The 144,179-nt window shown below is 38.1% G+C and overlaps 1 protein-coding gene across 1 annotated transcript; it reads right to left on the minus strand.

Moving 5' to 3' along the window:
* Nucleotides 1-11,485: 11,485 nt before the first annotated feature.
* MRPL1 (mitochondrial ribosomal protein L1) lies at nucleotides 11,486-113,724 on the minus strand (the record flags this gene model as incomplete). The annotated part of the gene is made up of 9 exons (XM_080697215.1): nucleotides 11,486-11,604; nucleotides 13,627-13,708; nucleotides 44,971-45,077; nucleotides 63,268-63,379; nucleotides 78,229-78,300; nucleotides 80,073-80,156; nucleotides 87,909-88,167; nucleotides 105,456-105,570; nucleotides 113,694-113,724. 9 exons carry the CDS (start codon nucleotides 113,722-113,724, stop codon nucleotides 11,486-11,488), a joined length of 981 nt encoding a protein of 326 aa, XP_080553341.1.
* Between the last annotated feature and the right edge of the window lie 30,455 nt (nucleotides 113,725-144,179).

Consider the following 144,179-nt stretch of genomic DNA (forward strand, 5'->3'; position numbering starts at 1 on the left):
TCTGAATGTCACTTGACCTTTTGTTTTTGTTGCCTTTAAGATTCTCTGCTTGGCTTCCACATTGGTTATCTTGATAATTATGTGGCGTGGGGATCCTCTTCTCTGATCCTTTCTAAAGGGAGTTCTGAACCTGTGTATCGACCTCTTGCTCTATGTTTGGAAAATTTTCTGCTATTATTTCTTTGAATAAATTATTGATCCCTTTGGCTTCACCTTCTTTTCCCTCCTCTATTCCGATTATTCTTAGGTTAGTTCTCCTAAAATGGGCCCATATTTCTTCAATGTCAGATTCCTGCTGTCTGATTTTTTTTTTCTAAGTTATAAATTATGCATTCGTTTTTGGAGTGATCATCTTTTAGGAGCGAGATTCTATTCTCCATGTGGTCTAATCGATTGTTTACACTTTGAATTGAGGCCTTTACCTCAATGATTGCTTCCTTTATTTCTTTTAGACTCTAAATTCTTTTTGAAAGTCTTGCATTATTTCTACAGCTATATTCCTGATTTGATCTTCTGGAGATCTCTGAATTTCTGTGTTATCAGGTTCTGATAATATGGGGTTGTGGGCATGCTCTATTGTTGTTCCTCTTTCCAACGATTTCAGAATTTTGTGCCTTCCCTGGGTCACTACGACATCACTTAGGATGCTCTGTATCTCAAGTCTGTTGTAATCTCAGCTGCCACTACTCCTTTACTGGGTTGTATCTCAAAGTCTCATACCCAGGAAGTTAATCGAGGCTGCGCAAGACCATGGGGGTGCCGGGCTGAGCGTTTTCCCATGGGGAGCTTCGACTAGGGTGTGGTATCTCTGCCACTGCTACTCCTTCACTGTGTTGGACTGCAAAATATCTGACCCAAGGAGATTATCAAAGCTGCACACGTTCCTGGGAGTGCAGTACAGGGATTTCTCTTTTAGGGGCCCCAATTACACTCACTGTTATTTTGCACACAGATCTGGAGCTGTGGCAGGGCGCAGTGAACTCGCTGTTGTTGCTGGCAATATGGCGCTGCTGTCACGCCTTCGGCCATGAGGCTGTCGCTGCTGGCAATATGGCGCCACTGCCACGCCCTCGGCCATGAGGCTTGTGTATTTCTTTTCTGGTTTTGAGCTCTGTTCTGAGTCCCTGGAAGGCGTGATGAGCTTGGCCACTGGGAGTTTTAGGCATTCTTTGTGCTTAAAGAACTGCTGAATTACATCCGAATGATCCGCAGCTGCTCACTTCAGCTCCTTGTTTACTTTTCCTCTCTGGATCCTGGTGCTGTGAGGGAATATGGCGCGGGCACGGCTCTGATGCCGCATTGCAGGCTTGATTTCTGGTCTCTGGTTGTTCTTCTAGTCTTTTTTTCTCTGTCCCTTGTGTTTACATTTTTTATTTCTCTGCTGATGGTGTTGTCTGGCTATGAATAGCGCTGATTTTGTGGCAACAGGATTGAGTTTTAGCAGGACTCGTAAATGCTGCTTTTCTCAGTTGCCATCTTCCCGGAAGTCCAATATTTGTTTTTTAACTTGCTTACTTGTTTTAACACAATAGCTAAAATGTATAGCATAATTTGACTTTAAGTTTTGCTTCTGTGTGATTTGTTCACTAAAAATACTAAATGAATATAGAAATGAAAACAGAAAAACACACTCAAACTGAGTAATTTGTAAGGCTAACATATTTTGTGCTATTATCATAACTTGTACTACAAACTGTTATAAATCCCACCATACACTTTCATTATATTTGCTCTTAAAAGGTAATTTCTCAGCCCAGTGTGGTGGCACACACTTTTAAGATAGCACGTGGGAGGATGAGACAGAAAGATTGCAGTTTCAAGGCCAAGCTCAGCAACTTAGTGAAGCCTTCTACAAATTAGTAAGACCTTGTTTCAAAATAAAAAATTAAATAGGGCTGGAAATGTAACTTAAAGAGGTAGAATGCCCATGGGTTCAATCTCCAGTACACACACACACACACACACACACACACACACACACACACACCCTCACAAATGTGGTATATACATACAGTGGAGTTTTACTCAGCCATATAAAAAGAACAAAATTATGTGTTTTGCAGAAAAATGGATGGAACTACAGAAGATAATGTTAAGTCAGATCTGCCAGACCCAGAAAATTAAGAACCATATGTATTCTCTCATACATGAAAGCTAAGAAGAGAAAAGTGAAAGAAAGGGAACATGATGAAAATTTAGGAGTGAGATCAATAAAATTGTGAAAGGGAATCTAAGGAGGGAGAAAAGGAGAGAAAGGTGATATATGAGAAAGGAAAACAGACCAAATAATGTTGTGTGCATAAATGTATGAATTCAAGCCGGTCGTGGTGGCACACGCTTGTAATCCCAGTACTTGGGAGGCTGAGACAGGAGGATCGCGCAGGTTCAAAGTCAGCTTCAGCTACTTAGTGAGGCTCTCAGCAACTTAGTGAGACTTGTTTCCTAAAATAAAATATAAAATAGGCCTAGGAGTGTAGCCTGGAGGTAGAAAGCCCCTGGGTTCCACCCCCAGTACCATTAATAAATAAATAAATAAATAAATAAATAAATAAATAAATAAATAAATGTATGAATTCTACAGCCACATACAATTTAAGTGCACCAATAAAATTAATTTAAAAACTAAAATGTAAATTTTTTCCAACTTTAACAAGTCTTTATTATCAATCAGTACTAAAGAGAAGAGAAGAAAAATCAGCATTCCTGGGACATGCTGAAGAGCCCCAAAATGGAACTCTGTCCCCCTCTCCATCCCTGGCCTTTAAATACATTTTGTATTGGTATGTTCTTATCAGTGTTACCAAGGCAATGGGCTAGTAACGTTTTTTTTTTGCCAGGTGATGCCTTTTTGCCTCTGGACAGTGCACTTATTATGTGCAGGGATCAATAATCTACCTTGTTTCTACCTGTATTGTATTGGGCTGGATTGATTGCTCATCAACTATGGGTGCTTTGAAGCAGCACACAGAGTTAAAAACTAAAATGTAATTCTTTAAAAATACTAAAAAAATGAAAAAAACTCTCATATTTTCCCACATCTCTATCAGTTTTCAATCATTTTCATAGAACTGAGTTTGAACGTGAAACCATTTTTCTTTCTGTAAAAGTTCCTTTTGAAAAAAATTCAAGTTGCTAAAAACAAATTCTATATGCTTTTGTTCAAGAGCTTTTAACTTGCTGTGTTTGTGTGTGTGTGTGTATGTGTGTGTGTGTGTGTGTGTGTTTGTGTGTGTGTGTGTTACTGGGGATTGACGTCAGGGGCATTCTACCTCTAAGCTATACACCAGCTCTATTTTATTTTGAAACAGTCTCACTAAGTTGCTGAGACTGACCTGAAACCTGTGATCCTCCTGTCTCAGCCTCTTAAGTACTGGGATTACAAGTGTGTGCCACCATGCCTGGCCTAAATGGCTTTCATTTTTAAAGGATTTTTTTTTACCTGACATAAAATCCTAAATTAACTTCTTTTTTAAGCATGTTTTAAGGTTTAAATTACATTTTCTTCTGTTTTGTCATATTGTTTCTAATATGAAATCAGTAATTTTTACTGAGTGTTCCTTTTTTGGCTCCTTTTAGGAGTTCCACCTTGTTACAGGTTCTCAACATTTTTTTTTTCCAGTACTGGGGATGGAACCCAGGGGCATTCTACCTCCAAACTATACCCCCAGCCCTATTTTTTATTCTTTATTTTGGCAGGGGCCTCACTAGGTAGTAGCTGAGGCTGTCCTCGAACCGCAATCCCAGCCTCCCAAATGCTGTCCCAGCCTCCCAAATGCTGGGATTACAAGTGTGCACCACCATGCCTGGCTCAGTTCTCAACAATTTTAATTTGATGTGCCTTACGTGTTTTTCCTCTCAGTTATCCTGGTTGGAGTTTGCAGAGTTTCTTGATTTAGAAATCAGTTTTCATTTTGTCCAGAAAAAAATTGAGTCATAATGATTTCAAGTATGTTTTCTGGCTTTGCTCACCTGCCCTTTTCAGAAATTCCAATTGCACATTTATCAGATCGCTTGGAATATTTTCAGGCCACTAAAATCTGTTCTTTTTTAATTACTATTTTCTTTTAGAGCTTCAATTGGATAGTTCTATCCCAATTATCTACAATTTCACTGTTCTGCAGTTGCTAGTAGCTGATAATTTCATCAGGTGGATTTTCATTCTGCTATTGCATTTTTCAGCTCTAGAAGTTCCCTTGGTTTCTCCTATTCTATTTCCATACTGTGGTCATGTTTTCCTTCAGATATCTGACCAAATTAATAACAGTTGCTTTACAGTCATCTCTCTAAATCTGAGTCAGCTCTGTTGGCTTTTTTGCATTTTCATGCTTATTTGCATCTTATGGTTTTTATTGCATGCTAGAGACTACAAACACTATGTTCTCAAAAACTTAGAGTTTGTTTTCTTCACTCATAGTGTTGGATGTGGCAGGCAGTTACACTTCTTGCCAACCCTTTTGATCCTTTGGGTTCCTCTTCAGCGTTGTGGGTGGTGATCTACAGTAGCCGCTTGTGGCTCCTTTAGCCCTGTTTACCGCATGGCCCTGGGGACCTGCTGAACGCCCAGGAATTTCACTGAAGTCTTGTCACTCTGTTGTTGAAACTCAAATTCAAACACAGCTGAGCTGTGCTTAGCGCTGGGAATTGTTTGGTTTACAGTTCCCGCGTAAATGCTCTTACGTCTAGCCTTGTGGCATTTCACTCTATGCCCGTGCACCTTAGCACAGAGCAAAAGAACCAGTGAAACCCCTGTGCAGATTCCTGGAGCTTCTCTGCACAACTTCTCTGTCTCTAGCGCCATACTCTACAAACTGAAGCCGCCACAGCTTTCCCTAAATCTGGTTTGACTCTTCTCTGCATGGACCGCCAGGCTTTCCTCAATTTCCCACCTTTCTCTGCTGGTCTGCTAAGTGACTCCAGACGATGCCGGGGCAGGCCTACGACTCACGTCACTGATTCCACTCAGGAGAATACACAGCTGCCTGCACTGCATGGTTTGCATTATCAGGAAATAGTTGTTTCATATACTCTGCCTGGTTGTTTACAGGTAGAGGTCAAATCGGATATAAATTCCTCCATTATGTGTAGAAATAGAAGTAAAAAAATTTTTTTTAAATTTATTCTTTTACATGTTTAGTTTCACATAGTTACTGAAGTATTCATGATAATACAGTTGATTACCACAGTTCTATAATTATTTCATTTACATTACTTGATGTGGTCCTCACTATGCTCGGAATTTTAAAACATGACCTTTTTATTTTTTTATTTTAATTGGTGCATTGTAATCATACATCTTAGTGGGATAAAAGACTTGTGGAGACATACATGCACATATCACCCAATTAGCCCTTACCCGATACCCACCCCATTCCCTCCCCATCCCTCCTACCCACGCTTTTTTTTTTAAAGAAAGTTTACAGTCCTTTAACATTGTTGTGAGATTTCAATCATTAACATTATTATTTTAAATGTGCTTTTATTGGTTCATTAGATTTTCACATCATAGTATAAATCACATTGACAATGACATGCATGCATGTAACACTTGGTGCCCCCACCTCCCCATTTATCCCCATCCCAATACAGAGACTGAGACTGACATTGATATATTCATATATATATATATACATAGTCGATGGTAGTATTTCCACTCATGAACCTCAGTCTTCCTCCTCCCCTTCTCTTAGACCTCCTCCCTGGCTCCACTGAGGTTTCTCCTCCTTTGATCTGAAGTCTCTCTGATATCCTAATTACTCTCTAGCTTGTGCATATTAAAGAAAACATATGACCTTTTACTTTTTTTGATTGGCTAATCTCACTTAACATAATGTTCTCCAGGTCCTTCCATTTTATTGCAATGACATAATTTTGTTCTTTTTAATTGCTAAGAATTCCATTGTGTGTGTATCCCATAATTTTGTAATCCATCCATCTGTTGATGGACACCTGGGTTCATATGATCATTTTTCAGCCAAGAAGACCGAGGCTTACAAAGGCAAGCAAATGCTCCCGGTAATGCATCTACTAAGAATTAGTTGGGAATATGCCCTCCTTTCTCCTTTCCTTCCCTCCTATATTTGAATTATCTTTAATTTTAGGTGCTAATAATGAACTTTATCACTTTAGCATGGCAAAAATAAAATTTTAAAATAACTCAGCTTTCAGCTTTCCACTTTGGAAAACATAAGGTGTAGTTCACTACATTATTTTTTTAATTTAAGCTTCAAATGACAAGTTATTATCAATCTGTAACACATCATAACTAATACATTCCAGAACTATCTACACCTTTAAGACTCTACCACCTCACAGCCCTCAAACTGTCAGGAACCTGCTTGACCTTGTATCTATATCATCCTTCCTCCTCTTTCCAGTTACTCTCCTTAAATTACTTTAACCTATAAAGTCATGGCCACCTTTTGAGAATTTTTTTCTAGTTAATTTAAAAAAAAATTAGACAATGAAGAGAAAAAAATAAATAAGACTAGACTATAAAAGTAAGCCAATTCCTCAGTTAGTATGGCCAAGTTGATTGAAATTATAGCTCTCAAAGAATGAGTCATATTTTGCTCAGCCCAATTTAGAGCCAACCAACAACGGTAATACTTGGGAAGATTTTAAGACTCAGCAAGTAACCTTCCACCTTGAAGGAGAGGATCAAAAAGTATTTTGTTTTTGTTCTTGTTTTTCCGTACTGGGGACTGAACTCAGGATCACTCTACCACTGAGCTACATCCCCAGGACTTTTTGTTTTGTATTTTGAGGCAGGATCTTGCTAGGTTGCCTAAGATGGCCTTAAACTTGTGATCCTCCTACCTCAGCCTCCTGAGGATATAGGTGTGCACTGCCACCTGGCTAAAAAAGTATGAGCTCCCATCATTGTTACTAATAGCCCCTTCTTTTGGTACAGTCACTTCAGTATTCCTCTGGGGAATTTCCTCCACCCTATTATATGAATTTTTCCCAATTATTAATTCTGCCTTCTGACCAAGGGATGGGTATGTAAACTGAAGTAAGCTAGTGGACTTTCTTAGAATTTACTTTCTAAGAGAAAAATATATTATACTTGTAATACCAGTACTTGGGAGGCTGAAACAGGAAGATCACAGGTTTGAGGCCACCCTCAGCAATGCAGCAAGACTCTCAGAAATTTAGTGCAACCAAGTTTCAACATAAAAAATAAAATGGGCTGGGGGCTCAGAGGTTTGATTCCAAGAAGAAAAGCAAGAGAGAAAAAAAGAGAGAGATTAGGAAGCTAGGGAGGGGGGAAGGAAGAAGAAAGGAGGAAGGAAGGAAGGAAGGACTGAAGAAGTAAAGAACCCTCCAGAGCCAAGATGTCTCTCTTCCTCCTCTACATCCAACATGAGTACAGCCACCAACTTTAGGGGTAAAGACTCCACACAGGAAGGAGTAGAGGAGATATAATAAAATGTTAAATTGTTGTTTTAGGAATTATGGGTCATTGAATTCTTCCATTCGATTCTTATGTTCGTCTCTATTTGCCAAATTAATTAATTAATTTTGCAGTACTAGGGACTGAATCTAGGGGCATCCTACCTCCGAGCTACACCCCCAGCCCTATTTTTTATTTTTATTTTTAAACAGAGTCTTGCTAAGTTGTGAAGGACCTCACTAAGTAGCTGAGGCTGGCTGTGAACCTGTGATCCTCTTGTCTCAGCCTCCCAAATATTGGGATTAAAAACATGTACCATCATGCCCAGCTACCAAAATTTATTTGATATGCTTCTATTTTAAAAATAAAATACAATACAATCTTTGTTCCTTTGGATACCTCCAAATGAAAAGATAATCAAATATACCTTCTATTTCTTATAAAAAATATAATCCAAAAAAACTAATCACCAAATCAGTCATGGTGGCACATAGCTATGGGCCAAGCTACTTGGGAGGCTGAGATGAGAGGATCTCTTGAACCCACCAGTTCAAGACCTGCCTGTGCAACATAATGAGACCCCATATAAAACAAAGAAAAAAACTAATGACCCTCAGTGGCCCAAGTAGTACACAAACACGATGGGTTTTGAAAAAATGGACCTAATTTTTTTTTGTAATTATAGCTTGACTACTTTTTAAACTTTATATGGTTTACTTTTAGTCTCACAGTGATGGGGACAAGATATGGGTAGTAAATATATAAAAGGGACAGATAAAATTAGAATAGCAGAGTTGATAATTGCTAAATTTGAAATATTTGAAAAAAAAAAGAAATGAGTTGGTACTTTTTTTTTTTTTTTTTTTTTTTGGTGGTACTGGGGGTGGAACCCAGGGGCTTTCTACCTCCGGGCTATACTCCCAGACCTATTTTTATATTTTTATTTGGAAACAGGGTCTCACTAAATTGCTGAGAGCCTAAGTAGCTGAGGCTGGCTTCGAACCTGTACGATTCTCCTGTCTCAGCCTCCCAAGTGCGGGGTTTACAAGTGTGTGCCACCACACCCGGCCAGAAATGAGTTTTTAAAACTCCTAAATATCCATTATTAGACACCTAAGCAACTTTTGTAATGTGCCCAAAATAGAAGAACATGAACAAAAAACTCATTCCAAAGCAAAGCTCAAGTAGTATATAAAGAATTTTTGCTTTTTTATTTGTAGAGTTGAGTGAAAAATCAAGAATTTACCACTAAGTACATAGCTGTTTAAGTTATATGAAAGGCAATTATCGCCACCTGCTGGACAGTCCACTGAATATTTGCTGTAAAAACTAAAGAGATTTGAAAAAAAAATCACAATTGAATAGGTCCTCCTATTTCTCCCAAAGCATCTAGTTTTGAACAAGATAGTATTAAATAATACCATCAACTTTATTTAACTAGTATGTTTATACTATGCAATGGTACTTAATGTTATCTATCACTTCTAACTGTGGAATGATACATGATAAAAGGTATACCATAATATTTTGGTTAGACAGTAACCTGGGGACATCTTATGATGTCCTTTTTTACATGAGATGTCAGAACTTGAATCATTTTCTCATAAGGTTAGAACTCATAATTTATTTATACAGAAACAGAGTAGAAACTAGTCCTGGCTCTTCAATTCAATACATAATATTTTTTCTGTATTTTTAACCTCAGCCTTGAAATCTTGACTCATACTGTATATTTTATTTGACAACTTGGCTAATAGCATACACCAGTGATTCTTTACTTTTTTTTCTTTTTGGTGGTACTGGGGTTCCTGGAAACCCTTCTCCTCTGGGCTACACTCCCAGACCTATTTTTATATTTTTATTTGGAAACAGGGTCTCTTAAACCAGCGCGTCTGGCTTCGAACCAGCGCGATCCTCCTGTCTCCGCCTCCCAAGTGTGGGGATTGCAAGCGTGCGCCACCACGCCCGGCGACACCAGTAATTCTAAACCCTGGGGCTTAGAATTATTTGTAGAATTTTAAAATCACTATTATTTCATAAAGGAAAAAACATTTGTCCCTCGGTGTACTGATGCACACTTGTAATCCTAGCTACAGGAGGATCACAAGTTCAAGGCAGCCTGGGCAACTTCGTGAGATCTTGTTTGAAAATTTTAAAAAGGGCTGGGTATATAGCTTGGGGGCAGAGTGCTTGCCTAGCATGCACAGTGTCCTGGGTTCAGTTCTCAGTAACACATACACACACAGTATTTGAATACTCCCTAAAAAGTATAGAAGATGTTCATAAAGGAAATCATTCTCAAGGAAGGGACAACTGGCGATCACAAGACAATTTTTTTTTTCATTTTTTCACGTAGCAATAGGCACTCAAGGACCAACACTAGTCTGCAAATCGGTGCTTGATGGAAGATATTTAATTTCTTAATTTGGCCCTCAATCCACAAGTGAATTTGTTTTGTGCTACCTTATGGGGATATTCATTCGACAAATCCTAACCAAATGCCTGTTATGCTAATAAAAAGAATAGTTTAAGCCGGACGTGGTGGCGCACACTTGTAATCCCAACATTTGAGAGGCTGAGACAGGAGGATCACAAAGGTTCAAAACCAGCCTCAGCTACTTAGTGAGGCTCTCAGCAACTTAGTGAGACCCTGTTTCCAAATAAAATATAAAATAGGTCTGGGAGTATAGCCCAGAGGTAGAAAAGCTCTTGGGTTCCACCCCCAGTACCACAAAAAAGAAAAAAAAAAAAAGAATAGAGCTGGGTCTGGTGGCACACGCTTGTAATCCCAACATTTGGGAGGCTGAGACCAGAGGATCACGGTTCGCGGACAGACTCAGCTACTATGAGATCCTGTTTCAGAATAAAGAATAAAAAAATTAGGGCTGGGAAGGTAGATCAGAGGTAGAATGCCCCTGGGTTTCATCCCCAGTACTGAAAAAAAAAAAAAAAAAAAGGATCAAATGAGATTGAGGATATGCAATACTAATACTACACATAGGTACTTGCATAGTAAGCATGATAAAAATATGTATTATATATATTACTTCTGATTAATTCTTAATGGAAAATACTACTACACACCCACATATTTTAATAGCCTAGTCATTTCCTGTATTCATGCCATTAAAATTGGTATTCAGAATTTCTTAAAATGAGGGCTGTGGATGTAACTCAGTGGTATAGTACTTGCCTAGCATGCACAAGGCCCTGGCTTCAATCCCCCAGGATGGGAGAAAGAAAAGAAAGGAATTCCTTCAAGTGATTATTTTCCACATTTTTTTTTTTTAAGAAAACAGCCATATTAGCTGGGCATGGTAGCACATTTGTAATCCCAGCACTTGGGAGGCTGAGACAGGAGGCTGTTCTAGTACAGCCTCAGCAAATAGTGAAACTCTTAACAACCTAGCAACCCTGTTTCAAAATAAATATATTTTATTTTATTATTTTTTTCTGAAGTTTAGGGATGGAACCCAGGGACATTCAACCTCTGAGCTACACCCCCTGCCCTATTTTTTATTCTTTATTTGAAACAGGGTCTCGCTAAGTTGCGGAGGGCCTAAGTAGCTGAGGCTGTCCGCGAACTGCAATCCTTCGGTCTCAGCCTCCCAAATGTTGGGATTACAAGCGTGTGCCACCACACCCTGCTTCAAAATAAAAATAAAATAGGGATGGGGGTATAGCTGGGAGGTAGAATGCCCCTGAGTTAAATCCCCAGTACCACAAAAAGAGAAAAAAACAGTCATGTTTATGAGTTAGTTCATGGCTTTGCCACTCTTTGCCTTACGGATACAGAGGATATCCCCCCATATAGATATGACTTCCAAGGGAAGTTATTAGGCTAGAAATTGCTATTGTAGCTACCAAAAATGTAGAACCTGGATGTTAAAGAAAAAAAATGTAATAGAATCTAAAAGGTTCAGACACGGAGAAATTTTTTTATTTTGGGAAATTGTTATAAGAATTTCCAGTGCTAAATTTCATTTTCCACAGTAATAAAAAATCACAAGATACCAAATATAGAAATTATGAAGTTTTTTAATTTCACAAAGCTTCTTAATCCACTCAAAATATTTCCATAATTCAACACTTTTAGGCAACTTCCTTGTTATCTTCTTCAGTTTCTACTTCTTTAGGCAACAACGGTTCAATCTTTAGCAGCAAACCTTCACTTGTTGAACTGCGAAGGAAAGCACGGACTACAAAGGGGCCTGAAAACAAACACAAGGATCAACTTTGACTTTATTCCACAGATTCCTACAAAACAGGTATAAATACACAAGAAATCTTATGGGTTTCACATCATATTTTCACTTGAGAAGTTCTACATTGCTGACTATTTTGAAGTCTAATGAAGGACAGTTCCACTTCTAGAAGACAAAACTAGATGTACTAGTGAATTATGCTTGAGACCACAGACTCACTAATAATTCATTTCTTTCTTCCAGAACATGATAGCCTAGGATTTACTTTATTGTAAAGTCAACAGTGGAGGGAGCAGGTGGTGATATTTACATTTGATGAAAATACTCTAAATATTTACTTAAAACAGTCGGCACAGATGCTACCTGTGTGTTACCAAACAGTTGGAAAAATTCTCCAAAAATTAAAAAGCTAACAGGCTTCTTTGAATTGGCAAAAAGAGAGAAACAACACTGCTTAGAGGAAATACTGTCCATCATTCCATTCCTGCTAGTCTCAGAGGATGCTATATTGAAATTAAAGTTCTCCACAGAGCCAGGTACAGTGGCACACACTTGTAATCCCAGTATTTGTGGGGGCTGAAACAGGAGGATTGCAGATTCAAGGCTAGTGCACTAACCTAGTGAGATTCTGTTTCTAAATAAAAAATAAAATATACCAGGAGCATAGGGACATAACTCAGAGGTAGAATGTCCCTGGGTTCAATCCCCAATTATACCAGCAAAAGAAAAAATAAATAAAAGTTTTCCATGGAATATTAGAATCCAAACACATAGATTAATTAAGTATTATGACCTTATTTAGGACAAAAGAACTAACAAATGAGGTATTCAACCAACAGTGTGTTTAACTCCTAAAGAAGGTGAAAAATTGCTTAAGATTGTGCTTTATTAACATAGTTATAAAACTAAACCTGGTGAATTTCTATCATGATAAAGCTGTAAGACAATAGTCAATTAAGTACAGGATCCTTGCTTGGTTTCATCTACCCAACGAGTGAAGTTTTTCTGAGGAAGGAATTTAATTGGCGCATGTACAGGCTAGCCTGTGTTTTAGCCTACTACACAGTTTCCACATCTCAATCAAGTTACTGATTCTCCATAAATCCCCGTTTATAAGAGCTATGATTCTCATAATAAATTATCTTTTTTTCTAAAATAAATAAGATTAGGAAACAATTGCTAGTATATGGGAAAAGGAGAACAATCTGACTTCAAACTTTTGTTTCATAAATGATTTTAGTTCAAATCCAAAACCATTTTAAGTTAAAAGCCATCAGTTTTCTTTCAAGCTTTACTATATTTATATATACATATATATATTTTTTTTCTTTCTTTACGGTATTGGGGATGGAACCCAGGGGCATGCTATCTCTGAGCCACAAATCCCCAGCCCTATTTTTTTTTATTCTTTATTTTGAAACAGGGTCTCACTGAGTTGCAAAGGGCCTCCACTAAGTGGTAGCTGAGGCTATCCTCGAACCAAGATTCTCCTGTCTCAGCCTTCCAGATGCTGGGATTACAAGCATGTGCCACCACACCTGGCTGCTTTACCACATTTAATGATAAAAATAATAATGTGGGAATTTATAAAGGTTTCAGAATATATACCTTCTAAATGTTAAAGATGTCCTTTTCTCTAAACTATGACTTATTAATAAGGTAATTAGGAATCCTTTGGAAAATTAAAATTTATTTATTTAGTCAATCCTCGTAAATATTATTGCTTTATAATTGATGTGAACTTTTCTGGGGGGGTATGGAACCCAGGGGCATTATACCTCAAAGGTACACTCCCCCAGCCCTATTTTTTTATTTTTTATTTTGAAACAGGGTCTCACTGAGCTGCAAAGGGCCTCACTAAGTAGCTGGGGCTGTCCACGAACTGTGATCCTCCTGTCTCAGCCTCCCAAGTGCTGGGATTACAAGCATGCGCCACCACACCCAGCTTTGAACTTGTTTTCTTAATATTTTATATTTTTTAAAGTATCACAGGGCTATAGGAAAGTCTACCCTTAGCAAACGACTCACCCAAATTCAGAGGTCTATGCCTACAGACTTCATTAACAACTGCTTGCAGATTGGCAGCTATCTGGTTGCTTGTCATATCTAACTGAAAGAAAAAGACAAAATTGATAATGGGAAAGTGAGAAGATAACACAATTTGTATAGTTGTTTTAGTAGTTATTTTAGATAGTGTCTTTAAAATATTTACCTACTGCAATCATCCATTAAGAGATCCTACTTTGGAAGCAAAACACCTCCTAAATTCTTTTAAAATGCCTCATTTACATGTCTCTATATATCAAGATTTAATTAACTTAGAGAACATTTTGAAGTTTTTCCACTTGACTTTCCTTGATTTCCCCCAATGCTTACCTTGGTTACATAAACCATTCCCTATAGCCACGCCCCAAAATTAGAGATACATTCTCTTATTGTTATTTGATGATTTACTCTTATAAAAGAAAGTAAGAAAATGCTTAAAAAATAATACTTTCAGGAGTTGAATATAAAATTACCTTTCTACATTCATTCAGATAATACTTATTTCACACCAACATTTCAGAATGCTATGCTAATATTCTAATTTTCACTATTATCTAGGCAATTATCTTATCATTTAGCAAAAGCTCTAGTAAGTAAAAATATAATGAATGAATGAGTCCTATTCAAGAATTCCTAGACCCAACTTAATATCCCTGAAAAGTCCTCTGTGTATTAAATGAATTCAATAAATGTTACTCTTTCTTCAATACCATCAAACTAAGTTATATTACATTTGAATACATCAAACTAAGTTATATTACATTTAGGGGATTTTGCATTTTGCCAAATAATTTATAATAATTCACATAAAACTTATATCTTCCTGGCAAAACAAGCAACAACAACAAAGTAAAGGAGTTCAGGTTCATACAAGACTTCTATTTACCAATGAGTCTGAAAACAATTATAAGTAACATGACACATAAACATAAGGAGAATCCCTCCTGAAAAATATTATTCTTTCATCAAACAACATTTATTGAACATTCACCTTGGCATGATGCAGTACCAAACCCTAAATGAGAGTTTACACATTATAGGAAGAATTCTTACTTCATGTCAATCCATAAGTGGGAGCTATGAGAGGAAAAAAAATTAAAGCAATGCTCAATTCATCTTATAAGACCACAGAACGTGCAGACTTTAATTCACTGGCAGAGAAGGAAGCTTACACATTTTATGTTAAAAAAAAAAAAGAAAGAAAAGGGAAGGCTAGGGCATCCACAAGTGTCCTTTCTCTTAGCGCCCTCTTCATTGTCCATTTTACTTCAAATTATCCATCTTTCTATTACCAACTGAAGTGACCAATACAACTTCAATACGCTTCTTTACCCTTTGTTAAAGACTAACAGCTAGCCGGGTGTGATAGCATTCCCCTATAATCCTAGTACTTCAGAGGTTAAGACAGGAGGATGGCAGGTCCTGGGCCAAACACACTGTAACTTGGTAAGGCACTGTTTCAAAATAAAAAATTAAAAAAGTGCTGAGGCTGTATGTAGCTCAGTGGTAGAGCACCTCTGGGTTCAATCTCCATGGCTACTCTCCCCACACACAAAGACCTATGACTTCCTCAAATGTGAACATAGATAGGAAAAGTAATATGCCCAACATGCCTGTTCTTAACAATTGTGTTCTATATTGTTATACATACTAAACTTCTCAGATTTTTGTAACCATACTTTCTCCAGCTTTATATTCCCATGCCTACAGTAAGCTAAAAACAACAGCCATGCTTTAGAAACATGAAACAATTAACTTCCCCTGCAACTTTCATTATTCGAATGCCTCCAGTGACTTTGTTTCTTCTCAGGGGAAATACTAGGAAATGAACCCAGGGCCTCCATGAGTTCTGTCACTAAGATATGCCCCGAACCCCTTAAAAATACAAAAATGTTTTAAAATATAGCTTAGCTTATACTTTTGTCCAAATTTTAGTATCTCTAGTTAGTACTGTGCCTTTTATTGAATTTTAAATATATGATAACCATAATACTTCCTTTTTTCTTTTAAATATTGTATAAAATTTAAAAAGTTACATATGTTATGGGCATTACTATGGTTATTTAATTGGCTACTAATGTAATCAATACTGATAGTTATATATAAAAATAACATATATGCTTATATCAGTTCTATCAAAACTTGGAGGATATTTATTTGGGTTGACCAGACCTCAGGAAAGCCACACTTGCAAACCTCTCTGCTTCCACCTAAGTTCCTCTGTACTTCCAATAGTGCTTCCCTATGTGATAACTTCCCTATGTAATAAGTTTGTGGTCTTAAGAAAGCTGGGGTGGCAACTTTCTGAGAAAGGATATTATCTATTAGAGTGTCAATAACAGAGCATATGACTTGTTGCAGCAGGGAGGGGAAGGAGGCGAAAAAAGGAGTAAAACTGACCTTGAAGGGATAGTGAATTCTAATAGGTACCATACTTTGATATATATCACCGTACTATTTACATTTTGCAAAAATGACTTTTCATGATGGGACATAATAGTTACTCCTCATTCTGCAGCATGGATGTTTTCAAGAACAGATTGTTTTTTACTGAATCCTACTTTCTATTTAATATCCCTTATGCAGGATTTCTTTTACCAAAGATGTAAGGATAGTGACTCTGGATGCAGGTAAACTCTAGCTCTGTATCTTTGCTTCCTAACTCTCAGATTCTTCTCTTTTCATACAATTCCTAACCTTTACATATATATATATATATATATATATATATATATATATATATACACATACATATACACACATATGTGTGTATATATATATCCATTATAACAAAAAATTGGTAATATTCCAGCATTATTTGGCCCTTCAAAATACAAATGTTTTATTTCATCTCAGCAAAATGTAGCCATGAACATGTCCAACACAGTGATTCTTCAATTCTTTTATGTCATCAAATCTTGCTCCAGAAAAATGCATACACAAACACAAAAGATTTAGCCTACACTTTCAGAGTCTTCATGTATTTTCTGATTTAAAAGGAAGGTGAAGAGAGAAGAAAGACTCCTAGGTTAAGTGTCAGTTAAGAGATCCCCGAGCCACACTTTGAGAACCACCAGCACAGATGTAGGAAGTATGTTCAACTATTTTGAAGGACAATGGGATTAGTGTAAAAAAAAATTTACATTTTACAGATGACAGAACAAAATAAAAGCAGAGTAGATATAAATGACTTTTAAATAATACACACTCTTCTAAAGTGGCCAGCTACTGCCACTGTGCTGTCTTGATTGTCTTTAGGTGACTGATTACCTCCAACTGTAAACTGCAGAGAGGGCTGCTGCTTTAGGTAAGAACTCAATCACCTGTTCTCCAAAATCCCTTCCATATCTAATAATCTAAGATTATATGAAGTACCTAGCAGACAGTTCCTGTAGATGGGCCATTATTCTTAACCTCTGTAACTCCTAACAGTCTAAGCCAAGAAAAGGGATAAAATCTGTATGTCTCCTAAGCTATACAGGGTCTCACTAAGTTGAGGAGGGTCTCACTAAGTAGCTGGTGCTGGCCAAAAACCCAGATCTTCCTGTCTCAGCTCCCAAGTACTGGGATTTCAAATGTGCACCACCACATCCGGCTCTTATTATTTTTTATTTTAAACAGGGTCTCAGTAAGCTGCAGAGGGCCTTGTTAAGTTGTTGAGGCTGGCCTCAAACCTGTGATCCTCCTGTCTCAGTCTCCAAAGTAGTACAATTATAGGCATATGCCACCATGGCTGGTTTTTATTTCTTATTTTTGAAAGAGGGTTTCATTAAGTAGCTGAGGGCCTTGCTAAGTTGCTGAAGCTAGCCTCGAACCTGTAATCCTCCTGTCCCAGTCTGGGATTATAAGCATGTGCCACTATGCCAAGCCTTTCCTAATTCCTAGATGTTGACATCACACAACTTAGGACATTTAGCCCCTACTGTTTGTCAAGCTACATGCTGGAAACTAGAAACAGAAAGATGAATGAGATTCAAACCTTGCTTTCAAGGAGCTTATGATCAAGTCACTAAAATGTAACGGGACAGGTACCACTCCAGATGAACAAGTGCTACAAGCGCACAGAGGAAGATGTAACTGCCTTTCACAGTGAGGGCACAGTGAAAGAAGGTGACATTTCAGCTAAGTCTTAGATATTGAAAAATTTTTGAAGGACAAAGAAAAACTTCTAGGCAGAGAGACCAGCATGAGGCAATGTGAGAACAGGTCCATGAGGGAGCTCCTCGTGTGTAGGGAATATGCATGACTGAAAAGGACTGGGTTTAAATGCATCTGTATATACCATGTGCACGACACACACAGGCCATGCAGGGTGGAAAACCCTGTGTGGAAGAGACAGAAGCCACTCAGCTGTTACAACGAGAACTGGGGTACCACTGCCATCGCAATTCCCAATTGGTCAAAAACAGCTAGAAATCTGGATTTCTATGTGATATTTTCCAGTTTTTAAATGTTAATTCAATAAGACAAAAGAAATGCACTACTAGGATCCGACAAAATAAGTTTGGGGGCCAAATTCAGCCTGCAAGCTGCCAATCTGTAATTCTGGTCGTCAGGTCACACCGCAGAAAATAGCTGGAAACACCAAATTTGAACCTGAGATGGTGATGTGTAATGAGACTGCAAAGAAATATTTATTTATTTAATTATTTTTATTTATTTTTGCGGTACTGGGGACGGAACCCAGGGGCATTTTATCTCCAAGCTACACCACCAGTCCTATTTTTTAGTCTTTTTATTTTTTTTTGAAACAGGGTCTCACTGAGTTGCAAAGGACCTTGCTAAGTAGCTGAGGCTGTCGGTGAACCGTGATCCTGTGGTCTCTGCCTCCTGAATGCTGGGATTACAACTGTGTGCCACCATGCCCAGTGCAAAGGAATTTAAATGTAAAGATTTTAGGATATATTCTGTCGGCAATGAAAAGCTATTAAATGTTTCTAAGAAGATAAATAGCATATCCAGTCTGTTACAGAAAGAATTCAAGAGGAAGGGTGTAAAGCACAAGTTGACATACTCTCTTTGTAAATATTTTAGGCTTTGCAGGCCAAATGGGCTCTGTTACAAACACTTAACTCTGCTGTCAAATCACAAAAGAAACCACAAACAATACATAAATGAATGAGAGCAGCTATATTCCAACAAAACTTTATTTATAAAAACAGATGGAGAGCTGAATGTGGCTCAGAGTCCACATACTGACCTGTGGAACAAATAGGCTGAAAGATGTTAAAGAAAGGGAATAAGCAAAAGTGATCATTACTTTTTGCTACAGCAAAAAAGGTTTTTGTTTTATATTCTTTTATTTGAGAGAAAGCTGTGTTGGGTATTGATAGACTTTTAGTTTATTACTATGCAGCACTATGCAGATGAGACAAAATATATGTTTTGTCAGGCTAAGAATTGCACTGCCATTTAAAAATAACAGCAGAAAAAATGCTTAGCTATGTTTTCAACAGCTGTTGTAAATTTTACATATGCATTTGAAACAAGTTTCTTTAGGACAAATGACAGGGTCCAAATTAAAAGCACAAAAGGTAAATTTAGTGTTCTAAAAAAAGATACTAACAATTCAGGCCATCGAAAAGGTCCTACTGAGCTGGGCATGATGGCACATGCCTGTAATCCCAGACTTGGGAGGCTGAGACAAGAGGATCGCAGGTTTGAAGACAGCCTCAGCAATGTAGCAAGACTCTAGGTAACCTATTAAGACCCTGTTTCAAAACAAAACAAAAAGATGAGGGTAGAACACCCACAGTGTTCAATTCCCAGTACCACAAGAAAAAGAAGAAAAAAAAGACCTACTGTAATAAATATCCATTCCAAGTAGAAGTAGCATACAAGTCGGAAGTGGTGGCAAGTGCCTGTAATCCAAATACTTGGGAGGCTGAGACAGGAGAATCACAGGTTTGAGGCCAGCCTCAGCAACTCTGTAAGACCCTCAGCAACTTAGTGAGACCCTGTTTCAAAATAAACAATAAAAATTAAAAAGGAGTGGAAGTATAGCTCGGAGGTAGAGTGCCCCTGTTTTCAATTCCTAGTACCAAAAAGAGCAGCAGCCAAGAGGCAAGGTTCCAAGGGGATCATGTGTTGAGCTGGAGGGTAACTGTAAGAAGGGGAGACTGGATGGTGGAACCATGTGCTATAGGAAGGACATCTAGCCAGTAAGAAAAGGCTAAAAAGTAGCAACTACCAGGACAGTGACCACAAATATGGGCAGGCAAACAGAAGCAGCTAGCTTTCCCCCAATTTTCTATCCTTAGGCCTCTACCCCAGAGGAGCTGGACCTGGAAAGGGCATTGGAGGAAAGTTACCTTAGAACCGAGCATTCCAAAGTCTAGAGACAGAGGACGCTGGGAACCAAATACGCCCTCTCCATTTCTGGTCACGCCAGCCATTAAAAACGGCCTCCAAGTTGACCAAGGAGGCCTCTGAGTACGAGGCTGCACCTTCAATCTCAGTCACGGGAACTCTAAGATGGATCTGACATGCCTGCGCCTGATGAAGAGGGGAAGTTGTACAGGGCACAACTGGAACAGAGTGTGTAAGTCCATTTCATGTTCTTACTTCACTAAATTCAGATTGTGAGTAAACAGTTACAGAAGTGCAAATTTATGTTCACAGGAATGATATTTAGAGTAATGAGATTAGAAACAATCTAAATGTCCAATAAAAGGAATAAGATTGAATAAATTATGATGTATTCACATAACGAGACTATAAAATAGCTATTAAAATGATACTTTGCAAGAATTTTAATGGCATGGGAAAGTGTTTAAGACACAATATTAAAGAAAAAAAAATCCCCAGAACTGAATTTTTAAAAAGTTCAGATTTTGGAGTATTTTGAATCTTCAGATCAGGGAAGTTCACCCAGTCAAATCTAGGCAAATATCCCAAAATCCAAAAAATTTTAAAATCTGAAACACTTCTGGTCCCAAGCATTTCAAATAAGATTCTGAACTAGCACTACAAACATTTATGTTCAAATATTTAATATGAGTTTTCATTTTACTTTAAAAGTTTCATTTTTGTGGAGTGAAACCCCAGAGTAGAATTGATTCTGGGCCATACTATAAACACGATTACATTTCTTTCTCTCTCTCTCTCTCTCTCTCTCTCTCTCTCTCTCTCTCTCTCTCTCTCCCCTTCCTTTTTTAAAATGTTCTCTCTCTCTCCTTCCTTCTTTCCTTTCTTCCCTCCATTTCCTTCCCCCTTCCCTTTCTTCTTTTCTCTCTTTCCTTCTTTTTTTTTTTTTTTGTGGTATTGTGGGTTGAACCCAGGGAGGTTCCACCTTTGAGCTACATCCCCAGTTCTAATTCTTTACTGTAGCACTGGAGACTGAACCCAGAGGCCTTCTACCTCTGAGCTACACCCTCAAATCTATTAAAAAAAAAAAAAAAACAAGGTCTCACTAAGTTGTTGAGGACCTCACAAGGTTGCTGAGGCTGGCCATGAACCTGCCACCCTCTTGACTTAAAGTTTCCCTAGTACTGGGATTTAAGGCATGCACCACAGTGCCCAGTTTTATTTTTTATTTTGAAATAGGTTTCACTAAATTGCTGAGGCTGGCCTCAAATCTGCAATCCTTCTGTCTCAGGCTCCGAAGTACTGGGAATACAGGCTTATGCCACCAAGCCCAAAATATAGCTAGCTTCATAAGATATTACCAAATTGTTTTCCAGAGTGGCTGTATTATTCATTCATTCATTTATTCATTCATTCATTTATGATACTGGGGGTTGAACCCAGGGCCTTTTATACCTCCAGGCTATATTGCCAGACCTATTTTATACTTTGGAAACAGGGTCTCACTAAGTTGCTGAAAGCCTCACTAAGAAGCTGAGGCTGGCTTTGAACCTGTGTGATCCTCCTGTCTCAGCCTCCCAAGCACTGGGATTACAAGCGTGCACCACCATGCCTGGCTTAATGGCTATATTATTTTAGAGTTCTAGTCTCTCCACAGTCCTACATTATTTTCTTTAATAATTTTCTGTAACTTATTCCTTTCCTTTGGAAGTTCCAATGACATGCAAGTTAGATTTTTTGTTATAGTCCCATGAACTCTCTCTATTTTCAATTTTATGCCTGTTCTTCGGACTGAATAATTACTACAATATATCTTCAAGTTCTCTTACTCTTTCCTCTGTCGTTTTCAAGGAAGTTTATGAAATACTTTCCTAGTTTTTTATCTTTTCTTGAACACCCAGTAATTTCAAGTTCCTGTAGGTTCTCCTTTTACTTACCCTGTTCTGACAGTTACTTTCTGCAACTGATTCTCCATTAGGGGCCAACTATCAGGACAAAGTAATTAAAGGCAAGGGTGGTGTGCCTCACTCTCTTGTGATCATAGCTCCTCTAATCAGTCTTAAAGTTTTAGGTACCTTTGTCCTCCTCTATACCTAATTTCACCACTGTCAAGCCTGAGCCTAGTGGGTGTCTCTTGGATTTCTCTGTGCCTGAACTCACTCATGTCCACAGCCTGGATTCAAGCCTGCTTGAACTCACTTGTACTGAAGTCAAGTTATCACATTTATCATTGTGCATGCAGGATGCTGAAATATACTTATTAACAAACAGATTGGCAAAAAAGGAGTTGGCAAACACCTTAAAGCAAATCAATTTGTTTCCCTTTTACAGGTTTTGTTTATATTTTCCATCATGTTATACTCTTGATCAATGATCGCTACATTGTTGAGTTAATGCAATGGATTAATGAGAAAAGCTGGCTTTTTTCCCCCACTACTGGTATGGTTTTCCTTATGCTATTATTTATATCTGATAAAAGGAGAATTATACTATCAATTCTCACAAGTTCTGAGAGAATGTCATCTGATTTCATAACACTACAAATAAAAACAAGAGAAAAGGATAATAAACTATTTCTTATTCTAATTTTTCTTCTGGTAAGAACACTGGCAAAAATCTACCCAAAGGGTATACCTGAAATACTACAACGCTGAGTCCTTGCAATTAAACATACATCTCACATGAAGGATGAAGGATGGTGCTGGCACATATGGAGTCTCTTCTTTCTTAGCCCCATGCCCTTGGAGATCCAAGATCTACGGCCAGCCTCGTTCTCCTACTTTACAGTCTACAATTTATTTTCCTCTCTTTAGAATTCCTTTATTTAGGACACAGTACACTGTAGTACACTGAACATAATGCAACAAAAGCAAAGCTAATCATTACACTGGAAGGAACAAGGGAGTGAAGGAGCAGCGGCTGTGAGCCACGAGCCAATGGAGGCTGCCCTAGGGCCAGCCACAGCGTATGACCTCTTGATCTAAGCACCTGCCTTGCTAGCCACTGTTTCAAACTGTGGACCCTGCTGCTTCAAAATAAGCCTTCAAATTCCACATCCTATGCTATCCATATATTCTTGTTTAACTGAACTCCAACACATTCACTTTTCTTGTTCCAGCATGTTCACTAAAACTGAAGGACCTGATTTCAACACAAGACTTTATTATGTTTACATTCTCTTGCCCTGAACTTTTATTTTAGTTACAATATACTTCAGCTTTCATCACCTGCCAGCCTGACAGTATTCTTGCCACAAAACAAGTCACTATTACACAAGCAAAGCATAGTGATACCTATGAATAAACCATGTCTACAACTTTAAAAAGAAAAAAAAAGAGCACATCAAAGAAAGTGCTTTAAGTAGTTCAAAGCTCCAAATATGTTTGAAACCCAGACAAGAAACACTAGTTAAAACAGGTCTTGGCATGCTTTGGTATAAACATACACTTGAGTTGTCCCACCCCCTTCCCTTTTTAGAAAACAAGATTATGTTTGATTTGCCAATTCCATTATTTACAAGTGCTCAAAATCTGGATATTTACACAACTATAACCAGGCTAATGTCTTCTTTTCCAATGTTATAGCTTAATATCAGAACTAGTATATTATATAAATACATTGATATTTTTTAAAAGATGTTCTTCAAATATTAATATTCAGTGGTTTTTGTAATTCTTTAAATCATTAAAGATTTTTTATTATATTACATATTAATAAAATATAAGTTCATAGTAATCATTTTCTGTTTTTTCTTTTTTTTTAATTGTGGTATTGGGGACTGAATCCAGGGGCATTCTACCTCTAAGCTGTATCTCCAGTCCTTTTCATTTTTTGGTTTGAAACAGGGTCTTGCTAGGTTGCTGAGAGTCCTGCTATTTGCTGAGTCTGCCCTTGAACCTATGTTCCTACTGTCTCAGCCTCCTAAGTACTGGGATTATAGGCATTTGCCACCATGCCCAGCTAGTAATAGTTCTTAAAATAAATAAAGTGATATTCATGTCTTAAAAATATGTTTGTTAATTCATTCATCCATTCTTTCTTGGCCCTAAAAGTATACTGTTTCTTAATAATTTGTTCTCTGTCACTGGCTTAACTTTTATAGTATACTAGTAGGAACCTGTCCTGTGATATAAGAAAATAAACAGAAAAAGTAGTACTCTACATGCTCATAGGAGAAATCAATGTTTCGTAATAAACTTACTGATGCTAATTTAGACTTAATCCAAATATAATGCCAAATGTTTTTAAAGCTTTAAGATATAGTGAATAAAGCAAATGAGATTATAGGAAAACAGTTAAGCATCTTTAGAAATCAACCTTTTAAAGTATGTTTAAAACATTTCTTAATAAAAACAATTGATCTAAACCGGGAGTGGTGGTGCACCCCACCAGGAGGACTGTGGTTCACGGATAGCCTCAGCTACTACTTAGTGAGACCCAACCCTCCGCAACTTAGTAAGACCTTGTTTCAAAAGAAAGAATAAAAAAATTAGGGCTTGGAGTATAGCTCAAAGGTAGAATGCCCCTGGGTTGCACCCACATAACACACACACACACACACACACACACACACACACACACACACACACCTGTTAATTAAATGGCATTATGAACTCAGGCAGTATCTAGCATTACTGAGGATTGAACTGAATCCAGGGGTGCTCTACACTGAGTTGCATCCCCAGCCCTTTTTAGTTTTTATTTTTGAAAAAGGATCTTGCTAATTGCCCAGGGTGGGCACAAACTTGCAATCTTCCTGCCCCAGCTTGCTGATCATACGCATGTGCCGATGCACCCATCACCAAGCAATAGTTTGTATTAAATACTCAACATTTTTTATTAGATACTCTATAACAAAAAGTAATGAAGGTGTATGTCATTAAAAAAGTATTCTGTGGTACACACTTCCCACAAGTTTAAACTCATTTTCCCATAAATTTAATTCTATTTTTCATGTCTTTCTAACACATAGGTGGATGACCAAAGAAGGGAGGCAAGAAAAAATAAAAGAGTGAAAAGAGAGGGAAAATGAAAGCAGAAAAGAAAAGCTTCAAAGAGTTATTTTTTTTTTAAAAAAAAAAAAGGTAAGGAGAAAAGAGGGGAACCCTGAAAACATGTATCAAAAGCAAACTATAAATTATAACAATTATTTTTAATCATGTCAAATAATTTTCAGAGTACCAAAAACATACAACACTTTATCCAGAACAGAAAGAGAATGTAAAGATGGCTCAAATGCCTTACTATTATTATTACCCTTGAATTAAACCCCTTCTCATCTGCTGAAAGGATGAGGCCTGGCTGCCAGAGTCCTGGGAGCCTAGTCAAGGAGGAAGGGATAGTTATGGAAAAGAAGCAGAGTTTCTCAACATTCAGTACACAGATATTCACTTAATCTTTTCTGTTTTCAATTTTCTCGATACCTGATCTTTACCCCTCCTCCTCGGTCTAGAGATCCTGTTTAAATCTCCCCAGTTTTCTGATGTTATATACAAACAATTCACATGTTTCTCCCATGAAGACAGGATTGCTGTCTACCTTTTTTTTTTTTTTTTTTGGTGGGTCTGGGGATGGAACCCACATTGGAACCAGGGGCATTTGACCTTTTCTAGATTTAGTGGGATATTAAGCTAAATAAATTATGGGATGAATTAAAGGCAGAAGGGAGTGAAAGCTATTACAGAGGCAATGAAAGCAAAATAACAGAAGAAGAAAGTTTGTTTGGACGTAAAAAGTACATGCTATTTAGTGGAAGCCAGACTTTCCATACTTGCATTTCAACTTCTTTTTATTTTAAATTTATTTTATTTTTTTTTATTGGTGCACTGTATTCATACATCATAGTGGGATACAAACTTTTGTAAACATACATGCACACATCACCCAGTCAGCCCCCACCCAATCCCCACCCCATTCTCTCCCCATCCCTCCTTCCCATGCTTGGCTTAGTGGTTGACATCTAGTATTATAGCAATTTATCCAAAATTAAAAATGATTATCTCACATAACAGTATCATTTGTCTGATACCAAGCTTTTGATGACTTAAAGATAACATTTCAATATTTATTTTTGCTTTCTTTCTTACCAGAGAATATTTTTTTTCTTTTTTTTAGGTGAAACTATCATATATTTATATATTTATTTTTCAGAAAAAATATCTATCCTAATATAGAATATGGACTCTAGATACCAAAAACAATCTCAAAACAGAACAAAGCTAGAAGATATATATTTTCTGATTTCAAACCATATAAAGCTACAATAATTGAAACAGTGTAGTACTGTTCTAAAGGCAGATATATAAACCATTGGACTTAAATACAAGAATAGAGCTAAATTCATCCCTATATTGTCAAGTTATTTTTGACAAGGTTTCCACGAACATTTGGTGGTGGAAATAATAATCTTTTAACTAAATATTGTTGAAAAATAATAATTACATGGAAAAGAATAAAATTGAACCCTTACCTAATCCCATATACAAGTATTAACTCAAAATAGATAAAAGACCTAAATATAAATCTTAAGACTATAAACTTTTAGAAGAAAATCTGGGTCATAAAACCTCACAACATTGAAATTGGCAGTGATTTCTTGGATATGAGTTCAATGGCACAGGCAACAGAAGAGTATACAAACTCCCTAAAAAATAAAAAAATATTGTATATCCAAAGACAATGTAAACAAAGTTAAAAGTTACTAATAGAATGTGATAAAATATTTCCAAATGCTATATCTGAAGGTATATTAATATTCCAACTAGAAATCCTAAAAATTAGCAACAATAAAAGCAAACAATACAATTTAGAGATAGGTATAAGACTAACATAAATAATGAATCTCCACAGATAACCAGTCTTAGTTGTCTGTTGGATGGAAAATCTTGTTTCTCTGGTTCCGGTGTGTGTTACCTATTTCTTCTTTGTAGTTAATCTCTTTGAGTATTTTCTCTAGCACTGGTTTTGAAGACATAAATTCCTTCAGTTTCTGTTTGTCATGGAAGCTTCTTATTTCCCCATCTAATTTGATAGAAAGTTTTGCTGGGTAGGAAATTTTTGGCTGGAAGTTGTTTTCTTTCAGAGTTTGGAATATGTTACTCCAAGCCCTTTTGGCTCTCATGACTTGGTTTGGGAAGTCTGGAGTGATTCTAATTGGTTTGCCTCTGAATGTCACTTGGCCCTTTGTTTTTGTTGCCTTTAAGATTCTCTGCTTGGCTTCCACATTGGTCATTTTGACAATTATGTGGCGTGGGGATACTCTTCTCCAATCCTGTCTAAAGGGAGTTCTATAAGTTTCCTGGATCTGTGTATCAACCTCTTGCTCTATGTTTGGAAAATTTTCTGCTATTACTTCCTTGAAGAGATTGTTGATCCCTTTGGTTTCACCTTCTTTTCCCTCCTCTATTCCAATTCTTAGGTTAGCTCTCTTAAAATGGGCCCATATTTCTTCAATATCAGATTCCTGCTGTCGGATATTTTTTTCTAGATTAGAAACTATGCGTTCATTTTTGGAATGATCATCTTCTAAGAGCGAGATTCTGTTCTCCATGTGGTCTAATCGGTTGTTCGTGCTTCGAATTGAGGCCTTTACTTCATTAATTGCATCCTTTATCTCTTTTTGGCTCTCTCTGAGTTCTTTTCGAAGCACCTCTATTATTTCTACAGTTATTTTCCTGATTTGATCTTCTAGAAATCTCTGATTTTCTGTTTTACCGGGTTCTGATGTTGTGGGGTTGTGGGCATTCATTGCTCTAGTGTTATTCCTCTTTCCCATGATTTTGGAAGTTTGTGCCTTCTCTGGGTTCTTCCCTTGGGTCACTATGACTTCACTTAAGGTGCTCTGGATCTCGAGTCTGTAGTATCTCAGACCCCACTACTCATTTACTGGGTTGTATCACAGAGTCTCCGACCCAGAGAGTCGATAGAGGCTGCTTTAGACTGTGGGGGGTGCCAGGTTGCATGTTCTCCTATGGTGTGATATCTCTGCCACCGCCCCTCCCCCACTGGGTCAAGTCCCAGGGAGTACAGTACTGGGATTTCTCCTCTGGGGCCCGCAATTTGACTCACTGTTCTTGAGTTCACAGATGTAGCTGTACTGGACTCGGTGAATTCGCTGCTGCTGCCGCCGGTGGCAATATGGCACCGCTGCTACGCCCTCGGCCGTGAGGCTGGCTTATTTCTTCTTGGTTTTGAGTTCCACTCTGAGTCTCTGCAGCGTGTGCTGAGCTCAGCCACTGGGAGCTTTAGATGCTTCCTGCGCTGAAAAATCCCACCTGGCTGTTCTGCAGCGGCTCACCTCGGCTTGCTGTAGCCGTCCGGTGAACTCACCGCTGCCGCCAGCAGTATGGTGCTGCTGCCGCGTCCTCAGGTGTGAGGCCGGTGTATCTCCTCTGTGGCTCTGAGCTCTTATCTCAGTCTGCTTTCTCTCTGGAGCCTGGTGATTTTTTTGTTTCTCTGGTGATGGTGTTTTCTGGCTATGAAAGGCGCTGATTTTGTGGTAATGGAGATTGGTTGTTAGCGGGGCTCTTAAGCCCCGCTTTCTCAGTCGCCATCTTCCCGGAAGTCCTCGCATTTCAACTTCTTACTCAAAAATCAAACCTCAAGTGCTATCCCACAGCCAGGTGCCCACATTACTTGCCAATTTTCCTTTTTTGTTAAGAGTTAGAGCTTAACTAGAGTTAAGGCTAAAGCAACAGATTCAATGAAAATGTGTGATGCTTCATTTAACTTTCTTACCCAAAATGTTCTAAGATGAAACAAAGAAAAAAAAATCAGTATTTCTGATTTTTAAAAAAACATAATGACAGTTGCTTCACAATCTTCACATGTATATAAATATGCAAAGGAAAAAAATTCTTGAAATAAAAAGTTGTTTGGAGTACAGTAAGTCCTTTAGTACCTACTTTTTTGAAGGCCATTTTTTATAAAGTATTGAAAATTCTACCAAAATGCTGTACTGACAGCGAAACACTCTAAAGGCCTCAAAATTATTTACAAAATAATCTGAAACAAAATAATTTCACAGTACACTGTGTCTTTCCAAGGTTTAACGTTTGCACTATCAATCCAAATCTGTTTTTATCCTCAACTTTTATCTGTTTTAATCCGGACAGTTTTCAGTTAGAATTGACTTAAATATCAAAATTCTCACGAAAATAATATTAAGTACTTCTACATATGTGAGCTTCTACTCAACTAAATTCAAACATAAAAAGTTAGCTATTTGTGTAGGGAATGGTGGCATTAACTTGTAATCCCAGTATTTAGGAAGCTAAGACTGGATCTAAGGTTCAAGGCCAACCATAGCAACTTTATGAGACACTGAATTTCACAATTTAAACAAAAAAGGTCTAGGGTGTATCTTGGAAGTAGAATGCCTCTAGGTTCAATTCCCATTACCAAAACAAACAAAAAAGTTAGCTACTTTTAGTTACTTACTAGATGGAAAAGTATGTATAGAAACATGGGTCTGGTTTTATAAGCTTTTCTGTGTATATTTAATAGGTGGTAAGAGTCATTTAATTTATTGAATTAAATACTATGATAGAATAAACATATCAAATGAGCACATTCCAAATATTCATTTATAGTCCACACCCTCTTGTGTCGATAAATGTTTACCACAAATTCATTATTATATAGGTCTAGTAATTTTTACTACTGAAAAATTCAACTTTTTGTTTTCCACCACTCTCAGTAAATGAAACCTCAACTGACATGATATCAATTTTTTTTGAAGTATGTGAAGTAGCTGATTTTAACAAAAGTCAAAAGAGAAAGGGGAAGAGAAAAAAAAAACCTTTAGTTCCTGACAAATATATGACATATAATATCTGCATAGTATTTTAAATGAATTAGTGAATATTAATAGAAATTAGAAAGAATTTTACCTTATAATGAAGGGTAAGTGAAGAAAAACAATCAACAATGCAAGTGGCCTCTAATTATACTTTAAAGTATTCTGCAAGCTCTGGTTAAAGGCCAAATATCTTAAATCACTAACATAATTTATTAGTGAGAAACACCAAAAAATATTCTGATAGCCTCAGAACTAACATAAAATTAATTTGTGGTCTGTTATAAAAAAAACTAACAAGCACTTTTTGAAAAGTAGTTCAAAGTCTCTATTCTGACAGCTTCATGCTTCAATATTTGGACAGTTTAATTTTCTTATATAATGTCAAAATATATATCTTGCTAAGGACTTCTATAATGAACCATGGATAAGAGCCTTAATTCTTTCATTTTGCTAAATTCTAGCAAGTAATATTTCATTTGCAGTATTACTCCACAAAGGTTGTTTGAAAGTTTAGGGTTAATCAGTGAAATTATTTATAAAATAAAACATTTTTCTATTGATTCACTATTCAGGTTAAAATATCTCTGAATTTCTACCTGACCTTCAATTGGAAAATTTTGTTTATTCATACACATGTACATTCATAGATTCAATAATTATTTACTGAATACCGACTACATGCCAGACAGTCCTCTAGAAGCTAGGTTTATAGCAGTAAAGAAAATAAAACTTCTTGGCTTCTATTTTCTTATTATGTAAGAATATAACAACTGTAGTAAAACTTGTCTCCTCTCTTAAGCAAAATCGTAGCTGGGCAAGTGGCCATCTCATTAGATAGCGCATTAAGACAGACCTTCAGCTAAGCCATGTCACATTCACTAAGGTCTACAACACAGGACAGAGACAAAAGTAGTCAGGGCAATGGCTCACAGGCTTGAAAGGAAGCCATTTACTCAAGCTCCTCTGGTCTCTTTCATCAGGCTACATACAATTCAGATGTGGTAACCAGAGAGCTTCAACCACACCAACCCTTGGAGATGGCAAAAAATAAAAAAGAAAAAAGAAGGAACCTGGGTCCTTATATAACCTTGTTAAGGAAGAACAACCCTGAGATACCCACCAGTCCAAACTTGGAAGAATTAACACTCTATCCTGCTTAAGTAACTATTATCTGGTCCCTTCAAAACAGTTTAACCGACGTCCAGGAAGATGGCGACCGAGAAGCAGCACATACCAGTCCTGCTGACATTGCCTGGTCTCTACTGCCACAAAAGCAGCATTCTACAAAGCCAGAAGATACTATCAGTAGAGGAATAAAAATAATAGATACAAGCAACAGGGGAAAAAAATTAAGACTGATCAGAGAGCTGAAAAAAACCCGCCTGCCTTACATCAGTGGGTGCCACGGTGGCGACATGGTACCTCACAGTACCCAACTCCAGAGACAAAAGGAAAACAACTGAGGATCTGAAGTGAGCAGCTGCAAACCATCCGGGTTGTAAGTCATCAGTTCTTCTTGGTAAACACTGGCTATAACCTCCAGCTGTGACTCGCCACACCCTCTAGGGATCCAGAGTGGAGCTTAACACCATAGAAGAGACCTACCCACTTTGCAGCCAAGGGCACCACAGTGACACCATTTTGCCTCACTGCACCCAACTCCAGGGACAATCAGGAAAACATACAAGGACCTGAAGTAAGCAACTATAGACCATCGGAATTGTGGGTCATCCATTCCTCCTGTGCAAACACAAGCTACAAATTGCAGTAGTGGCAGCCAGGCCCACCGCGCCTTCCAGAGATCCAGACCAGCATGTACCAAAACCATAAGTGAAGCTGCAGTCTCCACAGGAGAGTGCCCAGAAAGGCACCCCCAGGGACTCATGCAGGAGTGATAAACTCCCTGGGTCTGAGATTTTGCAGTTCAACTCAATGAAAGAGGGAGTAGAATCTACAACTTGCAACAGAGGTGGCTGAGCTTACAATGCCCTCCAGAGATCCAGAGTTGAGCTCAATAACACCATAAGTGAAGTCACGGTTCCTGTAGGAGAACATCCTGTGTGGTGCCCCCAGAGACTCACACAGCCTTGATAAACTCCCTGGGTTTGAGACTTTGCAGTTCAACCAAAAGGGTGGGGAGTAGCGTCTGCTGCTGGACATAGCAAAGGCTCAGACAGATTGGAGAGGGTGGGGTTTCTCCTTTTAGACACAGCAGAGGCTCAGACAGCCTTAGGCTCTGCGCACTGGAAACTGTGGGGAAGACCCATGTTAAACACTAGACCCAACTAGTAGGACCTCCGGAATAACCACAGACCACTAAATCATGGTGAATGGGGAGAAGTCAAACCAGACCAGCCCTAGCTATGGAGAACAGAGACTCTTACATTGAGTTTGGTCTCAAAGGCATCAGCCACTTATGGAGGATGGGGAGGATGAGATTCCAAATCTGTGAAAAGCATGGAGGGTGACCTGGGCTTAATGATAGATCCAGACCCATAAATACTGACCATCTGCATAGACTGAGAAAGACTCAGAGAACCAGGCTTATAACAGAAAAAGGTGCCAGGGCACTTGGTATCTGCAGAGAGAGAGACTACAGAGGCCCTGTAGGCTGAATAATCATTTATTTATAGTGTTGCATTAATTTGTTGTTGGGATTGTTTTGATTGTTGGTTCTTTTTGTCTGTATGTGAGTGTATATGCCTGGTTTTTTTTAACCTCCTTTCAATACTCTCTCAAGCTTCTTACCTTTGTACAAACCTACTCTCTTCTATCCCTTTTCTAACTTTTTCTCTCTTTCTAGTCTTGTATTAAATCCACTTCATATCACCATACCAGAAATTCTACATTGATTACTAGAATACTACATTTTCACTATCTCTAATTTCTAATAGATACTACCTTAGACTCATATTCTCATTCTATTCAACCATATCTGAGGCTTTACCCTATTTCTTCCATTTATGACTTCACTTCTTTCCTCACTCAAATTTCACTGTTGAATACAATACAAATTGCCCTTTGATATAACAGCTGACACCTAGAGACTGAAAGAAATCTATCAAAATAACAAACTTCTGAAATCATGAGAAGGAGGAATAACAAGAAAACACTGAGCTCCCACACCACCACAATAAAAAAACATGATAACAAAGAATTGCAGAGATCTCCAGAAGATCAAATCAGGAGTGTAATTGTAGAAATGATACAGGATTTCAGAAAAGAATTTAGAAAGAGCCTGAAAGAAATAAAGGATGTAATCATGGAAGTGAAGGGATCAGTTCAAACTATAAACAATTGGTTAGAACACATGGAGAATAGAATCTCGCCCCTAGTAGAGGATCACTCTAAAAATGAGCACATAGTGTATAACATAGAAAAAACAATTCAAAAGCATGAATTGGACATTAAAAAATATGGGCCCATTTTAAAAGAGCTAACCTAAGAATAACTGGCATAGAGGAGGGAAAAGAAGGTGAAATCAAAGGGATCAACAATATTTTCAAAGAATAGCAGAAAAATTTCCAAACAGAGCAAGAGGTTGATACACAAGTAAAGAAAACTTATAGAACCCCCTTTAGACAAGATCAGAGAAAAGATTCCCCACACCGCGTAATAGTCAAACTGACCAATGTAGAAGCCAAGGAGAGAATCTTAAAGGCAACCAAAACACACAAACAAAAACAAGTGACATTCAGAAGCAAACCAATTAGAATCACTCCAGACTTTCTAAACAAAGTTGAAAGCAAAGAGGGTCTGAGGTAGCATATTCCAAATTCTGAAAGAAAACAACCTGCAGCCAAAAATTTCCTACCCAGCAACTTAGACAGGGAAATAAAAATATTCCAGGATAAACAGAAGCTGAAGGTATTTATGTCTTCTAAACCAACACTAGAGAAAATACTCAGAGAGATTAACTACAAATAAGAAATAAGTAGCCAGGCATGGTGGCACACGCTTGTAATCCCTGTGCTTGGGAGGCTGAGACAGGAGGATCGCGCAGGTTCGAAGCCAGCCTCAGCTAGTGAGGCTCTCAGCAACTTAGTGAGACCCTGTTTCCAAATAAAATATAAAATGGGGCTGGGGGGGATAACCGGTAGAAAGCCTCTGGGTTCCACCCCCAGTACCACAAAAAAGAAAGAAAGAAAGAAAGAAAGAAAGAAAGAAAGAAAGACCATCCAGCAAACAAAGAAAAACAAACACTACCTCAAACAAAACTTGAATCTCAACATGATAGAAATTAAAAATCTCTCAATAATCATACTGAACATAAGTGGCCTCAACTCCCCAATAAAAAGACATAAAGTGGCAAAATTTATTAAAAAGCAGAATCCATCTATCTGCTACCTGCAAGAAACACAAGTAAAGATAGTAACAAACTTAAGGTAAAGGACTGGAGCAAGGTAATCCATGCCAATGGAATCGAAGACAAACAGGAGTAGCAACTATATCAGACAAGTTAGACTTCAAGCCTAACTTGTAAGAGACAAAGCAGGTCATTTTTACTGATAAAAGGAACAAACAATTCAGCAAGAAGAAATAACGAGAGTCAACATTTATGCCCTAAACAAAGGTAAAGTGACTTTCATAAAACAAACTCTTGGTGACATTAAGTTACACATAAATCCCAATACAATCATATATATCCCAACACAATAATACTGGGAGACTTCAACACCCCTCTCACACCATTAGACCGATCTTCTAGACAAAAGGCCAGTAAAGATGCCTCAGACCTAAAGAATACCACTAATCAAATGGGCCTGTTAGACACATATAGAATATTCCACCCAACTGGACCAGAGTTCATATTTTTCTCAGCTGCTCACGGAACCTTCTTCAAAATAGATCACATCCTGGGACACAAAATAGCACTAGCAAATTCAAAAAATGTGACATATCCCCAGTGTCGTTTCAGACTATAATAAAATAAAACTAGAAATCAACTATAAGACCCAGAGAAACCACATAAACATGTGGAGACTGAACACCACACTTCTGAATGAAGAAAAGGTCATAGAAGTAGTAAGGGGTGAAATCAAGAAATTTCTAGAAACAAATGAAAATAGAGATACAACATATCAAAACCTCTGGGATACTCTGAAGGCAGTATTAAGAGGAAAATTCATAGCACTGAGCACTCATATAAGAAAAACAGAAAATCATTAAATAAATAACCTAATGACATACCCCAAAGCCCTTGACAAACAGGAATAATCTAACCCCAAAGCCAGCAGAAAACAGAAAATGATTAAAATCAGAGCAGAAATCAACAAAGTAGGTTATAAAAAAGGAAAAATACAGAAAATCAACAAAACCAAAAGCTGGTTTTTTTAAATTAACAAGATAGAAAAACCACAGCCAACCTAACTAAAAAATAAGAGAGAATCAACCCAAGTTATGATGATAAAAAATGAAAAAGGAGATATCTCTACTGACAGCGTAGAAATTCAGAGAATTATCAGAAACTACTTTGAAAAACTATACTCCAACAAAATGGAAAATCTGGAGGAAATTGCCGGGCGTGGTGGCGCACGCTTGTAATCCCCGCGCTTGGGAGGCGGAGACAGGAGGATCGCGCAGGTTCGAAGCCAGCCGTGCTGGCGTAAGAGACCCTGTTTCAAAAATATAAAATAGGTCTGGGAATGTAGCCCGGAGGAAGGAGGGCTTCCAGGAACCCCAGTACCACCAAAAAAAAAAAAAAAAAATCTGGAGGAAACTGACAACTTTCTAGATGAATTCAACCTGTCTATACTGAGCTATACTGAGTCAAGAAGATACAGACAATTTAAACCAACCAAAAGCATTCAAAGAGATTGAACCAGCAATAAAGAGCTTACCATCAAAGAAAAGCCCCGATCAGATGGTTTCCCAGATGAATTTTATAAAACCTGTTTATAAAACAGAAGAACTAATCCCAATACTCCTCACTCTATTTCATGAAATAAGAAAAAACAGGATTCTCCCAAATACATTCTATGGAGCTAACATCACATTAATACCAAGACCAAATAAAGAGAGCTCAAGGAAGGAAAACTACAGGCCTATATCTTTGATGAACTTGGATGCAAAACTGCTAAACAAGATACTAGCAACAGGCATTTAAAACCACATCAAAAAATCATACATCATGCCCAGGTATGGTTCATCCCAGGAACGCAAAAATCAATACATGTATTTAATTCATCATATAAACAGAAGCAAAGACAAAAATCACATAATCATTTTAATAGATGCTGAAAAAGCACTTGATAAAACCCAACATCCATTTATGATAAAAGCACTACAAAGAATCGGAATAGAAGAAACATGCCTCAACATCATAAAGGCAATCAACAATAGGCCCACAACCAACAACATATTAAATGGGGAAAAACTTTGAGAATGTCTCCTAAAAACAATAACAAGACAAGGATATCCAGTAACCACTTCTCTTCAATATAGTACTTGAGACTCTAGCCAGAGCAATAAGAAAAGGAAATCAAAGGAGTACAAATAGGAAAAGAAGAACTCAAACTTTCACTATTTGCAGATGACATCTTAAAATATCAGTTTTTCTGTACAACAGCCATAAATCTACTGTAAAAGAATGCAGAAAACACTTACACTCAGGATTTCCCCAAAACAATAAAATACTTAGGAATAAACTTAACCAAGGAAGTAAAAACTTTCTCAACAAGACCCCAAAGGCACAAGAAACCAAAAGGCAAATCAATATGTGGGATTGCATGAAATTGAAAAGCTTCTGTACAGCAAAGGAAACTCAACCGAGAGCCAAGAGAATAGGAGATTTTTGCCAACTACTCTTCTGATAGAGGACTAATATCTAGAATATACAAAGAACTCAAGAAACTCAGCACTAAGAAAACAAATGATCCAATCAAAAACTGGACAAGTTAATTAAATAGACATTTCACAAAAGAAGAGATTCAAATGGCCAATAAATGCATGAAAAAATGCTCAAAATCATTAGTAATCAGAGAGATGCAAATCAAAACTACTCTGAGATTTCACCTAACTCCAACTAGAAAGGCAATCATTCAAAAACATAAACAACAAATGCTGGTGAGGATATGGAGAAGTGGGAACTCTTTCACCATTTCCAAACTACAGATGAATGTATTACAAAACTGGGATATATACACAATGGAATTTTACTCAGCCATAAAGAAAAACACAATTACATCATTTGCAGGGAAATGAATGGAACTGGAGGACATTATGCTAAGTGAGATTAGTCAGTCACAAAAATAAGAAATCAAATGCTCTCCCTAATATGCTAAAGCTAGGGAGAAATGGGTCATAGGAGGAACTCTAGATGAAAGAGATTCTATAGATGAGCAAATAAGGGAATGGAAGGGGGGAAGAGGGAAATTCTCTAATATACTTTAACAAATATACCAAAGTCAATCACTAAGGCAAGTATGAGAAGGAGGGAGCAAGAAAATATAGGGTAAGAATTGGGTATGGGCTAATGGTGTGATGTGTGCATGAATGTCTCCACCATCTTGTATTCCATTTAGATGTATGACTACAATGCACCAATAAGAAATATTTTAAAAATACAGTTTAACCAATCAAATGTATAGTAGTCCATTCTTCACCTTACATATTATTTTGAATTATAAGTAATGACCCTTAATTTATCTGGCATATATTTTCCAATTTGTTTTAGAGGCAACACATGGCCTACTCTATACCATGATTACATTAATCATTACTTCTTTACTATAACTTCTGTGTGCATAGATATATTTATATATACTGTTGCTGCCATATGTTCCTATCATTCATTTCCATATCTATTTCCCCTGCTAAATGTATTCTTCTTAGAAAAAAGAAAAGGCAGGTCACATATCTTCTTTGTATCACAAGCACTGTCCTCATACAGCAAGTACTTAATAAATATTTGTTAAACAGAATTTATGCATTAAGATAGTTGTGGTCTTTTGTGGGGTTTTTTTGTTAAATTATAAATGAACTAACAAGTTTTTCCTGTTCAGAGAATAAAGCTTAAAAAAGTATTACATGAGGAAAGTTTTAAATATATAGGATACAGTGAAAATCTCTATATAACACAGATTAGAATGTCAATTTACCTCAGCATTTATGAACATTTCAGTGACCACAGCTATTGTCAATCTCATTTAGCAAGCACTAGTTAATAGCACATGGGGGAAGAGGTGAGTCCGACAAGGTACAAAGTAAAGGGAGTCAACAAGAGACCCCCGTACACACCAAAAAAAAAAAAAAAAAAAGGGTGGAAAATCAAAGCAGGCAGGGCTAGGAATATGAATAGAAAAGGGGTAAGAAAGAGATGAAGAAAATCAGAAGTTTAATAGTTCTAAAGCAAAGATACTTATCTTTAAGTTAGAAAAAAAAACTTAAAAATAATTAAATTGATTGCATTTATCACTTTGGTTCAAAAATAAAAGTACTTTATTCCTCTCAGGATCAATTTCACATTACATCAATATTAGAACCAGATCTTGCCGGGCGTGGTGGCGCACGCTTGTAATCCCCGCGCTTGGGAGGCGGAGACAGGAGGATCGCGCAGGTTCGAAGCCAGCCGCGCGCGCTGGCTTAGGAGACCCTGTTTCCAAAAATGAAAATGTAAAAATAGGTCTGGGAGTGTAGCCCGGAGGTAGAAGGGTTTCCAGGAACCCCAGTACCACCAAAAAAAAAAAAAAAATAGAACCAGATCTTGAAGCAATGTAGCATCACAAACCCTTTGCACAATCCTAACAAGAGACATCAAGATGATTTAGTGAGACTGTCTCTCCCACACAGGCAAATAAAACACAAAATTAATCCCTGTGCTTACCCAAAAATATCTTTCTAAATCAGGGTTCAACCAGACAGTAAATATTTTAGGCTTTGCATGCTTTGTCCAATCTTTAGTATATTCTCTTTTACAACCCTTTTTAATTCACTTTTATTGGTACATCATAAGCATATATCATGATGAAGTTCAGAGTGAAAGAGACATACATGCACACAGCACTTGGTGAACTTCCCCCCAGCTCCCTCTCCTTCCCCGTACTGAGATTGGTACTGATAATTTGTACATGTATATTAAGTCACTTGAAATATTTCCTTCATCAAGTCTCCCTCCCCCTCGGTTCCTCCCCCTCCACCACCCCACTGGGGCTTCTACTCCTTTGTCTGGAGTCTCTTTTGTATTCTAATTTCTCCCTATGTTCTGCATAAGAGGGAAAATACGTCCCTTCATTTTCAGTGACTGGCCCATCTTACTTAAACCATAAAGACCATTCTTGACTGACAGATGTGTAGAAACAGACCACAACCATGATCAAAATTGGCCCATGGGTTGTTGTTTATTGATATATTCCTGTTATACAAAATAAAGAAGACCCCTACTAAGCATGTGATACTGTCAGTGCCCTTACTGTGTACTCATTCTAAATCAAATTCTCATAAACTAGGGTACTAAAGAACAAAACAAATCAAAACACATCTTTAATATTCCCAACTGTTATAATAAAAACAGCATAACTCATAAAAACCTCATTATATTGTTTTGAAATTTTTTAACAATTTAATGTGATTGCTTATAACTATAATAAATGAAACAAAATTCACTGAATAATTGTTTTATATCAGATACAATGGTAAATAGTATAATACTTTTAAAATAATTTTGTTGAATTACACTTGACATATTGCACATTTTTAATAACTTTACTAAAGCTAAATATGGAGGCACATGACTATAATACCAGCAACTCAGGAAGCTGAGGCAGAAGAATCACAAGTTCAAGGCTAGCCTGGGCAAAGTAGTAAGATCCTACCTCAAAATAAAAAATAAACTGGGAGGCTGAGACAGGAGGATCACAGTTCACAGACAGCCTCAGCTACTTAGTGAGGCCCTTTGCAACTCAGTAAGACTGTGTTTCAAAATAAAGAATAAAAGAGGGCTGGGGGTGTCACGTGGAGGTAGAACACCCCTAGGTTACACCCCCAGTACCACAAAAAATAAAAAGGGCTGTAGTAGAGCACCCCTGGGCTCAATTCCCATACTGAAAAAAAGAAAAAAAACCTTTACTGAGGCATAATTTGAAAATTATTTCTAATGAGTATTTCAAATCAGTAAGTTTATAGAGTTGTACCACCATCACCTTAAATCTGTTTTTAACATCTGCATTGCCTCATACACATTTGCTGTTAATACCCATTTCCTTTCATTCCCATTCCAGACAACTACTTTTCTTTTCTTTTCATTTCATTTCTTTCTTTCTTTCTTTTTTTTTTTTTTTTTTTTTTTTGGTAGTACTAGGCGTAGAACCCAGGAACATTCTACCTCCAGCTATACCCTCAGCCCTATTTTTTTTTTTTTTTAATTCTTTATTCTGCAACAGTGCTGAAAGGTGCAGAACATAGGGTCTGAAAGCTCAGAACCTAGGTATGGAAAGCACAGAACCCACATCCAGAAAACACAGAGCCCAGGCCTGGGAAGCACAGAGCTGAGGGCCTGAAAGTTTAGAGCACAGAGACAAAGATCTTAGAACCCAGGGCAGAGAATGCGGAGCCCAGGGCCAGAGAGCACGGAGCACAGGGCCCCAGATCGCAGAGCCTAGGGCTGCGAGCGGGTAACCCAAGGCTGGACAGCAAGGAGCCCAGGGCCGGAGAGCATGCACATCAGGGCCAGAGAGTGCAGAGCCCAGAGCCAGAAAGTGCAAAGGCCCAAAGCCAGAAAAATCAGAACCTTGCGCCTACATGGAACTAATTTACAATGACAGCCGCCTCCTTAACACCTGAGCACAAAGCTGTCAGAGGCAAGAGAGGGGCACAAACACTCATAAAGTGGGTCCAAAAGCTGACAATAGGTTATGGAGCAAATATTCATACCCATGTCCATAACAGCACAATTCACAATAGCCAATATATGGAGCCAACCTAGGTCTCCATCAATAGATGAATGGATCGCAAAGTTACAGGAAATACACACAATGGAATTCTACTCAGCAATAAAGAACAAAGTCATGTCATTTGCAAGATGGAAAGACCTGGTTAACATTATGTTAATTGAGATTAGTCAAGCACAGAAAAAGAAGGAACATATGTTTTCTCTAATATGCTCAAGCTAGGTAGTATTAGGGATACCACTGGGACTCCAGATAATGGAGGGGAAACCTCAGCAAAGCCAGAAAAGAGGGGCAGCAGAGTAAAAAGCCTGAGGTTAATTAATGGAAAAGCTACATTCGAATATGTGTATACATATGAATATAACATAGTTAACCTGGACACTCAGTATTGAGAGGGAAGAAAAAGGGGAAGTGAGGTGGGGGGAAGGGCAAATATATGCCATTGTCAACATGATCCACATCATGATGTGAGACTATAGTGTACCAATAAAATAAAATTTAAAAAATAAAAATAAAACATTAAAAATAAATAATGTAATATATAAATAAGGTTTGTCCTCTCCAAAACTCATGTTGAAATTTCACTTCTCCTGTGGTAGTGTTGGGATGTATAGTCTGGTAAGAAGTGATTAGGTCATTAAGAGGGCTTAGTGCCTTTCTCACAGGAGTAGATTCATTCTCTAAAGAGCAAGTAGTTATGAAGCAAGTCAGTCCCTAGTATTCTGCCTCTTCAACACACACCTGCTCTCCCTCCAGCCTTTCTGCTATGCTATAATACAGCATGAGGCCTTCACCAGTTGCACCCTGCTCCTAAACTTCCCAGGCTCCAGAAAAAAAAAGCTACCATAAGCCTCTATTCTTTGTAAATTACCTAGTCTCCAGTATTCTGTTACAGTAACAGAAAACAGACTAGGACAGTTCTGGATTCTATTTGTTAGGACTCAGTTTAATTTTTTTGTGTGTGTGTCTAGGGATGGAACCTAGGGACATCCGACCTCCAAGCTACACCTCTTGCCCTATTTTTTAAAATTCTTTATTTTTAAACAGGGTCTCACTAAGTTGCAGAGGGCCTCACTGAGTAACTAAGCCTATCCACAAACCACGATCCTCCTGTCTCAGCCTCCCAAATGCTGGGATTACAAGTGTGCACCACCATACCTGGCTCAGTTTAAAATTTTCACATCTCAAGTCACTGTAGTTTTCTTTGGTTTTTAGCATTAAAGTAATGCTCATTATTGTAGGTACAAAGGTAAGTCAGATCCCTATTACTCCGTTTTAGCTAGAAGTAGTAATCTGCTACATAGTTATTTTGTTATTATTGCATCTACTCCTTCCTAGCTTATGTAGTAGTTATCATTGGCATCATTTTACATATAGGGGAAATGAGGGCAAACAGAACCTCAGAAAAGCAAGCAGACAGAGTTCTTCATAAGCTAGAACTAGACTTTGAACTATGAAAGTTAAAATCTACTTCCTTAATCTTTTGCTCTACTATAATTAAGTTGCATTGAAAATGATTCTCTTTACACAAATAAATTAACTTATTTCTCACTGAAAAAAAAAAATTGTATCTCCAAAAGATCTAAGTAGTCTGATCTGGAACCCATGTCTCAATCACTATAGAAAAAAAAAATTAATGTGATGCCATGGTTTATTACACTGTAATTCAGGACCTATGTAAACTATTAACTACTGAAAATATTGAAAAGATTACTTAAGAGTCTTATAGCCAGGCATGGAGGCCCATGCTTGTAATCCCAGCATTCGGGAGGCTGAAACCGGAGGATCACAGTTCGTGGACAGCTATTTAGTGAGGCCCTCTGTAACTTAGTGAGAGCCTGTTTCAAAAATAAAGAATAAAAAACAGGGCAGGGGGTGTGGCTTGGAGGTAGAATGCCCCTGGGTTCCATCCCCACACCCCCCCCCAAAAAAAAAGAGTCTTATAAGTCTATGCTACAGTTCCCAAAGGTCAACCAAAGCAATTATGACAATAAATACAACTTTTTTTTTTTTTTTTTGCAGTACTGGGGATTAAACCCAGAGGCATTCTGCCTCCAAGCTACACCCCCAGGAACTGCAATCCTCCTGTCTCAGCCTCTCAAGTACTGGGATTACAAGCATGCGCCACCACACTCAGCTTAAAATTTTATCTACTATTCAAAACCACATTGTGAAATAGATATATTACTATACACAGTCTATACATGAGAAAATTTCAAGCACATTAAGAAACTTGCTTTAAGTCTGTTTTCCCTTAAGGAGCAGAACAGATTCAAACTCAAGTCTCTACAGCTGTAGAATAGAGCTCACCCCTAAAAAACAAGCAGTGCTAAGGGCTTTGGGAATAAGGAAATTTCAACATCATAATCTAGCAGAGTTCAGGCCAACTAACTTGGAGTTAAACCTGATGCTAATGTGGCGAGTACAAGTTTCTCAATCTCTGACTACAGTAAACCTGCCTTGCTCCCTTTCTAAAGCAAGTTTTCCCACAATAAAACTGGCTGAGTGCTTCTTCTGTAATTCTGAATATCTACAGTGGACTGAGCTCAATTAGCTTGGACCACTAGCTGTTGGCTATAACACAGAATTCCTCTTCAGAGTAAAATAGGAAGAGAAAAAGGACAAATAACACCTTTTCAAATAATTCTGGCCATGAGGCGAGATGACATAGGGATACAGACTGGATGTTTGAGGATATTGCCAAGGTCCAAATACCTACCTATTCTGCCTCATTTTAGCTGTGAGATGTTAGAAAAACTTTTAGACTCTCTGAGCTTGCAAGCTTTCATAAGTTTATCTCTCATTTATTTGATAATTTAAAAAGGAACACAGGCCAGTCCTGGTGCCACACACCTGTAATCCCAGTTTTGGGAGGTTAAGCTAGGAGGATCACTGGTTGGAGGACAGCCTCCGCAAGCAGTGAGACTTTCATCAACCTAGTAAGACCCTGTTTTATTTATTTCCAAGTAAGAAATAAAAATCAGGCTGGGAGTATAGCTTGAAGATTCAATCCACAGTACCACAAAATTAAATAAATAAATAAATAAATAAATAAATAAATAAATAAATAATGAGAGAATACAGAAAAAGTGTTTTGAACAGCACCTGACATTTGATAGGCACTGCTTAAATTTCGCTCACTGTTACTATTATTCCTATAGCTATCGACAGAAGAAAGATTATATATGTAAAACAGGTACTTCAGAGATTCTTTATGAATAACTTTAATGTTTCTGATGCTTATATATTTGAAAACAGTCCTATAATTCTGACATATCTATACCATTATATTAAAAATGGCATTAGAGAGCCAAGCATGGTGGCTCAAATTTGTAATCCCAGCATTTAGGAGGCTGACACAGGAGGATCCCGGTTCATGGACAGCCTCAGCTACTTGGTGAGGCCCCTTACAACTCAGTGAAACCCTGTTTCAAAATAAAGAATTAAAAATAGGGCTGGGGGTGTGGCTTGGAGGTAAAATGCACCTGGTTCCACCACCAGTACAGCAAAAATATAAAAAAATAATAAAAATGGCATTGGAAATTTATTTCTAGTATCTTCTATAAATAGGCAAATAATTTTAAAAATAATCAGACATAACTTATTAAAATAAAGCAAATTAATCAATTCCACTAAGTAGTATGAAATACCTACTATGTGTTCATTGTTATATAATATCCTATAGGACATATGCAAGATCTAAACCCTATTCTCAATAAGCTTAAAATACAAGATAACAAGCTGGGTGTGGTGGCACACGCTTGTAATCCCAGCGCTTGGGAGGCTGAGACAGGAGGATCGCGCAGGTTCAAAGCCAGCCTCAGCTACTTAGTGAGGCTCTCAGCAACTTAGTGAGACCCTGCTTCCAAATGAAGTATAAAATAGGTCTGGGAGTATAGCTCAGAGGTAGAAAGCCTCTGGGTTCCACCCTGAGTACCACACACACACACACAGACACACACACACACACACACACACACACACACACACACACACACACACACAAAGAGAGATAACAAAAAGCACATACTTAGAATAAATACGGCAAAATATAAGTAAATGCCAGTGAATGGCAGGTAATTCTAGATGGAAAAAATGCTCAAGTACCATTAAAATGTATGTATTTAATCTATAGGGTAAAAAAAAAAATCTCTGATGTAAGACTATAATACATGAATAAAAGTATTTTTAAAAATTCTCAACATATAAAGTTACTGCCATCCCTAATGCTGGTTCAAATAGCAACTTCAAATGTCTGGTATATTACAATATTATAAATTTTTAATTAAACAAAAAATATAAAAAAATTATTTGATCATTTCCACCATAACTTACTGCTGCTATTTTGGTACTGAGAAAATTCTTCTTTTCTTCTTCCACCTGAATTTCATGTCCAGTTTTAAATAATTCAAGCATTTTGGGGATATCACGGCCAATGGAATCTGAACAGAAAAATAAAAATCCAATTATCACTACATCTAAACAAATAGCAAACATTACTGAATGAGATAAATATATATTCCATGTAAAGAAATAGCAAATACACTGTAGCAAACAGACTTTAGAGTAGCCCTTGTGGTCACCATTTCCTGGTGTTTGTCCTCTCGTTAATGTCCTTCCATAGGGATAGATGAAGCTTAGAACTTGCTTCTACAGCCAAAAGGCAGAATGATTATGTGTAGATGACAACATGACATAAAATTAAAATCCTATGTTGGAGGAGACTCTCTTCCTTATTGGCTTTGAAGAAGCAAGCTGCAATGCTGTGAGCTGTGAGCCTATTGCAAGCTGGATTCAAAACTGAAATCCTCTTGTTTCAGCTTCCCGGTACTGGGATTAAAAGTGTGGACCATCACACTCAGCTTGCCTATTATCTTTTAATGTCTATGGGATATGTTTTGATGCCTCCTTTTTATTTTGTGATACAGATAGTATTTTTCTTATTTATTTATTTATTTATTTATTTATTTATTTATTTATGCAGTACTGGGGATTGAACCTGGGGCATTCTACCTCTGAGCTATACCCCTAGCCCTAATTTATCCTTTATTTTAAAACAGGGTTTCACTAAGTTGCAGAGGGCCTCAGCAACTGCAATCTTCCTGTCTCAGCCTCCCCAAGTATTGGAATTACACCACCAAGTATTGGAATGAGCACCACCACACTTGGCTTATTTTTCCCTTTTAAAAAATAACATTCCAGCTAAAGTTTTATCAACTTTATCAACCTATTCAAATAGCCAGTTTTGTTTTCACTGAGTTTTCTCCTCTACTGTTTGTCTAGTTTCTATTTGATTTCCACTCTGACCTTTATTTTTTTAATTTATTTCCTTTTACTTTCAGTCTAATTTGCTTTTTGTTTTTCTAGGTCCTGAAGGTAAAAGTTTAGAATAATTTTAGAAAATAATTTTAGTTTAGAACAAGTTTAGAACTTGATCTATAAATAGAAGTTTAGAACATAATCTTAAACTGTTCTCTACTTTAGCCTTTAAAGTTATTTATTTCCCTTTTGTGAAGTATGTATTCAGTTGCATTGCCTGTTTTTTTTTTACTAGATTTTTATTTAGTATTAATCATTTTTAGTTCTTTATATAGTCTAGATACTAGTCCTCAATCAGGAGTGTTGACAAAAATCTTCTCCCATTCTGTAGGCTCACTCTTGAGACTCATGATGGTTTCCTTTGTTATGTAGAAGCTTTTTAATTTGATGTCATCCCATTTATTGATTCTCAGTTTTATTTCCTGAGTTTGCAGGTTTTATTGAGAAAGTCGCTAGCAATGACTATATGTTGGAAAACTGTTCCTACATTTTCTTCTAGTAATTGCATAATTTCTGGTCTAAGATCTAAAGTTGGTATGGGAAGGTATTACTACAATCTCACTAACTTGTGTGAAAAGGGAGTAAAGGAATGGGGTAAGGAGTGGAGGGAAATACAAAGAGCTGTGTGTATGTGTGTTTTTAACCTATTCAACTTCACTGTGAGATATAATTGCAATGAACCAATAATTTTTTTTTTTTTTTTGGTGGTACTGGGGTTCCTGGAAACCCTTCTACCTATGGGCTACACTCCCAGACCTATTTTACTGTTTTTTTAAATTTGGAAACAGGGTCTCTTAATTAAGCCAGCGCAGCTGGCTTTGAACCTATACGATCCTCCTATCTCCGCCTCCCAAGCGTGGGGATTACAAGTGTGTGCCACCACACCTGTAATTAAAAAATAATTTTTAAAAAGTTACATATTTCCATCTAAGAATTGCTTCAACTATATCTCATAAATTTTGATATGCTGTGTTTTTATTAACATTCACATCAACATTCTCCAATTTCTTTAATGTTATTTAGCAGAAAGCTATTTAATGTTAATGTATTTAGAGAATTCTGCCAATGTTTACTATTTCTAACTTAACTCAATTGTGATTAGAAAACAAACTGTGTTTAACTTCAATTCTTTTAAATTAATAAGTAAGAACTTAATAAAAACTTTCCTATAGCCCAGCAAATGATATAGCCTGGTGAATGTTTACCACCAAACACCACCTGTTGTAGGGTAATGTGATCTATAAATATCAAATAGGTTAAGTTGGGTGACAGTGTTGCTCAAATCTTTTATATCCTTATCGATTTGCTGTTCATGTGTTCATGTGTTCTGTTACCAAGAACTATATTTACTTGATTAGTATAGTTCTGCTTTCAGTTCTGTCTGTTTTTTTTTTCCATGTATTTTGGAATTCTTTAAATGAGTATATCGTATTGTTAATATAAATACCCATCTTTTTCTCCCACAACATTCCTCTTTTTCTTAAAGGTATATTTTGCCTTGCATTTAAAAGACCAATTCATTTCTCTAATATTTACTGCTTTCATGGTATATTTTTACCCATCATTTTGCTTTCAGTTTATTTGTGTGGTTAAATATAAAGTGTGTCTCCTATCAACAGCCTATAGGTGGATTGTATTTACATCATCTTATAATCTCTGACTTTTGGATGGAATGTGTAGTCCATTTCCAAATGACACAACGATTGATATGACTAGATTTACATCCTTATTTTGATGCACATTTTCCATTTGTCTCATTTTGTTTGTTCCTCTTACTCTTTACAGCCATCTTTTGTTTTATGCAAAAAAAATTGTAAGGTAACATTTTTATTCCTCTATTCAGTTTTAAGTATATCTCTTTTTTATTTGCTCTAGAGATTACAGTGTGCATATTTATTTTTATATCCTATTTCCTGTTAATATACAACACATTTGTACCAGAAGATCTATCCTCTACTAACCCCTACACTTGGTGATGTTGCCATGCCCATACTTGCTCATCATCTCTTTAAAATAATTCACTGGACTACTGGAGATCCAAATTGGAGAATCATTGAGATTCCTTCCTTTCTCTTATATCCCATATCAATAACTGTTAAGTCCACCTCCCCACAGCAGTGTTCCTCTTCTGTCTTCATTGACACTGCCAGATTCTTTCCTTCTTCCTCTTTTATCTAGACTACTGCAATAACCTATACACTGGTCTCTGTTCAAGTCTCACCATCCTCATATGGCCACCTGGATATTTATACATTCCCCAGAATACTCACTCTATTAAGAACATCTTATCTCACTCGTCTGAGCAATGGTTTTCAATGGCTCCTACCTACATAGAAGATAAAATCTAATCTCCACAGAACGGCATGCTAAGCCCTCCATGACCTGGCCCATTGCCTATCACTGCCTAACTTCATTAACCACCACTATCTGATACCACTTTATATACCAAGTGATAGAAAGCTACTTGTAATTTCCTGAACACAATTGGCTCTCTCATACTTTTGTGCACTAATAAAAACCATTCCTTCTACCTAGAATCTATTCCCCAGGCGGTTAGAAAAGCAAATGCCTATTCCCCCTAAACTGCTACCTTTATATAATTCAATTCCACAAAGTACTTCCTCATTCCTCTAAGTACTTTGTACATTTTCTACTAACATATTTATTGCACTTTAGTGTAGCAATTTATTCTCATATCTCTCCTTTCTCAATGTGTATCTTCTTAAAAATCTTCTTTCAATTCTCCATACTAAATACAATGTCTAGACCCACAATAGGCACTCTGTAATTATCCACTTCTCAAACAAACAAGTTGTAAAAGTAGAAATTATATATGATAATATGAAAAAGAATGAGTTCTTCTAAAATAACTGTGAAAGCCGGGCGTGGTGGTGCGCGCTTGCAATCCCCATGCTTGGGAGGCAGAGACAGGAGGATCGCACTGGTTCGAAGCCAGCCTTGCTGGCTTAGAGACCCTGTTTCCAAATAAAAAAAGTATATATAAAATGATCTGGGAGTGTAGCCCGGAGGTAGAAGGGTTTCCAGGAACCCCAGTACCACCACCACAAAAAAAAAAAAAAAAAAACGTGAAAAACCAATAGTTATAAAGTAGTTATAATTAGGAATTGTTATGCAGTTAATAATAATAGTGGCTCATACATAGTATGTACTTTTTGTTGGTGGTGATACCAGGGAATGAACCCAGGGGCATTCTACCACTGAGCTACACCCCCAGTACTTTTTATTTTTTACTTTGAAATAGGGTCTCAAGAAGTTGCTGAAGCTGTCCTGGAACCAGCAATTCTCCTGCCTCAGCCTCACAAGTACTGGAGGGTATTCACGCAACACCACTAGTATTTACTTTTTATATACCTAGTTTGTACTAAGCTCTGCATACATTTTCATGAAAACACAATATAGCAGATGTTATCATAAAAAATGTTATTGTCATTTGTAGATAAACAAATGGAGACACGAAAATGGTAAAAGTATAAATGGTATAGTAAGAGATAAAACCAAGACTGAGAGAGGTCTGCTAACCATTATTCTGCTTTCCAATTTAGCCAAAGGTTAAATTTTCACTACTTTCAGGCTCTGTTATCCCTTATTGCTAGGTCATTGCTCTCCTCTTTCTCCATTTTGTCTTTTCTCTGTGCTTTCATGTTCTGCTCTTTTCTTTCTTCCTTTTCTTTCTTTTTTTCCAGTACTGGGGATGGAACCCAGGGAGATTCCACCTCTGAGTTACACCTCAGCCCTGTTTTTTATTCTTTATTTTAAAACAAAGTCTCACTAAGTTGCAGAGGGCCTTACTAAGTAGTTGAGACTGTCCATGAACCTGCGATCCTCCTGTCTCAGCCTCCCAAGTACTGGGATTATAAACATGCGCCACCATGCCCGGCTCTTCCTTTCTTTTTATCTTCCTCTAATTCACTCTATTCCATTTCTATAATGAATATAACCAATACTAAACTATGATCTTGCATTTCACTCTAATGTAATTTCTCTTTTCTAACTAGGGGAGACAAAAAGGAAATAGTGAGAAATGGGGTAAATTAGAATTATACATTGCAAAAGAATTTTAAGAAACAGAAAATTAAGAACTGACTTTTTAATTTGGCAAAAAAGTGTGATTATAATTGAGAACAATATTTTAGATGAATTGTGAGAAAGAATGCGATAAACATGGTGGTAAAGAAATGGAGACAGCCAATCACTAAAGACCATATACCTAAAAAAGCAGTGCAAAACAACAGAAAGAACTAAGAACATAGCTAAAAAGGACAGCTAAATCAAATAAAGGTTAGAAGGGCATTGTATTTTAGTTTTTGTTTTTGCTTGTCTACACAAATATGGGCATGATAAAGTGCTAAAGTTAAACCACTCTGTCTACTGTAGAAAATAAAACTATTAGTTCCATGACATTAAGGACATGCAGACATCACATCTAAGGTTTGGCACAATAGCCGATACTCAATTACTATAAATAGGATTATTAAAAAAAACTGTAAATTATAATTAACCCATGTTTCAGCTGCAGTGTTTAATTCTGTCTCTTCTACCAAATGAATGCTTCACTAAATGTTCAGTCATTATGCAAATATTTATGGAGTACCTACTGTGTTACAGGTACGATTCTCAGCCATGACAACACAGCAAGAGACAGAATTAAAATGTCCTTGCTCTAACAGGAGAAACTGAACACACATTCAAATAAAAAATTGGAGATAACAGAAACAATAAGTTCTAGAACGAACACAGATGTATAATAATGAAATTTTATAATAAAATATTACTGATAATAAGAAGTCGAGAATAATATTTTACATAAGATGGTCATGGAGAGCCTGTTTGTTATTTAAGTAAGAAAGTCAGGAGGGTAAAGACCACTGCAGATAGACAGGAAAATAAAATAAAAAACCTGAGAAATGAAAGTTCTGAGTGTGCTGTGAGAAAGAGCAAGCCAGTCATGTAGGCTGAAATAAAGGAAAGAGCAACAGAGGACATTGCAAGGTAGAATGCCCCTGAGTTCAAGCCCCAGTTCCACCAAAAAGAAAAAAAAAAACAGTTCCAATAATCAAGATAATTTTTCATACTTGAAGTTTTTGTTAGTAAATGAAAAATAAAAATAAGACTTCTTTTGCAGTACTGGGGATAGAACTCAGGGGCATTCTACCTCCAAGATACACACACAGCCTGAATTGTTATTCTTTATTTTGAAAAAGGGTCTCACTGAGTTGCAAAGGGTCTCACTAAGAAGCTGAGGATGGCCATGAACCCAGATCCTCCTCTCTTAGCCCCCAAATGCTGGGATTACAAGCATGTGCCACCATGCCTGGCTTTAAAATATTTTAATAAAAAGAAGACATATTTATATTAGAAGTGAAATTTCAGAGGACACTTGGGGTGTGAGAAACAAGGCGATTGGCAAAATAAAGTAATATTTCTTCCAGTAATTTTTCTTTCTTTTTCTTTCTTTTTTTTTTTTTTTTTTTTTTTTTTTTGGTGGTACTGGGGATGGAACCCTACTACCTCCGAGCTATACTCCCAGACCTATTTTTTTATATTTTTTATTTGGAAACAGGGTCTCTTAAGCCAGCGAGGCTGGCTTCAAACCTGCGCAAACCTCCTGTCTCCGCATCCCAAGCAGGGGGGTTGGGGGGGGGGGTTGAGTACGCCACCACGCCCGGTGCTTCTTCCAGTAAATTTTAAAAAGCAAGTTTTAAATTTCTTTTTATAGCCGGGTGTGGTGGCGCACCCTTGTAATCCTAGCATTTGGGAGGCTGAGACCCGGAGGAACATGGTTCATAGACAGCCTCAGCTACTTAGTGAGGCCCTCTGCAATTCAGTGAGACCCTGTTTCAAAATAAAGAATAAAAAATAGGGCAGGGGGTGTAGCTCAGAGGTCAAATGCCCCGGGGTTCCATCCCCAGACCCACGAAAAAATAAAAATAAAAAAATAAAATAAATTTCTTTTTATGAAAAAAAGTACTGAGAAAACAAGCCAAATGTATATGTGAGAACTTGCCTGGTTATACAAACAATGAAAATAAAATGAATACAACCACAGCATTAAACATGATGCAAAATGTGCACATTCAATCCAGCCAAGATGGTTACACCCACTCCTATTAGGAAAACTGAGACAAAATGGGACACTAATGAGCTCAGCTGCAGGGGCCTGTTTGTTTGTTTTTTAATTCCATTCACTTCTCAAAATGTAATTTCTATTTTACCCTACCATTTTTTGTTGGATATAAGAGGAATCAAATGTTCCTACACAAGAATCTGAATAAGCCCTAAAAATGCATAATACAAGCTTCATTGTTCTAATGCACATCTGGTATATTCTATTTTAACATTTTTGACAGGTTAATCATTTGTCTTCATGTTTAAAGAATACAAATGTTTTGCTAGAGCGCAGGGTGGCAGGGTGAAAGAAAGCGTTAGAGAAAGAGGAAGATCTGTTTTTTGAAAATGCCTTGGTAAGCAAATGTGGAAAGTCTTAGGTATTTGATTAAGGTATGCAGTTCATTACGAAAATAGAAATAAAGTCTACTGATAAAAATAAGCATTATAATAGGAAACTTGTTATAAAAAGTAAGTTGTCTGAAAACATTTCAGAATAAAAAACAACAGTCTCAAAAGTTGTGATCACTATGTCAAATAAAAAAAACTCTTAAGGCTAAAGAAAAGAGAATCTAAAAGAATTACATAGAGAATGGATAAGGTGAAGATGACAAAATGTCTGTGGAAAAACCAGTTCACCTTGCAAAACAAGGAGCTAGATAAATACTGATGTATTTGGTATTCATTTTCAGTTTAAACTGGCTATATTTAATACTGTTTGTTTTGCTCTGAATGGAGCTTAAATTTAATTAGAAACAGAAAATTATGAGTAATATTTTCATCAAATTTGACTGCAATTCTGAAATTTTTTTTCTTTTTGCGGTACTGGGAATTGAACCCAGTGGCATTCTAACTCCGAGCTACACCCCCATCCCTATATTTTAATTCTTTGTTTTTTTCAGTACTGGAGATGGAACCCAGGGGCACTCTACCTCCCAGCTACACCCCAGCCATATATTTTATTCTTTTATTTTGAAACAAGATCTCACTGAGTTGAAAAGGGCCTAAGTAGCTAAGGCTGTCCTTGAACTGCAATCCTCCTGACTCAGCTTCTCGAATGCTGGGATTACAAGAGATTGCTAGGATTATAAGCGTGTGTCACTACACCCAGTTTCTATTTTTTATTCTTTATTTTAAAACAGGTTCTCACTAAATTGTACAGGGCATCACTAAGTATCTGAGGTTGGCCTTGAACTTGTGATCCTCCTGTCTTAGCCTCCCAAGTACTGACATTACAAGCATCCACTACCAGGCTCGGCCTGGAATAATTTTTAAAACTGTTCCATTTCAGGTCTTTCTTAGAAGAGAATATAAGTCTGATTCCATGACAACAAACAGTACTATAATGAAAATCCCTAATAAAAGTGACATGCTTATTCCAAAATCTAATAAAGACACGTGATTTAATGCAAGTTATAAAAAATAAAACAAAACTATGATACAACAAAATAAATGGAGTAAATTTGACTTTGCTTAAGTTATAGATCATCAGAATTCAGACAAGTGCTAGTGGCTAACATGTATGAAGAATTTATCTCAATTTTTTTAGCTCAACTAGAGTTGAAATTTAAGGCAAATCCACTAAAAAAATGTAAAAAACTTCTGTAGAAGACACAGAGTAACCATATAAATACATGTAGACTGAACATAACACTGCTGTACAAGAGAAGGGTCATAGAAATAAAAGGTGAAATTAAGAAATTGGTAGAAACAACATTTCTGGGACACCTTGAAGATGGTATTATGAGGAAATTTCAATACACTGAGTGCCCACATAAGAACAAAAAACCATCAAATAAATAACCTAAGGACACATCTCAAAGCCTTTGAAAAACAGGAACAGTCTGACCCCAAAGCCAGTAGAACACAGGCAATTATTAAAATCAGAGCAGAAATCAATGAAGTAGAAAATAAAAAAACATTACACAAAATCAACACAACCGAAAACTGGTTTCTTGAAAAAACAAAAAAGATAGATAAACCTCTAGCCTACATGACCAAAAGAGAAATATTAATCCAAAGTACTACAATAAGAGATGAAAAAAGAGATATTACCACTGACAGCATAGAATCCAGAGGACTATCAGAAACTACTTTGAAAAACTAACTATATTCCAACAAAAGGGAAAATCTAGAAGAAATTGACAAATTTCTGGATACATGCAACCTTCTTAAACTGAGACAAGAAAATATGGAAAACTTAAACTGACCAATATCAATCAAAGAAATTGAAGCAGCAATAAAAAGCCTACTATCAAACAAAAGTCCAAGATCAGATGATTTCCCAAGTGAATTTTATAAAATTTTTATAGAAGAGCTAATCCTAATTAATCTATTCTGTGAAATAGAAAGAAATGAAACTCTCCCAAATACATTCCACAAAGACAACATCACAGTAAAACCAAAACCAAATAAAGGCAGCTCAAGAAAAGAACACTATAGGTCTATATCATTGATGAACTTAAGACATAAAGCTGCTAAACAAAATACAAGCAACAGGTATTCAAAACCACATCAAGAAAGTTATACACCATGACCAAGTAGGATTCACCCCAGGGATGCAAAGGATACAAAGAATGTTGGTTCAGAATACAAAAAACAATCCATGTAATTCATCACTTAAACAGAACCAAACAGAAAAATCACATGATTATTTCAATAGATGCTGAAAAAAGCATTTAATAAAATCCAATACCCATTTATGCTAAAAGCACTGTAGAGAATTAGAATAGAAGGAATATACCTCAATATCATAAAGGTAATATAAAATAGCCCCATAACCGACATCATATTAAACAGGATAAAACTATAAAAATTCTATCTAAAAACAGAAACAAGCAAGAATGTCCATTATCATCACTTCTATTCAGTATAGGACTTGAGACTCTAGTCAGAGCAATAAGGCAAGAGAAGAAAATCAAAGGAGTGCAAATAGGAAAAGAAGAACTAAAACTATATTTGCAAATCACATAATACTATACTTAGAAGACCCAACAAACTCAACCTAAAAGCTTATAGAACTGATCACCAAATTCAGCAAAATGTCTGGGTACAAAATCAATCTTAAAATATCAGAAGCTTTCCTGTATGCCAACTATAAATCCACTGGAAAAAAAAATCAAGAAAATACTTTCACTTACAATAGCCAGCCCCCAAAAACAAATACTTAGAAATAAACCTAACCAAGAAGATAAAAAATCTCTGCAAGGAAAATTAAAAAATATTGAAAAAAGAAATCGAGCCAGAGGTGGTGGCACATACTTGTAATCCCAGCATTTGGGAGGCTGAAACAGGAGGATCACAGTTTGTGGACAGCCTCAGTTACTTAGTGAGGTCCTTTGCAACTCAGTGAGACCCTGTTTCAAAATAAAGAATGAGAAATAGGGTTGGGGGGTGTAGCATGGAGGCAGAATGCCCCTGGGTTCCATCCAAGGTACCGCAAAATAAATAAATAAATAAATAAGGAATAGAAGAAGACTTTAGGATATGGAAAAATCTTTCATGTTCTTGAATAGGCAGAATAAATATCAACAAAATGGCAATTCTTCCAAAAGTGATCTACAGATTCAATGCAATACCCATTAAATTACAAATGTCATTCCTCACAGAGAAAAATCAGTCCTTAAACTCATTTAAAATAACAAAAACACCAGAATAGCCAAAGTAGTTCTCAGCAACAAGAACCATGCAGGAGGCATCACAATACCTGACTTCAAAATATACTAAAAAGCCATAGTAATAAAAACAGTTTGCAAAAACAGACTCATGGACCAATAGATCAGAATAAAAGATTCAGAAAAAAATCTGCATATTGCCGGGCATAGTGGTGCATGCTTGTAATCCCCGCGCTTGGGAGGCTGAGACAGGAGGATCGCATGGGTTTGAAGCCAGCCTCAGCTATTTAGTGAGGCTCTCAGCAACTTAGTGAGACCCTGTTTCCAAATAAAATATTAAGAAGGTCTGGGAGTATAGCCCGGAGGTAGAAAGCCTCTGGGTTCCACCCCCAGTACCACACACACACACACACACAAAAATCTGCATATTTACAGCCAATTAATTTTCCACAAAGGGGCCAAAAACATGCACTGGAAAAAAGATAGCCTCTTCAACAAATGGTGTTGGCAAAACTGGTTAACCATATGCAGAAAATAAACCCCACTTTCTTACCCTACACAAGAGTCAATTCAAGATGGATCAAAGACTTTGATATCACACCAGAGTCCTTGAAGCTCCTTGAAGAAGGCATAGATCCAACACTTCAACACACAGGCACAGGTAAAAACTTTCTCAACAAGGCCCCAAAGGCACAAGAAATTAAGAGGAAGATCAATACATGGGGTTGTATTAAACTGAAGAGCTTCTGTACAGTAAAGAAAACTATCAAGAACCTCAAAAGAGAACCAACAGAATAGGCAAAAATTTTTGCCAACTATTCCTCCAATAGAGGACTAATATCTAAAATATACAGAAAAACAAGAAATTCATTGCTAAGAAAACAAATAACCCAATCAAAAAATGGGAAGTGAACTAAATAGACAAAACGGAAGAAATTCAAATGTCCAATAAATGTATGAAAAAATGCTCAACATAATTGATAATCAGAGAGATGCAAATCAAAACTACCCTGCGATTTCACCTAACTCCAATTAGAATGGCAATCATTAAAAACACAAACAACAACAAATGCTGACAAGTGGGAACTCTAATACACTGTTGGTAGGATTGCAAATTAGTGCAACCACTTTGGGGAACAGTAAGGAGGATCCTCATTAAAATGGGAACAAACTTACCTTATGATCCAGCAATACTACTTATGGGTATCTACCCAGAAGAATGGAAAACAAACTACCAAACTAATGCATGTGTATCTATGCTAAGAGCCACACAATTCACCATTTCCAACCTATGGAACCAACCAAGATGTCCATCAACAGATGATTGGGGGACTTCCGGGAAGATGGCGACCGAGAAAAGCGGGGCTTAAGAGTCCCGCTAACAACCAATCTCCATTACCACAAAAAGAGCGCCTTTCATAGCCAGAAAACACCATCACCAGAAAAACAAAAAAAACCACCAGGCTCCAGAGAGAAGGCGGACTGAGAACAGAGCTCAGGGCCACAGAGGAGACACACGCGCCCGAGGACGCGGCAGCAGCGCCATACTGCCGGCGGCAGCTGCGAACTCAGCGGACGGCTACAGCAAGCCGAGGTGAGCCGATGCGGAACAGCCAGGCGGGATCTTTCGGCGCAGACAGCATTTAAAGCTCCCAGTGGCTGAGCTCAGCACACGCTGCAGGGATTCAGAGTGGAAATCAAAACCAGAGAAGAAAAAATACGCCAGCCTCATGGCCGAGGGCGTGGCAGAGGCGCCATATTGCCACCGGCGGCAGCAGCAGCAGTGAATTCACCGAGTCCAGTACAGCTATATCTATGTACTCAAGAACAGTGAGTCAGATTGCGGGCCACAGAGGAGAAATCCCAGTATTGTGCCTCCTGGGACTTGACCCAGTGAGGGAATGGTGGTGGCAGAGATATCACACCATAGGAGAGCGTGCAACCTGGCACCCCCCATAGTTTAAAGCAGCCTCTATCGACTCCCTGGGTCGGAGACTCTGTGATACAACCCAGTAAAGGAGTAGTAGGGTCTGAGATAATACAGACTCGAGATCCAGAGCACCTTAAGTGAAGCCATAGTGACCCAAGGGAAGAACCCAGAGAAGGCACAAACCTCCGAAATCATGGGAAAGAGGAATAACACTGAAGTAATGAATGTGCACAACCCCACAACATCAGAACCTGATAAAACAGAAAATCAGAGATTTCTAGAAGATCAAATCAGGAAAATAACTGTAGAAATAATAGAGGTGCTTCGAAAAGAACTCAGAGAGAGCCAAAAAGAGATAAAGGATGCAATTAATGAAGTAAAGGCCTCAATTCAAAGCACAAACAACCGATTAGACCACATGGAGAACAGAATCTCGCTCTTAGAAGATGAGCAATCCAAAAATGAATGCATAGTTTCTAATCTAGAAAAAGATATCCAACAGCAGGAATCTGACATTGAAGAAATATGGGCCCATCTTAAGAGAGCTAACCTAAGAATAATTGGAATAGAGGAGGGAAAAGAAAGTGATACCAAAGGGATCAACAATCTCTTCAAGGAAGTAATAGCAGAAAATTTTCCAAATATAGAGCAAGAGGTTGATACACAGATCCAGGAAACTTATAGAACTCCCTTTAGACAGGATCCGAGAAGAGGATCCCCACGCCATATAATTGTCAAAATGACCAATGTGGAAGCCAAGCAGAGAATCTTAAAGGCAACAAAAACAAAGGGCCAAGTGACATTCAGAGGCAAACCAATTAGAATCACTCCAGACTTCCCAAACCAAGTCATGAGAGCCAGAAGGGCTTGGAGTAACATATTCCAAAGTCTGAAAGAAAACAACTTCCAGCCAAAAATTTCCTATCCAGCAAAACTTTCTATCAAATTAGATGGAGAAATAAGAAGCTTCCATGACAAACAGAAACTGAAGGAATTTATGTCTTCAAAACCAGCGCTAGAGAAAATACTCAAAGAGATTAACTACAAAGAAGAAATAGGTAACACTCACCAGAACCAGAGAAACAAGAGTTTCCATCCAACAGACAACTAAGATTGGTTATCTGTGGAGATTCATTATTTATGTTAGTCTTTTACCTATCTCTAAATTGTATTGTTTGCCTTTATTGTTGTTAATTTTTAGGATTTCTAGTTGGAATATTAATATACCTTCAGATATAGCATTTGGAAATATTTTATCCAATTCTATTAGTAACTTTTAACTCTGTTTACATTGTCTTTGGATATACAATATTTTCTTTTATTTTTTAGGGAGTTTGTATTTTCTTCTGTTGCCTGTGCCATTGAAATCATATCCAAGAAATCACTGCCAATTTCAATGTTGTGAGGTTTTATGACCCAGATTTTCTCCTAAAAGTTTATAGTCTTAAGATTTATATTTAGGTCTTTTATCTAGTTTGAGGTAATACTTGTATGTGGGATTAGGTAAGGGTCCAATTTTATTCTTTTCCATGTAATTATTATTTTTCAACAATATTTAGTTAAAAGATTATTATTTCCACCACCAAATCTTCGTGGAAACCTTGTCAAAAATAACTTTGACAATATAGGGAAGAAGTTAGCTCTAGGCTTGTATTTAACTCCAATGGTCTATATATCTGCCTTTAGAACAGTACTACACTGTTCCAATTATTGTAGCTTTATATGGTTTGAAATCAGAAAATATACATCTTCTAGCTTTGTTTTTGCTTCGAGATTGTTTTGGGTATCTAGAGTCCATATTCCATATCAGGATAGATTTTTTTCTGAAAAATAAATATATGATAGTTTCACCTAAAAAAAAGAAAAAAATATTCTCTGGTAAGAAAGAAAGCAAAAGGAAATATTGAAATGTTATCTTTAAGTCATCAAAAGCTTGGTATCAGACAAATGAAACTGTTATGTGAGATTATCATTTTTAATTTTGGATAAATTGCTATAATACTAGATGTCAACCACTAAGCCAAGCATGGGAAGGAGGAATGGGGAGAGAATGGGGTGGGGATCGGGTGGGGGCTGACTGGGCGATGTGTGCATGTATGTCTACAAAAGTTTGTATCCCACTATGATGTATGAATACAGTGCACCAATAAAATAAAATTAAAAAAAAATAAAAAAATAAAAAAATAAAAAAAGACTAAAAAAAAAAAAGAGAAAAGAAGAAGAAAAAAAAACAGATGATTGGATTACAAAACTATGGGATATGTACACAATGGATTTTACTCAGCTATAAAGAAGAACAAAATCTGCAGGGAAATGAATGGAACTGGAGAACATTATGCAAAGTGAGATTAGTCAGTCAAAAAAAGAAATTTAATGCTCTCCCTAATATGTGGAAGCTAGAGAGTAAAAGGGTCATAGGAGGAACTCTAGATGAAGAAGGAGAAACCATAGATGAACAAAACTAAAGGGAATGGGGAGAGGGAAATTACCTAATGTACATGATGTATATTCACAAACATATCAAGGCCAATCAGTAATCAGTAACATAAGAAGGAGGGAGGGTGCAGGAAATTGGGCAAGGACTAAATGAGTGATATGTGCATGTATACCTCTACCATCTTGTACCCCATTAAGATGTATGACTACAATGTACCATTTAAAAAAAAGTAAAAAATTAAACAAAATACTTCTATTTACACTACAACACATTATTAAAATAATCTCTATCTACACCAGACATCTTAGATTACACAAAACAAGTGAACTTGTTTTTCCTCACAAATGTACTGTTTCCACTAATGATACCACTATTAGAAATCCCTAAGCTAGCTGGTTTGGTGACACATGATTATAATCCTAGTATTTGGGAGGCTGGGAAAGGAGGATTGCTGGTTCATGGCCACCCTCAGCAATTTAGCGAGACCCTCCACAACTTAGTGAGACGCTGTTTCACAACAAAAAATAAAATGGGGATGGAGGTGTAGCTCAAAGGTAGAATGGCCCTAGGTTCAATCCCCAGTACCCACAAACAAAATACAGACAGACAGACAGACAGACATATGTTCCTAAGCTTAAAGATTTCAGCATCATTTCTCCCCATCAGCCTATCCATTCCTAGTCACTTGGTAACAAAATTCTATCTTTTTTTTTTTTTTTTTTTTTTTTTGGTGGTACTGGGGGTGGAACCCAGAGTCTTTCTACCTCTGGGCTATACTCCCAGACCTTTTTTTTAAATATATTTTATTTGGAAACAGGGTCTCACTAAGTTGCTGAAAGCCTCACTAAGTAGCTGAGGCTGGCTTCGAACCCATGTGATCCTCCTGTCTCAGCCTCCCAAGCACGGGGAATACAAGCGTGCGCCACCACGCCTGGCATCAAAATTCTAATATCTTTGACATCTGTCTTCTTCACTCCAGTCTCAATATAAAGACCTTAGTTTAAGCATTATCTTTATTAGTCTCTTGCAATTGCACCCTAACTGGTCTCCTTGGCTCTAGTTTCATACCAATACATCTTACAAACTCTTGTCAGATCACATCAAACTACATCTCGAAATTTTTAAGGGATTCCTGTTGAGTACAGAATAAAATCCATACTCATTAGCTCATCATTCAACGTCTCTCATACAGTATCCATCTCCCTTTCCAACATCATTTCCCCTTATTTTACTCTATTTCAATGTAGAGATATTATTCCCAATACATAAAGAGAACTAATTGATATTTCTTGAATCTGATGTATAATTTCTCACTTCCATGTCTATGATTAATAAACTCCTTCAGCCAGGCATGGTGGCAAATGCTTGTAATCCCAGCATTCGGGAGGCTGAAACCGGAGGATCGCGTTTCGCAGCCAGCCTCAGCTATTTAGTGAGGCCCTCCACAACTTAGCGAGACCCTGTTTCAAAATAAAGAATAAAAAATAGGGCAGGGTGGTGCAGCTCATGGTCGAATGCCCCTGGGTTCCATCTCCTGTACTGCAAAAAAATAAAAATAAAAATAAACTCCTTCTACTTAAAATGGTATTCTCCTTAATCAATTCATCAATTATTCAGGATACAATCTAAATGTCACCTTTTTCATGATGCCTCCCCTGATTTCCACCTTTGTAGAAGCTGTTCCTCCACAGAACACCTGCAGCACCTTCTGAATTGATCGTGGTTTTTTTTGTTTTATTTTGTTCTTTTAGGTTTTTTTGTTTGTTTGTTTGTTGCAGTTCTAAGGATGGAACCCAAGGGCATTCTACTTCCAAGCTACACCCATGGCCCTATTTTTTATTCTTTTTTTTTTTTTTTTTTTTTGTGTGTGTGTGTGTGTGTGGTACAGGGATGGAACCCAGGGGCATTCTACCTCTGAGCTATGCCCCCAACCCCATTTTTTTTTATTATTCTTTATTTTGAAACAGAGTCTCACTGAGTTTCAAAGGGCCTCACTAAGTAGTAGCTGAGGCTGCCCACAAACTGCAGTCTCCTGTCTCAGCCTCCCAAATGCTGGAATTACAAGCATGTACCATGGCTGGCTAATTCTCTATTTTGAAAGAGGGTTTTACTGAGTTGCAAAGGACCTCACTAAGTAGCTGAGACTGTCCACAAACCATGATCCTCCTGTCTCAGCCTCTCGAATGCTAGTATTACAAGCATCCGCCACCATGCCCAGCTTGTTGTTGTTGTTTTTAACATGGTTTTTTATATAACAACTTATCTCTTACTAAATTCCTCTAGGAAGAAATATTCATAAAGGGAAAATACCAGCAGAACCAAGCAATCATATATGTATCCATTCCTATATATGCTGACTGGTCAGGTTAATGAATATACATATTACACTGATAAAAAAGTATAACTAGCCGGGCGTGGTGGTGCACGCTTGTAATCCCCGCGCTTGGGAGGTGGACACAGGAGGATCGTGCAGGTTTGAAGCCAGCTGCGCTGGCTTAAGAGACCCTGTTTCCAAATAAAAATATAAAAAATATGTCTGGGAGTGTAGCCCAGAGGTAGAAGGGTTTCCAGGAACCCCAGTACCACAAAAAAAAAAAATAAAAAAATAAATAAAAAATAAATTTTTTTTAAAGTATAACTATCACTAAGATGGCATTATAACAACATACCTACTAGGGAGCATGTTCCATTAATTTGGATGTAGAATATGATCCATATTATTATAAAGTAACTAGGTATTAATACCAAAGGAAAAAAAATCAAATCTTCATACTCATGTAACACAAAATTTAAATACCAGGACATACTATTTGTTCTATACACAGTGTTAGCAACTTTGTTTTTTTTTTGTTTTTTGTTTTTTTGGTTTTTTGTTTTTGTGGAACTGGGAATTGAACCCAGGGCCATTCTACCTCCAAGCTACACCCCAGGCCCTGTTTTTTATTCTTTATTTTGAAACAGGGTCCCACTATGTTTAGAAGGACTCACTAAGTAGCTGAGGCTGGCCATGAACCTGTGATCTTCCTGTCTCAGTCTCCCAAGTACTGGGATTACAAGTGTGCTCCACCACACCCACTGGGATTACAAAAATGCACTACCAACCCGGCTTACAACTTTTTTTTGTTTTTGTTTTTTAAGTGAACAAAATTCAGAAAAAAGTTGTTGACAGCATAATGAAATAATAAAAAGAAAAAATTCTCCCTTACTTCTAGTAAGCTTTGGGAATCTTTTATTCAGTTTCTTCTTTAATGGATTAAGCTCTGGCATTATTTCTGGAACAGCTACATAAAAGTCTACTTGAATTTCATCATCCAAAACCTGAAAAACAGCAGAAAAAAGAATGATAACCTTAGATTACATAAAAAGCTTTATTTCCCTGAAAATAAGTAATTTTCATTATGACTAAGTAAAAGAGACATTTGGCACAATTCTTTTCTTCAAACATAATGATCATATGAATATATTACCAATTATGAAAACAATCAGAAGTAAAACATTCACTTTTGTTTGGTTTTCTTTTAATGATAGCCACATCCAATTTTTTTTTAGGATAATGCTGGAGATTTAATTCAGAGGGCATTCTACCTCCAAGCCACACCTCCCAGTCCTATTTTATTTATTTTTTACTTGGAAACAAGGTCTCACTAAGTTGCTGAGGCAGGTCTCAAACCTGTGATCCTCCTGTCTCAGCCTCCCAAGTACTGGGATTATTGGGGATGGAACCCAGGGACATTCTACCTTCAAGCTACACCCATGGCCCTATTTTTCATTCATTAGTTTGAAACAGGGTCTCACTGAGTTGCAAAAGACCTAAGTAGCTGAAGCTGTCCATGAACCACAATCTTCCTGTCTCATCCTCCCAAATGCTGGGATTTCAAGTGTGCTGCACCACCATGCCTGGCTGCCAATGTAAATGTGTGTGTGTGTGTGTGTGTGTGTGTGTGTGTGTGTGTGTATATGTGTGTATATATGTGTGTATATATGTATGTATATATAAATATATATGTATATGTGTGTATGATATATATACACACATATATTTAAAAGTACACACACACACACACACACACACACTTAATGGTTTTAATTCTGGAGTTGTGTTAGTCAAAAAAGCATTATAACCTAGAATACAGCACTGATGTGTACACAGCTCACGATCACACAAAGCTGAATTTGTATGTCTATTAAAACTGAACAAGTTGACTTCCGGGAAGATGGCGAAGGAGGAAAGCGGCACTTACAAGTCCCGCTAACAATCCAACTCTACTACCACAAAACCAGCGCCTTTCAGAGCCAGAAAACACCACCAGCAAAGAAATAAAAACGGTAAATACAAGGGACAGAGAAAAAGGGCTGGAAAATCAAGACACTGGAAAAAAAAACAGCCCGAAGTGCCGCACCCGCGCGGCGCGGAGCGGCCAGAGCCACAGCGCAGATTTGGGGGAGCCGCGGAGCGGAGCGGCCAGAGCAGCCGGAGCAGCCAGAGCCGCGTCGCGGAACCGCCTGAGCGGCCTGAGTGGCCAGACCCACGGTGCAGAGCAGCCGAAGCCGTGGTTCAGAGCAGCCGAGCAGAGCGGCCAGAGCAGCCGGAGCAGCCACAGCCACAGCGCGGATTGGCTGGAGCGGCGGCGCGGAGTGGCCTGAGCCGTGGAGTGGTGCGGCTGGAGCAACCGGAGCGGAGCGGCCAGAACAGCTGAGCAGAGCAGCCGGAGCAGCCAGAGCCGCGTCACGGAACAGCTGGAGTGGCCAGACCCGCGGTGCAGAGCAGCCAGAGCGGCGGTGCAGAGCGGCCGGAGCAGCTGGAGTGGCCAGAGCCGTGGTGCGGAGCAGCCAGAGCAGCGGCGCAGAGCGGCCGGAGCGGCGCGGCCTACATCTCCCCTAGCAGCACCAGGCTCCAGAGAGGAGGGAGACTCAAAACAGAGATCAAATCCAGAGAGAAGGTACTCTGGCCTCGCGGCCTAGGATGCAGAAGCAGCATATTACTGCTGGCAGCAGCGGTGAGTTCACCGGACGGCCCTAGACCAACCCACTCAACCAGCCACCAGGCGCCTGAGAGGAGGGGTTGACAGTGAGCCGAGGTGAGCAGGTGCTGAACAGCCGGGCGGCAGTCAGCAGTTTTGTTGGTGCAGGGAACATCTAAAGCTCCCAAGGGCTGGGCACAGCACAACTGGCAAGGACTCAGAGCGGAGTTCAAAACCAGAGAAGAAATACGCCGCATCACGGCCGAGGGCGTGGCAGTGGTGCCATATTGCCAGTGGCGGCAGCAGCGAATCCACCGAGTTCACTACAGCTCCATCAGCGCATTCAACAACCGTGAGTCAAATTGCGGCCCCTAGGGGAGAAATCCCAGTACTGCACTCCCAGGGACTTGCGCAGATAGTCTCCCTGGGTCGGAGATTTTACCAGTGCAGACCAGTGGGGGAGTGGCAGTGGCAGAGATATCATACCATAGTCACAACTCCCCACTGGAGAACGCCCAACTTGGCACCCCCCACGGTCTAAGCAGCCTTGATTGACTCCCTGGGTCTGAGACTTTGTGATACAACCCAGTAAAGGAGTAGTGGTGACTGAGATACCACAGACTCGAGATCCAGAGCATCTTAAGTGAACTCGTAGTGACTCAGGGAAGAACCCAGAGAAGGCACAAACTTCCAAAATCATGGGAAAGAGAAATAACAATGGAGCAGTGAATGCCAACAACCCCACAACATCAGAATCTGATAACACAGAAATCCAAAGATCTCTAGAAGATCAAATTAGGAAAATAACTTTAGAAATAATAGAGGACTTTCGAAAAGAATTTAGAGAGAGTCAAAAAGAGATAAAGGATGCAATTAATGAAGTGAAGGCTTCAATTCAAAGTATAAACAACAGATTAGACCACATGGAGAATAGAATCTCGCTTCTTGAAGATGATCATTCTAAAAATGAACGCATAGTTTCTAATTTAGAAAAAAAAACCCGACAGCAGGAATCTGACATTGAAGAAATATGGGCCCATTTCAAGAGAGCTAACCTAAGAATAATTGGAATAGAGGAGGGAAAAGAAGGTGAAACCAAAGGGATCAACAATCTCTTCAAGGAAGTAATAGCAGGAAATTTTCCAAACACAGAGCAAGAAGTCGATACACAGGTCCAGGAAACTTATAGAACTCCCTTTAGACAGGATAAGAGAAGAGGATCCCCACGCCACATAATTGTCAAAATGACTAATGTGGAAGCCAAGGAGAGAATCTTAAAGGCAACAAAAACAAAAGGCCACGTGACATTCAGAGGCAAGCCAATTAGAATCACTCCAGACTTCCCAAACCAAGTTATGAAAGCCAGAAGGGCTTGGAGTAACATATTCCAAACTTTGAAAGAAAACAACTTCCAGCCAAAAATGTGCTACCCAGCAAAACTATCCATCAAATTAGATGGGGAAATAAGAAGCTTCCATGACAAACAGCAACTGAAGGAATTTATGTCTTCAAAACCAGCGCTAGAGAAAATACTCAAGGAGATTAACTGCAAAGAGGAAATGGGTAATACATGACAGAACAAAAGAAACAAGAATTCCCATCCAGCAGACAACTAAGCAAAGAATAAACAGTATCTCAAACAGAAATAAGATCTTAACATGTTGGGAATTAAAAATTATCTCTCTATAATCACACTGAATGTAAACGGCCTCAACTCCCCAATAAAAAGACATAAAGTGGCAAAATGGATTAAAAGCCAGAATCCATCCATCTGCTGCTTACAAGAAATACACCTTACAAGTAAAGATAGGAACAAACTCAAGGTAAAGGGCTGGAGCAAGGTAATCCATGCTAATGGTACTCGAAGACAAGCAGGAGTAGCAACTATGATATCAGACAAGTTAGACTTCAAACCCAAACTTATTAGAAGAGACAAAGAAGGTCACATTTTACTGGTAAAAGGAATAGTCCAGCAAGAGGAAATAACAATAATCAACATCTATGCCCCAAACATAGGGGCAGCTACTTTCATAAATCAAACTCTTTGTGACATGAAGTCACACATAAATCCCAACACAATAATACTGGGAGACTTCAACACACCTCTCACAATACTAGACCGATCTTCCAGACAAAGGGTCAGTAAAGATGTCTCAGAACTAAAGAACACCATTAACCAAATGGACCTGTTGGACACATATAGAATATTTCACCCAACTACAGCAGAGTTTACATTTTTCTCAGCTGCTCATGGAACCTTCTCCAAAATAGATCACATCCTGGAACACAAAGTGAGCACTAGCAAATTTAAAAAATGTTACATACTTCCCTGTGTCATTTCAGACCATAATGGAAAGAAACTAGAAATCAACTATAAGAAGACCCAGAGAAACAACATAAACATGTGGAGACTGAACACCACACTTTTGAATGAAGAATGGGTCATAGAAGATGTAAGAGGTGAAATCAAGAAATTTCTAGAAACAAATGAAAATAAAGAAACAACATATCAAAACCTCTGGGACACTTTGAAGGCAGTATTAAGAGGAAAATTTATAGCACTGAGTGCTCACATAAGAAAAACAGAAAATCTTCAAATAAATAGCCTTATGACACACCTCAAAGCCCTTGAAAAGCAGGAACAATTGAACCCCAAAGCCAGCAGAAGACAGGAAATTATTAAAATTAGAGCAGAAATTAACGAAATAGAGAATAAAAAAACAATACAGAAAACCAACAAAACCAAAAGCTGGTTTCTTGAAAAAATTAACAAGATTGATAAACCACTAGCCAACCTAACTAAAAAAAAGAGAGAATCAACCCAAATTATGAAGATAAGGGATGAAAAAGGAGACATTACTAATGACAGCGTAGAAATCCAGAGGATTATCAGAAACTACTTTGAAAAACTATACTCCAACAAAATGGAAAATCTGGAGGAAATCGACAACTTCCTAGATAAATACAACCTTCCTAAACTGAGTCAAGAAGATATAGAACACTTAAACCAACCAATAACAATCAAAGAGATTGAAATAGCAATAAAGAGCTTACCATCAAAGAAAAGGCCAGGACCAGATGGTTTCCCAAGTGAATTCTATAAAACCTTTATAGGAGAACTAATCCCAATACTACTCAAACTATTTCGGGATATAGAAAAAACCGGGACTCTCCCAAATACATTCTATGAAGCCAACATCACATTAATACCCAAACCGAATAAAGACAGTTCAAGGAAGGAAAACTACAGGCCTATATCTCTGATGAACTTGGATGCAAAACTATTAAACAAAATACTAGCAACACGCATTCAAAACCACATCAAGAAAATCATTCACCATGACCAGGTAGGGTTCATCCCAGGGATGCAAGGCTGGTTCAATATACGAAAATCAATCCATGTAATTCATCATATAAACAGAATCAAAGACAAAAACCACATGATCATCTCAATAGATGCTGAAAAAGCATTTGATAAAATTCAACATCCATTTATGATAAAAACACTGCAGAGAATTGGAATAGAAGGAACATATCTCAACATTATTAAGGCAATCTACAATAAGCCCACTGCCAACATCATATTAAATGGGGAAAAACTTCAAGAATTTCCCCTAAAAACTGGAACGAGACAAGGATGTCCACTATCACCACTTCTCTTCAATATAGTACTAGAGACTCTAGCCAGAGCAATAAGGCAAGAAAAGGAAATCAGAGGAGTACAAATAGGAAAAGAAGAACTCAAACTTTCACTATTTGCAGATGACATGATACTATATTTAGAAAACCCAACAAACTCAACCAAAAGGCTTATAGAACTGATCAACAAATTCAGCAAGGTATCTGGATACAAAATCAATCTTAAAAAATCAGAAGCTTTCCTGTACACCAACCATAAATCCACTGAAAAAGAAATTCAGAAAACACTTCCACTCAGGATCTCACACAAAAAAATAAAATACCTAGGAATAAACTTGACCAAGGAGGTAAAAGATCTCTACAAAGAAAATTATAAAACACTGAAAAAAGAAATCGAAGAAGATCTTAGAAGATGGAAAGACCTTCCATGTTCATGGATTGGCAGAATAAATATCATTAAAATGGCCATCCTCCCAAAAGTGATCTACAGATTTAATGCAATGCCCATTAAACTACCAAGATCATTCCTCACAGACATAGAAAAATCAGTCCTTAAATTTATCTGGAATAACAAAAAGCCCAGAATAGCCAAGGTAGTTCTCAGCAACAAAAACCACGCAGGAGGAATCACAATACCTGACTTTAAACTATACTACAAAGCCATTGTAATAAAAACAGCATGGTACTGGCAAAAGAACAGATATATAGACCAATGGAGCAGAATAGAAGACCCAGAAACAAGTCCACACACTTTCAGCCAATTGATTTTTGACAAAGAGGCCAAAAACATACACTGGAAAAAAGATAGCCTCTTCAACAAATGGTGTTGGCAAAACTGCTTAACCATATGCAGAAAATTGGATGTTAATCCCACTTTTTCACCCTGTACAAAAGTCAACTCACGATGGATCAAAGACTTGGAAATTAAACCAGAGACTTTGAAGCTCCTTGAAGAGGGCATAGGTCCAACACTACAACACATAGGCACATACAAACATTTCCTCAACAAGACCCCAAAGGCACAACAAATTAAAAGGAGAATCAATACATGGGATTGCATGAAACTGAAGAGCTTCTGTTCAGCAAAGGAAACTATCAAGAATCTCAATCGAGAGCCAACAGAATGGGAGAAGATTTTTGCCACCTACACCACTGATTAGAGGACTAATATCTAGAATATACAGAGAACTCAAGAAACTCAACACTAAGAAAACAAAGCATCCAATAACAAAATGGGCAAATGAACTAAATAGACACTTCACAAAAGAAGACATTCAAATGGCCAATAAATGCATGAAAAAATGCTCAACATCACTGGCAATCAGAGAGATGCAAATCAAAACTACCCTGAGATTTCACCTAACTCCAACTAGAATGGCCATCATTCAAAACACAAACAACAACAGATGCTGGCGAGGATGTGGAGAAGTGGGAACTCTAAGACATTGTTGGTGGGATTGCAAATTAGTGCAACCACTTTGGAAAACAGTATGGAGAATCCTCAGAAGAATGGGAACAAATCTACCATTTGAGCCAGCAATACCACTGTTGGGTATCTACCCAAAAGAAAAGAAACCAAACTACCAAACTAATGCATGTGTATCTATGTTCATAGCTGCACAATTCACCATAGCCAAACTATGGAACCAGCCAAGATGTCCATCAACAGATGAATGGATTACAAAACTGTGGGATATGTACACAATGGAATTTTACTCAGCCATCAAAAAAAACTCAATTACATCATTTTCAGGGAAATGGATGGAACTGGAGGACATTATGCTAAGTGAGATTAGTCAGGCACAAAAAATAAGAAATCAGATGCTTTCCCTAATATGTGAGAGTTAGGGAGAAAAGAGGAGCAAACAAGTCAACCTAAAGGAGGAGAAATGAGGGGGGAAGAGGAAAATCTCTAAAGCTCACAATGTACTTAAACATATCGAAGTCAATCACTAAGCCAAGCAAGGGAGGGAGGGACGGGGAGGGAATGGGGTGGGATTTGGGTAGGGGTTAAATCAGCGATGAGTACATGTTTGTACACACAAGTTTTTTACCCCAATAAGTTGTATGAATATAATGCACCAATAAAAAAAATTAAAAATAGGACTTCGGGGAAGATGGCGACCAAGAAAAGCGGGGCTTAAAAGCCCCGCTAACAACAAATCTCCAATACCACAAAATCAGCGCCTTTCATAGCCAGAAAACACCATCACCAGTGAAACAAAAAATCACCAGGCTCCAGAGAGAAAGCGGACTGAGAACAGAGCCACAGAGGAGATACACCGGCCTCGTGCCCGAGGACGCTGCAGACGCAGCAGCAGCGCCATACTGCCGGAGGCACCGGCGAATTCACAGGACGGCTACAGCAAGCCGAGGTGAGCCACTGCGGAACAGCTAGGCGGGATTTCTCTGCGCAGAGAGCATCTAAAGCTCCCAGTGGCCGAGCTCAGCACACGCTGCAGGGATTCAGAGTAGAAATCAAAATCAAGAAGAAAAACGCCAGCCCCATAGCCGAGGGCGTAGCAGCGGCGCCATATTGCCACCAGCGGCAGCAGCAGCGAATTCAGCGAGGCCAGTACAGCTACATCTGCGTACTCAAGAACAGTGAGTCAAATTGTGGGCCACAGAGGAGAAATCCCAGTACTGTACTCCCTGGGACTTGACCCAGTGGGGGAGGGGCGGTGGCAGAGATATCACACCATAGGAGAACGTGCAACCTGGCACCCCCCACAGTCTAAAGCAGCCTCTATCGACTCTCTGGGTGGGAGACTCTGTGATAAAACCCAGTAAAGGAGTAGTGGGGTCCGAGATACTACTGACTCGAGATCCAGAACACCTTAAGGAAAGTCATAGTGACCCAAGGGAAGAACCCAGAGAAGGCACAAACATCGGAAATCATGGGAAAGAGGAATAATACTGGAGCAATGAATGCCCACAACCCCACAACATCAGAACCCGATAAAACAGAAAATCAGAGATTTCTAGAAGATCAAATCAGGAAAATAACTGTAGAAATAATAGAGGTGCTTCGAAAAGAACTCAGAGAGAGCCAAAAAGAGATAAAGGATGCAATTAATGAAGTAAAGGCCTCAATTCAAAGCACTAACAACCGATTAGAACACATGGAGAACAGAATCTCGCTCTTAGAAGATGAGCAATCCAAAAATGAACTCATAGTTTCTAATCTAGAAAAAAATATCCAACAACAGGAATCTGATATTGAAGAAATATGGGCCCATTTTAAGAGAGCTAACCTAAGAATAATTGGAATAGAGGAGGGAAAAGAAAGTGAAACCAAAGGGATTAACAATCTCTTCAAAGAAGTAATAGCAGAAAATTTTCCAAACATAGAGCAAGAGGTTGATACAAAGGTCCAGAAAACTTATAGAACTCCCTTTAGACAGGATCGGAGAAGAGGATCCCCACGCCACATAATTGTCAAAATGACCAATGTGGAAGCCAAGCAGAGAATCTTAAAGGCAACAAAAACAAAGGGCCAAGTGACATTCAGAGGCAAACCAATTAGAATCACTCCAGACTTCCCAAACCAAGTCATGAGAGCCAGAAGGGCTTGGAGTAACATATTCCAAACTCTGAAAGAAAACAACTTCCAGCCAAAAATTTCCTACCCAGCAAAACTTTCTATCAAATTAGATGGAAAAATAAGAAGCTTCCATGACAGACAGAAACTGAAGGAATTTATGTCTTCAAAACCAGCACTAGAGAAAATACTCAAAGAGATTAACTACAAAGAAGAAATAGGTAACACACACCAGAACCAGAGAAACAAGAGTTTCCATCCAACAGACAATTAAGATTGGTTATCTGTGGAGATTCATTATTTATGTTAGTCTTTTACCTATCTCTAAATGGTATTGTTTGCCTTTATTGTTGTTAATTTTTACGATTTCTTAGTTGGAATATTATTATACCTTCAGATATAGCAATTGGAAATATTTTATCCCATTCTATTAGTAACTGTTAACTCTGTTTACATTGTCTTTGGATATACAATTTTTTATTTTTTATTTTTTAGGGAGTCTGTATACTCCTCTGTTGCCTGTGCCATTGAAATCATAACCAAGAAATCACTGCCAATTTCAATGTTGTGAGGTTTTATGACCCAGATTTTCTCCTAAAAATTTATAGTCTTAAGATTTATATTTAGGTCTATTATCTATTTTGAGTTAATATTTGTATATGGGATTAGGTAAGGGTCCAATTTTATTCTTTTCCATGTAATTATTATTTTTTAACAATATTTAGTTAAAAGATTATCATTTTCACCACCAAATGTTCGTGGAAACCTTGTCAATAATAACTTGACAATATAGGGAAGAATTTAGCTCTAGGCTTTTATTTAACTCCAATGGTTTATATATCTGCCTTTAGAATAGTACTACACTGTTTCAATTATTGTAGCTTTATATGGTTTGAAATCAGAAAATATATATCTTCTAGCTATGTTCTTTTTCAAGATCGTTTTGGGTACCTAGACTCCATATTCCATATTAGGATAGATTTTTTTCTGAAAAATATATATATAAATATATGATAGTTTCACCTAAAAAATAGAAAAAAATATTCTCTGGTAAGAAAGAAAGCAAAAAGAAATATTGAAATGTTATCTTTAAGTCATCAAAAGCTTGGTATCAGACAAATGAAACTGTTATGTGAGATTATCATTTTTAATTTTAGATAAATTGCCATAATACTAGATGTCAACTACTAAGCCAAGCATGGGAGGGAGGGATAGGGAGAGAATGGGGTGGGGATTGGGTGGGGGCTGACTGGGAAAAGTGTGCATGTATGTCTACAAAAGTATGTATCCTACTATGATGTATGAATACAGTGCACCAATAAAAAAAATAAATAAAAAATAAAAATAAAAATAAATTAAAAATAAAAAACTATTAATATAAATTGATAATTATTTGTAATCTTATATTTCCATGGTCTACATTAAATATATACAATAAAGTTTAAAAAAAAAACTGAACAAGTAAAAAATTTTGCAACAGACCTCATGTAAAATTAATAATCACTAGCTGTCAAACTCACTAGCACCACTAGCTTTCTAATTTTAGAGTATTAGAGAAATGAATCTGTAATTATTTTCACAAAGAACAGAACTAAAAATCTCTTTGCCACCAAGAACTAAATATAAAAGATGTGGGTATAATCAGAGACAAGTTCACTTACAGCTTATTATCCATACTCTATTTCCATTTTCAGAATAAGGAATTAATATTCAATGTTTAAAAGAATTTTGGATTAACTCAAGCAAGCACTTAAAATAATTATTACACTACTATGCTATACCCCACTAAAAAATTTAATTGATTATAAAAGAAAACTTTTTAGAACAATATTGCCTGGGCAATAGGTATTTCACCTAAATCATAATTAAGATTTATTTTCATGAAATCTTACCAAAATATGCCACTCAAAGACTTAGTTTAGGGTTATAAAGTGAATCCTAAAAATCTGAACTTTGTTAAAGTTAAGCAGAGATTCTGTTATCTCACTTTCCTATTACTACTGTTCTTCTTTACAAATTCTGTACTCCTTAAATAGCATACCATGCTTTCCATAACAATAAAAATTTACAGAGTGCTTTCCTCATGCCATGCATTATGTTAACTATATTACATGGTTCACTCATTTTCAAAACAACCCTCTTAAGCTGGAACTAATATTGACCACACATTCCAGATAAGAAAGCTGAGGCCTCAGTCATCTCTGTACCTACGAGGGACATCCAAAATTCAAACACAGGTGGTGAGGTTCTAGAACTAGGGCTCTAATCCCTGGAAATATGAAAGCAAAGACAATTGTGAAATGCCAAAGAACTGTAGGTGAAATTTCTCCTCAAAGATCTTCCAAAACAAATTCTATAACATGCTCTTTTAAATTAAATTTAAAGTTATATCTGAAAGTTATGCTACAATTAACCTTATGATAACATTTTGGAATAATACAAATCGCTAGATGTAAATCATGCTCTCTGAGACAAGTAAAAACACAAAATTACTTCCAAAACTCTCCGAGCCAAGCATATCTGAGATATTTCAAAATAAAATTATTTTAACATATAAATTAAGGTCTTATCTAAGAAATGACTGAAAGGACAGAAATTTTTATCCCCCTTATACTTTCTAAAAGTAACATGGACATTGTAAAAGATACCATGAGGTAACTTGCAAGAATATACTGGTTAAGGTAATTTACACAGTGACACGGTCCCTCTTATATTTACCACTAGGGTCCCTAAAGAGAAAATCTGTGTATTTTATATACCAGATGACATCAAAGTGTTCTTAGTTTCCTTATTTAGGTTATGCACATGCATACAGTACTAAATATTGAATCCAGAGGCATCCTACTTCTGAGCTACACCTTCAGCCTTATTTTACTTCTTACTACCTTTTTTGTAACAGGGTCTCACTAAGTTGTGGAATGCTTCACTAAGTTGCTGAGGTTGTTCATGAACCTGTAATCCTCCTGTCTGAGCCTTCCAAGTACTGGGATCACAGGGATGTACCACCAGGTCTAAGGGTTTACTTGGGTTACTTTTTCAAGAACATTTCCTTTACTGAACTTAAAGCTCTGCAACACTTTCTGCTCCATTACTGCTCCTTCTTTGAGATATAAGTTATCTTCTCATTTAACATCTGGGAACTAGAGGAGTTACTGTGACTGGTGGACAAGATACCTTGCAAGCCGGGCATGATGGCGCATACTTGTAATCCCAGTACTTGGGAGGCTGAGAAAAAAGGATCGCAGGTTCATGGCCAGCCTCAGCAACTTAGCAAGACCTTGTTTCCAAATAAAAAATAAAATAGGAGACAGGCATGGTGGTGCACACTTATAATCCCAGCATTCAGGAGCTGAGACAGGAGAAGCACAGTTCACAGACAGCCTCAGCTACTTAGTAAGGCCCTTTGCAACTCAGTGAGACCATTTCAAAATAAAGAATACAAAATAGGGCTGTAGTATAGCTCAAAAGTAGAATGCCCCTGTGTTTTCATCACTGGTACCGCAATAAATAAATAAATAAATAAATAAATAAATAAATAAGTCTTAGGGTATACTCTGGAGGTAAAGGGCCCTCAGATTCCATCCCCAGTACCATTAAAATTTTTTTTAAAAGGTACCTTCTACTTGCAGGAAGAAAACAGATGGAAGACAGTATACAAATGTAATTATAAAAAAATCAATTCTCTAATTCTAGAGACTAAGCTCTACTCTCAAATTCCCAGGCATTTAGATCTAATTTTTGTTTTGTTTTGTCTTGTTTTTGTTGTGCTAAGGATTGAACCCAAGGACATTCTCTCAGTTATACCCTCAGCCCTATTTTATTTTATTTATTTTTTTAACTTTGAAACAGGGTCTCAAAGTTGTGGAGGGCCTTGCTAAGCTGCTGAGGCTGGCCACAACTCCCAAGTATTGGAATAACAGGTATGTGCCACCATGCTTGACAGTATGTTTATTTTTTATAAATATAAAATGTTAAAATTAATGATAGACAGATGTAGTGGCACACACTTGTAATCCCAGTACTTATGAGGCTGAGGCAGGAGTGTTGCAGGTTTGTAGCCAGCCTTAGCATCTTGGTGATGCCTTCCGCAACTTAGTGAGATCTTGTTTCAAAAGAAAAATAAAACAGGACTGGGTGTAGCTCAGGGGTAAAATGCCCCTGGGTTCTATCTCCAGTGTCAAGGGGGGTGGTTAATGATAAACCAGAAAGAACTAGATACTACCTTCTGACTTTGCCTAGAACCTGTGTTAAAGCATAATCTTTTCCTAATTTCCACTAGTCCCCCACTCCCGAAACTCATTTTGGAAATTCTCCTTAAAAATTTATAATCTCCAACAAACTTAGAATATTATCAAAGTAGAAAAAATGTTTTAAAATCCGTAATCTAAATTACTAGGTTTTTAACAGTAGCTTTAACTTAGCAGTTTAGCAAGACTCTTAGCAACCTAGAGAGACCTTGTTTCAAAACAAGAAATAAAATATAATAAAATCAAAGGAATAGGGTATAGCTCAGAAGTAGAATGCCTCCGGTTCAATCATCAGTACCACAAAAAGGGAAAAAAAGAAGAGTAGCTTTTAGAGAACGTTAAGGGAAGTCTTTTGTATTTCCAGAAATAGCTATGTGCCTCTTATTTCTTGAAAAAACAAAACTGCTGTTCTTTGAAAAAGGACCCACAGGCTCTTTGAGATTTTCTAAAGGCAGTCTACATAATCACTTACAGGCTACCATGCTGAGCCTATGCCACTAGACACTGAGTGAAGAGTAAAAAGTTCAGAGAACTAGAAGCACCATATTATAGAAGCTAGATAATACACTTTGTGACCTGCCAAGTGAATCATGCTTTCACTCTAAGAAGCAAAGAAAAAATATTTTATCTTTAAAATAGGAAAAGGGCCAGGTACAGTGGCACATGCCTGTCATCCCAGATACTCAGGATACTAAGCCAGGAGGACTGCAAGTTTGAGGCTAACCTGGGCAATTTAGTGAGACTCCGTCTCAAAATAAAAAATAAAAAAGACTGAAGATAAGCCAGGTATAGTGGCATACACCTATAATCCCAGAAGGAGTGCAGGTTTACAGTCAGCCTCAGCAACTTAGTAAGGACCTCTGCAATTTAGTAAAACTATTTCAAAATAAAAAACAGGGTTGGGTGTAGCTCAGAAATGGAATGTCCTTCAGTTCCCTGGGTTCAGTCCTCAGTATCACAAAATAATAATAATAATCATTATTATTATTATTAAATATACCGGTGTATCCATATGCACTGCCCTTTTGAATTTCATTTTAATTTTCACATTCAATGAATCACAAAATTATGAAATATCCACACAATGAAATTCTACTCAGCAGTAAAGAAGAATAAAATTATATTATTTGCAGGAAAATAGAAGGACCTAGAGAATATTATGCTAAGTGAGATTAGCCATATGTTTTCTCTAATATGCAGAAGCTAGGGAGTAATTGGGAAACCAGAGAAACTCCAGATAATGGAGGAGACCTCAGTGGAGCCAAGAGATGGGCTAAGGAAAGGGGAGGAGGAAGACTGAGGATCAGTAAAGGAAATACTACCATCAGCCATGTGTACGTATGTAAAAATACCAATGTTAATTCCAGTACCCTGTATAAAAAAGATGAAATGAGAAGGGGGGAGGTGTGCACCAAGTGCTGTTTACATTATAAAGTAAGAATATAATATACCAATAAAGATACATTTTAAAAATCGTTCAAAAACTGAGTCATACTATCCTTTCCAATCTATCTACAAAACTCTCAGAGACAAAAACATAAAATAAAAAATACTATATAAACCAAATATAATCAATATTAGACCATTTGGATAGTTTTTTTCTTAGCTTCATTTTGAAACTGAAAAGAGTAAGAAAATTTTTACCTGTTTTACAATACCCTACTAACCATTTATCAAAAGATATGAGTCTAGTGATTACGTTCAACAGTAATATATCAATGGATGACAAAGATAGCAGAACAATCTCTATAACTAATGAACATGAAAGCAACACTGTACCTTCTGAATCAGATTAGTTCCTCCTGCAAATGTGGCTCCATTTTCTTTTGCTATTTCAACCTCTGATTCATTCTACCAAAACACAATAGTTTGAACATCAATCTTTAACTTTAAAGAATTTCAGTATACTTTCAAGTATCTTGTCAAAATAATCACAGTTCAAAATAAAACTGTGATTTATATTTTTAATTAAAATGGCATCAATAGCCAGGTGTGGTGGTACACACCTGTAATCCTATAATCCTAGTACTTGGGAGGATGGGAAAAGAGGATGGCAAGTTTGAAGCCAGCCTCAGCAACTTAATGGGACCCTGTTTCAAATAAAAAATAAAATAGGGCTGGGTAGGTGGGGAGGAGCTCAGAGGTAGACTGCCCCTCAGTTCAATCCCCAGCACCATAGTGGGGCATCAATTTTCAGTTAAACACATCAAACAGATTACATTCAGAACAAGTTTAATTTGTAGGTCATTAAAGTATTTCTTGACTGAAATATAAGGAAATACACCAAAATGGCACACTAGAGGAACCTACTAACATTATCTTTGAAAAGTAAAAGATTAAAACACACTTAGTCTTGCTAACTTACAGACTTTCTTTCTTTTTTTTTTTTTTTTTTTTTTTGGTAGTACTGGGGGTGAAGCCCAGAGGCTTTCTACCTCCAGGCTATATACTCCAAGACATACATATATATATATATATATATATATATATATATATATATATTTTTTTTTTTTTTTTTTTTTTTTTTTTAATCTGGAAACAGGGTCTCACTAAGTTGCTGAGCGCCTCACTAAGTAGCTGAGGCTGGCTTCGAAGCTGTGCGATCCTCCTGTCTCAGCCTCCCAAGCATGGGGATTACAAGCGTGCACCCCCAAGCCCAGCAAGACTTTTTTTTTTTTTTTTTTTTGGTGGTACTGAGGATGGAACCCTTCTACCTCTGGGCTACACTCCCAGACCTATTTTATAGTTTTATTTAGAAACAGGGTCTCTTAAGCCAGCAAGGCTGGCTTCGAACCTGCGCAATCCTCCTCCCTCCACCTCCCAAGAGCGGGGATTACAAGCGTGTGCCATCATGCCTGGCCCAGTGAGACATTTTATTAAATGAGAAATTTTTTTTCAATTTAAGAACTCAAAGAACCAAAATTTATCCAAGTATTTGAAAAATTCAAAAGAAAAATAAATGGCATTCATCATTTTCCCTCTATATCCCATTTGATTCTATTGTGAACATATTTTACTATATTATTTACTAAAGTTTTATTGCACTCCAACTATATTCCCCACTTTTCTAGAAATACAATAGGTTTTTTTCCTTGAGAAGGAGATGGAGAAGACTAAAAATGCCTCAAGTTTAAACTTTATATGGAGAAGAATCAAAGCACAAAAGAAATTCATAATCACATTAAATAATACAAAAGGACTGACAAAAAACTGAATTACTATATTTATTACTTGACTTTCCAGACTAGATATTCTTAGAAGATGTGGTTTCTGAGGCTCCACAGTTTTAAGTGGTCCTACTGTTTTAAAATAATTCTACTGTTGTTTAAGAAGAGACGTTTAAGTAGGAAGCTGGAATAATGTAGGATGAATTTCATACTTCACTTCAGTTTCTTGTGAGAAATATAATGTGATAGACTAGTAGTGATTAATGTTCTAGCTTGGCATATTCTCAAATCAGTACCATAATCTTAAATAAATAGTTTCCTTTGAACTTAAAATGGGAAAAATAAGATTTAGGTGAATATTAAAATTTTCTCTGTTTATTCAGTTAGTCTACTCACTGATTAATGTGACCTCTAAAATAAATTAAGTGATATACACAATTGACAAAAGTTACTCACCCCTGTAAATACAGCAACCTTATTGGTTTCTGAAGCAAATGGGTGTGGAAAACTAATAACACTGGCAAATGGCTCCACTTGTTTCTAAACACAAAAGAGAGGAAAAATAATTACAAAAGTTCATATTTTCTATTATCTCTCTCATTCTACTAAAAAAAAAAACAGAAATGACATGTTTTTAGTTCCTTAGTTCTATCATATGTCCTCCCATTAATGCAGAATTATTCTCTGATTACAATTTAAAGCTCAAGATAAGATTTTTTAAGAATCCATAATAAAAAATCTAAATCTCTCTTCCTAGTGTCATAGTTCCATGGCCCTTGCTTCGGTCTCTTTTTCATCACAGTCTCTCAAATATTAAAAGATATGTTTGCATATCTGTATCTCCCTAGCACCTAGTACAATGTTTTGCATTTCATGAGCATCAACAGAATTTTGCTGCCTTATTTTTATTTTTTTTTGTGTGTGTGTGGTACTATAGAACACAGGGGCTTTCTACGTCTGGGCTACACTCCCAGACCTATTTTATGTTTTATTTGGAAACAGGGTCTCACTAAGTTTCTGAAAGTCTCACTAAGTAGCTGAGGCTGGCTTTGAACCTGTGCAAACTTTCTGTCTCTGCCTCCCAAATAGTAGGATTACTAGCATGTGTCACCATGACTGGCTTGCTGGCTTGAATTAAATTTTTGGAAAACATGCAAATTTCCTTGTACCAGTACTGGGAATGGCCTAGGACGATTTAAGAAAGCTCTGATTATTAATAGATATATTTCAAAAATAATTGTGTCAAAATGGCAGCAGACCTGGGGAAAGAAAGACTTGGTTTCGGTTTCAGTCAGGAAGCAAACAGCTATTGAAACTTAAATTAACCTAGCTAAAGGGTTAATTTAACCTATAGAACAATTTATAGATTATATATATAGCAATTTATAGGTTAAATTAACCTATAAAGCAAGCCTATAGGAGAGGGGAACTAGGACTTTCTCATCCTCATTCTAAAGACAGGTTTATATAATAATTGGATAATCTAGCTAGGATGGGAGGAGGGATTGACCTTTGTGAAAGAAACCTTGGCAGGGGGAGGTACCTTACAGAGTAAGGGGAAGAACCTTACAGGGTTTTTACTACATCAGAATTACATGAACAAGATGGAGGGTGTCCTGTATAAAAAGTCTGGTCCAAAGCTGGGCATGGTGGCGCACGCTTGTAATCCCAGCATTTGGGAGGCTGAGACTGGAGGATCGCGGTTTGCGGACAGCCTCAGCTACTTAGTAAGGCTCTTTGCAACTCAGTCAGACCCTGTTTCAAAATAAAGAATAAAAAATTGGGCAGGGGGTATAGCTCAGAGGTCAAATGCCTCTGGGTTCCATCCCCAGACCCGCAAGAAAAAAAAAAAAGTCCAGTCCACATGTTGTATCTTTGGTGGGGCATTCATTTGAACCACCCCACTATGCCATTCTTGCATGGGGCTGTAACTATCTTCTGTATTTCTATCTTTTTAATAAACTTCTTTAAATCTTCAGCAAGAGTCCAGGCTAATGTGTATTTGTCCTTAGCTCAGGACAAGTACCCGTGTTTTTTCTTCTGTTTGGGGGTTTTATTGTGGTTTGAGGGAAACTGTGTCTGGGACCCTAACAGGGGTTTCCGGGGACAGTTTCCCCAAAACTATAACATATTCTCAAAACCATAACATTCCTGACTCAATCAAGAAAGACATGAATACAGCTGTACAAATTTAACAATAGACAATATCCAGTTTATCTGCTCAGTATGCCACCTCTAGTTGTCATCATTGCTCTAAATGATTAGGGAATATAAACCCTAAATCCATGACAGAATGCCAAAATTGAAAGTTTCTTTTGAGTGGGTCAATTTTAAAATAACCTGGACTATTATAACTTTCAGATATATTCAAGGAGTCAATTAGAAAATCTAAAATAAACAATGGCATACCTGTGAGACACCCTAATATAAGTAGAAATTTTACAGGGCCTCAGAACCAATCTGCTCAGTCATTTTGGCCAAGGATCTTTGTAAACATAAGGCTTTGGTCTTTTGGAGAGACAAGTTCTAGGCCCTCCATAGTTTTGGTGTGGCCTTACGGTTTGAAAAAAGGTAAAAAAGGACTGTCTTCTAATAAAATTTATTCAAAGATTATATTTTTATAAGAACTATATTTTGAGTATAGACATGTTTCTGGGGATTTCTGACAAGAAGGCCTAATTTTTAAATTTTTTTTATTAATTTGTTTGACAGTACTGGGAATTGAACCCAAGGCCTTGAATATGCTAGGCAAGCACTCTATCACTAAGCTAAATCCATAGATCTGAAGCCCCATTCTCCGTCTAGAGAAAGGGTCCTGCTAAATTACCCAGGCTGGCCTTGAACTTTAGATTCCTTGGTCTCCACCTCTCATGTAACTGGGATTACAGATGCATACAACCACACCTGGCTAAGAAGGCACAAATTCTTTTTTTTTTTTTTTGCAGGTTTGGAGATGAAACCCAGGGGCATTTGACCTCCAAGCTACACCCCCTGCTCTATTTTTTATTCTCTATTTTAAAACAGGGTCTCACTAAATTGCAGAGGGCCTCACTAAGTAACTGAGGCTGTCTGCAAACCATGATCTTCCAGTCTCAGCCACCCCAATGCTGGGATTACAAACTGCCTCCACCATGCCCAGCTTAAGAAGAAACAAATTCTTTAAGCACGCTTTATATCAACCATGCAACTGTTTTAGTTTTATTGACTGGCATTCCTTTACCATTAACATGTCAAAATTGGTTTCAGTAAATTTTTCAGTACTAAGCAATCATAATAGTATTCCTTGGGGAATACTGACTTCTTCTATACTCTATAAAGAAAAAAGAAAAAACTTTAGGATGAGGACAGTTATCTTTTCAATGCCATTAGTTAAAGGGACTTCCATATTTGAAATGAAGCTTGTAGTCCAACAAGACACATTGATATGAACCACATTAATAGTTTATTGAAAAAGGTATCTTGAACACTATAAAATCTTTAATAAAAGAATAGTAACAGTAAGATACAAAACAAAATTGTATGTTGGCTCCTATAAACTGTTCCTACTAATGAGAACTAAGAAATGAGGCAAATCTTAATTCTGCCCCCTTTCTGAGATTATAGGATTAAATGAGAAAGTAAATGCTAATCACTTAGTACTATGGCTGAGTTAAAGTCCTCTAATTACTTTACATGCTTTATATCATTTATTCCTCAACATAAAAATATAAAGGTTGTCCTGTCTGAATAAAATCTAAAGATTTTCTCACTCTTTATAAAGAGTTAAAAAAAAAAAAACTGAGATTTGAAGAATAAGACCAAAAAGCAAAGACAACGAAGGTCAAACAAAGCCAAAGCGAGGTGAAGACATGATACTGGTCTATGCTGCAATCCGACTCAAGAGCCTATGCTCTTTTTTTTGGGGGGGGGGGTGATACTGGGGGTGGAACATAGAGGCTTTCTACCTCCAGGCTATACTCCGAGACCTACTTTATATTTTATTTGGAAACAGGGTCTCACTAAGTTGCTGGGAGCCTCACTAAGTAGCTGAGGCTGGCTTCGAACCTGTGTGAACCTCCTGTCTCAGCCTCCCAAGCGCAGGGATTACAAGTGTGTGCCACCACGCCCGGCTTGAGCCTATGCTCTTAAGCATATGCTGTATTGCTCCCTCCTTGGTGTGTCTTTCTGTTGCTTCTGAGACCACTAAATTATATTCAAAAATATCTAACTTGACCCAAAAAATAAATGACAACCTCAGGAAAATTTTTTTTTTCTTTTTTGCTGGTCACTTTCTTTCCTTGGAACTGAAGACTGAATCCAGAGGTGCTCTGCCACTGAGTCACACCTGAGCCCGTTTTTAAAATTATGTTTTTATTTTTATTGTTATTTTTTATTTATTTTATTTTATTTTATTTTTTTATTTTTTTATTGGTGCACTGTATTCATACATCATAGTGGGATACAAACTTTTGTAAACATACATGCACACATCACCCAGTCAGCCCCCACCCGATCCCCACCCCATTCTCTCCCCATCCCTCCTTCCCATGCTTGGCTTAGTGGTTGACATCTAGTATTATAGCAATTTATCCAAAATTAAAAATGATAATCTCACATAACAGTTTCATTTGTCTGATACCAAGCTTTTGATGACTTAAAGATAACATTTCAATATTTATTTTTGCTTTCTTTCTTACCAGAGAATATTTTTTTCTGTTTTTTTTTTTTTTTAGGTGAAACTATCATATATTTATATATTTATTTTTCAGAAAAAAATCTATCCTGATATGGAATATGGATTCAAGATACCCAAAACAATCTTGAAAAAAGAACAAAGCTAGAAGATGTATATTTTCTGATTTCAAACCATATAAAGCTACAATAATTGAAACAGTGTAGTACTGTTCTAAAGGCAGATATATAAACCATTAGACTTAAATACAAGCCTAGAGCTAAATTCTTCCCTATATTGTCAAGTTATTTTTGACAAGGTTTCCACGAACATTTGGTGGTGGAAATAATAATCTTTTAACTAAATATTGTTGAAAAATAATAATTACATGGAAAAGAATAAAATTGGAACCTTACCTAATCCCATACACAAGTATTAACTCAAAATAGATAAAAGACCTAAATATAAATCTTAAGACTATAAACTTTTAGAAGAAAATCTGGGTCATAAAACCTCACAACATTGAAATTGGCAGTGATTTCTTGGATATGATTTCAATGGCACAGGCAACAGAAGAGTATACAAACTCCCTAAAAAATAAAAAAATATTGTATATCCAAAGAAAATGTAAACAGAGTTAAAAGTTACTAATAAATTGGATAAAATATTTCCAAATGCTATATCTGAAGGTATATTAATATTCCAACTAAGAAATCCTAAAAATTAACAACAATAAAGGCAAACAATAAAATTTAGAGATAGGTAAAAGACTAACATAAATAATGAATCTCCACAGATAACTAATCTTAGTTGTCTGTTGGATGGAAACTCTTGTTTCTCTGGTTCTGGTGAGTGTTACCTATTTCTTCTTTGTAGTTAATCTCTTTGAGTATTTTCTCTAGCGCTGGTTTTGAAGACATAAATTCCTTCAGTTTCTGTTTGTCATGGAAGCTTCTTATTTTTCCATCTAATTTGATAGCAAGTTTTTCTGGGTAGGAAATTTTTGGCTGGAAGGTGTTTTTTTTCAGAGTTTGGAATATGTTACTCCAAGCCCTTCTGGCTCTCCTGACTTGGTTTGGGAGGTCTGGAGTGATTCTAATTGGTTTGCCTCTGAATGTCACTTGGCCCTTTGTTTTTGTTGCCTTTGAGATTCTCTGCTTGGCTTCCACATTGGTCATTTTGACAATTATGTGGCGTGGGGATCCTCTTCTCCAATCCTGTCTAAAGGGAGTTCTATAAGTTTCCTGGACCTGTGTATCAACCTCTTGCTCTATGTTTGGAAAATTTTCTGCTATTACTTCCTTGAAGAGATTGTTGATCCCTTTGGTTTCACCTTCTTTTCCCTCCTCTATTCCAATTATTCTTAGGTTTGCTCTCTTAAAATGGGCCCATATTTCTTCAATGTCAGATTCCTGCTGTTGGATATTTTTTTCTAGATTAGAAACTATGCATTCATTTTTGGAATGATCATCTTCTAAAAGCGAGATTCTGTTCTCCATGTGGTCTAATCGGTTGTTTGTGCTTTGAATTGAGGCCTTTACTTCATTAATTGCATCCTTTATCTCTTTTTGGCTCTCTCTGAGTTCTTTTCGAAGCACCTCTATTATTTCTACAGTTATTTTCCTGATTTGATCTTCTAGAAATCTCTGATTTTCTGTTTTATCGGGTTCTGATGTTGTGGGGTTGTGGGCATTCATTGCTCCAGTGTTATTCCTCTTTCCCATGATTTTGGAAGTTTGTGCCTTCTCTGGGTTCTTCCCTTGGGTCACTATGACTTCACTTAAGGTGCTCTGGATCTCGAGTCTGTAGTATCTCAGACCCCACTACTCCTTTACTGGGTTGTATCACAAGAGTCTCCGACCCAGAGAGTCGATAGAGGCTGCTTTAAACTATGGGGGGTGCCAGGTTGCACGTTCTCCTATGGTGTGATATCTCTGCCACCGCCCCTCCCCCACTGGGTCAAGTCCCAGGGAGTACTGTACTGGGATTTCTCCTCTGGGGCCCGCAATTTGACTCACTGTTCTTGAGTTCGCAGATGTAGCTGTACTGGACTCGGTGAATTCACTGCTGCTGCCGCCGGTGGCAATATGGCGCCGCTGCTACGCCCTCGGTCGTGAGGCTGGCTTATTTCTTCTTGGTTTTGAGTTCCACTCTGAGTCTCTGCAGCGTGTGCTGAGCTCAGCCACTGGGAGCTTTAGATGCTCCCTGTGCCGAGAAATCCCGCTTGGCTGTTCCGCAGCGGCTCACCTCGGCTTGCTGTAGCCGTCCGGTGAACTCGCCGCTGCCGCCAGCAGTATGGTGCTGCTGCCGCGTCCTCAGGCGTGAGGCCGGTGTATCTCCTCTGTGGCTCTGAGCTCTGTTCTCAGTCCGCTTTCTCTCTGGAGCCTGGTGATTTTTTTGTTTTTCTGGTGATGGTGTTTTCTGGCTATGAAAGGCGCTGATTTTGTGGTAATGGAGATTGGTTGTTAGCGGGGCTTTAAGCCCCGCTTTTCTCGGTCGCCATCTTCCCGGAAGTCTGATTTTTATAAAATATTATTTCACAGCTGGGAGTGGTAGTGCATATTTGTAATCCCAGCATTCTGGAGGCTGAGACAAGAGAAATGCAGTTTGAGAACAGCCCTAGCTACTTAGTGAGGCCTTTTGCAATTCAATGAGACCTTGTGGGTCTGGGGATGGAACCCATGGGCATTCTACCTCTGAGATACACCCCCTGCCCTATTTTTTATTCTTTATTTTGAAACAGGGTCTCACTCAGTTGCAGAGGGCCTCACTATGTAGCTGAGGCTGTCCACGAACCATGATCCTCCAGTCTCAGCCTCCTGAATGCTGGGATTATGAGCATGCGCCACCACATCCGGCTTTCAAAAACATAGATTTCTTAAGTGAGAAGCTTACAAATTTTAAGGCTGTAACAGACCTGAATACTACTCTAGAGTTTTTCTCCCTTTTAGAGTTTTATAAACGATACTCTTCTGAAGAAATCCAGTATATAAGCAAATATAGCAGAAAGGTTCTGATTAAAACAAGACCGAGGACTTTGGTATCCCACCCAAGCAAACTTAAGTCTTAAACCTAGGACTCAAAGGAATACCTTTGAGCTAATCCAAAGGTATTTACAAAGAATAAACATTTACAAGAATAAACATGACATCCAGGCAACTTAAGTCATTTCCCAAAAATATTTCAATTTTAACATGACTTTTGTTGAAATGTATACTAGTAATTCTTCATAAGAGAGGGAGATATGTATTTGTCAACTCTCCAGAGTGTTTTGAACATAATTTATATTTGGAAAGTGTTTTTAAGACTTTTTTTTTTTTTCATGAGCCAGCATGGTGACACAATACTATATTCCAAGTACTTGGAAGGATAAGACAGGAGGATCGTAGGTTGGAGGCCAGCCTCAGCAACTTAGCAAGACTTTGTTTCAAAATAAAGAGTGAAAATGGCTGGAGGTATAGAAGGCTGGGTTCAATCACTACTACCAACAACAAAACAAGAAACATTTTTTTATGGTTAAATATAGAAAAAGCATGAGATTTTCTAAAAATTATTATGGGAGGCAAGAATTTTAAAAATTAAAAACCTCAATTCATACAGCCACTGTTTGCAAATAAACTCATATTAAGTGGTCTACATACCTTTTTCCCCAGTGCCATATCCAATGTCAAATCAAGATATACCCCTTGCCTTGGGTTAGTGAAGTCCAGGACTTGATATTTCTTAAGTAAGTTTATAGCTTTCTCCACCTCATATATCTGCCTCGGATATAAGCGTTTTAAATAGACATCGTCTTCAGGTTCGCCTTCCATGTAGACGTACGACTTTATTTTTTCTATCTCATCCTTCTGGTCATCTGATGTTTTTTCTTTGGCACCTTTTTTTGTTTTCTTTGCAGGCCTTAAAAAAAGATAAGTCAGCAATATCGGTTTTATTAGTGTGCATTTTAAGAAGGGTTTGTATTTATTTTGTGGGGGAAGGGGTACTGGGGATTGAAACCAGAAACATTCTACCTCTGAGCTGCATCCCCAGCCCTACTTTATTCTTTTACTTGGAAACAGGGCCTCTAAGGCTGGCCGCAAACCTGCTATCCTCCTGTCTCAGCTTCCCAAGTACTGGGATTACACGTATGCACCACCTGGCTTAAGAAATGTTTTTTAAATGGTAATATACATAAGACAGAAAAATAACAAAAAACAGTTCATTTTAATCAAAAGCCTAGATTGCTTTACAATTTTTCTTATTCAACAAATATTAAGTGAACTTTTCTACTGTTTATAGTCAGCAGAAATTAAATAAAGCATTACTTCTCTCCAGAAACTTCCTGAGGAGACAGATGTACAAACAGATAATTTCAATATAATGTGAAATACTGAGACTGTTATCATGATCTCACAGAAAGACACTTAATCCAGTCTAAGAGGGTAAGGAAGAGTTCTAGAAGAGATGAACCCATAGTCAATTATTAAAAAATAAAAAAGTTTGCCTGGATGAATACCAAAAGAAATGTAAAACGCTTGTTAACAAAACTTGTACATAAATGTTTCTAGCAGCATTATTCATTAATAGCCAAAAGAAGCTGAATGTGATCGCACATGCCTGTAATCCTAGTACATGGGAGGCTGAGACAAGAGGATACCAGGTTCGAGAACAGCCTCAGCAAGTGGCAAGACTCTCAACAACTTAGCAAGACCCTGTTTCAAATAAATTAGGGCTAGGGAAGTAGTTCAGGAGTAGAATGCCCCTGGGTTCAATCCCCAGTACCATCAAAAAATAAAAAAAGGAACAAACAACCCAAATGTCCATAAACTAAAAATTGAATAAATAAAATGTGATATAACTATGATAGGATATTAATCCATAACAAAAAGGAATGAAGTACTGATACATGCTAAGACATGGATGAACCTTAAAACCATGATGCCAAGTGAAAGAAACCAGTCACCAAAGACCACACAGTATATTATTCCATTCATACAAAACATCAAGAAAAGGCAAATCTATAGAGACTACACATAGATTTAGTGATTGTCTAGGGCTACATGAAGGGTTGGGGAATGGAAAGTAACTCTTAATGGGGTGGGGCCTTTGGGGAGAATAATGAAAATATTCTAAGTGAAACTGATTGTTCTGATTGCAAAACTATGAATATACTAAAAACCATTGAGCTGTAAACATTAAGTGTATGAATAGTATAATATGTAAATTATGCCTAATAACACCGAGATAAAAAAATAGCCAAGCAAAGAAAAACATAATAAAAAAGAAGTCAGCAGAGATGGGCATGGTGGTGCACGCCTATAATCCTAGGCCAAGATAGGATCACAGGCTTAAGGATGGCCTCACAAATGCAGTGAGACCTTCAGCCACTTAGTAAGAATCTGTTTCAAAACAAAACATAAGAAAAAGCTGAGGCCATAGTTTGGCAGCAGAACATCCCTGGGTTCAATTCCAGCAGCAAAGAAAAAAAGTATTGAGTAATGAAGTGAAAAGTTCTATATGACTAGTAGAAGTTAGCAAATTTTTCCAGTAAACAACCAGAGAGTAAGTGTTTTGGCTTTATGAATTGTATGGTCTCTGTTGCAATGACTCAATTCTGCCATTCTAGTACAAAAGCAGCCGTAGGCAATATATAAATGAATGAGCATAACTATGTTCCAATAAAACTTTATTTATAGACACTGAATTTGAATTTCATAATTTTTAGGTATTACAGGCTATTATTATATATGTCAATCATTGAAAACTATAAAAATCATTCTCAGGTCACAAATTGCACAAAACTGGGCGGTAGATAAGATTTGGCCTCCTGACGGATTTGCTGTAAACTTTTGAACTAAGAGACTAAAAGAGAAGGCAGACAATAGTGAAAGGTTGGTGTGGAGGGCAGGTGTGCCTTGCCCTGCATTACTCCATTTTGTAGAAGATAGCAGTCTCCAGGCTACGCCCAGCCCTGCATTATTCCATTTTACAGAGAACAGCACTCCCTAGCCCTGAATTACTCCATCTTGCAGAGAACAGCAGTTCCCAGGCTGCTGTCCTACATTACTACATTTTGTAAAGCAGTAGTTTGCCATGAGTTACTCCATTTTGGGAACAAGGGCTAAAGTAGAATGACTTTGCACTTTATTTGTACAAGTAAACAATCACCATCTGTATAACACAACCATAAGGCACAAACTGATAAGTTAATCATACTAATAAACCTGTGAACTTATCAAATTATATCAGTAATACATGGATGCATGGGTGTGCCAACTCTATCAAAAAACTAGACTCATGAGCTTATCAACACACTAGACCACCCAATGACATAGCCTCCTCAACAGAGACCCATAAAAGGAGAAGTACCCCAACACTGGTCATGGTGGCACACAGACCCATCACAAGCCTTGCCCAGAAAAATCACCAATAAGGACAAACCTGCAACTCTATCCCAGGCTTAGCCCAGTCTGGTTTCTCCTGCCTGTGAGGATAACACAAGACTCATTCCACGCTGACACCTGCAGCTGACATTCCAACTGACACTCCAAGCAGACACTCTGAAACTGCTTTGTCTGGACCTGGTCTTGACAAATCTGCTGGACTGCTTCATGACCACCACGGTAACTCTAAATCCCTATCTGCCTTCTGCCTTTGTTCCCAGTTCAGCCTCCCCTTTCTTAGCTTTTTTATAACATACAACACAAAGACATTTCTTTAACATATATACATATATACATGCAAATATATATGTTCACCTATAAAATTGTGTGAAGTGTGATATGTGATTTTAGTGTTATAGATATTAGGAATTAAGATTTTAATAAAAGAACATGAGATTGCCTCAAGTCATGACACCAAGTGAACCAGGACTACTTGGTTAAAAAGCAACCAACAACAAGCTGGGCGTGGTGGTGCACGCTTGTAATCCCTGCGCTTGGGAGGCTGAGACAGGAGGATTGCACGGGTTCGAAGCCAGCCTCAGCTACTTAGTGAGGCTCTCAGCGACTTAGTGAGACCCTGTTTCCAAATAAAGTATAAACTAGGTCTGGGAGTATAGCCTGGAAGTAGAAAGGCCCCTGGGCCTCCGCCCCCCCCCCCCAGTACCATACATAAAATAAAGGGGAAAAAAAAAGCAACCAAAAAAGTGGTATAGCTTGTGAATTTACTGTTATTCAATGAGCTCTGATTTTGGAGAAAGACACAAATGTGTATGATTTACATTAATAACAAAGCTCATTCATGACAGTTGGGAAATCCAGATCACAAAGGGCCTCCTCTAGAAGTGAAGAGAAGCTGATGAATAGGAGGTATGATATCTGAATTTCAATTCTGACTGCAATGAGATGGATCTGAAGGAAGTAAAATTGGACACAATTAAAAATTTTCTTTGTTTCTCCTCCCCTTGCCCCCCTTTTTTTCTTCTTCTTCTTCTTTATAGTACTGGGAATTGAACCTAGAGGCTTGCTTGCTTGCTTGCTTGCTTTTTTCTTTCTTTTTTTCTTTTTTTTTTTTTTTTTTTTTTTGCAGTACTGGGGATGGAATTCAGGGGCATTCTACCTCCAAGCTACACTCCAGACCTATTTTTTATTCTTTATTTTTGAAACAGGATCTCACTGAGTTGCAAAGGACCTCACTAAGTAGCTGAGGCTGTCCATGAACCGTGATCCTCCTGTCTCAGCCTCCCAAATGCTGGGATTACAAGTACGCACCACCAAGCCCAGCTGGGGCATTCTAACTCCAAGCAACACCCATCCTTTTTATTTTTTTATTTTGAAACAGAGTCTGCTGAAGCTGCCTCAAACCTGCAATCCTCCTGTCTCAGCTTCCCAATAACTGGAAATCTCTCTTTCTTCTCGAAGAAATATGGAAATATGAAAGCCTGAATGAGAATGGTGATGGTAATAAGGCTAGAAAAAAAAATGAGCGTAGAGCCAGGCATGGTGGCACACGCTTGTAAATCCCCGCACTTGGGAGGTGGAGAGGCAGAGACAAGAGGACCGCGCAGGTTCGAAGCCAGTCTTGCTTGTTTAAGAGACCCTGTTTCCAAATAAAATATAAAATAGGTCTGGGAGTGTAGCCCGGAGGTAGAAGGGTTCCATCCACCAAAAAAAAAAAAAACCACCCCCCCCAAAAAAATGAGAATAGAAAACTCAAGGTAAATACTGAAAATAGGGAAAGGAGAAGGAAAATACTAAAATGCTTTTTAAGTTTCTGGTTTGAGTGAATAGGCATATAATAGTATCATTTACCAATACCAGAAATAAAGCAAAACAGGTTTCTGGTAAAGGAGGTACAAACAGAGGAGAATATATCTCCCATCCCCTTGACTTGCCCATGTGACTACTTTGAGCTGACAGGATAGAGTAGAGGTGAGTTACCCTGCTCAAAGTTTAGGCCAGAAGAGGCTTCATTTATTTTCACTGAGTTGTATTTCTTTTTTCTTTCTTTCTTTCTTTCTTTTTTTTTTGGTGGTACTGGGGTTCCTGGAAGCCCTTCTACCTCCGGGCTACACTCCCAGACCTATTTTTACATTTTTATTTTTATTTGGAAACAGGGTTTCCTAAGCCAGCGTGCGCGGCTGGCTTCAAACCTGCGTGATCCTCCTGTCTCTGCCTCCCAAGCGCGGGGATTACAAGAGTGCACCACCACGCCCGGCTCACTAAGTTGTATTTCTGCCATTTTAGTAAAAAGAGCAAGTCTAGGCTAGCCCAAAGGTGGGAGGAAGAAAGACATGCAGAACAAAGCTGCCCCCACAAACCTCAAACTAGATTAGACAATGCTCAGCTAACTTACAAACTCACAGATACATAGCAAACCCAAAGGCCTGAGACGCTTACCTGAACTCAGCATGAGTCAGCTGCCCCACAGACGTGGGGGAGATGTGACCACAAATTATGGGGAGGCGTGTTACATGGCAAAGCTAACGGGCTAATTTATTCATAAAATACCTAAAAAATTTTGTCGAATGGTAATTGGAGGTAAGAGGAGAATGGAAGAAAGACAGAACTAGACATGATATCATTTTTTCAGCATTAATTTAAACCATAAAAGTTTTAAATTAAGCCAGGTGTGGTGGCACACACTCGTAATCCCAGCATTTGGGATGCTGAAACAGGAGGATCATGGTTCGCAGACAGCCTCAGCTACTTAGTGAGGCCCTTTGCAACTCAATGAGACCCTGTTTTAAAAAATAAAAATAAAAAGGGCTGAGGGTATAGCTGGGAGGTAGAATGCCCCGGGATTCCATCCCCAGTAACACACACACACACACACACACACACACACACACACACACACACACACGTTTTAAATTAGTAAGTAGCATTCTAGAAATAATTTGGAGCTGAGCGTAGTGGCACATGCTTGCAATCTCAGTACTTGGGAGGCTAAGCAGGTTTGTGACCAGCCTCAGCTACTTAGTGAGGCCCTCCGCAAGTTAGTGAGACCCTGTTTCCAAATAAAGAATAAAAAATAGGGCTGGGGGTATAGCACGGAGGTAAAATGCCCGAGTTCCATCCCCAGTACCTCAAAAAAAAAAGAAGTAATTTGAGTTCTGTGGTATGCAGAACACAGCTCCAAAGATATACATATAATTTTTAGAATGTATGAATAGTTATTTTACATGGTAAAAAGGACTTTGAAGATGTGATTGTGGTTAAAGATCTCAATATGAAGGGATTATCCTAGAATCATCCTTGTGGGCCCACTCATAACACCAGTCCTTAAAAAGGAGAGCCTTTCTCCTTCCCCAGCTGCATCAGACAGAAACGGGAAGATGGCACTGAAGAAATTCAAGCACGAATGGGATCAGGCTGCTGTTGGTTTGAAGATGGAAGAAGGGAGCATGAGCCAGGGAATGTGTGTAGCGTCGCAAAGCTGGGAAAGGAAAGTAATTTTGGATTATCCCCTGAAGCCTGTGGTCAAGAATTGCCAATGCCTCAATTTTAATGTACTGTACCATGTAAGACTTCTGACTACAGAACTACAAAATAAAAACTTTAAAAAAATGTTGTTTTAAACCTCAAAGTTTGTGGTAATTTGCCATAACAATAACATAAAATGGAGTCCTATAAAATTTATGTCAAAGGAATGATAGTAAACAGCTTTTTTAAAAAAAAATTTCAAACCAATCTAACATATAATTCCAGTCTCACGTGTAGCACTCAATAAATCCTTATTACTATCACTAATAATAGTATCCTCCCAGGTAATGAGCAATTCAACAGAATGGCAGATAATGGGGCGCAGGTGTACCTTTGGACTGACGTCAAGTCTACACAAGTGCCCAAGTGGACAGATGTAACATGTCTTAATAGATACCTTGGAAGTACTCCAACCTTCCGAACTAGAGAAACCACATTTTTGCCTTATATTTAGAAAAGGAGCAGTGAAGACAAGAAGAAGAGACTGGGAAACCTGTTTTAGGAATAAAGCCTCCTTTTTTAAAATAAACAAAATGTTCTAGTTGTGGCCTCCAGACTTGCTTTAATATAAATGCTGATTCCACTACTAAATTTTCAGTCATACTTGAATTGGTACATTTAATCTGCAATTAATTTGTAAATCTCCAAAGGCTAAAATGTGACTTTTAAAATTAATAATGATTTTCAGCCAGGAGTCTGTAGTGCATACTTGCAACCCAGTACTTGGGAAGCTGAGACAGGAGGATCACAGGTTTCGGCCAGCCTCAGCTACTTAGTGAGCCCCTACAACTTAGTGAGACTCTGCTTTAAAATAAAGAATAAAAAATAGGACTGGGGGTATAACTCAAAGGTAGAATGCCCCTGGGTTCAATAATCCTCAGTACTGCAAAAAAATTGATAAAGTTTTTCAAAAATCAAAAAATATCTGATAGATAATGAGACCAAGATGGTTATACAGCAATTTATTTATGCTTTGGACCTTGTTTCACAAAATATTTGAGGTGATTCAGTAAAAACATTTTTAAGTTTCAAACAGAACACAGCTTTAGCAAAAACAAAACCAAAAGTATACTATAACATCATTATAACACATCAAATAAGACTCTCAGGAAAAGCATTTAGCTTGGGGTACAGCTCAGTGGTGCATGAGGCCCTGGGTTCAAGCCTAGCACAAGTTTAAAAAGGAGAAGAGAAAATGCAATATTCAAATAGTTAAAAAACTGTAATTGAACAAACTCCTTCAATGATAACTAATCTCACAGATCCACTGCCTGTTTTCCACAGCCCTCCAAAAAACTGTCTCTCTTTATTTATAAGAATCATATTCCAAACCTGGCTGTTCATGGAATTAGGTAAGGCCCTATCAAAAGGATTTATATCCTGCAATTTTCAGAATAAAATAAATAAAATAAATCATTCTAAGTGTTTGGGGGAAGGTACAGTAGAAACACCTGGCAGTCTGAATCCAGGAAAACAGAATTTAACTGCAGTTACCTGGGTAACTAAACCGCACAGATTAAATGAGTCATAAGAAATTGTACTTAGCCAATAACTCTCTCCCTGCCTCTTCTGTCCCAACAACTCCAATATTTAAAAAAAAAAAATTTTTATGGTACTGGGGATGGAACCCGGGGCATTCTACTTCCAAGCTACACCCCCTGCCCTATTTCTTATTTCTTATTTTGAAACAGGATTTCACTAAGCAGCTAAGGCTGGCCAAAAACCTGAGATCCTCCTGTCTCAGCCTCCCAAGTACTGGGATTACAAGTATACATCATCACAGCCGGCTTTAAAATATTTTTCAAAGCAAAAATAATTCCATGGCTAGGATCAATAAAACAAGTTATGAAAACAAGTTAAAAATTAAGTACTATAATAAAAGTTCATTTCAAGTCTTCTGAACATCTTTGACCCAAGAAACCAATCCAGTTGAAGAATTCTTTGTGTTGAGGAATTTAGGGTTAGTGGAAGAAGCAAATGTTATCTCTGTAAGCTAAACTAAATGGAACTACCAGGAAATGACTAGGGTATATTAATGAAATAAATTCACTAACAATTCAGATGCTGATTTATTCATTACCTATAGCTGGGTATGGTGTTGCATGCCTACAATCTCAGTACTTGGGAAGCTGAGACAGGAGGATGACAGATTCAAGGTTAGCCTTAGCAACTTAGTAAGACCCTATATCAAAAAAAAAAAAAAAGGGCTGTATTCTCAAAATAAAAAGGGCTGTAGGTATAGCTCAGAGGTAGAATGTACCTGTGTTTAAGCCCTAATACAAAAACAAATAAAACTAAATGCATACAGGTCTGCTTCTGCTTAAAATGTAAAAGCTGGCCAGGCGTGGTGGCACACGCTTGTAATCCCCATGCTTGGGAGGTGGAGAAAGAAGGATCGCGCAGGTTCAAAGCCAGCAGCGCTGGCTTAAGAGACCCTGTTTCCAAATAAAAATATATTTAAAAAAAATAGGTCTGGGAGTGTAGCCCGGAGGTAGAAGGGCTTCCAGGAACCCCAGTACCACCAAAAATAAATAAATAAATAAATAAATAAATAAATAAATAAAATGTAAAAGCTGGAAAGAGCATTAACAAGAAAAAAGCTAGATAAAAATCACAGCTTTTCTTGATCCCACCACAGAGTTGAGATTACAGAACTAAGACTGCAGAAAACCAAGTTGCCTAAATTCTAAGAAGAGTAAGCCCTACCCCCATTCCCACCTTCACTCAGGTCTCTGTCATAGAGCATTTGACAAAGGTAAGCAGGTCAGAAAAAAATTTAGGATTAGCATGACAATATAAATCCTGGAGAGTTTAAAATCAAGCTAAAGGCCCTTTTCCACACTTCTACCAGGTGTTTCCAGGAAAGAGAAGAGAGGTCTGGAGACTAGAAAAACTTCCCAGAGTGCAGGCAGGAAGAAAAGGGCCAGAAACACACATTGTGTTTGAGGGACAGAAAGAAGAAAAAGACACACAAAAAAACTACTACCCCTGAGAACAGGGTGAGAAGCAGCCCTGAAGCCAGTATCCCATATCAATACAGCTGCAAAAGGCCAGCAACACTATCCTCTGGACCTGAGAGAGCCACACCACAGGGCACAGGGAGAAGGGGCGGTAAAGCTGAGAACCCCGCTCTCCAGTGCACTGGGCCTAGTGAAGGCTAAGTGGCTCTGGAGCAAAGAGGATGCCTCCTGCTACCCGTCATCAGCCTGGCAACCCCTGAGTACTAACAACAGCAGCTACTGCTAAGAGAGGAGCAAGAGTGCAGAGAATAAGAGGTGCAGCTGCACCAGGGAAATAGAAAACTGAGCACTGGCAGAAAGCTGAGAAAAAAATCTCCTGCAACCCAGCCCCCACCCCAAGCACCAGGTACTGTACAAAGTTGAGGTTGGTGGTAACCAGAGTAACCACAAAACCAAAACCTAGCTAAACGCTTGCCTAGATTGAATCAACACTCTGACAGAGAAATACTCATTTGCAGGCATAAAAACTATTTACTTCAGTCTCTACTGTTCTACACAAGGTATTCAGCATTCAATAAAAAATTCTGAGACATACAAAGAAGAAAAAGAACCCATTGTCAAGAGAGAAACAGAACCAGATTCAGATGACTCAGTGGCCTTTTTTAAAATCAGGATGTGCTACTAAGAAATACGGGATACATGCTTGCACATACATGGAGCACTGGGGAGATCCAGAATGACAGAAATGGAAAAGCAAGCACACTCCCCACCGCCCTGTCTCAGATCCCGACTAAGTAATAATAACAAAGCCATAAAAAAGCCATTTTAGCATATCATACAGTCAGTACACTAAACAATAAAACTACCACTAAAATATGAATACTATGATTCTCATCAAGCTGCCAAATAACTCTCATTGGCAGATAGGAAAAAAAAATCACCTGCTTATGAATGTTCATAGTTTTTTTAAGGTATGCATATTTCCTATGCTATACTTTTTAGGTTAGTGAAAAGTACTTTTACAATTGTACTAGAGCATATTTTAGGAAAGATATAAAAAAATCTTTCTATTAGGTAAACAAAAACAACATTTTAAAGATAAAATACTCGGGTGTATTCATTTCGAGTCACCCCCCCATGCCATTTTGGCATGGGGCTGTATTTCTATTTTCTGTATTTCTATCTTTTTAATAAACTTCTTTAAATCTTCAAAAAAATACTCTCAAAATAATTAATATACCTAATAAACAATATTTTCACAAAGCAGAAAAAAAAGCAAACAGCCCAATAGAAAAATGGGCAAAAGAAGTAATCTAGAAATACACTGAAGACACATATAAAAACTGATATTTGAGATTCTTAGGAATGTGTAAAATTGGCCATTCTTCACTCACTGCTGGGTGGGGATATAAACTGGTGCCAGTTCTTTTTTTTCTTCCAAGTTTTTTTATTTTTTTTCATAACTGGGGATTGAACCCAGAGGCATTCTACCTCCCAGCTAGCTACACCCTCAGCACCTGCAGTCCCAGCCCTAGCTCTATTTTTTTTTTTTTTTTTTTTTTTTTTTGGTGGTACTGGGGTTCCTGGAAGCCCTTCTACCTCCGGGCTACACTCCCAGACCTATTTTTACATTTTTATATGGAAACAGGGTCTCCTAAGCCAGCGCGCACGCGGCTGGCTTCAAACCTGCGTGATCCTCCTGTCTCTGCCTCCCAAGTGCGGGGATTACAAGCGTGCGCCACCACGCCTGGCTCCTAGCTCTATTTTTTACTCTTTATTTTGAAACAGAGTCTAAATTGCAGAGGGCCTCACTAAGTAGCTGAGGCTGCTCGGCAAGAAAACAGAATTCAGGCACTATTCACACTCAACAGAAGCCTATTTCTGCCGGCACCCTATTTATCCTATATTCAAATTATATCACACTTTATCTATATATGTATCATCCACTTTAAGGCCTTGTACCACTAAAATACCTTTCTCTCAGTTTCCTTGTAAAATTCAACCTATCTTTCCATACCTAGGTCAAATATTTCTTTCTCTATTCTTCCCCAGGTAGAATTGACCTTTTATCTGTAATCCTACAGCACTTAGTCCATTCTTCTAATATCAAAGTTAAAACATTAAATTGAAGTTAAATCACAGATCTGTGTTAATTTATAATATATAAAGAGCTCCTACTCATAAACAACAAAAATGAGACATAAACAGAAAATTCATAATAAAGAAAAACTAAACTAGGCTTGGTATTGCACACCTGTAATCCCAGTACTTGGGAAGCTAAAATAGGAGGACCTTCAAGGACAGCCTCAGCAAGTAGTAAGACTCTCATCAACCTAGCAAGACCCTGTTTGGGTATGGTGGTGACCCATGCATGTAATCCCAGTACTTGGGAGGCTGAGACAGGAGGATCATGGTTCACACACAGTCTCAGTTACTTAGTGAGGCCTTCTGCAACTTAGTGAGACCTTGTTTCAAAATAAAGAATAAAAAATTGGACTGGGTGTATAGCTCCAAGGTAGAATGCTCCTGGGTTCCAACCATAGTATGAGAAAAAAAAAAAAAAGAGAAAAGAAAAAAAAATAGGGCTGTGGGTATAGCATGGAGGTAGAACGTCCCTGCGTTCAACTCTCAGTAACAAAAGAAAAAGAAAAACTAAATGTTCTTAAAGATGAAGAGGTTGTATACAACCTCAATAGTGGAAGAAATACAAATTAAACCATAATATCACTTATATCTATCAAATTGGCAAAGATCTAAAAATTTGACTGTAATAAGTATGTGGAAATAGACATTCTAATAAAACCTGCTGGTAATGACATAAATTGCCAAGATATCTATGAAGACAATTAAGTAGTATCAATCAAAATTATGAAGGTCATATCTTTTGACCCAATAATTCTATTTCTATAATGGCAAAAGACTGAAAAGAGATGTGTGTAGCAATAGGGGAATAATTATATAAATTATGGCACATTCACACAATTAAATATTTTATAGTAAAAATGACAAGAGCTACACATGAAACTATTTCCAACATATACTATTAAAGGCAAATAAGATGTAAAAGAGTGTAATAGCACATTGCCACTTATACAAAAAAATTCATAAACTTATAAATGTAGACTTATAAATGTAGACCATTGTAATTGGATAGTTAAAAGGCAGAGGTAGGAAGATGACCTACTTTTCACAACATAACATTTGCACCGTGGAGGCGTAATAGGGACTGAACCCAGGGATATTCTGCCTCCAAGCTCCCCCTCCAGCCCTATTTTATTTTTATTTTGAAACAGAGTCTCCCTAGGTTGATGAGAATCTCACTACTTGCTGAGACTGTCCTTGAACCTGTGATCCTCCTGTCTTAGCCTCCCAAGTACTGGGATTATAGGCATGTGCCACACCAGGCTTCGAATCTGTGGTGGATTTTTTGGGGGTTTTTTTTGTTGTTGTTTTTGTGGTACTGGGGTTCCTAGAAATCCTTCTACCTCTGGGCTACACTCCCAGACCTACTTTATAATTGTTGTTTTTTTAATTTGGAAACAGGGTCTCTTAAACCAGCGCGGCTGGCTTCGAACCTGCGCAGGATTATAAGCATGCGCCACCACGCCCAGCTATTCTACACATTTTAACATTTATTTTGCAGTACTGGGAGTGGAACCCAGGGGAGTTCTACCTCAGAGTGACACCCCATCCCTATTTTTTATTCTTTATTTTGAAACAGGGTCTCATTGAGTTGCAAAGGGCCTCACTAAGTAGCTAAAGGTGTTCATGAACTGCGATCCTCTTGTAGTTCTCCATGCACCACCACACCTGGCTACATTTTAACTATTAATATTCCACACTCTACATCTTATTCTAATTATCTCTGAGCCACATTTTCAGCTTCAAAATGTGACATTTTGTAACCTCTACAAAGAAATTATAAAACATTGAAAAAAGAAATCAAAGAAGACTTTAGGAGATGGAAAGATCTTCCTTGTTCATGGATAGGTAAAATAAATACCATCAAAATGGCCATTCTTCCAAAAGTGATCTACAGATTCAACACAATATCTATTAAATTACCAAGGTCATTCCTCACAGACATAGAAAAATCACTCCTTGAATTCATTTGTAACAAAAAAAGAAAAGAAAAGAGAAAAAAAAAAACAGAATAGCCAAAGTTGTTCTCAGCAGCAAGAACCATGCAGGAGGCATCACAATACATGACTTCAAACTGTACTACAAAGCCATAGTAATAAAAACAAAGGAAACAGAGCCAGGCATGATGGTGTGTGCTTGTAATCCCAGCATTTGGTAGGCTGAAACAAGAGAATCACAGTCCACGGACAGCCTCAGCTACTTAGTGAGGTCCTTTGCAACTCAGTGAGACCCTGTTTCAAAAATAAAGAACAAAAAATAGGAATGGGGGTGTAGCTCAGAGTAGAATGAACCTGGGTTCCATCTCCAGTACTGCAAAAATAAACAAACAGACAAAAAAGAAAAAAAAAAAAACAGCATGGTATTGGCATGAAAACAGACTCAGACCAATAGAGCAAAACTGAAGACTCAGAAACAAAACTGCACACTTACAGCCAATTAATTTTTGACAAAGGGGCCAAAAACATACACTGAAAAAAAGATAGCCTCTTCAACAAATGGTGTTGGCAAAATTGGTTAACCATATGCAAAAAAATGGATAAAAACTCTATTTTCTCACTCCGCACAAGAGTCAATTCAAGATGGATCAGAGACTTGGATATCACACCAGAGACCTTGAAGCTCCTTGAAGAGGGCATAGGTCCAACACTTCAACATACAGACACAGGTAAAAAACTTCCTCACAAGACCCCAAAGGCACAAGAAGCCAAAAGGTGAATCAATATGTGGGATTTCATGAAACTGAAGAGCTTCTGTACAGCGAAGGAAACTATCAAGAATCTTAACAGAGAGCCAACAGAATGGGAGAAGATTTTTGCCAACTATTCCTCTGATAGAGGACTGATATCTAGAATATACAAGAAACTCAAAAACTCAATGCTAAGAAAAAATCCAGTCAAAAAAAGGGAAGTGAACTAAATAGACACTTCACAAAAGAAAAAATTCAAATGGCCAATAAATGTATAAAAAAAAATGCTCAACATCATTACCAATCAGAGAGATGCAAATCAAAACTACCCTGAGATTTCACCTAATTCAAATTAGAATGGCAATCATTCAAAACACAAACAGCAACAAATGCTGGCAAGGATGTGGAAAAGTAGGAACTCTAATACACTGTTAGTGGGACTGCAAATTAGTGCAACCATTTTGAAAAACAGTATGGAGGATTCTCAGAAGAATGGGAATGAACCTACCATATGACACAGAATACCACTTCTGGGTATCTACCAAAAGAATAAACCAAACTACTAAACTAATGCATGAGTATCTATGTTTATAGCCCTACAATTCACCATTGCCAAACTATGGAACCAACCAAGATGTTCATCAACAGATGAATGGATTACAAAACTATGGGGTGTATATACAATGAAATTTTACTCAGCCATGAAGAAAAAAATTACATCTTTAGTGGGGAAATGGATGAGAATGGAGAACATTATGCTTAGTGAGATTAGTCAGTCACAAAAAGTAAGAAATCAGATGCTCTCTCTAATATGTGAAAGCTAGGGAGAAAAAGGGTCATAGGAGGAAGTCTAGACGAAGAAGAAGATACTATAGATGAGCAAATAAGGAGACCTAACTGAGGGGATGGGAAGGGGGAAAAGGGAAATTCTCTAATGCATATAAGGTACTTTAACAAACATATCAATATCAATCACTAAGGAAAACATGAGAAGGAGGGAGGGGGAAGGAATGGGGAGGGAATTGGGTACAGGCTAACTGGGTGATGTGTGCATGTATGTCTCTACCATCTTGTACCCCATTAAGATGTATAACTACAATGCACCAATAAAAAAAAATTTTTTTAAACTATGGGACATGTACACATTGGAATTTTACTCATCCATAAAAAAGAACAAAATTACATCATTTGTGAAGAAACGAATGGAACTGGAGAACATTATGCTTAGTGAGATTAGTCAGTCACAAAAAGTGAGAAATTGGATGCTCTCTCTAATATGTAGAAGCTAGTGTAAAAAAAGGTCATAGGAAGAACTCTAGATGAGGAAGGAGAAACCATAGATGAAAAATAATAAAGCAACCTAATTGAGGGGGATGGGAAGGGGAAAGAGGGAAATTGCCTAATGTACATGATGTACATTCACAAACATATCAAAGTCAATCACTAAGCCAAACATGAGGAGGGAGGGGGAGGGAATGGGAGGAGAGTGAAGAAGGGCTAAATGAATGATGTGTGCATGTGTGACTCTACCATCTTGTACCCCATTAAGATGTATAATAACAATGCACCAATAAAAATTTTTTTAATTAATAAAAACAATAATAGAAAAAAATGTGACATTAAGGAAGAAGATATTCAGAAAAAGGATGTCAACTACCACCTCTTTGTTTCTGCACTTCATTGACATCAGTGCCACGCCTGATAACCAGACAGTACAAGTCTAGAGCTTGAGAGTTTGCCAAGATCTGCCTCTCAGCCTCTTGCTTCAGAAGGAAGCAAAGCATAGTGCTACTAGGCTATCATATCATGATTCAGTTTAACGGGTGATAGCAGTATCAATGGAGAAAGGATTAAGTTCTAATTCCAATACGAAACCACTTCTTGCTCTTCGTAATCATATGCTAGTAGGATACGTAACATTCCCTTAGGTTTCTACATGTTTAAACTCTACATGTTCAAACTTCTACATAAAACAAGACAAACTGATAGTTTAATACAAATGTGAAATTCCACTATATAATCTCAATACTGGTAATCCTATAACACCTAATTTTTTTTTTTTTTTTTTTTTTTTTTTGCAGGTCTGGGGATAGAAATCAGGGGCATTTTGACCTCCAAGCTATACCCCCTGCCCTATTTTTTATTCTTTTCAATTTGAAACAGGGTCTCACTAAGTCGTAGAGGGCCTCACTAAGTAGCTGAGGCTGTCCACAAACTGCGATCCTCTGGTCTCAGCCTCCCCAATGCTGGGATCACAAGCATGCTCCACCATGCCCGGCAAACACCTAATTATAAAAAACACTTAAGAGAAAATAATGTAAAGAGCAAAAATAATTACACAAATACACACACACATACACATGTATACACACAATACCCCTAATTGAACCCCTGATTGTTATCCCAGTACATAGAAGGCTGAGTCAGAAGAACCAAAGGTTTGAGGCCAGCCTTGGAAACTTAGTAAGACCCTGTTTCAAAAATAAAAAATAAAAAAGGGCTAAGAATATATCTCAAAGGTGGACTGTCCCTGGGTTCAATCCCTAGTACCAAAAGAAAAAATTTCATTAATTTGAACAGTGGTTCTGTTCTAAAAAGGCAGTGAGAACATACTGGAAGAAGCCAAGGTTCTGGAACTCCTTCAGTTCAAATCCTCATTCCAACAAATACTAGTTCCCTATACATGGGCTATTTATATTTTCTTTTGTATAAAGGGTTCTTTTTTCTTTTTCTTTTTCTTTTCTTGGTGTGTGGTGCTGGAGATTAAACCCAAGAGCATTCCACCACTAAGCCTCACTCTTAGCCCTATTTTGTTTTGAAACAGTGTCTCACTATGTTGCTGAGAATCCCACTATTTGCTGAGGCTGTTCTCCTGCTATCCTCCTATCTCCACCTCCCAAGTACCGGGATTATAGGCTTGCCCCATCACGCCCAATATTAAATTAATATTAAATTAAATTCCAGTATTTGGGAGGCTGAGATTGGAGGATAACAGGTTTGCGGTCAACCTCAGATACTTAATGAGGCTCTCCGCAACTTATTAAGACCTTGTTCCAAAATAAGAAATAAAAAATAGGGATGGGGTAGAGCTTGGAGACAGAATGCCCCTGGGTTCAATCCTCAGTACCACCACCAAAAAAAAAGAAAAAAGGCAGAGATGATAAACATTTACAACTGTATGTCCTTGTAACTCCTTAAGAAACTAAGCATGTTTTTAATCAAAATTTTGTTTTTGTTTTTGTTTGGGTGGTACTGGGGTTCCTGGAAGCCCTTCTACCTCTGGGCTACACTCCCAGACCTATTTTATACTTTTTATTTGGAAACTGGGTCTCTTAAGCCAGCATGGCTGGCTTCGAACCTGTGCAATCCTCCTGTTTCCGCCTCCCAAGCGCAGGGATCCCAAGTGCAGGGATTACAAGCGTGCGCCACCACATCCAGCTTTAATCAAAATTTTAAACAATGTTAAATTAAATCATAACCAAAATAACTTACTTTGCAGCAGCAGCAGCAAAATGTCTGTTGAACACTTGAATGTTTACAGAACAAGGATAAAGAGATGACTGATAAACCACCCTGGAAGGATTATGCCCGTGATGATGTAACAAAACTTGAAAGAAAAACATAAAACATTAACATTAAATGATCATTTATTCATAAATTTTTACATTATAAAAATCAGTATTTTTTTAAAACTATTCAATATTTTGTGATTTTTCACCATTCTTTAAAATGTATAATAACCAAAACTACATTTCCAGAAACTACGTAAACACATCTAATATTTGAACAATTGTTTACCTTCATTTATTTTTAGCTTAATCAAATTCAGACTCAACAGAATATGTTAATGCTATTATTAGGGAATATGTGTATGTACCCCTGAAGTTTTTAGAAATTCATATTTCATTTATTCATTTCTTAACAGATAATACGTTCACAGAGTTTTCCAAGTATACATATACATATACATATACATATACATATACATATGTATACTACTGAGGATCAGAAAAACAGAATACTTGTCCCACCAGAGATTAAGACTTGTAAAGCTATAGAAATTAAGACACTTTATTAGTGACACAAATTCTGAAAGACAGACTAATAAGCAACAAATAGCTCAGCAATACATCTACCCACAAATGGATACTTGAAATAAGATAGAAATGTTATTGCAAATCACTGTGCAAAGAATTCAGTAAATCATGCTGAGATAAATTATTATACACAGGAAAAAAGAGTATATATTTAGATCCCACCACATCCATACCCCACACACATACAAAATCAAATCTAGATAGATTAAAGACATATTTGAATGGCAAACTTTAAAAGACTTTTAGAATAAAGGAAAATATCTTTATGACATTTGGGAAAGAAATTATTTCACAAACAAGACCAAGAAAACACAAAGTAAAAAATGGCTACATTAGTGTTAAGAATTGTTCATCAGCCAAGTGTAGTGGCTCACACCTGTAATTCCAAAACTCAAGAGGTGGAGACAGAAGGATCACAGGTTCAGCAATATATAGAGACCTGTTTCAAAACAGAAAAACAAATAAAAAATAAATAGGGCCAGGTGTGGTGGCACTCACTTGTAATCCCAGCATTTGGGAGGCTAAGACAGGAGGATAGCAGTTCAAGGACAGCTTCAGCTACTTAGAGAGGCCCTTTGCAACTCAGTAAGACCCTATTTCAAAATAAAGAATAAAAAGTAAGGCTGGAGTTGTAGCTCGGTAGTAAAATGCCCCTGGGTTATATCCCGGTATTGCAAAGAATAAATAAATTAAATAAATAAATAAATAAATAAATAAATAAATAAATAAAATAGAGCTGGGAGTATAGCTCAGAAGTGGAGTGCCCTGGGCTCAATCCCAGTACCACACACACATAATTTTATATTTTTATATATGTCCATATATATACATACATAGTGACACAAGTATCAAAAGACTATATATGTGTCATACATATATGTGTCATATATATATATATATATATATATATATATATATATATGTCTTCCTGTAGGCAGCCTAAGGTCATTATGACAATGTTTCGCTTCTCTCTTGACCCAAAACACCCTCAAAATTATGCAAATCAAATGATTCAAGTCTTTAAGTCCACTTTAAGAACACCCATAAACCTGTTCAGACCTTCCAGAGTATTCATATCCAAAAAAAACACCAAATATCTGATAAATGTTACTTTTAAAGTAGCGATTATTATAGCATTTTTCCTCACTGGGTTATTGTAAATATTAAATTAGTGAACATAGAAAAAATAACTCAGAACAGCTCCTGAGACACAGTAAAGTAATATGTCAAGTTTTAGTTATTATTACAATACACTGTGCTAAAATTTACACAGTATTACAAAACACACCTAGCTGGTGTTCTATTTTCAAAACATAATGGCACACTTTTAGTCTAATGGCCAACTTTCTTTAAAACAGTTTTCCTTTAGAACTTGATCTTCTTTTTGTGTATGGTACCAAAGATCGAACCCAGGGACTCTGAGTCACACCTCCAGCACTATTTTATTTTTATTTTGAAAGAGGGTCTTACTAAGTTGCAGAGGGCCTCACTAAGTTGCTGAGGCTGGACATGAACCTCTGCTCTTCCCATCTCAGCCTCTAAGGACAACCTGATCTCCTTAAAAATATATATATATATATATGCTAAAAATATAGGAGCTGGGTGGCACAGACCTGTAAATCCAACCATCCAGGAGGCTAAGGCCGGAGGGTCATAAATTATTCCAGACTGGGCAACTGAGTTAAACCCTGTATCAAAGTAAAACTGTTTGGGGGGATTGTTGTTTTAAGTGGTTCCGGGGATTGAACACAGAGCCATTCTACCTCTGAGCTATACTCCCAGTTCTTTTTCTATTTTGTTTTAAAACAGGGCTGCTAGACTGCTGAGAGTCCTGCTAGGTTGTTGAGGCTGGCCTTGAACCTGTGAACCTTATGTCTCAGCCTCCCAAGTACTAGGATTACAGGCATATTCCACGACACCTGGTTAAAATAAAACTGTTTTTAAAAAGGGGTAGGGTTGGTTGGGCATGTTGGCACACATCTGTAATTCTAGTACTTGGGAGGCTAAGACAAACAGATCCTAGGTTCACAGCCAGCCTCAGTAACTTAGTGAGGTCCCCTGAAACTTAGTGAGACCTTATTTCAAAATTAAATGTAATTGTGCTGGGAGTGTAGCTCAGAAGTAGAAAGTTCCTAGGTTCAAATCCCAGTACCACAAAAAACGGGGAAGGGGAGGGCTAGATGTGATGGCACAGGTCTGTAACCCCAGCTACTCTAGGAAGAAGATTGCCAAGTTTGAGGCCAGCCTGGACAACAAATAGAGACCCTGTCTCAAAATAAAAGATTTTAAAAAGCACTGGGAGAATAGCTCAGTGGTGCCCCTGGGTTCAATGCCCAGTATCAGGAAATAAGTAAATAAATACATAAATAAAGGGTTAGAATGTAGCTCAGTAGAATATCTGCCTATTATGCTTGAGGACCTGGTTTAATTCCCCAAACCCCAAACACACACATACTCATACACACACACATATAAAGACAGACAGAAATGTGTGCCATTCCAGTGTTATGATGGTAGAGATGAAGGTGTGCCTTGACAAAGCAGGGGCTGAACACAAGACCAGTGCCCAAAAAGAGTGCTGAACTTTTACTGTACATGCTTAAAAATGCAGAGTACTACTGAGCCTAAGGGTTTAGATATAGATTTTCTGCTTACTGAACATATCCAGGTAAATAGAGCACCTGAGATGTGCCGCTATACCTACAAAACTCATGGTCAGATTAAGCCATATATAAGCTCCCCCTGCCACATTGAGATGATCCTTGTTAAGGGAAGCAAATTGTTTCTAAACTACACTTGGAGCTAGTCATGGTGGTGCACGCTTGTAATCCCAGTACTTGGGAGTCTGAGACAGGATTGCAGGTTCGTTGCCAGCCTCAGCTACTTAATGAGGCCCTCCACAACTTAGAGAGACTCTATTTCAAAATAAAGAATAAAAACTAGAACCAGGAGTGTAGCTCAGTGGTAGAATGTCCCTAGGTTCCATCCCTAGTTCTGCAAAAAAAAAAATAAAAATAAAAATAAATTTTAAAATAAAAATAAAAAACTAGAATTGGAGGTTGTATGGAAGAAAAAGATATCCCAAAAGAAAGATCAAAAACTATGGCATAGATATTCTAACATAAAATAGATTCAAATAAATGTAAAAATGAATAACATACAGTATAGAAAGAAACCTAAAGTTGTAGCTCAGAAGATCACATGTTTAGCATGCACATGGCCTTGGGTTCAATTCTCAGAATCAAAACAGAGAAAAACAAGAAGAAAAAATTTGATTATATCTGACATATAAATTTGTATTAGCCACATATGAAGGGCTCAATAGTGACTAACAAAATGGATAGAATAGCTATGAGCCACTGTATGGACTTTGGGCTTTGCAGAGTTTTGAACATAAAAGTAATATGAGTTTCTGGGCATGGTGGTGCAAGCTTGTAATCCCAGTTCGTGGAGGCTGAGAAAGGAGGATTGTGTAGGTTCAAAGCCCGCCTCAGCTACTTAGTGAGATCCTGTTTCCAAATAAAATATTAAATAGGTCTGAAATGTAGCCCAGAGGTAGAAGGCCCCTGGGTTCCATCCTCAGTACCACAAAAAAAATTTTTTTAATTAAAAGTAATATGATGGGTGTATTCATTCATGTCACCCCTCCATGCCAGTCTGGTATGGAGCTATACCTATCCTCTGTATTTCTTTTAATAAACTTCTTTTATTTTTTTTTTGAGTTGAGATACATTTATTTAAAGTTGCAAGATTAAAATTTTTTTTCTTCTTTTCTTTTTTTCTTTTTATTGGTGCACTGTATTCATACATCATAGTAGGATAATAAACTTCTTTTTAAAAAAAAAGTAATATGATTTAAGGGTTTTATTTTGTTTTGCTTTCTTACCAGGGATTTGACTCAGGACTGCTCTACCACTGACCTATATCCCCAGCCCATTTTGAGGAAAGGTCTCTCTATATCATCCTGGCTGGCGTCAAGCTTGTGATCTCCTACCACGGCCTCCAAGAACTGGAATTATAGGGATGCACCACCACACCTGGCTTGATTTCAATTCTTAAAGAATCAATTTACTATTTATTTAGAGTAGACTACAGAAAAACCCAGGTGAGCGTTGGTAGAACAAGATAATTACAGTATTATGGTGAGAAGTCAAAGTGTAGATTAATTTAAGAGTAAAGCCAACACCGTTTAAAAACTTAATGTGAAGTGTGAGAAAAAGAGAGGGGTTGCCGGGCGTGGTGGCGCACGCTTGCAATCCCGGCGCTTGGGAGGTAAGACAGGAGGATCGCGCAGGTTCGAAGCCAGCCACGCTGGCTTAAGAGACCCTGTTTAAAAAAAAAAAAATATATATATATATATATATATATATATATATATATATATATATATATATATGTATGTATGTCTGGAAATGTAGCCTGGAGGTAGAAGGGCTTCCAGGAACCCCAGTACCAAAAAAAAAAAAGAAAAAAAAAAAGAGAGAGGAGTCAAGGATATTCTAAAATTTGGGCCCAGACAACTAGAAGGATGGAGATGTCATCAAATGAAATGAGGAAAACTTCAGGCTATGATAATGAATTTGTATTGAGGGGGAGTGCTGGTTGTTGAATCCAGGAGCATTCTACCTCCAAGCTAAACCCCCAGCTCTATTTTATTTTTCATTTAGAAATAGGGTTTCACTAAATTGCTAAAGGCCTAGCTAAGGTGCTGAAGTTGGCTTTAAACCTGTGACCCTTCTATCTCAGCCTCCCAATACTGGGATTATATTAGCCACCATACCCAGCTAATGAATTTAATTTTTTTTTTTTTTTTTTTTAGTGGTACTGGGGATGGAAACCAGGGACCTTCTACCTCCGGGCTACATTGCCAGACCTATTTTATATTTTATTTGGAAACAGGGTCTCTTAAGCCAGTTGAGGCTGGCTTCAAACCTGTGTGATCCTCCTGTCTCAGCCTCCCAAGTGCGGATTACAAGCATGCGCCACCACGCCCGGCTCTTTTTATTTTTTTTATTTATTTATTTATTTATTTATTTATTTATTTATTTATTTATTTATTTATTTTGCGGGTCTGGTTTGGAACCCAGAGGCATTTGACCTCCGACCTATACCCCCTGCCCTATTTTTGATTCTTTATTTTGAAACAGGATATCACTAAGTAGCTGAGGCTGTCCACAAACCACGATTCTCCCGTCTCAGCCTGCCAAATGCTGGGATTACAAGCGTGCGCCACCACGCCCGGCTTATTCTTTAATTTTTTGAAACGGGGTTTCACTGAGTTGCAAAGCACCTCATTAAGTAGGAGCTAAGGCTGTCTTTTCTAATTTAATTTTAAACATGTGAAGTACTCATAAGCTATCCAAGTAAAATCCAGGAAAACTCAGATAAGAATAAGACTCTAAACTTCAGGAGAGTGGTCCCAACTATAGATAGAAATCTGATAGATGTTAAGAAATAGGTAAAAGCCAGGCACAACAATGCACACCTGTAATCTCAGTACTTGGAATGCTAAAACAGGAGAATTGAAGGTTCAAGGCCAGTCTCAGAAATTTAGCAAGACCCTCAGCAACTTAGGGAGATCCTGTTTCAAAAAAAAAATTTAAGGGTTATATAGCTCAGAGGTAGAATGCCCCTGGGTTCAGTCTAAAATGCCAAAATAATATAAGAAATAAGAGGCACCAGACATAGTAGTATATGCCTGTCATCCAGTACTTGGGAGGCTAAGATAGGAAGATCACAGGTTTGAAGACAGCCTCAATAACTAAGCAAGACCCTGTTTTAAAATAAAATAGAAGCCAGGCGTGGTAGCGCACATTTGTAATCCCCACACTTGTAATCCCCACTCAGTAGTGAGGCTCTCAGCAACTTAGTGAGACCCTGTTTCCAAATAAAATAGAAAATAGGTCTGGGAGTATAGCCCGGAGGTAGAAAGCCTCTGGGTTCCACCCCCAGTACCACACACACAAAATAACAATCAATCAATCAATTAATCAATAATAAAATAGAGCTGGTAATAGAGTTTGAAGATAGAATGCCCCTGGGTTCAATCCTCAGTTAGAGACAGATAGACAGAAGGTAGACAGATGGGCCCCTGGGTTCAATCCTCAGTACCAAAAAAAAAAAAAAAAAATACAGAAAATAGTCAAAGCCACAAAACTTTGATGAGGCCAAAAGGAGTAAATTCACACTTTTGAAAAGTGAATCTAGATACCAAAGAGATGAAAATGAAGAATGGAATCCTGCTTCCTAGAACACTCCAAAGAAAGAGATGGGGAAGAGAAGGAATGACACGTGAAATATAAAAGAAGTTAAGAAAGGTATCTAGAGCTGGGCGTGGTGGTGCATGCTTGTAATCTCAGGACTTCGAAGGATGAGACAGGAGGATCACAAAGGGTCAAAGCCAGCCTCAGCTACTTAGTGAGGCTATCAGCAACTTAGTGAGACCCTGTTTCCAAAAAATACATAAAATAGGTCTGGGAGTATAGCCCAGAGGTAGAAGGCCCCTGGGTTCCATCTCCAGTAACACACACACACACACACACACACACACACACACACACACACACACACACGCTATCTAGAAACCTAAGAGAAGAAAATGTGTCAATTACTACCACCAGTTCTTTTATATTCTCTTTGATTTTGTCTAATATATGTAATTTCTGTCACACATGAAGAAAATGCCACCAACCTATTTTCAGTAACTTTGATTTACATTTTGGTTTGCTCACTTAGTAGTGATCAGGGTCTACTGTGATCTCTTACCACCCTTGCCACCCATTTGAACAACTAGTAAAGGATGCTGGTCTTGACACTAAGCTTTCCTGTGAGAAGCTCAAAGCAAGAACTGTGATGTGGCATTTTAAAAACTGGAAAAAGGGCCAGGCGTGGTAGCATACGCTTGTAATCTCAGCGCTTGGGAGGCTGAGACAGGAGGATCGTACAGGTTCGAAGCCAGCCTCAGCTACTTAGTGAGTATATATATATATATATATATATATATATATATGTATATATACATATATATATGTATATATATAGTATATGTATCATTGTGTTTCAAACACACACAAAAGCACTGCACAAAAAAAGAGCTGACATTCGAGTAAACAAATTGGACTTTATTCACTGCTGAAGAGTTACTACCAAGAAATACTACAGAATTAGCCTCCGAATGGTAATCGTTGGTGCAAATTGGCTAACATCTGAAAATATAATAACTGGAATAGCCTGCAACGATGTATACAGAAAAAACTCTGAAAATTGTTCAAGGTTATAGACTTACGCCACTGACGTATACCACCTCTTGATAATTTATTTCCTATATCAAACTCCATACACCCAGTATCGGACAGAGAGCCTGTCCTTCCCCACGAGTGTCCGTAGGGAATGTCATTGTACATCCAACGCCCACTGTACCCTCAGGGTGACTGTCTCCAGAAAGGAATGAAACCTCTAATAAGGTCTCTTTAAGTAGTGACGACCCTCCAGAGAAGATAAAGCCGGGAATGGCCTCGGGGCTAGTCTAGCATCTAGAGCTGACTCGTGCCTGGGAGGCTCCGGCTTGCACTCTGCTGCAACTAAGGACTCGGTGTCAGGGCTATTTTCCCCCAAAGACAACCCCCTGCCTTACCTCTACAGAGACACCTTACGGACGCCGCCATGCTGACAGCACCGGATTGTGTGGACCAAATCGGTCCTACCTTTCAGCTCGGGGGAATGAAGAAAGGGTTCCGTTCCGGAACTGGAGGAGGGGGAAGGGATTCGAGGGAGCACAGGCCCAGGGCGGGGACGCGGGTGACCTCGGCGCTGCCCGGCGCCCGCGTCTCCAGAGACCTGCAACACCTTCAGGAAAACCAGCTCTTGTTAGAGATGCTGAACTATTGTTACCTCCATCCTTTTTTGATCCTGAAAACATGGGTGAGAATCTTAATAGACTGCGTGAGAACCTGTGACCCAGCCTAAAATCCCGAAAACCTGAAGAATCGCACCCGCTTTCTCTGCCACATTTTCAGCCTTGCAAAGATTTTTTTTTTTTTAATCTGCCAGGCTGGGCTGGGGGTGTGGCTCAGTGGCAGAGTTTACGGGAAGTCCTCGGTTCCATCCCCAGTACCGCAAAAAAAAAAAAAAAAAAAAGAAAGAAAGAAAGAAAGAAAGAAAGAAAAGAAAAGAAAGAAGAAAAACCCACCAGGCATTTCGCCAACACGGGTGGGAAGTTCCCACTCACTAACAAACTTCTTTTTAACTCAGAGCAAAATCAACCGTAGTTTTATGTTAATTTTACATTAATCTGCTTTACATCTCCCGCCCCCACGCCGCCGCCGAGCTAGCTGTGCCTTTAGGACCAACTGAATACAGTACTTGACATTTATGTAACATGTGTAGTTTAAAATGGCAGATCTGAGACCTACGCACAAGTTATTCTAACAACAACAGCAAAAAAAAAAAAAAAAAAAAAAAAAAAAAAAAAAAAAAGCTGAATGTTCTTTCCATTACGTCACAGCTGTCAGTGCGGTTTATCTAGAACAAATCTGATCACGGATTATATCACTTCCCAGTTTTAAATAAAACCTCCACTGACTGGCCATCTCCAAAGGCTTGCTTCTGGATTCTGCCTACCTCCCCCAGACACACACACACACACACACACACACACACACACACACGCTTCTCTTCTGCGTGACTGTTCATTTTGTATCTCTACTTAGTTTGTTCACAGTATCAGGTAATTCTTCTTTCTTTCTTTCTTTTTTTCAGAGCCAGCTTTTTCTCATTAATGAAACCTCCCTTCTGACTTCCCAGGCTGAGGTTATGGAGTTAAGACCACCTCTTCCTGGTTTTGTGCAGTACCAGTTTTGTTTGTTTTAAGCAATTTCGAGATAAAATTTACATACCGTACGATTCACCAATCTAAATTGTACTTTAATTTTTTTTAGTAAACAGAGAGTTTTACAATCATCACAGTATATCTATTTTTCCCACGAGACTGATATTTTGTGGGCAGAAATCATGGAATTAATTCTTGTAACCTCAGCATCTACTACAGTACTGGACAAATAGAAGATCCTGTATAAATGTTTGTTGACTAAATGAATGCATACATGCATGAATTAGTGACTCGAGTACAGTGGTTTACATTTTGGGTTACATTTTGGTTTGCTCACTTAGTAGTGATCAGATTCTGTTGTTATCTTCTACTATCCTTGCCACCCTTTTGAACAACTATCCCACGTAAAGGATGCTAGTCTTGACATCCTATTAAATTGCTTCCATAGACCTGCCCAGAGAAGATACATTGGGTCAAAGGAGGAAATTTCTGGGTGCTTTATTTCATACTTTCATATAGTACTTATATGAAGAACAATATTTCTTTTTTTTTTTTTTTTTTTTGGTGGTACTGGGGTTCCTAGAAGCCCTTCTATTTCTGGGCTACAGTCCCAGACCTATGTTATATTTTTATTTGGAAACAGGGTCTCTTAAGCCAGAGCGGCTGGCTTCGAACCTGCACAATCCTCCCTTCTCCACCTCCCAAATGTGGGGATTACAAGCATGCGCCACCACACCTGGCAAAGAACAATATTTCTAATTTATTGTCTTCTCTTGATAACACCTAAGCCGTTACTGAAAAGGTTCCAAAACTGTTTGACTGTTATGCAAAAAAAATTTAAAAACTTGAAGCTACCTTTATAACTTTCTTCCTTCTTTTCTCTTAGCCTCTTTTTTTCACAAATATGTGAGCATTTGCCATGTTTCAAGTAGTGTACTTGGCTCTGGATACATGTGGTGAAAAAATAACTAGTAATCATCTTTTTTTTTTTTTTTTTTTGGTGGTACTGGGGTTCCTGGAAACCCTTCTACCTCCGGGCTACACTCCCAGACCTATTTTATATTTTATTTGGAAACAGGGTTTCTTAAGCCAGCTGAGGCTGGCTTTGAACCTGCGCAATCCTCCTGTCTCAGCCTCCCAAGCGCGGGGATTACAAGCGTGCGCCACCACGCCCGGCTGGTAATCATCTCTCTCACGACACTTAAAAACTAATTCAATTTGAGAATATGTGCAAATTCATCTAGTCCATTTCAGATAAAGCAAACACCTAAGTTACAGATGCTGATTCTCAGACTACATACCTTACCTTTGCACAGTTGGGGTCACTTGGATCCCTTCCACCTCTTTATATATCCTAACTAGAGAATTTAAACATTCAGTATTGGCATTCAAAGTAGTATGCAGTATGTTTATAGTAGTGCCTTCATTTAAACCATGTCCTGTATAGTATAACTTGCCTAATTGCTATTTTGAACACCAAAACTTAATAGTCAGGGCCCAGAGTTCAGTTATTTATATAAAGCGAGCCATAAAGAGGTTCTGTAAACCAGGCATGGTGGCACATGTCTGTAATCCCAGCACTTGTGAGGCTGAGACAGGAGGATTGAGGGCAGCCTTAGCAAATTATCAAGACCCTGTTTCAAAAATAAAAAAATGCAGGAGTGTACCTCAGAGGTAGAAATGTCTCTGGGCTCAATCCCAAGTTCAAAGACAGAGGAGGGGAAAAAGTTCTTTTTCTTAAAACCTTATAAAAGCTACAAAAGGCCTTGACTTAAAATATGTGTATATATGAAAATCCATAATCCAAATGGAAACTTCCAGGCCTCTTAATAGTTGACACTATTAATATTAATATTGTTCCCTCACTGAATAAAGGCAGTGTAATGTAACATTTGTTTAAGCACAGGTACTCTAGAGACAAACCACTAGTTGTGGTGTGGGACAAGTTACTATATATTTGTTTCCTTTTTTGTAATATAGATCTAATAATGAGACAATTTACAAAGTTACCACAGTATATGGTGAGGAGTAAGCACTCGATAAATATGAAATGTCATTATTAAAGAACCCTTGAGAGCTGTTAACCACAGAAGTAAAATGTAATGTGAGTATATTTGTTAATATGACCAATACATGCTGGCATATCATTTTCTTCATATCATCAGAACTTCTATTAGTATTTTCAGAAAGTCTTTGGGCTATGTTTATGCACTTTATCAGAGTTCATTTTAAAATGCAACTTTTTCCCAGTTGATTTCTAGGAAGGTTTAGATTCTCCAAGAGTCTTGGCAAAATGCCAGCTGCTGGCCTGCTTGGCTAATTTCCCTGAGAAAAGCTTCTAAATATGTGCCTAACCCTGTAGTGGTCTTGATCTGTGCTCCCTTCCTTATTTAAACAGCTTCCAGTTGAGCTGGAAACTCCTTTGCAAGATGAAGTCACTTCCTATTTGGGGTTCCATTTGAAAACAGATTCACTTATTGGACAAAAATAAGAAATTGCTATTCATTTCTATTTCAGTATTGTCCATCAAAATCACTTAGAAGGCTTTTAAAACTCAGTGTGTGAGTTCTACCTCAAGAGTTTATGATCTGGATGTAGGTCTGGAGTAGGAATCTACAATTTGCACTTCATCAGATGGTGCTGATGTCTTGGCCTAGAGACTGTATTTGGAAAACCACTCCCTGTGTAATACTATGAATCATTTGCATTCATGGTATTAACTTAGGAAAGAATCGTTTTAATAATTTTATGCTCAATATAATGGTTATAAAAATTTCCCATATGGTATGCCTCTAAGATCAGAATCTATCTTGTCTATTCTCTAACACAGAAACTACTATCTCATGTATGAGTTTCAGCTTCAAAAATATCCACTATCAGCTGGGCGTGGTGGCACATGCTTGTAATTCCAGCATTCAGGAGGCTGAAACCAGAGGATCAGGGTTCACAGACAACCTCGGCTACTAGTGAGGCCCTTTGCAAGTCAGTGAGACCCTTTTTCAAAATAAAGAATAAAAAATAGGACTGGGGATGTAGCTCTGAGGTAGAATGCCCCTAGGTTCCATCCCCAGTAGTACAAAAAAAAAAATTAAAAACTAAAATTTAAAAAAAGGTCTACTGTCAAAGAGAAGAAATTCCAATCCCTGTCTCTCTGCCTATCTGGATTTAAAGAATTACCAACTGCTAAATTCTATTCCCCCCTTGTGCTTATTTCAGATTCATTTTTCATAAAGAAATGTGTGAATAATAGTTTCTTAGTCTTAGGATTGAATGTTCTGGGAGTAACAGATTGGAACTCATTTCATCTTGCCCTAGGACAATAATTTAATTCTGGATTGAATCAAGAGATGAGACCAACTAGTTATCCAATACAAAGGAAATCAATTCATAGCATTTGCCAATTTTCATGCCGTAAATACTCTCACAATAATTTATTCCAAGTCACCAAACATAATCAGGTTACAAAATTTCTGACAATGTATCACTTGGTTCTTACATGACTATAACACACTATTGGAATTGCTCTACCAATGAGCGACTTCCTCAGCTTTCTTTTGTTTTTTTCTTTTATTTTTCTTTATTTTTCTTTATTTTTTTTTTTTTTAGAAAAGGTGTCTCTAAATTGCCTGTGCTGGCCAGGTATAATGCTTCTGCTTTGGCCTTCTGAGTCGCGGGTATTACAGATGTGTACCAGCATCCCTGGCAAGCTTTCCGTTACTTTTTGGGGGGGGAAGGGGGAAGGGAAGTAGGACTGGAAATTGAATCCAGGGGAATTCTAATTCTAAGATCCTGGGCCTATTTTTTATTTCTTTATTTATTTTTATTTTTATTTTTTGCAGTACTAGGGATGGAACCCAGGGGCATTCTACTTTGGAGTTACACTCCCAGTCCTATTTTTTATTCTTTATTTTTGAAACAGTGTCTCATTGAATTACAAAGGGCCTCACTAAGTAGTAGCTGAGGCTATTGGCAAACCGCAATCCTCCTATCTCAGCCTCCCAAATGCTGGGATTACAAGAGTTAACCACCACACCTGTCTCTATTGTTTTTTGAAACAAGGTATTGCCAAATTGCTGAGGCTAGCCTCAAACCTGCCATCCTCCTGTCTCAGTCTCCCAAGTGCTGAAATCACAGGCATAAACCACTGTCCAGCACTTTCCATAACTTTAAGAGGCCTAAACCAAATGTCCTAGATCCATAATTCTCAAGAAATTTATGTGAATTAAAATCTCCTGGAAATCTTATTAAAATGTGGATTCTGACTGGTTAAGTCTTGAGTAGGGCCTGACATTCTGATTTCTTTTTCTTTCTTCCTTCTTCCCCACACTAGGGATTGAACCCAGGAGCTCTCTAATACTGAACTACATTCCTAGTCCTTTTTCTGACTGTTTTTTTTTTTAATTTTGGTGATACTAGGGTGGAACCCTTCTACCTCCAGGCTACACTCCCAGACCTATTTTATATTTTATTAGGAAACAGGGTCTCTTAAACCAGCAAGGCTGGTTTCGAACCTGTGCAATCCTCCTTTCTCCACCTCCCAAGTGCGGGGATTACAAGCGTGCACCACCATGCCCAACTGACTTTTTTATTTTGAGAGAGGGTATTGTTAAATTCCCCAAGCTGGTCTTGAACTTGCAACCTTCAGCCTCCCAAATCTCTGGGATTACAGGTTGGAGCCATCAAGTCCTGACTGAGATTCTGATTTCTAACAGGTTTTTAGATGATGTTAATTCTTCTACTTTATGGACTACATTTTGAGTAGCAGGGCCTTTGAATACATCAAAGAGTAAAATCTACATTTCGATCATTAGTCCCAAACTACCTTTTGAATAGCCTCTCTCCTAATAGGGAATAAGCTTAAGTGGATTCCTGAATTTCTGAGTGTATATTTCATGACCTTCATCTTTTAATGGATATACTAGAAATATCAATTGTCTCCTGCCCAAACCACATCTGCTTCTGGTGGAAGCTTCCCTTCTTACACAAATAAAACTCCCTGGCCCGTTATTTGAAGCAAGAGAAAGCTTCTGCTATGATTTGAATATGTCTTCTCTCCCCACCAAAACTCATGTAAAGGTTTAATTCTTCAGTGTCACAATGTTGGTAGGTAAGGCCTAGCGAGAGCTGTCTGGATCATGGAGGCGGATCCCTCAGGAATGGGTCTATAATATTCTTTGGGAATGGGTTAGCTATTTTAAGAGTTCAGCCCCCTTTTCTCTCTCATATGCATATCTTCTCTCCCCACTTTTTTTTTCTTTTGCAGCACTGAGGATGGAACTCAAGGGTGTTCTACCTCCGAGCTAAACCCCCAGCCCTATTTTTTATTCTTTATTTTGAAACAGTGTCTCACTGAGTTGCAAAGGGCCTCACTAAGTAGTAGCTGAGGCTGGCCTCGAACCGCGATCCTAATTTCTCAGCCTCCTAAATGCTTCCCCTTTCTTTTTTTAGGGTCCCACTCGTCCTTCTGCCATGAGCCTCTCACCAGAAGCCAAGCAGATGTCAATATCATGTTCTTAGACTTCCCAGTATTCACAACCATGAGTCAAATAAATTTCTATTCTTATTTATTTATTTATTTATTTATTTATTTTTGTGGTACAGGGGATGGAACCCAGGGGTATTCTACCTCCGAGTTACACCCCCAGCCCTATTTCTTATTCTTTATTTTGAAGCAGGGTCTCACTGAGTTGCAAAGGGCCTTGCTAACGCTGTCTGTGAACTGCGATCCTCCTGTCTCAGCCTCCCAAATGCTGGGATTACACGCCTGGCCATAAATTTATTTTCTTTATACTTTACCCAGTCTCAGATATTCTGTTATAGCCACAGAAAATAAACAATTTGCTCCAAGGACTGTCCATCCATACTGTGGCCAGTGACCTGATTCGAAAAGAAAAGCTGAGGCAATCATTCGTCTCCTGGAACTGGAATTGAAAAAACGAAAGACCTAAATACGTAGGTGGGGGCATGCAAGCACCTAAAGTCATGGAGTAGATTCAAAGCCAAAGAAAGCCTGAAAGGCAAGCTGAAACTATCAGGGAACAGAAGTGCTGATCAGTCAGTTGCAAGAATAGAATGGGACAGGGATGGTGAGAAAAGCAGAGATAAGATGTAAAAGAAAGAGATAGATGGTTTTAAGAGGAAGATAGCAAATGCTTCCTCGCTCCTGTTACAGTTTCTGTCCGGACCGCTAGATCACACTAGATCACTGTCCCTCTCTTGCATTCTCATGAGATCCCAAACTACCATATGTCTCCACAATCACTCCTATTTTCTTGAGCTAGCGCCAGTGAATTTCTGTATCTTCTAAAATAAAACTAATTAAAACCGTAGGACTCTAGTTATTTTGGTCATAATGCATGAATTGGCAGCTCTATTCCAAAATTAGTAGCAAAGCCTTGATTATGAAATCTCAGAATTTGAAAAGCTTCTGGATCTTTTCCATCTACTTACCTCTCTATAATTCCCTGATTAATTTCTGGTGACAAAGTCTTGAACATTCTTTAAGGTCATTCATTTCATTTTGGGTCAACAGTAATTGTAAAAAGATTGTCACACATATTAAAGTTAAAATCGCTCTGTAACTTGGACCTCGTTGAACACTTTGAGTCGATTCCATTTCCCCATAGCAAACTTTCTGGAATTTAAGAAGAGCTATCGTGCCTTCCTTTAAGTTTTCCCTTCACCTGGCTGAATATATTTCCATCCTTAACCATGCACAGCTTTTCTTTTACATCCCATGGCAATGAAAACCTCTCATTTTCCTAGGAGCCTTAACAAGAATATACCCTAGTTTGCCTATGACTTTCTTAAAATATAGTCACAAACTGAACAAAACACTTCAGAGGAGAAAGGAACATTGGTTCTGGGAAAATTAATGCAGCTTAAGATTGCATTAACTTCTTTGACAGTTTTTTTTTTTTTTTTTTTTGGTGGTGGTACTGGGGTTCCTGGAAGCCCTTCTACCTCGGGGCTACACTCCCAGACCTATTTTTACATTTTCATTTTGGAAACAGGGTCTCCTAAACCAGCGCGTGGCTGGCTTCGAACCTGCGCAATCCTCCTGTCTCCGCCTCCCAAGCGCGGGGATTACAAGCGTGCGCCACCACGCCGGGCAATCTTTGACAGTTTTAATGGCTTCATTTTGTAATTCCCTTGTTTTTGTTCAACACGGTATGTGTGTGTGTTTGTGTGTAGTGTGTGTGTGTGTGTGTGTGTTTTGCTGGAGATTGAAAACAGGAGCATTCTATCTCTGAGCCTATTTTATTCCACCCCAGCCTATTTTATTTTATATATCCAAGCCACTCATATACTTTTTTTTTTAACCGCTGAAACCAGCTCACCCATTTATTTGAATGAGAACATTAACAAAGGCAACAAAATGAAGTAACCGTTAATAAAATTCCTACAGAAAGCCCAGCCACAGGGCAGGTCCTCCGTGGTCTTCCTCCCATGGCTGAAAGCTCCAGTGTTCTTTGGAGAATGAGCTCTGCTGGACGTTGCAGTGTTCAGAAAGGGCATCCACAGACACATTCAGGCCAGGAGTTCCTATTGCACACATTCACACTGTTTGCTACCTAGCACCCTAAATACTTATGTACTTCTTGATTTCTAGAAACTACATTTTAAAAACAAAAAAGGAACAGCAAGATTAATCTAATAACTTCTTTAACTCAGTATAACCATGGTATCATCAGTTCAGTGTGGAATTAATATAAAAATTATTGAGCCAAGCTTGGATGTACACACTTTTAATCCAAGTACCTGGGAATCTGAGACAGGAGGATTGCAGGTTCAAAGCCAGCCTCAGCAGCTTAGTGAGGTCGTAAGTAACTTAGCAAGACCCTTTTTCCAAATAAAAGATAAAATAGGACTGGGGCTATAGCTCAGAGATGGAATGCCCCTGGGTTCAATCCCCAGTACGCCCCCCCACACACACACACAAATGCGCACACAAAATTATTGAAATATTTTGCCTCCTTTTTATATTATTAAGCATTTGAAATTCAACATGTATTTTATACTTGGAACATATCACAATTAGGACTATGTTTTGAATGCTCAGTAGCCATGTGTGATGACCATAAGCAGCACAGTTTTCTAATAATAATAATGATAGCCACTGCTTAGTAAGTTCTTATTGTGTACCAGGTACTTTTCTATGGGGGCTACATATTTTAACTCTTTTATTTTCTGGTATTGGGGATACAACCTAGTGGTGCTCTGCCTCCAAGCTATACCTCAAGAGCTCCTTTTCTAGTTTTTTTTTTTTTTTTTTTTTTTTTTTAAATAGGATCTCGCTGATTTGCTGAGCCTGGCCTGAAACCTGCAATCCTTCAGTCTCAGCCTCTTAGGTACTGGCATTATAGGTGTGTACCCCTGTGCCTAGCTATTTTAACTCTAAGTCTTAAAAAAAAAACCCTGAGATAAACACTATAATTACTCTCATTTTACAAATGAGGGAACAGAATCATTGTGAAGTTAAATATCTTGCCCAGTTAATTAGTTGTTAGGGTTTAAAACTAGGATGTCTGTCTTTAGAGTCTTAAGTTCTTTTTTCATACACACACACACACACACACACACACTGGGGATTGAATCCGGGGATGTTGTACCTCTGAGCTTCACCTACAACCTTTTTCATTTTTATTTCGAAACAGTCTCACTAAGTTGCTGAAGGCCTTGCTAAGTTATTGAGACTGGCTTCTAACCTGCAATTTTCCTTTCTCAGCCTACCAAGTACTGGGATTACAGATGTGGACCAGAACACCCAGCCAGAGTCTAAGTTTTAACCACTATTATACATATGTCACAGATTTATTTCATAATGAACACTCTGCTAAGCACTTTGCATGTACTACTGTGTTTGATTTTGATTTTTATAAATGAAGAAACCAAGGCCCCAAAGAGTTACTTGGCTAGAAGGTAGTGCTGGATTCTGACACCAGAGCCAGTACATCTGACCCCTCATTCTCCTTCTGGCATGATGACCCCGAATCTCTGGTGTTTATACAGTTTTAAACCCATGACTCAATATTTTTATGTTGGTGTTTTACATTAAAGGATGGCCAGATAACATCACCTTGTGTGGGAGAAAATAGGCAACATGTAAACATGTGTACACTACTTTTGATCTTCAAAGTTAAGCATATAAATCACATGCACCAACAAAACAGTAATTAGAGTGAACTCTATCTAATACGTGAGGAGATAAAACTCGTTTGAAATATTTATCTAAAATGTGGAAATATAAATATATTTTGTGCTGGGGATTGAACCCAGGGCCATTCTACGTATGAGCTATACCCCCAGCCCCCCCCCTTTTTTTAAATTTTAAACAGGGTCTCACTAAGTTGCTGAGGGTCTCACCAAATTGTTGAGGTTCTCCTCAAACCTGCGACCCTCCCATCTCAGTCTCAGTACTAAGATTACAAGCATGTGCCCACACACTCAGCTTGGAAGTCCATATTCTAAAAAATTAACCACACCTGAGAAAATTAACAATATCAACAAAGCAATTCTCGGAAAGGCATCTTATTTTTAAAGCAAACTCACAGAGGAGGCTGTAAGTAATTGGAAGGATGTGACACTCTTCCTTCCTTTTATACTGTGTGGCTTTATTGTTTTGTAGACTTAGAAGTAAACTTGACTTTTTTTTTTTTTTTTTTGGTTCCACTCCTCTCAAGCCTCGTCTTTCTCTTAGATTAGGTCGATCTGAGGCTGAGGTCCTCACTGAGTTCCAGCCTTAGAGTCTAATAAGCTCTTTCTCTGTCTCTAGGCATTCCTTTCTTATTGCTTCAGGAAATGAGCCCAGGTTTTAGAGAAACTTGGGAGATATTTCTTGGTCATTTTTATCTGAAAAATATTGAGTTCAAATACTCCAATATTCATCTGTGAATAACAGCATTGCATCTTTGTCAAAACTATTTTCTTCCACCTATCAATTTTTCTGTTGTTGCAGCTGGATTAGCTTTTTTTCTTTCTTTCTTTCTTAGCATTTTTCTTAAGTGGTAGAGGCAGAGGAGTAGCAGAGGAAATTGGGGGCTGGGGAGAAAAGAAACTTTGAGCTGTGGGGCCTTTACTAATCAGGAAACCAGAGGCCCAAGTCAGTTTTTTTCTGGCATGGTGCACCCCAGAAAGTTAAGTCTCTGCTCAGTGCTTCATTTTTTTCATCTGATAATAGGGATGACAACATTTTTTATGGCACATGATCTTCATTGCAGTTCCCCAGCTTTAGTGACATCTTGGGAAAATATTCTAAGCAACTGTAGATATTTGTTAAGGGTTAATATGTAACAAATAAATTAGAGATGTTTTTTTCTGGTCCCTCTGGGAGAGATGACAGAGTTCTTTGCCTTAGCAAAAATCAGACTAAAAGGATACAAAGGGGTCCAAAGAGAAGATGTAATTAGAATCCTAAACTATCAGGGAAAATAGGAATTTAGAAAAATAAGATTTCTCCAAAGGTCAAAGGAAAATAATAATGATCAGGATAGGTATAAAAATAGAAGAGTTGCTAAACAAAAATTATATATAACATGGAATTCTCCCAGAAAACACAAACATACATTGCTCTCCTGAGCCCTCCCTAGAAGGAGAGTGACAGAAGGCTATGGAGAGTGAGACAGACACTCTGGTTCTCAAGGCCCTGCTATAGGAAGAGGCCAGAGGCCTGTGGCTGACAGTAAGGGTGGGGATTTTTGCAGGGTTACCACAGCTCCCCGTATACACAGGAGCCAGAACGAATTCAGGAAGTAGCAGCTGTGTAATAGGAAGGATTCAGTAAATGCAAACCATGTGCACCCTGAGATTCAGATATATGTTGGACACACAGAGTATGTCCTGACATCCTCAAGGGGACTTTGCAGTTCCTCCTGAGGAAAGTGCAGCCTTTGCAGGGCACACGACCAGCAGGAAGGAAAAGCAAGGCTGAGTGTGTTGCTTAGGGCCCTGCTTCTACCCAGAGCCTTTCAAGGTTGCTTGTTAGAACTGGGTACCAGAGGGAAAAAAAAAAAGATCCATTTCTCTGAAATCCAGAGGGGCTTGTGAGCTTCTTGCTTATGGGGACCAATGAGCTAATTTTTTTTAATGCAATGTGCTGCAGCCTAGGATGCACTTGTAACAGGGACAGCTTCCATGGTTTTTGCACCTTTCCTATAGACAGAAAATAACAAAAAGCAGCAGAAGCTAGACATGGTAGAACATGCTTATAATCCCAGTACTTCAAAGGCTGAGACAGGAGGATCCCAGGTTCACAACTAGCCTCAGCAACTTAGCCCCTCCACACCTTAGTGTGACCCTGCTTTCAAAATAGAAAATCAAGTGGGGCTGGGGTATAACTCAGAGGTAGAATGCCCTGGGTTCCGACCACAGTAACACACTCAGCAGAAGAGGACAAAAACGGCTAATGCTGTGTAGTAGCAACTGTGTTTGGGAACACTTAAAGAAACATTTCCTTGATAAATCATCAAAAGCTAGAAAGCCTTTGAAGGTGAGGTGTAGAGCCAGTAATTACTGGTGGTGTCTGAAAAGCATAGGACTAAGGACCCTAGTTAACATTTGCTTTATTTATTTTATTTTATTTTGGTGGTACTGGGGGTGGAACCCAGAGGCTTTCTACCTCCAGGCTATACTCCCAGACCTATTTTCTATGTTATTTGGAAACAGGGTCTCACTAAGTTGCTGAGAGCCTCACCAAGTAGCTGAGGCTGGCTTTGAACCTGCGCGATCCTCCTGTCTCAGTCTCCCAAGCGTGGGGATTACAAGCATGCGCCACCACGCCCGGCTTTAACATTTGCTTTAGAAACACCAGCTATCTGGGGAAGGACATCTGAGAATAATACAAGCAAGTATTGAGGAGATAGAAAGGAAATAGGCAGATAGGGAAAAGGCCTGGGTAGAAAAAAGTTAATTTCCTGAGTTTCCTGAGTTTCCTGAGGGGCGACAAATGCCTGAAACTCCAAAGGCTCAGAGATAAGAAGGACCAGAGCTTCACAAAGCCATCAGTTTACTAATCAACAAACCCAGGAGCCCAAACCCAGGAGCAAGGATGACACTTCATTGAAAGGAGATTCTTCAAGGACTTGCAAATACCCTATGCAAATTCTGAGAGCTACTTCCCAGAATTCTCTTTGGAAGTCACCCTAACCAAATGGACTTGCAAGCCATCAGGCCTTTGCCTTACTCGATGGCAAAAGGGGGACTTTCTCTCTCGGGACTCCCTCCCCTTTGGGTGAGCTGTTCTTTTTCTCTCGCAGGTCGTGTTGGCCCTGAGAGAAGGCAGAGTGCAACTGAGGGCACGTGGCTCGGGCCACTCTCGAGTAGTGACCTGAAGGCCTCTGCCGGACATTATGGCTGACCAGGCCCCTAGGGGTGACCTGCACCTCTTTTCTGGCAGATCGCGTGGACTCTGGGAGAAAGTAGTTTGTAATTGACAATTGACGGCACTTGGCTCAGGCAACACTCGGGTAGTGACCTGAAGACAGTTACTGGACAACAGAGACCCGACAGCCCCTTTGGGGTGTTCGGCCACTTTTCTCTATTCCCTTCTGGCAGATCGCATGGACTCTGGAAGAAAGCAGCCTGCACCTGAAGGCAATTCGGCTTGGGCTACTCTCAAGTATTGTCCTGAAGGCAGCTGTTGGACCCAGAGTTCCAGCCCTTTTGGGGGTGTTCAGCCACCCTTGCCCCATTCCCTGCTGCTTCCAATAAACCTTTTACTCCCCTTCCTGAGGTCTGCGGGTGTTATTCTTCACTCACCGTAGACAAGAACTCGCCGGGTTTCCTCTCAAGAAACCCCCGTTTCAGTATGATTATTATAGTAATTGTGAAGTTCAATAGGTCTTATTCGATGTTTAATCTTTCTAAATTTGCTTTGGTCAGGATTAGCAAGATTTTCTTTCCTGTACCTTTTTACAAAATATTTAATTCCATGTGATGAATTAAATATGACACACTGTACCCCATATCTTATACTGAGTCTTCCTTACTATAAAAAGAGAGTGTTTTCTCATGGGAGTGAGGGTAGAATTCAACATTAAAATTTTCACAATTGTCTTTTCAACAAAAGGTGCTGGGACAATTGAACATCTATATGCAGAAGAACGTATTTCATATTTTACACAAAATTAATTCAAAATGGATGATAGTAAGGGCTAGAGTTGTAACTCAGTGGTAGATTGCTTGCCCTGCATATACAAGGTACTAAATCCAATCCCCAGAAGCACAGGGGTTAAAAAAGAAAAAAATAATATAGACCTAAATGTACAACGCAACTTGATAAAACTTCTAGAAGAAAATCTAGATGAACTTGGGTTTAGCAATGAGATGCTAAACATCATACCAAAGTCAAATTTATGGAATAAAAATTAATCAATTGAACTTAATTAAAATTTAAATATAAAAGATGGAGCAAACCAGGTACAATGGCTCACACATATAATCCCAGTAATTAGGAAGCTGAAATAGAAGGATCACAGGTTCAAGATCAGCCTCAGCAACTTAGCTAGACCCTATGTCAAAATAAAAAATAAAAAGGACTAGCAGTAGCTCAGAAGTAGAATGCTCCTGCGTTCAAACCCCATTTCCTCAAAAAAGATACATAAACATGTACCAGTATTGGGAATGGCCTAGGAAGATCTGAGAAAGCTATGATTATTAATATATTCCAAAAATTGGGTGAGGGGCAAATCTGTGCAAGGACTTGGTTTCTGCCTAAAAGCAGGCAACTATTCCAATGTAAATTAACCTAGCTAAAGATAATTAGCAAGTCAATAGGAGAGGGGAACTAGGCCTTTCTCTGTTAGACAGATCTACATGATTAGATAAGCTAGCTAAGATGGTAGGAGGGGGTCAACCTTGACCTTCTTGAAAGGAAACACCTTGCCACACCTTGCTGGGGGAGGTACCTTACCAGGATGTTTACTACATCAGAATTACGTAAACAAGATGGAGGTCATGGGTATAAGAAGTCCGGTCCACGTGCTGTATCTTTGGGTGGTAAATTGACTCGAACCACCCCCTCATGCCATTTGCATGGAGCTGTAACTATCTTCTGTATTTCTATCCTTTTAATAAACTTCTTTAAATCTTCAGCAAGTGTCCGAGCTATGTATACTTATCCTTAGCTCAGGACACGGACCTGTGGTTTTTCTGCGTTTTTTTTTTGTTTTGGGTTTTTTGTGTTTTGAGGGAAATTATGTCCGGAACCCTAACAGGGGTTCCTGGAAAGTTTCCCCACACCTGTAACATTCCCACACAGTAACATATTTCACCATAACAAAACAGTTAACAAAAGCAGAAATATGATTAAAAAATAAAGAAAACAGTAATAACTAATGCTTATATGTATAGTACTTAGGATATGCCTGCAATGGTTCTGAAACCTAGGGGCATTCTTCCTCTGAGCGATACCCCCAGCCCTATTTTTTATTTTTATTTTATTTTATTTTATTTATTTTATTTTTTTATTTTGGTGGTACTGGGGTTCTTGGAAGCCCTTCTACCTCCGGGCTACACTCCCAGACCTATTTTATACTTTTTATTTGGAAACAAGGTCTCTTTATTTGGAAACAGGGTCTCTTAAGCCAGCAAGGCTGGCTCCGAACCAGCGTGCCTCCCGGCCCTATTTTTTATTTTGAAACAAGGTCTCAGTAAGTTGCAAAGGGCCTCACTAAGTAGCTGAGACTGTCCCCGAACTGGGAGACCGTCCTGTTTCAACCTCTCAAATGCTGGGATTACAAGCATGTGCTACCACGCCTGGCCTTAGGCAATGATTTTTTGGTTTTGTTTGTTTAGGCAATTGGTTTCAGGTGAAAGCGTCATTGGGCACGTACTGTAAAAACAAGTAAAAGTCTGAGGCTGCTGAGATGGACCTCTGTTCTCTTTGCCCTCCATCTGAGGTTCAGAATCACCCCAAGGGCTGGGTAAACACACATTATTAAGCCCTACTCCAGATTTTCTTTCTTTTTTTTTTTTTTTTTGGTGGTACTAGGGTTCCTGGAAGCCCTTCTACCTCCGGGCTACACTCCCAGAACTATTTTTACATTTTTTATTTGGAAACAGGGTCTCCTAAGCCAGCATGCGTGGCTGGCTTCGAACCTGCGTGATCCTCCTGTCTCTGCCTCCCAAGCGCGGGGATTACAAGCGTGTGCCACCACGCCCGGCCTTTAAAGGTTTTTTTGTTTGTTTGTTTGTTCTTAGCTTATTTTTTTTTTAAAGGGGTTCTTTTTTTTGTCTTTTTTTGGAACCGGGGATCGAACCCAGAGCGCTACACCTGCAAAGCAGGCACTTTGCCACTGAGCTACATCCCGGCCCCGCCCTACTCCAGATTTTCTAAAATGCTGCCTGTAGGGGACCACCCTTAGAAAGTATTGTCCTAGCCAGCCAGGCATGGTGGTGCACACTTGTAATCCCAGCATTCAGGAGACTGAGACTGAAGGATTGAGGTTTGTGGACAGCCACAGCTACTTAGCAAGATCCTTCACAACTCAGGGAGACCCTGTTTCAAAAATAAAAGGACTAAAAAAATAGGGCTGGGGGTGTAGCTTGGAGGTAGAATGCCCTCAAGGTTCTAGTACCACAAGAAAGAAAGAAAGAAAGAAAGAAAGAAAGAAAGAAAGAAAGAAAGAAAGAAAGAAAGAAAGAAAGAAAGAAAGAAAGAAAGAAAGAAAGAAAGAAGAGAAAGAAAGGAGAGAAAGAAAGAAAGGAGAGAAAAGAAAGAAAAAAAAGAATTGTCCTGAGTAGAGAGTGGAGGCTGAGACAGGAGGATCACAGGTTTGCAGTCAGCCTCAGCTACATGTGAGGTCCTCTGCAACTTAGTAAGACTCTATTTCAATTAAAAGAATAAAAAATAGGGCTGGGGGTGTAGCTTGGAGATAGAATATCCCTGAGTTCAATCTCCAGTACTGAGGAAAAAAAAAAAAAAAGAAAGAAAGAAAGAAAGGAAAGGAAAGGAAAGAAAGTATTTGTTATGGATTTAGAGAGAATGTGGTTTGAGGAAACTCTTCTCCAGGAACCCCTGCGAGGGTCCCAGACACACTTTCTCCCAACCCATAACAAAAACCAAAAATGACCAAAAACAGAAATAAACAGCGGGTTCATGTCCTAAGCTAAGAATAAATATGCATAGCTTGGACAGTTGCTGAAGATTTAAAGAAGTTTATTAGAAAGATAGAAATACAGAAAATAGAAATACAGCCCCATGCCAAAATGGCATGGAGGTGGGGGGGGTGACTCAAAATTAATACATCCAAGGAATTACACGTGGACCGGAATTTTTATACCCATGACCTCCATCTAGTTTACATAATTCTGACGTAGTGAACGTCCCTGTAAGGTACCTCCCCCAACAAGGTGTGGCAGGGTGTCTCCTTTCATGAAGGTCAACCCCTTCTACCATCTTAGCTAGCTTATCCAATCATGTAGATCTGTCTTTAGATAAAGGCCTAGTTCTCCTCAACTAAGATCTGTCTTTAGATAGAGAAAGCCATCTCCTCTTCTATTGACTGGTTAATTGCTTTGCACTAGGTTAATCTACATTGGAATAGCTGCCTGTTTTAGGCAGAAATCAAGTCCTTCCTTTACCCATGACTGCCGCCATTTTGACACAACTATTTTTGAAATATATTAATAATCATAGCTTTCCCAAATCTTCCTAGGCCGTTCCCAATACTGGCACAGTATTGCCCTGGCTTAGCATGGTGGCACACACCTATAATCCCTTGGGAGGTCAGGAAAGAAGGATCAAAGGATCAAGGCCGGCCTCAGCAACTGAGACCCTGTTTAAAAAAAAAATAATAATAATAATAATAACAACAACAACATAGGGCTACATAGAATGCCCCTAGGTTTAATCAAGAAGAAGTAGAGGAGGAGGAAGAGAACAGAAAATAAGAGAGAGCTAACTAGAGCACTATAGCATTGCTCCGGAGCAATCACAAACTGGAGGAGGAGGAGGGGGAAAGAGGAAGAGGAGGAGATGGAGGAGGAGGAAGAAGAGATGGATAAGGAGGAAGAGAAGATGGAAGAGGAGGAAGAGGAGATGGAGGAGAGAGAAGGAGGAGGAGGAGAAGGAGGAAAAGCATTGCCTTGGAGGAATCACACAGTATCCTGGAGGGAGGCTGGTATTCAAGAAGTCTATAGCTAAGCCTATAATGGAAACCAAAGAGGAAGGGAATTCTGAGTAGAGTTTAGCATTTATCCCAGAGATAGTTCTGGGAAAGCAAATGGTTTAGGATGTTTAAAAACTGAAGACTCATGGGAATCCCAGCAGAAAAAATAGGCCTACCCTGTGAGGCCAAGGAGCGTGACCTCTCTTCAGTCTTTGGGGACTGAAAGATATTTAATCAAGACAAGAGAGAAACAGTAATAATTTCATTACAATGCTCCTTTAACTCCCACTGCATTCTTTAAAAACTGAGAAAACTACAACTTAATAATGCAATAGAACTAAAGGCAATTATTTCTAAGGGGTCCTCATCTTTTATACAGAGGGACTTTTCTTAGGCATTTTTTTTTCTTTTTCTTTTTTGGTGGTGGTACTGGAGGTGGAACCCAGAGGCTTTCTACCTCCAGGCTATACTCCCAGACCCATTTTATATTTTATTTGGAAACAGGGTCTCACTAAGTTGCTGAGAGCCTCACTAAGTAGCTGAGGCTGGCTTCGAACCTGTGCGATCCTCCTGTCTCAGCCTTCCAAGCACGGGGATTACAAGCATACACCACCACACCTGGCTTTTTCTTAGGCATTTTGTATTAGAAACTCAAGACATTTATTTAACGCTGTCACAATTCTATTTTTTTTTATGGCATGTGAATGGCACCTGGTGTGCTCTATATCTGAGCTATGTCCTCCCCATCTTTTTCAGTACTGGGGGTTAAAACTAGGGGTGTTTTCTACCTCTGACCTAAACCTTCAACTTTTTTAAAACAATTTTAAAAAATATTTTGAAGTCGATGTGATGGCACATACTTTAATCCCAGTACTTGGAAGGCTGAGATTGGAGGATCACAAGTTCATGGCCAGCCTCAGCTACTTAGTGAGACTCTCGACAACTTAGTGAGACCCTGTTTCAAAATAACGAATAAAAAATAAGGCTGAGGCAAAGCTCAGGAGTAGAATGCCCTTGGGTTCAATTCCCAGTATCACATGCACACACAAAAAATTTGAAACAGTCTTATTAAGTTGATGAGGGTCTTGCTAAATTGGTGAGTTATTGTCAAACCTACAATCCTCCTGTCTTAGCCTCCTAAGTACTGAGATCACAGGTGTGTGCCAATGGCGCCTGGCTCCCAACCCTTTTTATTTTATTTTGACCTAGGATCTCACTAAATTGTCCTAGGTAGTATTGGACTTGCATTCTTCCTGTTGAGTAGCTGGGATTATAATAGTACACCATCACACCCAGTTTACTAAAATCCTGCCCATTTCAATTTTTAACTACAAATCTTTAAATTTTTCTTCATTTCTGGTTGTAACTATTTGGGAAAGAAATATAGTTTATTTTCCTAGGCAGATTTTGACATTTAAGATAATGCATAAGCCCAAGGGGTAGGAATTTTCATAATGTAGATTTACGTTCAGCAAATAAAACCACTGATTTATGTAATGTTAACCTGCAGAATTTGTTCTATATTAAGAATCAAAAAGACCATTATAAATGGATATCAATAAAACCTCAAATATATTTAAGTTTAGTAGGGCATTAAAGCCAGAATAATAATGTGCATTTATCAGTGATTGTATTGAGACATAATGCTAGTAAATACTTAAGTACTATGAGGTAGGTAATGCTAAACCTAAAAGTCTAGAATAGAAAAAAAGTTTAAAGAATATTCATGTTCTAAAAACATCTCTGAAACAAGAGAAATTATGTGTCTTTTAGTCAAAAGCTGTAATTCAACACTGATGTCAGCCAACCACCTGTACCGGGTGCTCAGACTTTGAGAGGAGTAGGCATAACTGGCACCCACTCAGGGTAGGTTATGTTCTAAGAATCATGAGCCACAAAAGAAACTGGCAGTTTCCAGAACAGTCTGCAAATGCAGCTGTGGACAACTGATTTACATGGGGATAAAATGCTGTTCAGAATACAAGAGGTAAATATCCAAAGCCAGATAAATTTATAAAAATTCATATGAACAACAAATGATGTGTGTGGGAGTGGGGATGGAAGAGACTTGTTTTTGCATGTAAACCAGTTTCTCCTAAAGCAAGCTTGATAATAAAAATAAGATCAAGCCAGGCATGGTTGTGAGCACTTGTAATCCCAGGCTGAGACAGAAAGATCACGGTTTGTGGACAGCCTCAGCTACTTAGTGAGGCCCTTCCCTACTCAGTGAGACACTGTTTCAAAAATAAAAAATAGCCAGGTGTGGTGGTGCAGGTTTGTAATCCCCACTCTTGGGAAGTGGAGACAGGAGGATCATGCAGGTTCAAAGCCAGCTGCTCTGGCAAAAGAGACCGTTTCCACATAAACAAGTATAAAATAGGTCTGGGAGTGTAGCCCATGGGAGTATAGCCCGGAGGTAGAAGGGCTTCCAGGAACCCCAGTACCACCAATAAATAAATAAATAAATAAATAAATAAATAAATAAATAAGAAAGAAAGAAGGAAAGAAAGAAAGAAAGAAAGAAAGAAAGAAAGAAAGAAAGAAAGAAAGAAAGAAAGAAAGAATAAAAATAGGGCTGGGGGTGTAGCTCAAAGGTATAATGTCCTTGGGTTCCATCCCTGGTACCGCACACACACATACACACACACACACACACACACTAAGAACAAGCTGGGCATGGTGGCTCACACCTTTAATCTCAGTACTTGGGAAGCTGAAATAGGAGGATCACAGGTTTGAGGCCAACCTCAGCAACTTAGTGAGACCCTGTTTCAAAATTTTAAAAAGATTTTTTTTAAAGACTGGAGGTAAAATATTCCTGGGTTCAACTCCTAGTACCAAAAATAAATATAGCTCTGGGGGAACAAACTCAACAAAAATATAACAAGAAAAACAGATTTAGTAAATATAATAAGAAAAACAGATTTACTCTTTCATCTCTTCCTGCCAAGCATTTACTAGAACAAATGACCCACTTAATTGTTGCCTGGAAAAGCAAAGTAAGGGGAGGAAAAGAAAACGAGAAGGAAAGAAAACAGGGTAGGGGGTCACCCCTGTAATCCCAGCTACTCAGGAAGCTGAAACAGGAGGCTGTCAAGTTCTAGGCTGGGCAGAGCAATTTAGTGAGGCCTTGTCTCAAAATAAAAAATAAAAAGGCTGGGTTTGGCTCACTCAGTAGTAAAGACCCTACTACTAGGAATCAGTCCCTACTACTAGGGAAAAAAAAAATACAGTGCGCCCTCTATTCTGAGGAGACAAGAGGGCTGGGAAGGGGTCAAGAGCAACATCAGTTTGTGGAGACGAGTCAGTGGGTACCATGCCATTGTTGCCATTCCTTGCCTCGGGAAGCTCAAGCAAAACATTCGTTTATCCATCTATTCATGCCTTTAATCTTTCCCTTTGAACTCAGATAATAGCACCAAAAGAGTAGATACAAGGAGTATCTAATTAGTTGATATGAAAGAGCTTTGTCAACATAAAGTGCTTTACTTAATAATTCTTTAGAAACTGAACTATAATATGCAATTTATTTGTTTAACCAAATAAGTTTTGTTATATAAACTAGTCCTTGAAAATAAGTAGGGAAATTTTAAGGTAACTTTTTTTTTTTTTTTTTTCCGGTACTGAGGATGGAACCAAGGGGCATTCCACCTATGAGCCACACCCCCAGCCCTATTTTTTAGTCTTTTATTTTTGAAACAGGATCTCACTCAGTTGTGAAGACCCTTGCTAAGTAGCTGAGGTTGTCTGCGAATTGCGATTCTCCGGTCTCTGCCTCCCAAATGCTGGGATTACAAGCGTGTGCCACCACACCCAGCATATATATCATAATTTTTAAAGTTACCTTAAGACAAGCTGGGTGGCACATGCTTATAATCCCAGCATTTGGGAGGCTGAGACCAGAGGATCTGGTTCAAGGACAGCCTCAGCTAGTTAGTGAGGCCCTTTGAACTCAATGAGACCTTGTGTCAAAATGAAGAATAAAAAATAGGGTTGGGGTGTGGCTCGGAGGTAGAATGCCCCTGGGTTCCATCTCCAGTACCACACACACAAAAAAAGAAATATTTTAGGTTACTAGGTGGCACATGCTTGTAATCCCAGTACATGGGAGGCTGTAGGGGGATTTCAGGTTCAAAGCCAGCCTCAGCTACTTTACAGAGACACTCAACAACTTAGCAAGACTGTGTTTTCAAGTAAAAAAATACAAAAGCCTGGGGGTGCAGCTTGGAGGTAGAATGTCCCTGGGTTCAATTCTCAGCACCACAAGTAAAAAAATTGTAGAAGAAAAACTTATCTCAAAGTCCAAACTGATATTCTTTTCTCTTAAAAGTTAGTGTGGTTTCCAAATAGAAGACATGTTTATTCAGTATATTCAATCAACAAACATTTATCGATCATCTGCTGTGGTCACCAATATATATTATCCCTTGAAAATATTAGGCACACAAAAATCTCTAGCTATAACAGTCAAATAGATGTAAAAGAAGAGAAATAAATGAAAGTAATTTTCTTCCAAATGCCTATGAAGTTAAGCCATGTTGGTAAAATCTACTTTAGAAAGTAAAGAATGTTCTTTTGTATGTTTATGTGGTTCTTTTTTTTAAGATTTAAAGAAGTTTATTAAAAAGAAATACAGAAAATAGAAATACAGCTCCATACCAGACTGGTATGGAGGGGTGACTCAAAATGAATACGCCCTGTGTTTATGTGGTTGTGAGGATGAAACCCAGGGCCTCATACATGCTAATCACATGCTGCCACCGAGTCTCACCCTCAGCCCCCGAGAATCTTTTCATTTAGTCAGAGAATCATACCCATTGCCTGAACAGTCTAAAAGACAAGTCTATTTTGAATTTTGGATTTATAATATACCACACTAAAATTATTTTTATAAAACAAAAGTAATACAAATAATTCCAAAGAGCATAAAGTAAAAAATGGAAGTCTCAGCTAGGTGTGGTGGCACACGTCGGTAATCCCAGAATTTGGGAGGCTGACACAGGAGGATCACAGTTCATAGACATCCTCAGCTATTTGGTGAGGCCCTTTGCAATGTAGTGAGACCCTTTTTTAAAATAAAGAATAAAAAATAGGGCTGGGGTATAGCTTGGAGGTAGAATGCCCCTGGGTTCCATCCCCAGAATTGAGAAGAAAAAAAAAGTCTCTACCCAGCAATCCCACTACCCAGAAATAACCACTGTTACCATGTTCATTCCTTCAGACATCTTTTACTCTATGCATAAAATTATACTACATAATCTGAGAAAGTAGAACTTTCCAAAGTGATGACAAGTTTAACAGTCAAACCTCTTTGATAATTAATGAAGGCCTAAGGAAATCTTAAATTACCCAAAGATTGCTAATAGTGTCCGTCTCTCTCAGATAGTCAGTGAACGTCTGTTGTGCTTCTTTGTCATACTAGGGTATAAAGAATGTATGTCTTCTTGGTCTTGCTGATGTCCATAAAACTAAGAGTTAAAAACTTCAAAACAGTCTCAAAATTGATGTTTTGTTACCTCTCTTCATAGGACTTTATATCATCCTATTAAGGACTCCCAGACTCTGACTTCATAATACCACATGTTAGATATTTCCAGCAGGGTATTTCCAGAGGGAAGGCTTTTAACATGCCCTCATTCCAGCCATTCCTCTCATTCTATTGATATCAGGAGATCCTCATAGTTCTGGCCTAATTTGCCAGAACAAATGAACTGGCTAATAAATTGAATGTGGTAGCATATGTCTGTAATTCCTGTACTTGGGAGGCTGAGACCAGAGGATCACAGGTTCAAGACCAGTCTCAGTAACTTAGTGAGACTCAGCAACCTAACAAGATTTTGTATCAAAACAAAAAATTAGCCAGGCCTAGGGGCACACACTTGTAGTCCCAGTACTTGGGAGGCTGAGACAGAAGGATTGAAAGTTTGAGTACAGCCTCAGCAGGTAGTGAGACTTTCATCAACCTAGAGAGACCCTGTTTCAAAATAAAAGTAGTTGTAGTTGTAGTAGTAGTAGTAGTAGTAGTAGTAGTAGTAGTAGTAGTAGCAGCAGCAGCAGCAGCAGCAATAAAGCCAGGTGTGTGGTAATCCTAGTACTTGGGAAACTGAGACAAGAGGATCACAGGTTCAAAGCCAGCCTCGGCAATTTAACAAGGCTCTCAACAAGCTAGTGAGACTCTGTTTTCAAATAAGAAATAAAATAAAATTGGACTAGAGGTGCACCTTGGAGATAGAATGCCTGTGTGTTCAATTCCTAGTACCAATATAAAATTAAAAAATAAAATAAAATAAATAGGACTGGGAGGTTCAATCCACAAAACAAACAAATTTTAAAAACACAATTTTTAAAAGGGGTGGGGTTTAGCTCAGTGGTAGAATGCTTCTGGTTGTTGGTTTTTGTGTGTGTGTGTGTGGTAATAGGGATGGAACATAGGGGTATTCAATCTCTGAGCTACACTCTCAGCCCTATTTTTTATTCTTTATTTTGAAACAGGGTCTTACTGAATTTCAAAGGGCCTCACTAAGTAGCTGAGGCTGTCCACAGGCTGTGATCCTCCTGTCTCAGCCTCCCAAATGCTGGGATTACAAGCGTGCGCCACCATGCCTGGTTGCCTCTGGGTTTAATCCCCAGTAGCATGCGCGCGTGTGCGCGCACACACACACACACACACACACACACACACACACACACACACACCCCATCGCCGCCACCACCACCACCAACAACAGCAGCAACAAACAAGCTAATAGTTACTCCTTCAATTAATATTTTTGAACACTTATTTTATATCAATGAATATGAAGAACAAGTCCCGTGAGAGGACATTAGAGCTAAACTTTCCACTTTACCAATAAGAAAATTGAGGTTTAAGAAGAAAAGAGACTTTTTCAAAATTATACAGAATCAGAATCAATTCAGGACCTGTGTCTGTGTCCAGGTTCGGACACTATATCAAGGACAAAATTTTCCAGGAAGCAGCGTAATCTCCCCAAGAAAATAAAACAAAATTTAAAAAAAGACAATTTAAGATAAATATACAAAATATAACATGATTAGGCACTTAACAATCCTTTATGGTTTCCAAGAAATTACTACTGAGAGCAGAAGAAAGAGCAGTGTACAAAGATACATCAAAGGCAAGGTAACCAATTTAGTCTCCTTTCTCAGAAAAACATTCTATGTTCCCCATGTATACCGCTCATAAGAGGTTTTAGATCAAAAGACTTTCCAACTTTCAGAGCAAAAGCCTGTACAAAATTATAGGAGCAAAGGAGAACCTGCTGCATTTTTTAAACATCTTGGAGGAGGCCCTGTTCTGAGAAAGGATGCTGACATCACTCTCACTGAATGCTCTTTGCTTTATGGCAAGTCTTAGTCTGCAAATGTAAAACCTTAGGAATACATTATGACAAGATAAGAGCCCATAGAGATTTTAATCCACATTTTAAGTGACTTTAATAATTTTTATACCTAATTTTGACACTGTCATACTCTGAATGACAACCAATTCACACATACCCAGGAAGTAAAAATGGGCTCACACAATTATCTTAAAAATAAACTTTTAAAATTATTTACTCATTATTTTTATTTCATTTTATTTTACATATTTAAATATTTTTAAATTTTTTATTGCTGCATTGTATTCATGCATCAAAATAGGATGCAAGATAATGGAGACATACATGGACACATCAACAAATTAGCCCTTACCCGGCTTAGTGATTGACTTTTATATGTTTGTTAAAGTACACAATGTGCATTAGAGAATTTCGTTCTTCCCCCCGCCTCATCCCTTTCAGTTACTCACCTTATTTGCTCATTTATAGTATTTCCTTCTTCATCTAGAGTTTCTCCTATGACCCATTTCTCCCTAGCTTTCTCATATTAGGGAGAGCATCCAATTTCTTACTCTTTGTGACTGACTAATCTCACTTAGCATAATGTCCTCCAGATCCATTCATTTCTCTGTAAATGATGTTTTTCTTTATGACTGAGTAAAATTTTATTTTGTACATATTTTATAATTTTATAATCCATTCATCTGTTGATGGACCTCTTGGCTGATTCCATAGTTTGGCTATGGTGAATTGTGCAGCTATGAACATAGATACGCATACATTAGTTTGGTAGTTTGGTTTCCTTTCTCTTGGATAGATACCCAGAAGTGGTATTGCTGGATCATATGGTAGATTTCTTCTCATTCCTCTGAAGATCCTCCATACTGTTTTTCAAAGTGGTTGCACTAATTTGCAATACCACCAACAATGTTTTAGAGTTCCCACTTCTCCACATCCTCACCAGCATTTGTTGTTGTTTGTGTTTTGAATGATTGCCATTCTAGTTGGAATTAGATGAAATTTCAGGGTAGTTTTAATTTGCATCTGTCTGATTGCTAATGATGTTAAGCATTTTTTTCATACATTTATTGAACATTTGAATTTCTTCCTTCATGAATTGTCTATTTAATTCACTTGCCCATTTTTTTATTTTCTTAGTGCTGAGTTTCTTGAGTTCTCTGTATATTCTAGGTATTAGTCCTCTGTCATAGGAGTAGTTGGAAAAAATCTTCTCCCATTATGTTGGCTCTCAGTTGAGGTACTTGATTGTTTCCTTTGCTGTACAGAAGTTCTTCAGTTTCATGCAATCCCACGAATTGATTCTTTTAGTTTTTTGTGCCTTTGGGGTCTTGTTGAGAACGTTTTTATCTGTGCCTATGTGTTGCAGTGTTGGACCTATGACCTCCTCAAGGAACCTCAAGGTCTCTGGTCTAATTTCCAAGTCTTTTTTTTTTTTTTTTTTTTTTTTGGTGGTACTGGGGTTCCCAGAAGCCCTTCTACCTCCAGGCTACACTCCCAGACCTATTTTTTACATTTTTTTATTTGGAAACAGGGTCTCCTAAGCCAGCACGGGCGGCTGGCTTCGAACCTGCGCGATCCTCCTGTCTCTGCCTCCCAAGCGCGGGGATTACAAGCGTGCGCCACCACGCCCGGCCTAATTTCCAAGTCTTTGATCCATCTTGAATTGACTCTTGTGCAGGGTGAGAAAGTGGGATTAATTTCCATTTTTCTGCATTTGGCTAACCAGTTTTGACAACATCACTTGTTGAACAGGCTATCTTTTTTCCAGTGTATGTTTTTTGGCCCTTTTGTAAAAAATCAATTGGCTGTAAGTGTATGGATTTGCTTATGAGTCTTCTATTCTGCTTCATTGGTGTATCTGTTTTTGTGCCAGTACCAGGCAATTTTATTACTATGGCTTTGTAGTATAAAGTCAGGTATTGTGATTCTTCTTGCATGGTTTTTGTTGCTGAGAACTACTTTGGCTATTCTGGTTTTTTTGTTGTTCCAAATCAATTTAAAGATTGATTTTTCTATGTCTGTGAGGAATGACTTGGTAATTTAATGGGTATTGCATTGAACCTGTGGATCACTTTTGGAAGTATGGCCATTTTGATATTTATTCTGCGTATTGATGAACATGGAAGATTTTTTCATCTATTAAGGTCTTCTTCGATTTCTTTTTGCAATGTTTTATAATTTTCTTTGTAGAAGTCTTTTACACCTTGGATAAGTTTATTCCTAAGTATTTGTGTGTGTGTGTGTGTGTGTGTGTGTGTGTGTGTGTGTGTGTGTGTGTGTGTGGAAAATCCTAAGTGGAAGTGTTTTCTGGATTTCTTTTTCAGTGGATTTATATTTGGTGTACAGAAAAGCTTCTAATTTTTTTTTTTTTTTTTTTGTGTGTGTGTGTGTGGTACTGGGGTTCCTGGAAGCCCTTCTACCTCCGGGCTACACTCCCAGACCTATTTTATAACTTTTATTTGGAAACAGGGTCTCTTAAGCCAGCGTGGCTGACTTCGAACCTGCGCGATCCTCCTGTCTCCACCTCCCAAGCGCAGGGATTACAAGTGTGTGCCACCACACCCCGCCAAGCTTCTGATTTTTTAAGGTTGATTTTGTATCCAGACACTTTGCTGAATTTGTTGTTCAGTTCTATAAGCCTTTTGGTTGAGTTTCTTGAGTCTTCTAATTATAGTATCATGTCATCTACAAAATAGTGAGTTTTTTTGTTTTTGTTTTTGTTTTTTCAAGTCTGGGGATGGAACCTAGGGGCATTCAACCTCTGAGATACACTCTCTGCCCTATTTTTTATTCTTTAATTTGAAACAGGGTCTCACTGAGTTGCAAAGGGCCTCATTAAGTAGCTGAGGCTGTCCTCAAACTGCGATCCTCCAGTCTCAGTCTCCCGAATGCTGGGACTACAAGCATGTGCCACCATGCCCGGCTTAGTGAAAGTTTAAGTTCTACTGTTCCTATTTGTACTCCTTTGATTTCCTTTTCTTGAATTATTTCTCTGACTAGAGTCTCAAGTACTATATTGAAGAGAAGTGGTGATAATGGACATCCTGGTCTTGTTCTTGTTTTTAGGGGAAATTCTCAAAGTTTTTCCCCATTTAATATGTTGTTGGCTGTGGGCCTATTGTAGATTGCTTTTATGATGTTGAGATATGTTCCTACATTCCAATTCTCTGCCGTGCTTTTACCATAAATGGATGTTGGATGTTGTCAAATGCTTTTTCAGCATCTATGGAAATGATCGTATGATTTTTGTCTTTCGTTCTGATAATCCTCTGGATTTCTATACTGTCAGTAGAGATATCTCCTTTTTCATCTCTTATATTCATAATTTGGGTTGATTCTCTATTTTTTTTTAGTTAGGTTGGCTAGTGGTTTGTCCATCTTGTTAATTTTTTTGAGAAACCAGCTTTTGATTTTGTTGATATTCTGTGTTCTTTTATTCTCTACTTCATTGATTTATGCTCTGATTTTAATAATTTCCTGTCTTCTACTGGCTTTGGGGTTAGATTATTCCTGTTTTTCAAGGGCTTTGAGGTGTGTCATTAGGTTATTTATTTGGTGCTTATTGGATTTTCTTATTTGAGCACTCAGTGCTATGAATTTTCATCTTAATACTGCCTTCAAAGTATCCCAGAGGTTTTGATGTGTTGTATATCTATTTTTATTTGTTTCTAGAAATTTCTTGACTTTACCCCTTATTTCTTCTATGACCTATTCTTCATTCAGCAGTGTGGTGTTCAGTCTCCACATGTTTATGTGGTTTCTCTGGATCTTCTTATAGTTGACTTCTAGTTTCATTCCATTATGGTCTGAAAAGACACAAGGAAGTATGACACTTTAAAAAAATTCACTAGTGTTCATGTTGTTGTCTAGGGTGCGATCTATTTTGGATATGATTCTATGAGCAGCTGAGAAAAATGTAAACTCTGCTGTAGTTGGGTGGAATATTCTATATGTGTCTAACAGGTTCATTTGGTTGATGGTGTTCTTTAGGTCTGAGGCATCTTTACTGACATTTTGTCTAGAAAATCTGTCTAATGGTGTGAGAGGGGTGTTGAAGTCTCCCAGTATTATTGTATTAGGATTTATATGTGACTTAATGTCACAAAGAGTTTGATTTATGAAAGTATCTGGGCCTATGTTGGGATAATAAATGTTGGCTATTGTTATTTCCTCTTTCTGGGTTATTCCTTTTACCAATAAAAATGATCTGCTTTGTCTTTTCTAATAAGCTTTGGCTTGAAGTCTAAGTTGTCTGAGATCATAGTTGCTATTCCTGCTTGTCTTTGAGTTCCATTGGCATGGATTACCTTGCTTCAGCCCTTTACCTTAAGGTTTTGACTATCTTACTTGTAAGGTGTTTTTCTTGCAGGCAGCAGATAGATAGATACTGATTTTTAATCCATTTTGTCACTTTATGTCTTTTTATTGGGGAGTTGAGGCCAATTACTTTCAGTGATTATTGAGAGATGGTTTTTAATTTCTCACATGTTGAGATTTAACTTTTGTTTAAGGTAGTGTTTGTTTTTCTTTGCTTAGTTGTTTGCTGGATGGAAATCCTTGTTTTTATGGTTCTGGCGTGTATCATTTCTTCTTTGCAGTTAATCTCTTTGAGTATTTTCTGTAGTGCTGGTTTGGAAGACATAAATTCCTTCAGCTTCTGTTTGTCATGGAAGATTTTTATTTCCTCGTCTAATTTGAGAGATAATATTTTTGGATAAGAAATTTTTGGCTGCAAGTTGTTTTCTTTCAGAGTTTGGGATATACTATTCGAAGCCCTTCTGACTTTCCTGACTTGGTTTGGGAAGTTTGGAGTGATGCTAAAT

The sequence above is a fragment of the Muscardinus avellanarius genome (assembly GCF_963383645.1).
Source record: "Muscardinus avellanarius genome assembly, chromosome: 6".
Taxonomy (NCBI): domain Eukaryota; kingdom Metazoa; phylum Chordata; class Mammalia; order Rodentia; family Gliridae; genus Muscardinus; species Muscardinus avellanarius.